Source organism: Camelina sativa, chromosome 18, assembly GCF_030686135.1.
Source record: "Camelina sativa cultivar CO46 ecotype springtype chromosome 18, ASM3068613v1".
Classification (NCBI taxonomy): Eukaryota; Viridiplantae; Streptophyta; class Magnoliopsida; order Brassicales; family Brassicaceae; genus Camelina; species Camelina sativa.
In genome coordinates this window covers 3,337,689-3,459,476 of record NC_141897.1, presented here as the reverse complement: position 1 = coordinate 3,459,476, position 121,788 = coordinate 3,337,689, and the positions used below count along the sequence as shown (strand labels likewise).

The 121,788-nt window shown below is 37.4% G+C and overlaps 9 protein-coding genes, 3 long non-coding RNA genes and 9 pseudogenes across 36 annotated transcripts; 11 read left to right on the top strand and 10 right to left on the bottom strand.

Annotated features, from left to right (window-relative positions):
* Positions 1–611: 611 nt before the first annotated feature.
* On the bottom strand, positions 612–1,099 carry LOC147921459 (uncharacterized protein At1g43920, Chloroplastic-like). The gene is made up of 2 exons (XM_087497696.1): positions 937–1,099; positions 612–847 (listed from the first exon to the last, which is right to left on the bottom strand). The coding sequence occupies exons 1-2, from the start codon at positions 1,097–1,099 to the stop codon at positions 612–614; spliced, it is 399 nt and encodes a 132-aa protein (XP_087353822.1).
* Positions 1,100–19,997: 18,898 nt separating this feature from the next.
* On the top strand, positions 19,998–22,476 carry LOC104760446 (putative polygalacturonase At3g15720). Its single transcript, XM_087500076.1, has 10 exons — positions 19,998–20,135; positions 20,216–20,335; positions 20,572–20,709; positions 20,805–20,948; positions 21,081–21,110; positions 21,221–21,428; positions 21,523–21,604; positions 21,714–21,822; positions 21,923–22,036; positions 22,128–22,476. The coding sequence occupies exons 1-10, from the start codon at positions 20,133–20,135 to the stop codon at positions 22,353–22,355; spliced, it is 1,176 nt and encodes a 391-aa protein (XP_087356202.1). The 5' UTR covers positions 19,998–20,132; the 3' UTR covers positions 22,356–22,476.
* Positions 22,477–27,784: 5,308 nt separating this feature from the next.
* LOC147921458 (uncharacterized) lies at positions 27,785–28,852 on the bottom strand. Its single transcript, XM_087497695.1, has 5 exons — positions 28,745–28,852; positions 28,455–28,654; positions 28,272–28,407; positions 28,019–28,209; positions 27,785–27,971 (listed from the first exon to the last, which is right to left on the bottom strand). The coding sequence occupies exons 1-5, from the start codon at positions 28,850–28,852 to the stop codon at positions 27,785–27,787; spliced, it is 822 nt and encodes a 273-aa protein (XP_087353821.1).
* Positions 28,853–28,895: 43 nt separating this feature from the next.
* Positions 28,896–31,085, top strand: LOC147921457 (disease resistance protein LAZ5-like; annotated as a pseudogene).
* Positions 31,086–31,996: 911 nt separating this feature from the next.
* LOC104763112 (protein PHLOEM PROTEIN 2-LIKE A8-like) lies at positions 31,997–33,031 on the top strand (annotated as a pseudogene). Its single transcript, XR_015588257.1, has 2 exons — positions 31,997–32,587; positions 32,713–33,031. The product of XR_015588257.1 is annotated as a protein PHLOEM PROTEIN 2-LIKE A8-like (transcript).
* Positions 33,032–33,892: 861 nt separating this feature from the next.
* LOC104760444 (disease resistance protein RBA1-like) lies at positions 33,893–35,651 on the top strand. 4 transcript variants are annotated; one of them, XM_087498223.1, is made up of 3 exons: positions 33,893–34,031; positions 34,364–34,855; positions 35,120–35,651. In XM_087498223.1, exons 2-3 carry the CDS (start codon positions 34,389–34,391, stop codon positions 35,121–35,123), a joined length of 471 nt encoding a protein of 156 aa, XP_087354349.1. In that variant the 5' UTR covers positions 33,893–34,031; positions 34,364–34,388; the 3' UTR covers positions 35,124–35,651. The 4 variants fall into 4 exon arrangements, with proteins under 4 accessions (XP_087354349.1, XP_010481672.1, XP_010481674.1 ...); XM_010483370.2 differs by having other exon boundaries at positions 35,050–35,651; XM_010483372.2 differs by having other exon boundaries at positions 33,962–34,069.
* A 976-nt stretch (positions 35,652–36,627) lies between these two features.
* LOC104760443 (uncharacterized) lies at positions 36,628–40,005 on the top strand. Its single transcript, XR_002036498.2, has 4 exons — positions 36,628–38,887; positions 38,975–39,215; positions 39,289–39,508; positions 39,595–40,005. It is a non-coding gene; the product is annotated as an uncharacterized LOC104760443 (long non-coding RNA).
* A 3,065-nt stretch (positions 40,006–43,070) lies between these two features.
* LOC147921456 (uncharacterized) lies at positions 43,071–57,391 on the bottom strand (annotated as a pseudogene).
* A 399-nt stretch (positions 57,392–57,790) lies between these two features.
* On the top strand, positions 57,791–57,909 carry LOC147921455 (5S ribosomal RNA; annotated as a pseudogene).
* Positions 57,910–58,591: 682 nt separating this feature from the next.
* On the top strand, positions 58,592–59,098 carry LOC104763111 (TIR domain-containing protein pseudogene; annotated as a pseudogene).
* Positions 59,099–60,862: 1,764 nt separating this feature from the next.
* LOC147921454 (uncharacterized) lies at positions 60,863–64,005 on the bottom strand (annotated as a pseudogene).
* Positions 64,006–64,949: 944 nt separating this feature from the next.
* On the top strand, positions 64,950–69,308 carry LOC147921453 (uncharacterized). Its single transcript, XM_087497694.1, has 8 exons — positions 64,950–64,981; positions 65,039–65,132; positions 65,219–65,277; positions 65,319–65,388; positions 65,524–65,621; positions 67,852–68,166; positions 68,388–68,442; positions 68,538–69,308. Exons 1-8 carry the CDS (start codon positions 64,950–64,952, stop codon positions 69,306–69,308), a joined length of 1,494 nt encoding a protein of 497 aa, XP_087353820.1.
* LOC104760442 (TIR domain-containing protein-like) lies at positions 65,894–75,558 on the top strand. Its single transcript, XM_010483368.2, has 3 exons — positions 65,894–66,052; positions 74,150–74,699; positions 74,819–75,558. Exons 2-3 carry the CDS (start codon positions 74,188–74,190, stop codon positions 75,351–75,353), a joined length of 1,047 nt encoding a protein of 348 aa, XP_010481670.1. The 5' UTR covers positions 65,894–66,052; positions 74,150–74,187; the 3' UTR covers positions 75,354–75,558.
* A 620-nt stretch (positions 75,559–76,178) lies between these two features.
* Positions 76,179–78,609, bottom strand: LOC104760441 (putative arabinosyltransferase ARAD2). Its single transcript, XM_010483367.2, has 3 exons — positions 77,533–78,609; positions 76,945–77,310; positions 76,179–76,855 (listed from the first exon to the last, which is right to left on the bottom strand). The coding sequence occupies exons 1-3, from the start codon at positions 78,466–78,468 to the stop codon at positions 76,817–76,819; spliced, it is 1,341 nt and encodes a 446-aa protein (XP_010481669.2). The 5' UTR covers positions 78,469–78,609; the 3' UTR covers positions 76,179–76,816.
* A 2,688-nt stretch (positions 78,610–81,297) lies between these two features.
* On the bottom strand, positions 81,298–83,516 carry LOC104760440 (uncharacterized). 17 transcript variants are annotated; one of them, XR_015588229.1, is made up of 6 exons: positions 83,043–83,516; positions 82,534–82,715; positions 82,248–82,385; positions 81,904–81,935; positions 81,625–81,719; positions 81,298–81,529 (listed from the first exon to the last, which is right to left on the bottom strand). It is a non-coding gene; the product is annotated as an uncharacterized LOC104760440 (long non-coding RNA). The 17 variants fall into 17 exon arrangements; XR_015588230.1 differs by having other exon boundaries at positions 82,478–82,715; positions 83,043–83,496; XR_015588224.1 differs by having other exon boundaries at positions 81,631–81,719; positions 82,478–82,715; positions 82,833–83,495.
* Positions 83,517–85,920: 2,404 nt separating this feature from the next.
* LOC104763109 (F-box/FBD/LRR-repeat protein At2g26030-like) lies at positions 85,921–87,959 on the top strand. The gene is made up of 4 exons (XM_010486525.3): positions 85,921–86,109; positions 86,246–87,193; positions 87,273–87,410; positions 87,498–87,959. Exons 2-4 carry the CDS (start codon positions 86,252–86,254, stop codon positions 87,771–87,773), a joined length of 1,356 nt encoding a protein of 451 aa, XP_010484827.3. The 5' UTR covers positions 85,921–86,109; positions 86,246–86,251; the 3' UTR covers positions 87,774–87,959.
* Positions 87,960–102,634: 14,675 nt separating this feature from the next.
* LOC104760437 (uncharacterized) lies at positions 102,635–104,795 on the bottom strand. 5 transcript variants are annotated; one of them, XR_015588234.1, is made up of 5 exons: positions 104,330–104,791; positions 103,777–103,938; positions 103,511–103,587; positions 103,207–103,418; positions 102,635–103,118 (listed from the first exon to the last, which is right to left on the bottom strand). It is a non-coding gene; the product is annotated as an uncharacterized LOC104760437 (long non-coding RNA). The 5 variants fall into 5 exon arrangements; XR_762911.3 differs by having other exon boundaries at positions 103,511–103,938; positions 104,330–104,795; XR_015588233.1 differs by having other exon boundaries at positions 103,777–104,779.
* Positions 104,796–106,892: 2,097 nt separating this feature from the next.
* LOC147921452 (F-box protein At3g47030 pseudogene) lies at positions 106,893–107,585 on the bottom strand (annotated as a pseudogene).
* A 5,165-nt stretch (positions 107,586–112,750) lies between these two features.
* On the bottom strand, positions 112,751–113,308 carry LOC147921451 (uncharacterized; annotated as a pseudogene).
* Positions 113,309–113,676: 368 nt separating this feature from the next.
* LOC147921450 (uncharacterized) lies at positions 113,677–114,761 on the bottom strand (annotated as a pseudogene).
* Positions 114,762–118,274: 3,513 nt separating this feature from the next.
* Positions 118,275–119,468, top strand: LOC147921449 (putative FBD-associated F-box protein At5g44940). The gene has a single exon (XM_087497619.1). The coding sequence runs from the start codon at positions 118,344–118,346 to the stop codon at positions 119,361–119,363; it is 1,020 nt and encodes a 339-aa protein (XP_087353745.1). The 5' UTR covers positions 118,275–118,343; the 3' UTR covers positions 119,364–119,468.
* Positions 119,469–121,788: the final 2,320 nt, after the last annotated feature.

Here is a 121,788-nt window from a genome sequence, read left to right as displayed (position 1 = left end):
TAAAATTATAAATTCTAAACATTATATTATAGTTTTAAATTATAACATCTAAACCCAAATCATACTTTTTATAAACCCAAATTAAAATATAATTTTTTTAATTGTAAAATCTAAACCCTACCAACTATTTTATAAACCCAAACCGACATCTAATTTTGCTTAATTTTAAAATCTAAATCCTAACCACTCTTTTGTAAACCCCAACCGACATATAATTTCATTTTATTATAAAATCTAAACCCTAAACTTTAACCACTCTTTTGTAAACCCAAACCGACATATAATTTCATTTAATTGTAAAATCTAAACCCTAAACGCTAACCACTCTTTTGAAAATCCAAACCGACATATAATTTTGTTTAATTGTAAAAACTAAACCCTAACCACATTTTTGTAAATTCAAACCGACATATGATTTAGTTTAATTGTAAAACTAAACTCTAATCATTATTTTATAAACCTAAACCAACATACTTTCCTTAATCAAAAAATCTACAGAATTGGTTTCCTTAACTTGTTTTGTATTTTTATTTTAATTTTGATTCATTACATTGTCAAACTACCATTACAAAGTCACATTACCACAAAGTCGAAACAGAACACAAAATACTCTAGTAACCAAGAATAAATTTCTGGTTTTTGGTTTTAAGAAGAAGGATCACAATGGCAATGACACTAAAAGTAAGACACACCAACCACAATGAGCTCATCAACTTCCATTTCTTAGTGTCTCTTTTAATCAACATTCCATCTTCCTTCAGTTCTTCGATCCTTTCCTTCAAATCTTCAATCTCTCTTCCAATGATAGAAAATTTTGGTAAAGCATCTACAACCTCCTCGTATACACCTTCTTCAACCCATTTAAACAAATGGTCATGAAAAACAAAAACTTGAATCAAAACTCGAAAACACACAAAAGCAAAACAATTATATTACATACATCTCTTCTGTTTGGACAGCGAAAGAAAGATCTTCCTGGGTTTGCTAGCGTGTTCGATGTGTAGATAACAACATCTTTGCCGCAATGACACTTCAAGGGAACACCATGGCATCCACGGTCTTTCTTTTCACCACATGATTGTCCAGAATTGCAACTCATACCTGTTCGAGAATGAGATAAGAGTTTCTGATCGAGATAAGGATCGAAAAATCAAATTGGAGAAATGATATTTAAGGATTTTGTTTTCGAATGGGATCGATTTGGGGATTTTGTTCTGTTCTCTCGGGTTCAAACGGTGTTGTTTTGACACTAACGGAGAGGGATTAACGATCCCTGAACGCCGACTGATTGCTCCGTTTAGGGATTTAACGACATGTTCAATTTGTCGTGGTCAATAGAATTTGATGTTTTAAACGGTAAGTCAACAGAAGTTCATGTTTAAAATAGCCTCCCACAAAATTGGTGATTAAAATGGCCAAAATTTGAAAATTCAGTAATGTCTTTTTTTTTTTTTTGGTCAACAAAAAAGTTCGCTAATCGAAATCATTAAATCGTTTTACAAAAATAACAACTTGGACATAAAAATACACTATACAAATCAAGTTTGCATTCACTTTTGTTAATCAGTTTGGTTTTTGTTCGAGTTAGTAAAGTTCAAAAAGTTCAGTGATTTCTTTTTTTGGTCAACAAAAGAGTTTGCTAATGGAAATCCTTATATTTAGCTCTTCGTTTTTCAAAAATAACAACATAGACGATAAAATTTGAGAATTTGTAAAATTGAGAATTTGTAAAAAATATATTTTTTGGTTTATTTTTTTTCAAAAATACATTTTTTGTGTATTTTTATTTTTACTCTCTTTTCAAAGGTTATTTTAAAAAAATAACATAGAAATTTTTTACAATAACTACAGAAATTACCATTATAAAAAATATCACCAAATTTTTTAAAATAAATTAATTTAGCAATTCTTCTCTAAACAAAATTATATTTTTTTTCTTAAAAAGCGTTATTTCACAATTTCTATTAAAATATAATTTCTGAAGTATATTTGTTATCACGCAATTTATTGTATTTCTTTTATTAATTTTAATGATAATTTATTTTTAATTGATTGAAATTCAAATTAAAAACAATTAAAACAATTAATGGATTAAATCAATTTGATGGATGATGTTTTTATTGAATTTTCATTCAAATTATTATCCCAAGTAATATTTGAGAGGATTTGAGAGGATTTTAAATTTTAGATTTTTAAAACAGAGGGTATTAGGCTTAGGTTTTAAGTTTTAACAAATGGTGTAATAAAAAAGATAGTTATGGGACGAAATGAAATAATCATGAAGAGAAAGAAATGAGATAGATTTGTACGGTTCAATCCCATTGTAACGCATATTCCCACTCGACTTACTATTCCAAGGCTTCGACCCATTTCGGAATGTTATAGTCAACAAACAATGATTCACTAATATTTCCCTAAACCTATGGTAATTTTAAGTTTTAACAAATGGTGAAATCAAAAAGATGGTCATGGGTCGAAATGAAATAATCATGCGGATAAAGAAATGAGCATTGTCAAGATCAAATGATAATTTATTATTAATGGCTCTATAGATTCAACATCGTATTAGAGAGATTTATATATTGACTCATCTTACCCTATATAGATTTGCTTTACTTTCTTCATATTCCTTCGACATATTGGAGAACTCCCATCAGCTTCTGCCATCCTACACATTCATTAGGTTTAATATTTCAGATCAGTCCCAACACAGTAAACACATTAAGCAAATACCATTTTGCAATCAATTAGTTTTGATATGTCTAGTTGTATATTATCAATTATTCGTTGGCAAAAAAAAACTTACTTTGTTCCGCATTCATAACAGGAGACGCAGTGGCCACATGGGAGGAAAAAGCAATCTCTTGGAGTATCAAAGCAATCTCTTGAAGCTTCTAGTTTGGTTACTTGCTTCACCCACATGTCCTATATTATCTTCTAAATCAGCATCATCATTTGCAAACGACTCATTACATGAACCCATGCTTGAACCATCGTCATCTTTGTTTTCAAGTAGATATGCTCTAGCTAAATCATTCTCGGTGTAACATCCGCGAACCAAAACTCTGCGTTTTGGGGATGGGTATCAATCGACACCAATAATTTCTGGTTTGACCAGTTCGATTTAATTGTCGATTTTGGTCGGTTTGGTTTAAGGAAAACCATAGAACCGAGATATTTAAGTGGCAAGTCGACCTAGGTTATGGGGTTTTGTTGTTTTGGCCGCTTAACAGAGAAAAAAGAGAGAGAACAGAAGGAGAAAAGAAACGTTTGAGTGTTCTTGAGTTTTTGAGAGGATTTGTGAGATTTATTCGCTGTTCTTGAGAGATCTGAGGCAAGGAAGGTGTTAGGAGCTTGCTAAAAGGGTTGGATTCGACTCACGGCTTCGATCGGATCGTGACTGCGGGTTCAGTATCAATCGACACCAGGAGGGTGTCAGTCGACACCCAAGGTTCAGCATCGGTCAACATTGTGGGGTAGTGTCGGTCGACACTAGTGGCCAGTGTCGGTTGAACCTTGGCTGGTGTCGGTCGACACCTCCCTTCCAGCGAGACTATACTTGTTTGCCTGGTTTGTTTGTCTTGTTTGTTGATTGTTTTATGACATTGATATCTCAGTTGCTTGTGTGTATAGCCCAGTTGATAGGAGGATTGTCTCACTGAGTGTTTATAAAATACTCATGCATCTCAATTCGTGTTTGTGGTGCAGGTAAAGGCAAAGTGTGATCGTGGAATCAAGGCAATGAAGAGGAGGATGTTCTAGTGGCTCGATTGGTTGTTGTTTGGCTTCTGTTCGGTTGTTGGAGTTGGGTAAATAGAACATTGCTAGGTTTTTGGTTCTCTGTTCCATGTTGTTTGGATTATTGCTTTAATTGTTATGGTTTAATACTTGTTATTGAATATTGGTTATTTAATGGTTTGTTGGTATTGAATATTAGCTAGTGGATATGAGACCACTAATTTAGAGTATTATTATTAGTATTATTTATAAAAAAAAACGGGCCGGGTCGTTTCAGGTTGGTATTATAGCCCTTACGGTTCTAGGTTTGGGTTCACTAGGTTTCGATTGTTGATGTTGGGATTGCATGCTTTGATAGATTATATGAATTAGTCAATTGTGTGTGGCATGAAGTCCTAGAACATCCTCTTCGAGCCTACAATGTGATTCCACAGCGAGTTTTTGTTTTGTCATTTGTTGAATTGTTTGCTTAGCCTTCTGTTCATGGTAGTGCAGATGGTTAGAGAGGGTGTTGTTGCTGGTCATGGTCGAGGACGCGGATGTGGTTGTGGACAGTAACATGGTCGTGGTAGGGCAGAGTCCTAGTGGTTAGTGATACAGTGGACCAGAGTGAGACAGTTGAGGGTGTCGGCGAGTCGCAGGGCTTCCACGAGGGGTCCATGAGTGTGGCCGGGGGTACTGATAGGATCGTAGGTGCTGATGGAGTCGGTGTGGGAGGTATCGGTGCCGGGTTGGCTGGTGATGTTAGGGTTTCGGGTGTGGGAGTCCCAGCAGGTGGAGCCTCTGGAGGAGGCGTTGATCTTGCGGGCTTGTTGACATAGTTGTTGGAGCGGATACCGGGATTGGTATCGGCTCAGGCACAGGTAGTGCCGCCAGTGGCTGCGGATGTAAGAGTTCATTCTCGATATGTTAGTATGCTGAGAGAGATGAACTACATTGGTACCGAGCAGTTTTCAGGAGGTACTGATCCTACTATTGCTGATGCGTGGAGGACGAGAGTGGAACGTAACTTCCAGTCTCTCAGATATCCTAAGAAGTTTTGGGTGGATATAGCGGTCCACAACCTTACTGGTGATGCTCAGTTGTGGTGGAGTTCTATAGGTTCTAGGAGTTCAACCGCAAGTATTTTCCTAGAGAGGCACTAGATCGGTTGGAGGTGCAGTTCCTTCAGCTATCTCAGGGGACTCGGTCAATGCGGGAGCTTGACTTGGGGGTCGGGCGATGGAGTCTTAGGAGGCTCAGATCAGAAGACTTTTGAAGGCTATACGTGATGATTTGAGGTTTCACTGTAGAGGGCGGAGCTATGCTATGCGTGCAGAGCTCGTTGAGACTGCAACAGAGATTGAAGATGATATTCTAGTGACGGTTAGTCCATCATTTCAGCCTGGAAAGGCTCAACATTATTGAGGTTCTAGCAAGGGCGGAAAGCCTGCGCAGGGGAACCAAGAGGAAGTTGGAGGCTACGCAGAGGCTGAGTGGTGCAGGGTGCTTCGGGTGTGTGAGCATGGATCACAAGTTCGCTAGCTGTCCCTAGAGGAGTGCTCCGACGGCAGCAGTTCGTGTGAGCTATCATTGTAGGGAGCCAAAGCACATCAAGCCCAAGTACCCCAAGTTGCAGAAGATGGCAGTGGCAGTGCACCATGTAGTGCAGGCTGGAGTGCAACAGGTGGCATGGATTGAGAAGGTGCCACGGGTGTACACGACTGTGGAGACTGGTGGAACCAGTGCCGAGGCGATCACATATATAATTTCTAGTATCTTTTCTTTGTGAATTTCAGTAGGTTCAGATTTTATGTTTTGCTTGTGGTAAAGTGTTAGGTTCTCAACACATGAGGTTTGTCTAGGGACCGTGTTGGTGGGCGTGTTTAGGTCCCATGTTATGTTCGATTCTTGAGCTACTCATAGCTTTATTACTCCGGAGTGTGCAGAGAGTGATGATAGTAGAGGAGATCTCGGAGAGCGAGCGCGAGTTGTCAGAGTTGCGGGAGGCAAATTTCTTAGAGTTATTGGACGAGCAGGGAGAGTTGATCTTCAGATCGCAGGGAGTTGTAGTGACCCATATCAAGGAGTACGGACTAGACACTGGAAACGTGTACGAAGGACGTGGAGATACCTCGGAAAAATGGAGAAAAAAAAATCTCTGAGAACGACCCAAGTGACTTGTGCAAGAAGTTACCAAGTCGTATAACGGTCCAAGACCAAAGTGCGGACTTGAGCCGTCAAGTCATCAAGGGTACCAGACGTTGGATGATTGGGGACAACGGTCGAATGAATACAACTGTTTTTTTTACATCGGGTTTTGTTGATTTGTAAATCAAATTATTTTCATATATATATGTTGCAGGTCTAAGGAATGTATGTTGCAGGTAGGTGGATGTCGGTGGACTGGCTAAGGAATGTATGTTTTCGGGTAGGTGGCTAGGTGGCTGTCGGTGGACTGGCTAAGTAACCTAATTCATTGGTGGGACCTCGGCCGGATCGCAGGCAGTTGTCCTCTGTGATGACCTCCGGGCCGGTATGCAGTTTGTCCAGCCGTGTGGACAGTACGGGCGTTATAGGAGTCGTGGCCAGCGGATTTGCTTATCAGCCCAGTGGAGCTGTATGATGTTATCTTGGGGATGGATTGGTTGCATCTCCATATGGTTCATCTTTGATTGTCATTAGGGTAGAGTGGAGTTTGAGCGTCCAGGAGGGAAGTTGGTTTTTGAGGGAACTAGACCGATTTCAGGGAGTCTCGTGATTTCGGCCATGCAGGCTGAGAAGATGATCGAGAAGGGCTGTGAGGCTTATTTGGTTACTATATCGATGCTAGAGTCAGTGAGGCAGTCTACGTTTAGCGGTATTCAGGTTGTGGAGGAGTTTTAGGATATGTTCCAGTCATTGGAAGGGTTACCACCATCTTGGTCTGATCCATTCACGATTGAACTGGAACCAGAGACGACACCGTTATCCAAGGCTCTTTACAGGATGGCTCCAACAGAGATGGCAGAGCTGAAGAAGCATTTGGAGGATCTATTGAACAAGGGATTCATTCGTCATAGTGTATCACTGTGGGGAGCGCAGGTGTTATTCGTTAAGAAGAAGGATGAAAGTTTTCGCTTGTGTATTGACTATAGGGGTCTGAACCGGGTCACTTTGAAGAACAAATACCCTCTTCCCATTGACCCGGTTCAGACCCCTATAGTATATACTTGGTTCTTCAAGATAGATCTGGCGTCGCGTTATCATCAGATTCCGATAAATGAGGCAGATGTGAGGAAGACTTCATTCAGGACTAGGTATGGGCATTATGAGTTTGTGGTGATGCCTTTTGGGTTGACTAACGCACTAGCAGCGTTTATGAGATTGATGAACAGCGTGTTTCAAGAGTTTTTGGATGCGTTTGTCATCATTTTCATCAACGACATCCTAGTTTCAAGAGTTTTTGGATGCAATGCATTTGAGGGCAGTTCTAGAGAAGTTGCGGTAGCAGAAGTTGTTTGCCAAGTTGAGCAAGTGTAGTTTTTGGCAGCGTGAGATAGGTTTCTAGGTCACATTGTGTATGTAAAGGGAGTTTATGTAGATCCGAAGAAGATTCAGGCCATCAAGGATTGGCCTAGTCCGCAGAATGCCACTGAAATCAGGAGTTTCCTTGGGTTGGCAAGTTACTACAAGATATTTGTGTAGGGCTTTGCAAGCAGAGCACGTCCAATAACTAGGTTGACAGGTAAGGATGTTCCTTTTGTTTGGTCACATAAGTGCGAGGAGGGCTTTGCAAGCCTGAAGGAGATGCTGACTACTACACCAATATTGGCATTGCCAGAGCAGGGAGAACCCTATGTGGTTTATACAGATGCATCTAGAGTTAGTTTGGGGTGTGTGTTGATGCGGCATGGGAAGCTGATTGCCTACGCTTCGCTGCAGTTGCGGAAGCATGAGAACAACTAAACTACTCATGAATTGGAGATGGTTGTTGTAGTTTTTGCCCTGAAGATTTGGAGATTTTATCTTTATGGCGCAAAGGTACATGTGTTTACAGATCATAAGAGCCTGAAGTACATATTCACTCAGCCCGAGCTAAACTTGAGGTAGAGGCGGTGGATGGAACTGGTGGCAGATTATGATTTGGAGATAGCCTACCACCCTGGTAAGGCTAAATTGGCTGCAGATGCCTTGAGTCGGAAGCGGGCGACTTTGACTCAGGAGCAGGATATGAAGTCTCTGGTAGGAGAGATTAGTGCGTTAAGTTTGTGTGTTGTTTCCCAGGAGCCGATGGGCTTGGTGGCAGCTTATAGAGCAGATCTTCTGAGCAGGGTGCGGTTGGCACATGAGAAGGATTTGGGGCTGGTGAATGCCTCTAAGGATGTTGATTCAGAGTATCAGGTCTCAGCTAATGGTTCTTTTTTGGTGCACGGGCAGATTTGTGTGCTCAAGGATGAGGAGTTGAGGTAGGAGATCCTGAGGGAGGCTCATGCGAGCATGTTCTCCATTCATCTAGGAGCGACTAAGATGTACCTTGATCTCAAGAGGTACTATCACTGGGTCGGGATGACGAAGGACGTGGCTAGTTGGGTCGCGAGGTGCGATGTGTGTCAGCTAGTGAGGGCTGAGCATCAGGTCCCAGGTGGGTTACTGAAGAGTCTCCCCATTCCAGAGTGGAAGTGGGATATGATTACTAAGGACTTCATGGTGGGTTTGCTAGTATCTCAGACCTTTGATGTTATTTGGGTCATTGTGGACCGGTTGACTAAGTCGGCACATTTTCTGGCCATTAAGAAGACCGATGGTGCAACGGTCTTGGCTAAGAAATATGTGAAGGAGATAGTCAGGTTGCATGGGGTGCCAGCGAGTATTGTGTCAGACAGGGATTCCAAGTTCACTTTGATGTTCTGGAAGGCGTTTCAAGCAGAGATGGGCACAAAGGTGCATATGAGTACAACTTATCATCCCTTCACAGATGGGCAGTAAGAGAGGAGAATCCAGACGCTGGAGGATTTGTTGAGGATGACTGTGTTGGATTGGGATGGCCATTGGGAAGATCACCTAAGCTTGATAGAGTTTGCTTATAACAACAGCTATCAGGCGAGTATTAGGATGGCTCTTTATGAGGCGTTGTATGGGAGGCCATGTCGTACACCGTTATGCTGGACTCAGGTGAGGGAGAGGAGCATGTACGGGGCAAGTTTTGTTCAGGAGACCTCAGAGAAGATTCGGGTTCTCAAGCTGAACATGAAGGAAGCTCATGATCGACAGAGGAGTTATGCCAATAGGAAGAGGAGAGATCTTGAGTTTCAGGTGGGAGACAGAGTGTACCTCAAGATGGCCATGTTGCAGGGTCGGAACAGGTCATTGACGGAGACTAAGTTGAGTCTGAGGTATATGGGTCCGTTAAGGGTGATTGAGCGGGTGGGACCAGTGGCATATAGGTTATAGTTTCCTAAGGTTATGTGTGCGTTCCACAAGGTTTTCCATGTGTCAATGTTGCGGAAGTGTCTCCGCGAGGATGATCGGTTGTTGGATAAGATTCCTAACATGAGTTTGGAGGCGAGACCAGTGAGGGTTTTCGAGAGGAGGATCAACGAACTTTGGAAGAAGAAAATTCTTTTGATGAGAGTCCTATGGGACTGTGATGGTGTTTAGCAGCAGACTTGGGAGCTAGAGGCAAGGATGAAGGCAACATTCAAGAAGTGGTTCGAGAAGCAGGTCGTGACTTGAACTTGTCTAGCCTGTTCCCATTTGTAGTATGTGGCTGGAGCGGGAATAGAGTATTCTAGCCCATCTCTCTTGTTTACTTGGTCGCTTAGGGGTGGTTGGTTGTGTGACTAAGTAACAAGACGAGGTGGTGTTCGAGGTACGAGTTTCCGCGAAGCTGGTATCGGACAAGGAAAGTTTCCTGAAAGGGAAATTTCCAGAAGTGTAAAGTTTCCAAAAGTGGAAAGTTCTAAAAATGGAAAGTTTTATGTGAGTTAGAATTTGTCCATTTTTAGTGGTTGTGAGCCATGGAGGGGCTTGTGTGGCCTTCATGTTGGACTGTTGAGTCATTATATGCCCGTGTGTGGCGGTCTTTTGAGACATTGTGTGGCCTTTGTGGCGGACTGTTCAGCCAATTTTGTGGTCTTTGTGGAGGGCTGTTTAACCAATTGTGTGGCCTTTTTGGCGGGAAGTTTAGCCAATGTTGCCTGTTTAGGCGGTCCTTCGGGACAAGTGGTCTTCGTGACGGTCCTTCGAGACAAGTGGTCTTCGTGACGGTCCTTCGGTATAAGTGGTCTTTATGACGGGTTTGGCCTTTGTGGCGGTCCTTTTTAGGACATTTGTTTGGCCTTTGTGGCGGTCCTTTTTAGGAAATATGTTGGCCATTGTGGCGGCCCTTGGGGCATTGTGATGATCCTTGTGTGGTCATGAGGTTATCCAGTGAGGGGATATGTGGTTTGTACGTCATTGTGTTGTTCTACGCGAGCCACCGGAAGGGAACCTGGCTAGGGATAGGACTCAGACGTGATCAGAATTGTTTGCTCTAGGGACAGTTGGTCCCGAACGACTCTTGGAGGACTTTAGTTCTCCTAGTACCGTCATGTTCTGAGACTTTGTGGCTTGTGAATATGGTTGGTATATCGACTTCGGATGACAATCTGGGGGCGCGTTGTAGGGTGGCAACCCGAGAAATGAGTAATGGACTTCCTTATACAGTATGACATGCGGGGTTAGGCCCAATGAGGAGCCAATATCATGGCATGCAGGCTTTCGCCTAATGAGGAGCCAATAAAAACTCAAGGTTAAGAGCTATGAGTAAAGGAAAGTCCAAAAGCCAAGAGCTAATAATGTCTGAAACGTGAGTCTATCTTCTAGAGGTGACCTTTTGTAGATCGATCAGAGGAGTACAAAGCAGTCTCTGGCTGATGGTTGTTTGAGATTCGAGGTCAAATCTATGTTGGTGGGGGAGAATTGTAACATCCGCGAACCAAAACTCTGCGTTTAGGGGATGGGTGTAGATCGACACCAAGGGTGGTGTCGGTCGACACCAATAATTTCTGGTTCGACCTGTTCGATTTAATTGTCGATTTTGGTCAGTTTGGTTTAAGGAAAACCATAGAACCGAGATATTTAAGTGCAAGTCGACCTAGGTCCTGGGTTTTGGCACCTTAACAGAGAAAAGAGAGAGAGATAACAAAAGGACAATAGAAACGTTTGAGTGTTCTTGAGTTTTTGAGAGGATTTATGAGATTTCTTGGCTGTTCTTGAGAGATCTGAGGCTAGGAAGGTGTTAGAAGCTTGCTAGGAGGATCAGAATCTTCCTACAAAGAGGTGAGTGCATGACCACAGCTGATCTAAACCTGATATTTCCTTTGTCTTGCATGTTTGGTGTTGTTTGTGTGTTTCTCTTGTTTGTTATGGTTGCTTTAAGGTTCCTATAGAGTCATATGGCTATGAGAATGAGTTTTGGACGGATTGGAGGCTTTGGGAAGCGAGATTCAACTCACGGCTTCGAGCAGATCGCGATTGCGGGTTCAATGTCGATCGACACACAAGGTTCAACATCGGTCGACACTGTGGGGTAATGTCGGTCGACACCAGTGCCCAGTGTTGGTCGACACTTGGCTGGTATCGGTCGACACCTCCCTTCCAGCGAGACGATACTTGTTCCCTGGTTTGTTTGTCTTGTTTGTTGATTGTTTTATGGCATTGGTATCTTAGTTGCTTGTGTGTATAGCCCAGTTGATGGGAGGAATGTCTCACTGAGTGTTTCTAAAATACTCATGCATCTCAATTTGTGTTTGTGATCCAGGTAAAGATAAAGTGTGATCGTGGCATCAAGGTAATGAAGAGGAAGATGTTATAGTGGCTCGATTGGTTGTTGTCTGCCTGGATTTGGGTCAATAGAACATTACTAGGTTGCTGGTTCTCAGTTCCTTGTTGTTTGGATTATTGGTTTAATTGTTATGGTTTAATACTCGTTATTGAATATTGGTTATTTAATAGTTTATTGGTATTGAATAATTCATGCTGTTTTCTTTGATTGTGGTTAGGTGGCTAGTGGATATAATACCACTAGTTTAGAGTATTTATTATTATTATTATTTAACAAAAAAAATGGGTCAGATCATTTCACTCGGTTAGATATCCCTCTTCACAAAAGCACTATAACTTGTTGCAGAATGGTAAAGCTACCAGCATGAAGCAAGTCACCATACCTCCATTTGCAATAATATTGTATTTAACTGCTTCCAATACTTGTCAAAGAAAAACTGACCAATGCTCAAATCTAAATATCAACTTGACTTTGATAAGATCGAAATGTTTACCAGTGAAAATTACAAATCCAAATGGTGTAATCAAATGATAGATCTAAAAAGAGACCATCTCCCTACCAGTCCAGAATTGTGAAGCATTGAATCATAAAATGAGTTTTGAAACACTCAAATAAAGTTTTATTAATTGCATAATACAGCTGATACAATATATGTTATCCAAGAGATTAAAATCTTGAAACTCATACTTTAGTAGGAAATGATTAATTGTCGATAAGCAGTTGTTAGATGGGACTAGCAAACTGAAGAACCAAAACAAAAAAAACAAAATTGAGTAGATTCACTTAGGGTGCACAAAAAAAAAGAGTAGATTTACTTAATTTTATATGCTTATGCAATTTTTATTTCTTTTTATTTCTTTTTTTTTTCTAATAGCCGAAAAAACAATAGTATGGAATGATATGAGAGTCTATTTTACTTATGTTTTGTTCATATTTTTCATATGTTTTGCTTATTCTTTTCTTAATAATCTATTCAACATTTCAAAGAACAAAAAAATGATTAATTTGCTGCCATATATAAACAATTACACCTATAGTTTATATTTACATTTAATGTAAACTATACTCAATGTATCAAACAATTAAATAATTTATATTTATAAAGAGTATATATATATATATATATTACTTTTTACATTTTTTAATAACAAAAGCCAGTTTTTTGTATTCGCCATAAGCCTATATGAACCTAAGCACGACAGTGATAAAACAATTTAAAATAAACCAAATACTAGCCAACCTTAAACTAAAGGGATTGGATTCTATTTCTATGAGAACAATGATTGAAGTAATTTATTATTAACATACAGCTGATTAATGTAAAAAAATGTGTGCATTGGAGAGGGTTGTGTGTTGGAGGGGAGATAGATTTGTACGGTTCAATCCCATTGTAACGCATATTCCCACTCGACTTACTATTCCAAGGCTTCGACCCATTTCGGAATGTTATAGTCAACAAACAATGATTCACTAATATTTCCCTAAACCTATGGTAATTTTAAGTTTTAACAAATGGTGAAATCAAAAAGATGGTCATGGGTCGAAATGAAATAATCATGCGGATAAAGAAATGAGCATTGTCAAGATCAAATGATAATTTAGTATTAATGGCTCTATAGATTCAACATCGTGTTAGAGAGATTTATTTATTGACTCATCTTACACTGTATAGATTCGCTTTACTTTCTTCATATTCCTTTGACATATTGGACAACTCCCATCAGCTTCTGCCATCCTACACATTCATTAGGTTCAATATTTCAGATCCGTCCCAATACAGTAAACACATTAAGCAAATACCAATTTGCAACCAAGTAATATTGATATGTATATATATTACTTTTGACATTTTTTTAATAACAAATGCCATTTTTTTTATTCGTCCTAAGCCTATATGAACCTAAGAACGCACTGATCAAAACAATTTTAGAATAAACCAAATACTAGCCATACTTAATGCAAAGGGATTGGATTCTATTTCTATGAGACAACATACAGCTTGATTGAGGTAATTTATTATTAACATACAGCTGATTAATGTCAGAATTTTGTGCATTGGAGAGGGTTTTGTGTTGGAGGGGAGATAGATTTGTATGGTTCAATCCCACTGTAACGCATAGTCCCACTCGACTTACCATTTCAAGGCTTCTACCTATTTCGGAATGTTATAGTCAACAAACAATGATTCACTTAATTTTATATGCATATGCAATTTTTATTTATTTTTTATTCCTTTTTTTCTAATAGCCTAAAAAAATGATATGGTATGATATGAGAGTCTAATTGTGACACCCCGATTTTTTGTATTCGCCCTAAGCCTCTATGAACCTAAGCACGACAGTGATAAAAACAATTAAAATAAACCAAATACTAGCCAACCTTAAACTAAACAATTAAAATAAACCAAATACTAGCCAACCTTAAACTAAAGGGATTGGATTCTATTTCTATGAGAACAACCTACAGCTTGATTGAAGTAATTTATGATTAATGTCAGAAATTTGTGCATTGGTGTAACTTCCGGAAACCGGAATCCCGGTTTAGGATGTGTATCGATCGATGCAATGGTGGTGTCGATCGATGCAAAGTTGGTTTTCGCGAACGAGTTTAAGTTAAACGTTGTGTTTTGGGGTTAGGAAAACCCTGAAATCGTGTATAAAAGGAGGAAATCGAGGGTTTGGCCGTTTCTGGAGAAAAAGAAAGAGAGGAAAAAGTTCTTGAATGTTCTTGAGAGTTTTGGAAGATTTGAGGTTGTTCCTGTAAAGATCTATAGCTGGGATCGTTGTAGGAGCTTCGTAGGAGTGTAGATATTCTTGTTTGAGTTTCAGAATATTCGTAGCAAAGGTGAGTGCATGACCATGAGTTATCTAACCTTGAGTTTTCTCTGATTTGCCTGACTATGTGTTTATTTGGCTTGTTAGAGCATTGTTGAGTCGCAAGAGGCTTTGGGAAGCTTCTTTTGGCATTGGTTTGTGTGTTTTGGTGGTTTAGGGACGGAGATCCGATGAGAAGCTTCGGGGAAAAATGATGCTCGGCACGTGCATCAGTAGATGGACTTTGTGTGTCGGTCGATGCAATGTGAAGACACCGCGGTTTGACCTATGAGCATCGGTTTATGCCATGTGGAGGCGTCGATCGATGCAATTAGGGATTTCGTGAAATGTCGAGCATGCGTCGGTCGATGCAGTGTTAGTGTTGGTCGATGCAGGTGATCCTTGTATCGGTCGATACAAGCTTGTGTCGGTCGATGCAACCCCAATTTGTGTCGGTCAATGCATGGGTTGGTGTCGGTCGATGCAGTTGTTCTGGTTTGTTGTTTGGTTATTGATTGTTGTTTGATGGTTAGAGATATCTCAATTGCTTGTGTGTATAGCCCAAGTAGATGGGAGGATTGCCTCATTGAGTGTTTATAAAATACTCACGCATTTCATAAGTGTTGTGGTGCAAGTAAAGGCAAAGTGTGATCGTGGAATCCAGGCGATGAAAAGGAGGATGTTCTAGTGGCTCACTGATGTGTTATCTGTTTTCAGTTAGGTTCCTAGAGTGAAGTCAGTAAAGCATTGCTAGGTTGCTGATGTTATGTTTTATGACATGGTTGAATTATTATGGTGTCTGTTGGTTATTTTCCGTTGTTTGGTTGTTTGTGGTTAGGTGGCTAGTGGGTATGGGACCGCTAGTTAATTAGTTAATTATTATTTAGAAAAACGGGTTGGATCATTTCAGTTTGGTATCAGAGCCCTTACGGCTCTAGGTTTGGGTTCACTAGGTTTTTGTTGTTGATGTTGTGGATTTGGGTGCCTTTATTGAGTATGTGAGTTATTCAATTGTGTGTGGCATGGAGTCCTAAAACATCCTCTTCGAGCCTACAATGTGATTTCAAAGTGAGTTTTTATTTTGTGTCCTGTTGAGTTTGCTTGCTTAGCCTTCTGTTCATAGTACTGCAGATGGTTAGAGAGGGTGTTGTTGCTAGTAGGGGACGCGGACGTGGTCGTGGACGCGGACGTGGTAGGGGCAGAGGCCCAGCGGTTAGTGATACCGTGGATCAGAGTGTGACAGCTAAGGGTGTTCGAGAGTCGCAGGGTCTCCAGGAGGGTTCCATGAGTGTGGCCGGTGGAGGTACTGATAGGACCGTAGGCGCTGAGAGAGTCGCTGTGGGCGGACATCTGGGCACAGTTAGTGACGGTTAGTCCAGCAGTTCAGCCTAGGAAGGCTCAGCATCATGGAGGTTCTAGCAAGGGCGGCAAGACTTCACAGGGAACCTAGAGGAAGTGAGAAGCTATGCAGAGGCTGAGTGGTGCCAGGTGTTTTGGTTGTGGTAGTATGGAACACAATGTGGCTAGCTGTCCCCAGAAAAGTGCCCCGACGACGGCAGAGTCAGCGGTTCGTGTATGCTATCATTGTAGGAAGGCTGGGCACATCAAGCTCAAGTGTCCCAAGTTGCACCAGATGGCAGTGGCAGCGCAGCAGCAGGTGGCACGTATTTAGCAGGTGCCACGGGTGTATACGATGGTTGAGACAGGTGGAACCATTGTCGGGGTGATCACATGTATAATTTCTGGTACCCCGACTTTGTGAATTTCAGTTGGTTCAGATTTTATGTTTTGCCTGTGATTAAGTGTTAGTTTCTTAGCAAATGAGGTTTGTGTAGGGACCTTTTTGGTGGGCAGGTTTAGGTCCCACATTATTATCGATTCTGGATCTACTCATAGCTTCATTACTCCGGAGTGCGGAGAGAGCGCTAATATCATAGGAGACCCCAGGGAGCGAGCGGGAGTTGTTAGAGTTGCGTGAGGCAAGCTTCTTAGAGTCATTGGACGGGCAAGATGAGTTGATATTCAGATCGCAGGGGAGTCGTGGCCAGCGGATTTACTTATCAGCCCATTGGAGCTATATGATGTTATCATGGGGATGGATTGGTTGCATCGTCATATGGTTCATCGTGATTGTCATCAGGGTAGAGTTGAGTTTGAGCGTCCAGGAGGGAAGTTGGTTTTTGAGGGAGTTAGACCAACTTCGGGGAGTCTCGTGATCTCGGCCATGCAGGCTGAGAAGATGATCGAGAAGGGACGAGAGGATTATCTGGTTATTATATCGATGCCAGAGTCATAGGGGCAGTCTATGGTTAGCGGTATTCAGGTTGTTGAGAAGTTTGAGGATGTGTTCTAGTTGTTGCAGGGGTTACCACCATCTCAGTCTGATTTTTTCATGATTGAGCTGGAACCAGGTAAAAGTGGAACACATCCTCAGTTGGAGGATCTGTTGAACAAAGGATTCTTTCGTCCTAGTGTATCACCGTGGGGAGCTCCGGTTTTATTCGTTAAGAAGAAGGACAAAAGTTTTCGCTTGTGTATTGATTATCGGGGTTTGAACCGGGTCACTGTGAAGAACAAGTACTCTCTTCCCAGGATCGATGAGTTGTTGGATCAGCCGGGAGGTGCTACTTGGTTCTTCAAGATAGATCTGTCGTCGGGTTATCATCAGATCCCGATAGATGAGGCAGATGTGAGGAGGAATGCATTCAGAACGAGGTATGGGCATTATGAGTTCGTGGTGATGCGTTTTGGGTTGACTTACGCGCCAGCAGTGTTTATGAGATTGATGAACAGCATGTTTCAGGAGTTTTTGGACGTGTCATCATTTTCATCAACGATATCCTGGTTTATTCCAAAAGTCCTGAGAAGCATGCAGTGCATTTGAGAGCAGTTCTAGAGAAGCCGCAAGAGCAGATGTTGTTTGCTAAGTTGAGCAAGTGTAGTTTCTGGCAGCGTTAGATGGGTTATCTAGGTCACATTGTGGTTTCTATAGATCCAGAGAAGATTCAGGCCATTAGCGATTGGCCTTGACCGCAGAATGCCACCGGGATCAAGAGTTTTCTTGGGTTGGCAGGTTATTAAAGGAGATTTGTGCAGAGATTTGCGAGCATGGCACTACCGATGACTAAGTTGACAGGGAAGGGTGTTCCTTTTGTTTAGGTCCCAGGAGTGCGAGGAGGGTTTCACAAGCGTGAAGGAGATGCTATCTCCCCTTAGTTTTCAATAAAATCATTAAAAATTAAAATCTAAAAATGTTTTCAATAATAGTGCAACATACTCTACCCATTTAATCATATAAAATACTACTTACAACTATGGGAGGCCCGTGCTACATCACGAGATTATGTATTTTGTTAGTTATTTTTTTGTAATTTGTATTTTTGTAATGTAGTTTTTTATTTTGACTTATTTTCTTTGTTTATATAGTGTTTATTTGTATATTTGGGGTTATACGGTAAATTGGAAATCCTTATAGAGTAAGTAGTTTGCAAAACATAGCTTTTCATGGAAACAGACATACCGCAATATTGGATAGTAGATTTGTAAGAGGATAGTAGTTTTGTAAGAGGATAGACATTCCGCAATATCAGATAGTATTTTTGTAAGAGGATAGACACACTGCAATATTGGATTGTAGTTTTGTAAGTGGATGGTTTTTTTTAATTTTGGTTTGTCGTCAAAAGAGGAAAAGTTGCTTGTTAAATTTTGGTGTGAGATATTTCAATGGTTAAGAACCACTGTATTTATAGTGAGATTAGATATATTTAGGTTATCATTTAGAAGTTAATATTTGAAATATCAAATCTCAGCAAAATATATCTTGTTTCTTTCTTTGGTATAACTAAAAGATGAATATTTCATGTGTAAGATTATCCCAAAAGACTGTTTAAAGATTTGCAGTTAAAAAAAATCTCGGCAATCAAGTAATTTTGTAAGATTTGGAAATTAAAATATATGGTTTTAATTAAAACTATTGAAAAATATGTGGCCAAGATATAATTTTATTTTGAGAATCAACGGATAATGTTTGATGGGAAAATCGAATCAAATAATCCGGTACTAAATGACCCGCGCGAGATCCAACTTAATTTGAATGGTTAGAGAATTTTAATGCTATGATATACTAATATATTAATAATTCTTGATTACTAATCATTTTATTTAAAAACTACCAAAACAAAGTCATGCTCCAAAAGTTGGTCCATGAGTACTCCTGCTTTAATAGTATAGATACACAGAATTAGTGCCTGTATTGAAACCATGATTTTGGAAGATTTTATTAGATTTAAGAAATTTGGAATTTTGATAGATTTTTGGAAGTTAATAAGATTTATGTTAAAATTCTTTCAAATCTCACCTAAAACCAAGAGATTTGGATTTCTGTATTTTTAAGTAAACAAATCCTCTCAAATCTTGTAGAATCCCTTAAGGGGGAGGTATTGGTTTAGGATTTAGAAAGAATTTTAATGAAAGTTAAAAATGAAGGATTCTAAGAGATTGTTTAGGAAGTTTTTTAAAATCTTGATGATTTGTTTTTTTCTAATCTTGTGAAATCTTTCTATTTGATGAAAGAGTTTTCATGACTTTTGTTATGAAGGAAATGATATAAAATCCTAAACCAATAACATAAAATTTGAATTCATTAACAATACAAGATTCTTTTGTTTTACTTGAATAACATAAAACTTTTAATGACTTTATAAAACTCTTAATCCAATAACACTAGATTTATCAAGATTTTAGATAACTTTTTACAAATCCACAACCAATAACACCAAATTTTTAAAGAGTTTTTAAAAGTCTTGAGTGAATAACAACATATTTTACCTAACTTTTAAAGTCATTAAAATTCTTTCTAAATCCTAAACCAATACCTCCCCCTAAACTTATTAAAATCCAAATGCACAAACTGTTTTCAATAACAGTAGATTTTAAAATAGATTTTTAAATCATCAAATTCAATAACAGTAAATTTTAAAATCTATGATGGAATAACAGAAGATTGTAAATCACTTAAAATGTCAAATTGAATATGATGCAATAAAACATCCAAATTTAATTCTCTTTTTGTACTTTCCAAAATATTTTTATGTATTTCCCTTTTTTATTATTTTCGCAAAAATACAATCAAATCGATAATTTTTTAAAAAAGTTTATCGTACATCAAACTAAGTTAATATATAATAATATAGGTAATATAATAAGATGACTACTCAAATCTCTCAATTCTTTTTTTTTTTGTCAGCAATCTCTCAATTTTATAATCATCAATACGTTAATAGTAAAGTTATAATTATAAATTTTATATCAAACACTACTAAATAATTAGACAAACATTTAGTTTTTAATGTAAACGGACATACACAGGATTTTGTTTTTTTTTTTTTTTAGCAAACGGACATACACAGGAATACAGGATTAGTGCTTGTTGTTTTTAGTATAAAATAAAATGCTACAATGGTATCACAATATGCATCCAAATTTAATTCTATTTTCGATTTTTCCAAAATAATTTTTAATTATTTCATTTCGCTTTTAACTTTTTTTTAATACTATTTATTCTGTTTTTATTGTGATTTATTTCTAGATCTAATATAAAAAGATGGATGATATCACTGATATGCAAAAATAATATCCACAAAATAAGTAATGATTCTAGGCTGCAAAATATCTAAAGTTTGAAACTACATCCATGAACCTGTCTACACCCATGATTTTTTATTTGTATATATAAGTGATGAACATAACTTAAAAATACACTACATTACATCTAATCATCTCATCATAATCACACAATGGTACATATGAAATATAATAATGTTTGAATAAAAATTATTATGCTTTCTTTCTTTCTAACATTGATATTTGGATGTTGTAGGAAATTATAATACGCGTTGTGTTCTTGTTGACTTTATTGAATTCAGTTCTTGTAAATGGCCAAATCTATGATGTGCTTACATTTGGTGCCAAGGGAGATGGTCTTACCGATGAATCAACGGTATTATATTTGAAAATCTTATCTTGGAATTTACTCTATGAAAATGACTGAATTGTGTAAGTTGTCAAATGATTTTTAACCAAAATATTATCATAGGATTTCCAAGTATATATGCATAACTATTATTAATTTATTATTCATTTTCCTATAAGATAAGAGATCATAATCGTTGTCACAAAATTTTAGTTATTGAGTAAAGAAGTCTTATACACTTGATCTTTCGATAAAACAAATAGGCTTTTGTCGAAGCATGGAAAGCTATGTGTGGTAGTGGTGGGAATCAAAAAACACTCCTTATTCCTTCAAATAAAACATTTTTACTACAACCTCTTGTGTTTCAAGGGCCTTGTAAATCTCCTTCAGTGCAAGTTAAGGTAACTATCAATATTTTGTTAAAACAAATCACTCACAACTTTATGTGAATTTAAATATTTTTTTAAAAAAAAATTATGTGTATGCATTTATGCAGTTTGATGGAAAGATTGTTGGACCGAGAGATAAGACAGCATGGTCGGACTATAAGTCGTTAAGATGGGTTAGTTTTAAGAAAATAATTGGTTTAACAGTCAATGGCTCGGGGTCAATTGATGGACGTGGTTCGTCATTTTGGAAGGTGAAAATTTTTATTTATACAAAAGAGATATAGTTTTTATTTTGTATACATGTTTATATATATAAATTACCTATATCTATTTAATATGTGAATCTAATACTTTTATTTTTTTTCCATATTCAATATACCCAGCCAAAAATGCCAGCTTCTGAACGGCCTACTGTGAGTTTATATCTTTCTCACTAAATTTATTCTCAATTCTAAAATGAAGATAGCTTTTTCTACATATATAATGATGTTCATGATGAATTTACTTTCCTGTTTTCTTACAGCAATTGCATTTCCAAAATTGCAATGATCTCAATATAATTGGAATAACTTCATTCAACAGTCCAAGAAACCATATAGAAATTAAGGAATGCAAAAGAGTTAAAATAACGAAAATAAAACTCGTAGCACCGGACGACAGTCCTAACACCGATGGTATTGATATCTCTGAATCAAGTGATGTCGATATTTACGACACAGTAGTTGGAACTGGTACATAGCTATATATCTCTCTTGCACATTCAGTAATTGAAAATTGATCTGAAATGGTTATTTGAATTTAAATCTTCTTAAAAATATATTCCAGGAGATGATTGTGTAGCTATAAACAACGGAAGTATGAATATCAACATTACAAGGATGAATTGTGGACCGGGCCATGGAATAAGGTATATATATGTTTCATTGACCAATACCATTATATACATAATACTGATTTTTTTATTCTACAATGAATTTTATTATATATATATATATATGTGTGTGATTAAATTACAGTGTGGGAAGTCTAGGGAGAGATGGAGAAGAATCTATGGTTGAGAATATTCAAGTGACTGATTGCACCTTCGTTAGGACGGAAAATGGAGCCAGAATTAAGACATGGCCGGTAATAATTTTTTTGCTACATTTTTCCATATTAAAACTAAATAAATTATGAAAATATTGACACAGTGTTTAAAATGATATATATCCTCTTTCTAAAAAAGAATGGAAAAGGATACGCAAAAAATATACTTTTTAAGGGCCTCACAATGAGAGAAACCAAAAATCCGATAATAATCGACCAAAACTATGTCGATAAGGGTCGCCTAGATGTGGAGGTAATTTATCTTAAGATTATTTTTTCTATTAAACAAATAGTATTATAATAAGACTTAAGACATGGCCGGTAATATTTTTTTTTGTGTGTAGGAATCAGCTGTGGCAATTAGTAACGTGGCATTCACAGATATTCATGGAACTTCACAACTCGATGAGATTATAAAGATTAATTGCAGTAAAGTCACATATTGCAAAGACATTGTTCTTGCTAAAATCAACATTGCTACGGTCGATGGAAATAAGCCAATTGTTGAATGCAAAAATGTGTATGGAAAGACTATCAATGGTGACGAGGTCAATGGTTGTTTCGAAAGATAGTATCCATTTTCATAGAAAATATGTCAAATAAATTTGTTATTTTATATAGCGAATGATTTTATGTAATGATATATGATCAACTATTTTAAATGTCTTATCGAATAAAACAGTTTTATATTAAGATTATTTCAATATAGTGAGTAGCTAGTAATTTACTAAGATATGAAAATCACAGTTTTCTCTCTTGTTTGAGGCTAAGATACAAGAGAAACAAATAAAAATTTTGTATTTTGTATTTTTGTTTATCACCAAACTTTTTCTCAATCTTTGGTTTTGTGAATCTTATTTTTCTCTCTCGCTTTCTCATGTTTTTTTACTATGTTTTTGATGTGGAGAAACAGAGTATTTATAATGTTTGATCGTTCTATCGTAGGCTTGCAACCGTTCAATTAAACAATGTAACCATTTACCAAAAGTTGTGATGGTTAGTGAAATAACAGTTGATTAACAACTTAAATCACTAACATTCCTCTCCCATTTAAGGTTAATCTTTGATTCATAAAATCACACACATAAACCAAACTTATGCAAAAATATAAATATCATAACAATTGAATTTACACCTTAGTAATACTACACATTCCAGATACTTGAGAATCAAGATGTCCAAGGGATTGAATCCTTTCAATTCATTTGGGTACATGAAGATAATACACACACGAATTTTGACACTACTCCAAGTGTTTATACTTGACAATATTATAACAGATGTGTCCATATCTATTCATGAGCATATAGGAAGCTAAGTCCAAGCTTCTTGATGCGGCTCCACTTCATACTCATATAGATAGATTTTAACCTTGCACCTACATATGCAATTTTTCAAAAGATCTATTCAGAAGATAACTTCAACATAATCCTTTCTTTCAGGTTCAAGCACTTATTTGGAGGTTTTCCATGTGTCTATGGTGCGGAAGTGTCTCTGCGAGGATGATCAGTTGTTGGCTAAGATTCCTGAGCATCTTCAGCCTAACATGACCTTGGAAGCGAGATCAGTGAGGTTCTCGAGAGGAGAATCAAGGAACTTCAGAAGAAGAAGATTCATTTGATGAGAGTCCTTTGGGACTATGATGGTGTTGAAGAGCAGACTTCGAAGCCAGAGGCGAGGATGAAGGCAAGATTAAAGAAGTGGTTTGAGAAGCAAGTCGCGACTTGAGCTTGTCAAGCCTGGTCCCAACTGTAGTATGTGGCTTGAGTAGGAATGGAGTATTCCAGCCCATCTTTCTTGTTACTTAGTCGCTTAGGGGTGGTTGGTTGTGTGACTAAGTAACGAGATGAGGTGGTGTTCGGGATAAGAAATTCCGTGAGGCGGTTGTTAAAGAGGGAAAGTTTCCTGAAATAGAAGTTTCTAAAAGAGCAAAGTTTCCAAAAGTGGAAAGTTCTAAAAATGGAAACTTTTATGTGAGTTAGAATTTGTCCATTTTTAGTGGTTGTGAGCCTTCGAGGGGCTTCTGTGGCCTTCTTGGTGGACTGTTGAGTCATTGTGTGCCTGTGTGTGGCGGTCTTTTGAGACATTGTGTGGCCTTTGTGGCGGGCTGTTTAGCCAATTGTGTGACCTTTGTGGCAGACTCTTTAGCCAATTGTATGTCCTTTGTGGCAGGCTATTTAGCCATTGTTGCCTATTTAGGCGGTCCTTCAAGATGTGTGGTCTTCGTGACGGTCCTTCGGGACATGTGGCATATTTAGGCAATCCGTCGGGATGTGTGGTCTTCGTGATTGTCCTTCGGGATGTATGGTCTTTGTGACGGTCCTTCCGGACGAGTGATCTTTGTGACGTTCTTTCAGGACGAGTGGTATTCGTGATGGTCCATGCGGGACAAGTGGTCTTTGTGATAGTCTTGTTTAGGACATTGTTTGGTCTTGGTGGCGATCCTGTTTAGGACATTTGTTTGGCCTTTGTGACGGTCTTATATAGGACATTTTTTGGCCTTTGTGGTGGCCCTTGGGGCATTTTGATGATCCTTGTGTGGTCATGAGGTATTTCAGTGAGGCGATATGTGGTTGGTAAGACATTGTGTTGTTTTATGCAAGCCACAGGGAGGAAACCTGGTTAGGGATAGTGTTCAGACGTGTTCAGAATTGTTTGCTATAGGGACAGTTGGTCATAAACGATTCTTAGAAGACCTTAGTTCTCCTAGTACCGCCATATTCCGAGACTTTATGGCTTGAGAGTACGGTTGTTATATCGACTTCAGGTGATTATCCGGGGATGCGCTGCAGGGTGGTAACCCAAGAGTCGAATATTGGAATTCGTTATATATTATGGCATGTGGGCTTAGGCCCGATAAGAAGCCAACATTTATGGCATGCAGGTTTCGGCATGATGAAAAGCCAATAGAAACTCAAGGGTGAGGCGTATGAGGGAAGGAAAGTCCAAAATTCGATAGCAAATAATGCCTCGAATGTGAGTTTATCGCTTAGAGGTGACCATCGTAGATCGGTCGGAGGAGTGCAGCCCGTGGGGACGGTTGCAAGGGAGTCCTTGGCTGATGGTTGTTCGAGATTCGAGGATGAATCTATATTGGTGGGGGAGAATTGTAACATCCACGAACCGGAATCCCGGTTTGGGATGTGCATCGATCGATGCAAGTGTGGTGTCAATTGATGCAAGGTCGTTCGTGAACGAGTTTAAGTTAAACGTTGTGTTTTGGGATTAGGAAAACCCTGAAATCGTGTATAAAAGGATGAACTCGAGGGTTTGGCCAAGTTTGGCCGTTTTTGGAGAAAAAGTAAGAGAGAAAGAAGTTCCTGAGTGTTCATGAGAGTTTTGAGAGATTTGAGGCTGTTCTTGGGGAGATACGTAGCTGAGATCGTTGTAGGAGCTTGCTAGGAGTGTGGATCTGCTTGTTTGAGGGTCAGAACCTAAACGACCCGACCCATTTTTTTTTAAAATAATAATTAAACTAGTGGTCTCACACCCACTAGCCACCTAAACACAACCAAACCAAACCAGTGGAAAACAATTCAACGGATACCAATATCCAATATCCAATGACCAACAATTTAATAAACCAATGACCAATGTTAAAACCAAATCAACCTCAATCAAAGAACCAACAATCCTAAACAACACTCTAAGGACCCATATCTAGCAACCTAACAGAAGCCGGACAACAACCAATCGAGCCACTAGATCATCTTCCTCTTTATCGCATTGATTCGACGATCACATCTTGCCTTTACCTTCACCCCAACACATATGAGATGCATGAGTGTTTTATAAACACTCTGTGAGGCAATCCTCCCATCTACTGTGCTATACACACAAGCAATCGAGATATCTCTAACCATCAAACAACAATCAATAACCAAACAACTACATCGACCGACACCAACTGGGTTTGCATTGACCGACACAAACTTATATTGACTGATACAAAGTTCACTTGCATCGACCGACACTAACACTGCATCGATCAACGCATGCTCGACATTGCACGAAATCCCTAATTGCATTGATCGACGCCTCCACATGGCATCGACCGACGCTCCTAGGTTAAACTGTGATGTCCTCGCATTGCATCGACCGAAAAACAAAGTGCATCGACCGATGCACATGCCAAGCATCATTTTGCCCCGAAGCTTCTCACCGGATTTCCGTCCCTAAACCACGAAAACACACAAACCAAAGCCAGAAAAAAGCTTTCAAGGCCCCTTGCGACTCACCAACATTCTAATAAGCCATGATCATGAACTCACCTTTTCCAAGAAGATTCTGAACCTCAAACAAGAAGATCTACACTCCTAGGAAGCTCCTAAAAAGATCCCAACTACAGATAACTCTCAAGGTCACTCAAAAACTTTTTTCTCTCTTTCTTTTTCTCCCGAAACGGCCAAACTTGACCAAACCCTCGAGTTCTTCCTTTTATACACGATTTTAGGGTTTTCCTAACCCCAAAATGCAACATTTAACTTAAACTCGTTCGTGAAAACCAACCTTGCATCAATCGAAACCACCCTTGCACCGATCGATGTACATCCTAAACCGAGATTTTGGTTCGTGGATGTTAGAATTCTCCTCCACCAATATAGACTCGTCCTCGAGTCTAGCACCAAGACCAACAGTCAAGGATCTCTTGTGCAACCAACAACATGGCCTGCACATCCTCCGACTAGCTACGAGGACTCAATTTGGCCAGTATCCCGTGTCTCTGACATTATACACTCTCAACTCATGCATCTCCCTCGCTCTCAGGTCTCAACCTTCGAGTCTTACCGGCTCACCATCGGGCCGCAGCCCTCCAGCTATGGTATCACGAATTCAAATCTTGCTCTTGGCTATCACCCTACAGCACGCCTTCGGATCGTCATCTGAAGTCGATATACCAATTATATTCTCAGGCCACAAATTCCTTTGAGATAACGGTACATAGGAACCTAACCGTCTCCTCATGAGTTGTTCGAGATCTCATATCTCTAGAGCAATAATTCTGAGTTCGAACGAGTATTACGCTAACCAGAACTACCTCTATGGCTCTCGCAGGAAGATCACAATGTCCTACGGCCAACACTCGCCCCTAAGGCTACTGAGACGTCACAAAGACCGTAAACACATCACAAAGACTCTAAACCCGTCACGAAGACCACATAAACATCCCATAGGAGCGCCACTAAGCCCACGAAAATGTCCAAAAAGGACCACCACAAACGCCACTAGGACCACCACCATGGTATCCGGCATCACTTAGACAACCACCAAGGTATTCGGCGTCACCAAGACCACTACCCCTGACCGGTATCACCAAGAACTCTTCACCAAAACCACCGTCAGGTACAAAACATCACTAAGACATACTACCACTAGCAAGCGTCACCAAGATCTCTGTCACCAAGACCACTGTGAGGGTACAAAACATCACTAAGATCACTCAATGCATACTAAACGTCACAAAGACCACCACCCAGGCACACTTCGTGTAGGATCATCACGAATATCACCACACTTTCCAAAAAACTTTCCATTTTTAGAAACTTTCTAATTATGGAAACTTCCTTTTTATGGAAACTTTCTATTTATGTAAACTTCCAATTATAGAAACCTCGAGCTATTTTCCTTTTTCCATGACAACACCAGTCAAATAAAGAAATACTCATCTTATTAATCTTATAATGTCATAATCGTTACAACCTCAACGAAAATACATAAGAAAAATGAGATATAACAACACCAAGCCAACGACCGGCATCCCGAGCATCACCTCATCTTGGTACTTAGTCGCACAACCAACCACCCCTAAGCGACCAAGTATCAATAGAGATGGGTTGGAATACTTCGTCTGCTCCAGCCACGGTCTTCAAACCATCACGACCCCGGGACCAAGGTTAGGCAAGCTCAAGCCTCGACCTGCTTCTCGAACCACTTCTTGAACCTTGCCTTCATCCTCACCTTCATCCTCACCTCTGGCTCCCAAGTCTCATCTAACACACCATCATAGTCCCACTGGTCTCGCCTCAAGAGTCATGTTGGGCGGAAGATCTGCAGGAATCTTAGCCAACACCTCATCATCCTTGTGAAGACACTTCCTAAGCATCGACACGTGGAAGACCGTATGGAATGCATTCATAACATTAGACAACTCCAACTTGTATGCAACTGGTCCCACCCGCTCCACAATCCTAGAAGGATCCATGTACCTCAGACCAATTTAGTCTCTAAGATAGACCTGTTCAGACCCTGCAACATGGCCATCTTGAGGTACACTCTATTATCCACTTGAAACTCAATGTCCTTTCTCCTCTGATCAGCATAACTCCTCTGCTGATCGAGAGCCTCCCTCATGTTCAGCTTGAGCACCCAGATCTTCTCCGTGGTCTCCTGAACAAAACTCGCATCCAATATGCTCCTCTCCTCCGCCTGATTCCAGCATAAAGGTGTGCGACATGACCTACCATACAACACCTCATAAGGAGCCATACCAATACTCGCTTGATAGTTGTTGTTGTAAGCAAAAATCTACCAAGTTCAGGTGATCGGCCCAGTGACCACCCCAATCCAGCACACACATCGTCAACAAGTCCTCCAGAGTCTGAATCGTTCTCTCCGACTGCCCATCTGTCTCAGGATGGTAAGTTGTACTCATATGCACCTTAGTGCCCAACTCTGCCTGAAACGCCCTCCAGAACGCTGAACTGAACTTGGAATCCTTGTCTGACACTATGCTCACAAGCACACCATGCAACCTCGCAATCTCCCTCACATATTTCTTAGACAAAACTACTGCTCCATATGTCTTCTTAATGGCCAGAAAATGTGCAGACTTGGTCAGACGATCCACAATCACCCAGATAGCATCCATAGTCTGCGACACAGGCAAACCAACTACAAATTCCATCATCATATTCCACTTCCACTCTGGAATGGGTAAACTCTACAATAGGCCTCTCGGCACCTGATGCTCAGCCTTCACTAGCTGGCATGTGTCACACCTCGATACCCAGCTAGCGAAATCTCTCTTCATCCCGACGCAGTGATAATACCGTTTGAGGTCACGGTCCATCTTGGTCGCTCTAGAATCAAGAAGAAGAAGAAGAAGACAATAGATGAAGAGGAAGAAGGGTCACGACAAAGAAACAATGTTGTGTTTTGTATTCACAAAAGCAAGTAAAAAGGCCATTGGGCCATAAACCTAATTAAGGCCTTAAGTGTATTATGGGCTTCTGTTTTAGGTTTTAGAAACAAGTAGGTTAAGATAAGTAAGTGTAGTATAAATATGCTTATGTGGTTGTAAGGATAAGATAAGGAAGTAAGAAGTAAAAAGTTAAAAAGTGGCTATTTCTAGATCTATTTCCAACAGAAGGAACTTGCTTCACAGGAATTGACTGAAAATACAGGGGTTCATCTTAGGCTTTGGAGGTATCAAGATATCATTTGTTTACTGAAGAAGAAATTGGTGAGATTGTTTGAACCTCTAACATGTGTTAGTTGTGCTAAATTTCCAGCTTTTGGAGTGATGGACAAGTACTCTAGAATTTCAACTGCTATCCATTTTTTTCCTGTGCTTTGCTAACAGTACGTTTCTCATCAATTGGTTGTAGGAAATGGAAAATGTCAGAGGTATTTTCTTAGACATGTCTGAAGTTCGGGAGGAAATGATATTTGCTAACATCTTTAGCAATATGTGCAATATTCGATATCTCAAAATATACAATTCCGCCAGCCCTAAGGAAGGCAAAGATATTTTCAAATTTGACATGGTTAAGGAGTTTCATTTACCATTAGATAAGGTATGTAATCTCCACTGGATGAAATATCCATTTGAGCAACTTCAATCAGACTTCAACCCAGAGAATCTTGTTGATCTTGAACTGCCTTGTAGCTCCATTAAGAAAGTTTGGGAGGGTGTTAAGCTGTGTCTCACTGTACTCCACAATTCATCTGTTTCATATGAAGCAAACATCAAATTTAGGGTTATATTATTCTTCTTCTTCTTCTTTACAGGATACCCAAAAAATTAAAGTAGGCCAATCTTAGCTATTCGAGTAAGTTGACTAATCTTTCAGGGTTGTCAAATGCTAAAAATCGTGAAAGATTGAATCTTGAAGGTTGCAGAAGTTTGCATGAACTCCCCCAAGAGATGGAGAACATGAAAAGTCTTGTCTTCCTAAACATGAGAGGTTGCAAGAGTCTAACAATTCTTTAGAGGATGAAATTCAGCTCTGTAAAAATTCTCATATTGAGTGACTGCTCAAAACTTCCCGAGTTTTAGGTGATTTAGGAAAATCTGGAAGCATTATATTTAGATGGAACTGCATAAAAGGGACTTCCTCCAGCCACCGCGGATCTGATGAGACTTACCATATTGAACATGAAAGGCTGTACAGAACTGGAGAGTCTTCCCGATTGTCTTGGAAAACAGAAAGCTCTTGAAGAACTCATACTCTCTGGATGTTCAAAGCTCGAAGGTGTTCCAAAGGACGTAGCAAACATGAAACATTTACGGATCTTATTTCTTGATGGTACAAAAAATCAAAGAGATCCCAAAGATATACTTGCTGCAGCGTTTATGCTTAAGTAGAAATATTGCAATGGTCCATCTGCAAGGTAATCTCAGTCAATTCTATCATCTGAAATGGCTTATCTTGAAGAACTGCGAGAATCTCAGATATCTTCCAACGCTTCCACCATATCTTGAGTATCTAAATTCATATGGCTGTGAAAAACTACAAACAGTTGTGAATCCTCTGGTCCTTCGTATGATGACTGGGCAGATCTGTTCCACTTTCTTTTTCACTAATTGCAACAATCTGTATCAAGATTCAACAGAGTCAATCTCATCCTGCGAGGAACGGAAATGTCAGCGACTTGCACTTGAATGTTACGATAAGGTCTCTCTCTCTCTATCTTTCTCTCTCTCTCTCTCTCCCTCTATCTTTCTCTCTCTCTCTCTCTCTCTCTCTCTCTCTCTCTGCGCAGTTGTCTCATTCCATGAGAACCAAGATCGATCATCGATAGTAGTTTCTCATCAAAATGCACACTGCAGTTTGAAAACGAAGATGGTTCTCGTATCCGCTTTGATTGTGATGTCGGAAGTTTGACCGAACCAGGAAAGATTGAGGCAGGCCATGTTTTTATCGGCTATGTCAGTTGCTCACACATTACAAAACGTTTGGTCATGTTTGGAAGATCACTACTCTGGTAGCTCTATACCTACAAAGGCTTCTTTGGAGTTCTACTTGACTGATGCGTGTAAAAGTGAAGTGGTGCAGTATTTGGCGAGAACGGAATGCTAGACGTCATGATGAAGCTCCTACTCCACCCTCCAGTCTCTTCCGCTTTATTTACAAGAGTGTTCGCAACAGACTCCTTACCTTGACGACCTCCCCGGGTTATGAGAATGGTCTTCAACTGTGGTTTCAAACCCACCCCATATCATCTGTTGTTTTTAGAATTTTTCACTTTGAAGCTTTAGCTACTCATTTCAGCTCCTATGTTGCATTAATTTGTACAACAGTTTTTTTTTGGTGAATATAATATAACATTCATACAAAAAAAAAAAAAAAACTGAAGTGGTGGATTGTGGGTTCCGTTTGATGTACGCCGAACCAGATAACGTCTCTGTTGAAGCGAATGGCCATGAAACCACTTCGGTAAAAGGTCCTGGTTTAGATTATCGTTCTATCATAATTGTGTCAGTCTGCACAGTGATCATTTTTTATGCTTTAAAAAGATGAATATTTCAAACTGGTTTGTTGTCTTAACTCTTACTGATTACAAAAAAAAAAAAAACATAAATAAAACTCCTCTTTGATTCATTTTTATTCACATAAGGTATTTCAGGATATTGAGTCTTCTTCAGACCATGTTAATCGCTAAGCAAGCGTGAAAGGCAATGTGGTATGATCTTTCTCCAAGAGGTTCCCGAGTCAAATAGATGCTTGGAACTTACCTAGCTAACATGAAAATATATACAACGACAAAAAATTGTCTTTGGATGTATATTTTCTTATCTTGGTCAATTGAGGTATCCATACTGTTCGCCTATTATTACGTTACTATGTGTCATTTTCTATGTTTTTTTTATTTTGTTGTTTCAACAACTACCCAGCTGTAATTAAGTTATATGGATTAATATAAGACTTACTCAAATCCGGTCAACTTGTTTAGTTGTCTTTGTAGATCAATGATCAATAAGCATGGAATATCAATTGTGATTAAGTCAAAACACATTGAAACCATTAAACTCAATTGCTCTATTTTTTTCCTTCTACAAATAATTTTCTCAAAGACCATCATCACCTTCCATGGGCTCCTCCTTATCCCTCTTTACCAACGTTGGACCGATCCCACCTCAGTACCAAGTGTTCATCAACTTCCGAGGCGAAAAGTTGCGAGACGGGTTCCTAGGTTTTCTAGTGGATGCTCTTTTAAAAGAGAATGTAAACGTCTTTATAGATGATCATGAGCTTAGAGGCAAAGATCTTGATCATCTCTTCAACAGGATCGAGGAATCGAGAGTCGCGCTGACAATCTTCTCCAAGAACTTCACCGAGTCGAGATGGTGCTTAGATGAGCTTGCTAAGATTAAAGAATGTGTGGAAGAAGGAAGCCTTACAGTGATTCCTATCTTCTTTAAGATGAAAACTGACGATGTGAAGAAACTGAAGGGAAAGTTCGGAGACAACTTCCGGGACCTGAAGTCAATGCATCGCGGCTAGCAGGAAACTTTTCGGAAATGGAAGGAAGCTTTATTTTGTGTCTCGAGGAAAGCTGGCTTGTCTTCGTCACGATACAGGTCTAGACTTGTCTCTTTTCTTCTGTTCTTGGTTAGAATACTCTGTTTCAAGACTCTGTTTCTTGGTTAGTTGAAGACAGAATTTGTTCACTTCATAGATATTTTGATCTCTGTTGTGATGACAGTGGGCAGAATGATTTGGTGAGAACAATCGTCGAGGAGGTTAAGAAAGTTTTAAAAGACATCTCCGAGAGCGAACGCAAATTTTTTGAAGCGGAACGCAACCAATTGGCGGCAAGAACAGATGAAGTGATTAGAGTTGTTATACGTTTCCTAAGTCTGTTTCTTCTTTTCACAATAGTTTTTGGTCCTTATGTTTTAGGCCTTATGTCTGTTTTCTCTATTCTTCTTGGTCGTTTCATAATCAATCGAGCTGTGGAAACTGAGTGGTTAATGGTTTCATTGTTGCATTCGACATTTTTTTATGAAATAATTCGATTTTGATTAGTTTGACCTTGCATCAATTATTTGATAGAGTTTGTTGTACTATGAAGAGTTGTCATTTCTCATAAAGATGAATACAGAATAAATATAACAAATTGATATTTTAGATCCCTCTACATGGAAAACGTTAGAATATAAAAGTAAGCAAAGATTGACTTGGTTTGTTGATAATACTCAATAGTACATATTACATGAAGGCTTCTGACTTTTGAGTAGTGTAGACACTGTAGACTCTGCATGCCTATTACCACCATACTACCTTTTTTGTTAATTAATCATCATTTTCAAACCAAACCAAACTTTTTTTTACAAAATGAGTGTAAATTTAATTATTTACAATATTAAAAACATAATCAAAAGTTTTAGTTAGAGACAACTTAACATCTCTATCAATCTACAAAAATTGTTTTTTTTTTCTCTGAAAATGGAACCTTAGATTTCATAAAACAAACACACTAAACATTTGGCAACCACTAGATTGACTTTCACAATGTGTAATGAACAACCCAATATGCCACATCCTCTTTAACTTTGACCTTATTAGTTTATCTCCTCTTATGTGTTTTCCCGCCACTGTTGTGCTACTCAAATTAAGTGATATGGGAAATGACAACTCTTCATAGTACAACAAACTCGCAATTAAGTGTTGGATCGACCTACTAGATTGGGCGTAATCTAAATACCGAAACCGTTTGTTTGGATTAACCGGACGGTGCTAAACTTAAACTATTTTCCTACAATACCCATTATTTTTTTTGTTTTGACTTAGATACATTAATCATAGATTCATATTTCATAATAACGTTTTGGGTTTGTCTTTTTTTTTTGTTTTTTGTTTTTGACAACGTTTTGGGTTTGTCTTTACACTTCATTTATTAATTAAAAACTTTAGACGACCCCATCTTCTTCCAAAACAGGTAATTTATATTAGTTCTTTAACATTATTCTCGAATCCCCAAAACAGATCAAGATTCAACCTCATAGTCTTCAAACTTTTTTGGTGAGTTATAATCTACCCGCTGTTCTTCGTTTCTGAAGGTTTGTAATCATGAATCGTTTCTTTTTGTGTTTTTCATGCCTCTAGAAACTTTTTTAGCCTGATTGTACTTTTTACTTTATTAGCATACCTTACAGACAAATTTTCAGTTCTTTGACTTCACTTTTGTTGTCTTTTTGGTTCTTGAATATATATCAGAAGAGAAGATTTGTAGCTGCAAATGAGTTTTTTTTTTCTTTTCAGTTTTCCACCAGGTTTTTGGTATATGGTATAATTTGAGATTTGTGTTATACAGTGACTTTAGTTTTGAAACTTTTGTTCTGACAATTTTCCAGGTAATTGCTGGTAAAATCAAACCTTATGGGGGCAGCCTTTTCCCAAGCTGGAGACAGACGTCCTCAGGTTTTCCTCAATTACCGGAAAGAAGAGCTCCTCCACACTTTCGTTAAACGTCTCTTGACTGAGCTCCAAAGAAATAACATCAACTACTTCATAGATGACAAAGTGCAGAAGGGTAAACCAATAACCGATCTCTTCGAGAAGATCGAAGAGTCAGCTATTGCGCTCGCAATCTTTTCTAAGCGGTACTCAGAATCAAAGTGGTGTTTGGACGAGCTTGTAAGGATGAAAGAGTGCGTGGAGGCTGGTGAACTCGTGGTGATCCCCATCTTTGTCAATGTGACCCCTAGCGAGGTGAAAAAATTCAATGGTGTGTTCGGTGTAACATTCCAGAGGTTGAGGAATAAATATGGGAAGGTGCAGATCCAGAAGTGGAAAGAGGCTGTGGAGTACATTGCTGGCATAAGCGGCATGGTCTGGAACGATAGGTAATATTTTGATTGTTTTTCATCCTTTTATTGATAGATTCTAGAGGGTGGTCTGGTCTAGTCACTAGTTAGTATATATAGTATTTAAATTCTGTTTTAAGAATTTAGCCTTGGTCTAGAAGAAACATTTCAAGCCAGTTCTAGCTAGGTTTAAGTATTGTAACTTAGCTTTTTCGGCTTTTCTCCTTTCTCAGATATCCCGACTACGGTTTCTTTTTGAAAATTATCCCGACTACGGTTTCACTCATCCATGTACCTTATCAGATGACGTTCTAGTAATGCGTACAACCAGGGAGGTTAAGAAAGAGCTGTTGAGAAGAGATCCCAATTACGGAAAAACAGAACATGTCGGAAGTGGAGTAACTCTTCTCGTTTCTGCTACGTTGGCTTTTTTCTGTGGTTTCTTCTTACCAAAACTGCTTTTCACTGATGGGAACCTTCGGTTCGCTGTATCATGGTTAGTCGGTCTTTTTGTTTTCTATAAGGTTTTTCAGATGAAAACCACCACATGTGACCACATCATCATCACCTCCTTAGATACATTAAGAAATATGTGGTATAGATATTACAGAACCCCCAAAAATGTTGACAAAAAAAACCACAAAATAAGAAGAAAGAAAGATTCGTAGAAAATGTTTTGCTATAGTTTGTCTGGCTTATGAATGTTGTGTTCATTTTGTTTTGTTTTTTATGTAGTTCTGTGTTATTTGGTCTTAGTACGACCTTCCTTCTGAATAATTGTTTTCTGTAGTTACATTGTTTTGTCTTATATCAATATCATACAGTTTTTGTTGTATGTTTTTTTGGTCATTGGCAAAAAAAAAAATTAGGTTTAAAATTCTAGGTTTAGGTATAGATGCTCTGATACCATGTAGGAATGGAGGCTGAATAATTCTATTAGATGTTAGGTTTACAATATATATAGTGTATACAAGGTTTACTATTTACTATTATCTCCTTTCCATATCTATATCCTATAGTTTTTTCCCTATTCAACTTCTGTTTTTGTTATCGATCAAAGAGGTGATCCTGTTGTGTGATTCTAGCATATATCCAAACAAGATCGCATGTTTCTTTCTTGTGTTATCGATTTTGATGATCAATCTTTTTATTTACTTCGGTCTTGGGGATGGGGCCTGTTCTCCAAAAGGTTGAGGCAATTTAGAACATGTGGAGTGAAAGTCTCTCATTGAGTATCTTACCACCAAAAAATAATTAAAAAAAATAATCTTTTGAGAAATTAAGTGAGAATAGATTCTCAATTGTGGTTTGTCAAAAAAAAAAAAACAAAACAAAAATTCTCATTTGTGAGACTTTGAGAACCCATGAGATCTTATGTGGGTTCCAAATACAACACATGTCTCTTTATAATTAGCTTTATAATAAATCAATCTCTAATAGCTTTAAACATTAATTAAATAGTTTAGATGTTATTATTTTTTTGTAAATCACAAAATAATTATCTACATAATAAGTTCCATTATACATCAGTTTAAATTGTATATTAATATTAGTTTTAGTTAATGGTAATTAAATTACTATAACTATTAAAATAATATATTACAACTATTATTACTATTATATAGTATATAAACAAATATGACTAATTAATCAAAGTTGAAAGATACTTAAAATGTAGTTTGATATGATTTAAAATATATTAGCTATAATTCTTTTCATTTAAAATAAAATTTGAAATAAGTATTCAAGTTATATCTATTACAAATATTAACTATATCTATTACAAATATTAATTAATTTATTTTTTAAAATTTATGTTGATGAGAGATTCAATCTAAATCTAAATGAGTCTCTCACCAATGAAAACATAAAAAGATGAAAAAACTAAATCTAAAATGCATTAAAAAAAGAAGAAGAGAATTTCTTAGCAATGCCACTTTTAAGATATTTTTTTCAAAAATACTTCTTTTCTTGGCCATTTCCATTTTTTCTCTCTTTTACACAATTATAAAATATTAAACTAATTTCTAGAATCTTTTTTTAGGTTTGAGTTTTCTATTTTATATGTAAGGTATAGTTTTAAGGGTGTATGGTTTCATATTTGGAGTATAGATTTTTAGAATTTAATCATTTTATATATTGAAAAGGTATTTTTGAAAATAAACAACAGAAAAGATTTATTTAAAAATTGACATAAAAATGGATATTTTTAAAAATGGATATTTTAAAAAATGTTCCTATAAATAATTATATGATATTGGTGAGAAACCTATTGCGTCTGTCACCATTGAACATACACCAGAGCAACCCTTTACAACTTCTCAAGACGACAACTACCTCCTCACACCAAACCACCACCCATACTATCTTTTTGTTCGGTCACACTAGTTTACGAAAAATTATATAACGAGGAAATGGTTTGTATGTTGTTTATATGCACATGTATGTTGTTCTTACACTACAAGAAAACATGGAAATATCGACTATAAGTTGTGACCTAAAACATATTCGCTAAATTCAACGACTGAATTGCGATTGTTTTGCTACTCAATGCTACTAAAATAAAACAGTTACCTAATATGTGCTAATTCGAGACTGATTCATAATGTCGCAGTGTAGGCGCCAATTTGCGACTAATTTGGAGACCAATTTGACAGTCGCCAAACATTGCGACCAAACAGCTACTCTTTAGTGACTGCTTTATTTGATTTGGGCTTTTAACAAAATTTGGGCTATAACAAAACGGCTCAAACCCAAACCGTTTCTCTTCTACCCCGAGAAAACCCTAACCCCTCAAATATATTTTCAATTGTTTCTCTTCTTCTTTCGTTTATTCCTCAAAACCCTAATCCCTCACATCCCCAACTCAATCGTTTCTCTTCTTCTCGATATCAATTGCTTTCAATCGAGAAACGTCATAGTCCCTCCTTGTATCTCTCGATTTTGATGGCAGGAGTAAAGAAAAGAGGAGGAGGAAGAAGAAACCCCTCAAATCGACCCTCACAAGCGGCAAATCGAAGACCCCTAATCTTCCCAGCCAATATGCCTTCACGCTGGCGAACCAGTGAGACCCAGACACTGATTCTCAGAGAATTCCTGTCCCACTCCTCCAGAGACCTACACCTACTTACAGAGACTATCCACCTCCGACAAATCTGTTCCAGAACTCGAGTCAACTTCGAGGAGCATCAGCTTCCAGCGAAGCTCCAAAGGCGTCCTTTTCCTCAACCTCTCGCCTCTACGACGAATCCACCAGAATTCTCGACTCAACTTCGAAAGTCTCCTCAACCTTCAGTCACGAATCAACCTCGACAGTCTCCTCACGTCAAAAATCATCGTCCACCCTCTTCTCAACCTCGAGCAGGCTCTGCATCGCATCACAGTTCTCAAGCGCAAAACTCACATGAGGAAGAAGAAGATGAAGCAGATTGTGAGGATGACGGTTTAAGGCAATCAAATATCCCAGCTGATGTACTCGCCCAATTACATGACATGCTTGTCCAGCCAGGCCGTGAGTTGTATACCATTGTCCTCTCTCCCAAATTAGATCGTGGAACCACTTGGTAAGAATATAATTTTTTGTTGATTAGAGTGATTAGATTTTTTATTGGATTGGTTAGAATTTTTAGGTTTGTTTGAATTTGGAACACTTGTGTTTGTGTTTGATTAGAATGTTAAGAATTTTGTACTTTTTATTTGTTTCTGTTTGAAGGTTTGTTTGTGTTTGTGTTTGGAACACTTGTGTTTGTATTTGGAAAACTTGTGTTTGTGTTTGTTTTGTTTCTGTTTGAATTTTTTACTTTCGATTTGTTTCTGTTTGAAGGTTTGTTTGTGTTTGTGTTTGTGTTTGTGTTTGGAACACTTTTGTTTGTGTTTGGAAAACTTGTGTTTGTGTTTGTTTCTTTTTGAATTTTTTACTTTCGATTTGTTTGTGTATGAGGGTTTGGTAAGGACAAGTCAAAACTTACCCGAAAGATTACAAAAGGGTTTACAAACAAGTTTGATGGGCTATATTACAGTTGGGGTTGTGTTTCTAATGAAAAAAGAGAAAGACACTTCTTGGAATTTGCGGTAAACTTCTACTCCTTTCAATTTGATTTCTGTATTTATAGTTTTTTTTTTGGTTTTTTGATCACTAACACTAGTCTTCTTTTGTAGAAAACACACACCTGGGATCCCTCACTAACCAGTTTTCCAAGGAAGCATCTCAGCGAGATAAAGTGAAACCGACTTGGATTGAGAACAATATTTGGAAAGAAATGTGTGACTATTGGAACACATAAGAAGCCATGGCAAAAAGTGCAACCACTTCAGCAGCTCGAATGTCTGACCGTAATAGTCTTGGCCCCACAAGCATGTATCAGGGCAGAAGTCTTACTTACAAATCGAACAAGAGATGGTGAGTTAACTTTTTCATTGTTTAATAAATTACATAATATGGTTCCTAACCTTTTTATTGTCTAACATTTCAGGAAGTGGAATTGGGAAGACTGCCAACTATTCTTGAAGTTTTCTGCAGGACTCATACCAAAAAAGATGGTAATTTTGTGGATAAGAACGCGCAAGCAGTTCATTAGACATATAAGAAAAAATGGAAGCTAAGTTGGCTGCTCTGGATAATGATGAGTCTTCTGATGGTACTTCACGTTGATTAGAGCTATCTCATGAGGGGGATGATGAGCTCTTTCTTCAGTTAATTTGCTTCTTTCTAATAATCTATTAAGTTTTTCATTGTTAAGTAATTATGTTAACTTTTTCTCTCTGTTTTGTTTATGCAGTCTACTTTCATAAGTGATAGAGGAACATACTTTGGAGTTGGAAGCCTAGGAAGTTACGTCAACGGGAAGCGGAACTTCCCTGGAAGCTCTTCTTCTTTCACAAGCCTGCAACAATAGCTTGAAGAAGCTAACCGCAAAATAGAGCAACAAGCAGCTCTACAAGTAGAGCGTGAAGCTGAGGCATCACGGGTTGCAGCTCAGGCTTTACGGGTTGCATCTGAGAAACAAGCAGAGATCAAACGCTTGGTGAGCTTCCTCAAGACTAACCCAAACTATGTCGCCTTCCTCGAGTCTCAAACCAATGACTCCGACCCTGCGGACGTTCAAAGTTAGTTTCCTTCACTATCCCTCATGACCTTAAAAACTTTTGTAATGGTTGTACTTGTACTCTTGAAATGGTTTTTTTGGATATTTTCTGGAACTTATGTTGGATATATGTTGAAACTTATGTCTTTGTTTGATTTCATGTTTGTTATGTTTTAGTTATAGTTTTCATAATCAGTTTTCGTATTACAAAATCAAATATATCAATTTTAACCGATTTTTTTTAGAAACATGATAATTAAACAATCGTAAAACAGTCACCGAAACGTACACAAATAAGTAACCAAAACAGTCGCAAATGAGTAACCAGATCAGTCGCTAAAGCGTTGCAATTCAGTCGCAACTTTTAGCGACTGTTTGGCGTGGGAAGAACGACCAAAATTATCAGTCGCCAATTAGTAGCTCTGTGTTGACTCTTTAGCGACTGATTATTTTAGCGACGCTCTGTTTAGCGACCAAAATTATTAGTCGCCAATCAGTCGTTACTAAGTAGTTTGCGACTGTATAGTGATTGTTTTTGTAGTCGGTAATTCCATGTTTTCTTGTAGTGTTACTACCTTTAGAATAAGTGATTCTTGCATTTATTTGATTTTGTCTGTCTGCAGCCACCTAGGTAATAGTAGGATGGGGGGGGGGGTAAAGATGAGATGGTAATTTTGAATTTCTTTATATCTTTAAAAATAATAATTTCAATAGATATTAATTATGTTCTTTATGTATATCAGACTATTGAAAATGGTGGAGTGGAGCTCAATATGCTGACTTTCATTGAAGATGTTTATAAAAGTAAAAAGACTGCATGATTGTCTACAAGAAGGGTAAGTGGATTGTGGAGACTCTGAAAGAACAGGTGCATGACCTCCAATCTAAAGAGCCACTTGAAGATGGACCGGTTCAGGCTACCATGCTCTTTTGTTTTATGATCAACGATTTGGTTCGTAACGTACGAGAATTTCATTTTTATTCTTAACATGCTTTTTACTATCTTAGATCAACACTTGGATCCTTGATACTTCTTAACTCTTTGATTATTAACATGATGTTTCCATATTTTTACATTATGCATGGTTGAATCTCAGGAAATACTAAAAAAAAAAAGACAATGATTTGGATTTGGATCTCTTCCAGACCATGAAGATTTAGATGCTACCTTCTTATCTAGCTTGGATAATGACAAGAAGTTAAAAGAAGCATGCAACCAGATTTATGGGCTAGTTAAGGAGAGAAGGGAAAATACCAAAACAATCCAATATTTGAAGGATATTATTGAGAAGCTTCTTAGCAAATTTCCGGAGTGTCATCCAAATGAAGACGAAGTTGATGATGAAACTCAAAATTAGACTTCAATGTTTTAATTTAACTAGTTTTTTTGTCAGATGTCCCAAAAAAGGACTAAACTGTTAACATAAGAATCTATTATGTGGTTTTATTGAAAATAACTTATATATATATATATATATATTTTGTCAACCACACATTAAATTAGAAAATAACTTCAAGATTGGTTGCCCAAACTGGAGGGAAAGAATTTACAAAAGATACTTCTGAAACTAGAGTACGCGAAGAACGGACAAAACAATCTGCCCTCACATTAGCCGTACGTGGAATCCTCCTAAGGGTGAAGCCGGGAATAGAGGATCTGGTAAACTGAAATCATCTAGCAAGTTGGAAAAAGCTGGCCAATCTTCCGGAGCTTGCACCATCACCATTAGCTCTGCACAATCCGTCTCGAAAATATAACAGTCCACGCCAGCCGCCAGAAGGCTCTCCATTGCCCAATTCAAGGCTTGATATATATATATATATATATATATATATATAGTATTTCCTGATTTTTAATTAATTTTGAATTTTCTGATTTTTAATTAATTTTCAATATCTGTATTTTAAATTAATTTGAAAAATTTTTGGGTGGAATATTTTCAGTAATCGGTTGAAAATAATTGGTAGGAATATCGATTGGAAACTTAAACGGTTGTATAACTGTGGGTAATATAGTGTCGATCGGTTTTTGCCGTTGAAAATTAGTAGGTATTTTTCTAACCGAAATCCAACCGATTTTGCCAATGAAATTCCAACTAACTTTCCAACAAACAATTTTTAACCGATTTACTGTTTTTCCGACTGATTTGGTCATCGGAAACTGCTATGTTTTTTGTAGTGTGGTCGGATCAAATTGTAAATAATATATCGTGAAGTAACAACACAAGGTGTATAAAAAGTAGAATTTTAAAAGTCACACGAGCACTCAAAAAAAAAATATATGATCAATTTAAAGATTATAAATGATCAATTTAAAGATTCTAAATTATATATATATATATATATATATATATATATATATAGAAATAATGCTATATTTAGAGACCTTCCATGGCAGAGCCTACACCGTAGCATCGTCCTCGTCAAATATTCATCAGTTTCCATGGATATGAATAGCGAGATAACTTCATCATATATAATGTGGTGAGGCAACGTCCTCATCAAGAGGTATACAAAGTCAGTTACGTGCTTGAACAAATTTCAAAAGTTACACGAGCATTCAAAAAAGCAAAAAAAAAAACCCTTGTGGTGATTCTTGTGAAGAACCTTGAGGCGGATTTGGTAGACAATTCGAGGAAATGAGGGTGAAATATGCAAACAACCCAAATCAAGATCTTGAATTGGGAGGATTCATTGAGTTATATAGCAGAGAGCTTGACCTCGGAAGAACACATACACTACAAGAAAATCGTGTATTCTTAGCATCGGAAAAACGCTATCGAACGATATTATAGCATTTTCGTAAACGCTCTATCATCGCCCACGATAATAGGTTCAGCACATTAGATAGCACGTTTTAGTGTGTTATTTATTGGTAATATAAAATAGCGTTTGTACACAGTGCTATATTCCATTTTATAATAGCAATCTTGTTTAGTTATTTTATTTTTTTTTACTAGCGTTACTTTATGTTATAATATTTTTTAACTGTTTTTGATTAATTTAACTGATTTTTTATTAATTTATTATTTACTGTATTTAAATAAATAAAAAAAGGTTAAACCTTTAAAATCCTGAACACATTAATTGAAATCAAAGTTTACAATGTTCTAAAGGCATAAACTAATAAATTAAAATCCAACCACACAAGCTCAAAGTACACCACAATTTCACACAAACACAAGTTTATCATTAGGCCACGCAACTGTTGTACCTAAAGCATCAGAAACTAACTCCACTTCTGAATTTGGTTTCCACACTTTTGCATCTCCAATGTTTGATACTTCTATCCATACCTTGCTAGCGTTTGCACCTAAGGGGACAAAGTGGATTTTGTCTTCTGGATTGGTTGAACAAACCCTGCCTTCTGCAACTACTTGTCCTGAATTATTACAATCCAACAGCATGCACTTTTTCTTTCCATTTGATTTGGTGGTGTTGATGCTGCAACTCACAGTCTATATTCCAAACAGACACTTATATCAGAAGTGACCATCACCAATAACAACAAATATAAACTTAAGCAATAGATAGATTTTTTACCGTAGGTGATGTTGCTATTGGTGATGATGTTCTTGTTGGATGTATAGTATTAGTCAGCAATATCTTCTTTATTGGCCATGCGATAAAGGCATCAAGTGCATCACCCATCAAGACCATATCATCAGTAGGTCTCCACAAATAAGCGTCATGTTTAATGACCTTCTCAACCTTTACGATGGCAGCATTAGGTCCGAGAGGGATATTGTTGGCCTTTTCTTTCGGATCCATTGACCACAAACGACCCTCAGCAACTACTACATTCTCCGAATTCCAATGAAAGATGATGATTTTATCAAGTGATGCCTAAGTCATTTAAAAAAATGACATATTTAAAATCTTTCTACAATCTCATAATAATTTAAGAGTCAAAGTAAAACATTACCGTTGAACCAGCATATTGATTTTCATGTGGGGATGTTGCACCATTGTCCAATATCAATTTATCAGTTGGCCATGCAATTTTCGTTCCCACAGCATCCCCAAGATAGACAACCATGGTGGTTGGCCTCCATACAAACGCATCTTTGTTTGTTACAAATTTGACAACGACAACTGCTGCATTAGGACCAATTGCAATACGACCAATCTTGTAATTTGGTTCGGCTGAGCAGAACTCTCCTTCCCCGACAACAACATCATCTTCTAAACACCAATCCAGAAGTTGACACCTAGGGTCAATTTGGCTACCATTACTAGCCTCCGATGCAGAAAAATCATCAGACTGTGGAAAGAGTAATAAAGTTAATACAAACACAAACATACAAATTGGCCTTATCATCAAGCACATGATTTAAAATTAAATATACTAACCTTCTTCCCTTTAGCCAAGTCACGAACTACATTTTGGAGATCTTCAGTTTTGGTGATCAATTCCGCTTGTGTTGCTTCGAGCTTCTGGACATAGGCGTCTCTAGCCTGAATGAATGATAGCTTTGTAGCAGTAACCCCTATGCCCATACCTCTAACCCTTCCAGACTTGTCTTTCCCTAAGACTTAACTGACAGCATCCTCTTTAATACTAGAAGTAGATGTGGAACCCATTTCACTATTGAAACGACCTGACCCGTTTTTCTTTAAATAATAAGTAATTAAATAATAAATAACAATAAACTACAACTAGTGGTCCCATACCCACTAGCCATCTAACCACAATCACAACCAACAGCAGAAATATCTAATACCAATAAATATCCAATAAATAATAACCAGTAATCAAATGTAACAATAATCCAATAGCCAATCATCAGAAAACATGGAACAAGCAACCTAGCAATGTTTCTAATGACTCAACTCTAGCAACCTAGCAATGCCAGACAACATCACATCGAGTCCCTAGAACATCCTCCTCTTCATTGCCTTGATTCCACGATCACACTTTGCCTTTACCTGAACCACAAACACAAATTGCAATGCATGAGTATTTTATAAACACTCAGTAAGGCAATCCTCCCATCTACTGGGCTATACACACAAGCAATAGAGATACTCTAACCATCAAAAAACAATCAACAACAAACCAGACTCTGCATCGACCAACACAAGACTTGCATCGACCGACACCAACAGGGAACAACATCGACCAACACTGGGTACGCATCGACCGACGCATGCTCGACATCACGCGGAAACCCTAATCGCATCGACTGACGCCTCCACATGGCATTGACCAATGCTCATAGGTCAGTTTGCGCCGTCCTCGCACTAGCATCGACCGACGCACATAGTGCATCGACCGATGCACATGCCGAGCATCGTTTTCCCCGAAGCTTCTTGCCGGATCTTCGTTCCTGCAACCACAAGACTCGATCCCAAGCCATAAGAAACTTCCTAACACCTCAAATAACATTCTAACAAGCCTAACAACACATAAACAAACAGATCAGAGGAATCTCCAGCTTAGATAAGCCATGGTCATACACTTACCTTTGACACAAAAGATTCTGAACCACAAACAAGCAAATACACGCTCCTAGGAAGCTCCTACAACGATCTCAGCTACAGATCTCTACAGAAACGCCTCCAATCTCTCAAAACTCACCAAGAACACTTAAAACTCTTTTCTCTCTTCTTTCCTCTCTGAAAACGGCTAAAACTCCTCGAATGAGACAAACATACGACTTAAGGGTTTTCCTTTTCTCTTTGTCCAAAACGCAGCATTTAACTTAAGTCAAAACGCAGAAAACTGAACTTGCATAGACCGATGCTCCTCCAGCATCAACCGATGCTCTTCCAGCATCGACCAATGCACATCCCCAAACCAGGATTTCGGTTCACGGATGTTACAATTCTCCTCCACCAATTTAGATTCGTCCTCGAATCTTGAACTACCATCAGCCAAGGACTCCCGTGCAACCGTCTCCACGGTCCACACTCCTCCGACCGGTCTACGAAAGGTCACCTCTAGGCGATAGACTCACGCTCCAGGCATTATTTTCTCTTGACTTTTAGAATTTCCTTTTTTCAAAGGCCTAAACCTTAAGTTTATTGGCTCCTCATCAGGCCGAAGCCTGCATGCCATAATATTGGCCCCTCATCAGGCCTAATCCCGCATGCCATAATATATAAAGAAGTCCAATACTCGTCTCTCGGGTTGCCACCCTACACTGCGCCCCCGGATCGTCATCCAAAGTCGATATACCAATCATACTCTCAAGCCACAAAAGCTTAGAATATGACGGTACTAGGAGAACCAAAGTCCCCTAAGAGACGCAAGCAAACAATTCTGAACACGTCTGAGTCCTATCCCTATCCAGGTTTCCTTCCTGTGGCTCGTGTAAGACAACTCAATGTACTACAAACCACATATCCCCTCACTGGAATACCTCATGACCACACAAGGATCATCTCACTGCCCCACGGATCGTCACAAAGACCATCTGTCCCGAAGGATCGTCACAAAGACCATCTGTCCCAAAGAACCACCTAAACAGGCACTCTGGCTAAACAACCCGCCACAAAGGCCACACAATTGGCTAAACAGCCCGCCACAAAGGCCACACAATGGCTAAACAGCCCGCCACAAAGGCCACACAATGGCTAAACAGCCCGCCATAAAGGCCACACAATGGCTAAACAGCCCGCCACAAAGGCAACACACGACTAAACAGTCCGCCACAAAGGCCACACAATGGCTAAACAGCCCGCCACAAAGGCCACACACGGCTAAACAGCCCGCCACGAAGGCTTCCCTCCACTAAAAATGGACAAATTCTAACTCACATAAAACTTTCTATTTTTAGACTTTCCACTTTTGGAAACTTTCCACTTATAGAAACTTCTATTTCAAGAACTTTCCTCAAACCACCGCCTCACGAGAATTCCGTACCCCAAGCACCACCTCATCTTGTTACTTAGTTGCACAATCAACCACCCTAAGCGACCAAGTAAACAAGAGACATGGAGTGGAATACTCCATTCCCGCTCCAGCCACGGACTACAACTGGGACCTGCTTCTCGAACCACTTCTTGAACCTTGCCTTCATCCTCGCCTCTGGCTCCCAAGTCTGCTCCTCAACACCATCACGGTCCCAAAGGATTCTCATCAGAGGAATCTTCTTCTTCTGAAGTTCCTTTATCCTCCTCTCGAGAACCCTCACTAGTCTCGCCTCCAAAGTCATGTTAGGCTAAAGATCCTCAGGAATCTTAGCCAACAACTGATCGTCCTCACAGAGACACTTCCGCAACATAGACACATGGAAAACCTTATGGAATGCTCGCATAACCTCAAGTAACTCCAGTCTATATGCCACTGGTCCAACTCGCTCAATCACTCTGAACAGACCCATATACCTCAGACTTAACTTAATCTCAGTCAATGACCTGTTCGGACCCTACAACATGGCCATCTTGAGGTACACTCTATCTCCAACCTGAGACTCAAGATCTTTCCTCCTCCTATCGGCATAACTTTTCTGCCAATCCTGAGCTTCCTTCATGTTCAGCTTGAGAACCCGAATCTTCTTAGAGGTCTCCTGAACAAAATCTGCCCCGTACATGCTCCTCTCCCCCACCTGAGTCCAGCATAACGGTGTACGACACGACCTCCCATACAAAGCCTCATAAGGTGCCATCCCAATACTTGCCTGGTAACTATTGTTGTAAGCAAACTCTACCAAGCTCAGGTGATCTGCCCAATGGCCACCCCAATCCAACACACACATCCTCAGCAAATTCTCCAACGTCTGGATTGTCCTCTCTGACTGTCCATCTGTCTGGCGATGATAAGTTGTACTCATATGCACCTTAGTGCCCATCTCTGCCTGAAATGCCCTCCAGAATACCGAAGTGAACTTGGAATCCCTATCAGACACAATGCTCACTGGCACCCCATGCAACCTGTATCTCCTTCACATACTTCTTAGGCAAGACCGCTGCTCCATCAGTCTTCTTAATGGCCAGAAAATGTGCTGACTTAGTCAACCGTTCCACAATGACCCAAATAGAATCAAACGTCCTGGACAATGGCAAACCTACCACGAACTCCATAGTAACCATATCCCACTTCCACTCTGGAATGGGAATACTCTTAAGTAATCCACCTGGTACCTGATGCTCAGCCTTCACTAACTGACACACATCGCACCTCGCAACCCAACTAGCCACGTCCTTCTTCATCCCGACCCAGTGATAATACCTCTTGAGATCACGGTACATCTTAGTCACTCATGGATGAATAGAGAACATGCTCGCATGAGCCTCAATCAAAATCTCCTGACTCAACTCATCATCCTTAGGCACACAAATCCGCCTATGCACCAAAATAGTACCATTAGCCGAAACCTGATACTCTTAATCACCATCCTGTGAGGCATTCACCAGCCCCAAATCCTTCTCCTGAGCCAACCGAACTCTGCTCAACAGATCCGCTCTATCAGCAGCAACCAACCCCAACGGCTCCCGAGAAACCGCACACAAGCTCAACGCACTGATCTCCCCTACCGGAGACTCCATATCCTGCTTCTGAGCCGAAGTCGTCCGCTTCCGACTCAAAGCATCTGCAACCAAGTTAGCCCTACCAGGATGATAGGCTATCTCCAGATCATAATCCGCCACCAGCTCCATCCACCGCCTCTGCCTCAAGTTCAGCTCGGGCTGAGTGAATATATACTTCATGCTCTTATGATCTGGAAACACCTGTACCTTAACACCATAAAGATAAGATCTCCAAATCTTCAGGACAAAAACTACATCACCAATCTCCAAGTCATGAGTAGGATAGTTTTCCTCATGCTTCCACAACTGCCGTGAAGCATAGGAAATCACCTTCCCATGCTACATCAACACACACCTCAGACCAACTCTCGATGCATCTGTATAAACCACATAGGGTTCTCCCTGCTCAGGCAAAGCCAACACTGGAGCGGTAGTAAACATCTCCTTCAGGCTTGCAAAACCTTCCTCACACTCATGTGACCAGACAAAAGGGACATCCTTCTCTGTCAACTTAGTCATAGGACGTGCTCTGCTCGCAAACCCCTGCACAAACCTCCTGTAGTAACCTGCCAACCCCAGAAAACTCGTGATCTCCGTGGCATTATGCGGTCTAGGCCAATCCCTGGTAGCCTGAATCTTCTCCGGATCTACAAAAACCCCATCTGCAGACACAATATGACCCAGGAAACCCATCTCCCGCTACCAGAAACTACACTTGCTCAGCTTAGCAAACAACTTCTGCTCCCGCAGCTTCTCCATAACTGCTCTCAAATGTACTGCATGCTCTTCAGGACTCTTAGAATAAACCAGGATGTCGTCGATGAAAATGATGACAGACACGTCCAGAAACTCCTGAAACACGCTGTTCATCAATCTCATAAACGCTGCTGGCGCGTTAGTCAACCCAAACGGCATCACCACAAACTTATAATACTCATACCTCATCCTGAAAGCAGTCTTCCTCACATCTGCCTCATCTATCGGAATCTGATGATAACCCGACGCCAGATCTATCTTGGAGAACCAAGTAGCACCTCTTAGCTGATCCAACAACTCATCGATCCTCGGAAGAGGGGACTTGTTCTTCAATGTTACCCGGTTGAGACCCCTGTAATCAATACACAAGCGGAAATAACACCGGCGCTCCCCACGGTGATACACTAGGACGGATGAATCCCTTGCTCAACAAATCATCTAGCTGCTTCTTCAGCTCTGCCATCTCTGCTGGAGCCATCCTGTAAGGAGCCTTGAATAACGGTGTCGTCACTGGTTCCAGTTCAATCGTAAAAGGATCAGACCGAGAAGGTGGTAATCCCTGCAATGACTGGAACACATCCTCAAACTCCTCCACAACCTGAATACCGCTAACCGTAGACTTCCCTACTAACTTTGGCATAGATATGGTAACCATATAAGCCTCACGGTCCTACTCGATCATCTACCCAGCCTGAATGGCCGAGATCACGAGACTTTCCGAAGTCGGTCTAATCACCTGAAAAACCAACTTCCCTCCTGAGCGGTCAAACTCCACTCTACCCCGATGACAATCCAAATGAACCATATGCTGATGCAACCAGTCCATCCCTAGGATAACGTCATACAGCTCCACTAGGCTGATAAGCAAATCCACATGCCAAGACTCTCCCGCGATCTGAATATCAATACCCCTCGCCCGACCAATAACTCTCAGAAACATTCCTCCAACAACAAAAACAACTCCCGCACGCTCTTTGGGATCTCCCATAATACCCGCACTCTCTGAACACTCCGGGGTAATGAAGCTATGAGTAGCTCCAGAGTCAAACATAACGTGGGACTTAAACTCGCCCACCAACAAGGTCCCTACACAAACCTCATGTGTTGAGAACCTAACACTTTATCACAGGAAAAAATGAAATGTGGACTTACTAAGAATTCACAAAGACAAAGTACTAGAAATTATACATGTGATCGCCCCGACACTAATTCCACCAGTCTCTGCAGTCGTGTAAACCCGTGGCGCCTGCTCAATCCGTGCCACCTGCTGTCCTCCCGGTTGCACCTGCTGCAACGCTGCCACTGCTACCGGCTGCAACTTGGGACAATAGGGCCTCATGTGCCCTGGCTCCCAACAATGATATCATACACGAGTTGCTCCCGTCGGAGCACTCCTCTTAGGACAGCTAGCAATCTTGTGATCCTTGCCCCCACACCCGAAGCAACTCGGACCACCCGGCCTCTGCGTAGCCTCCCATCTCCTCTTGGTTCCCTGCGCAGGCTTGCCGTCCTTGCTAGAACATCCCTGATGATGAGCCTTGCTAGGCTGGATTGCTGGGCTAGCCGCCACTGACTGTGCCCGTATATCCTCCTTGATCCCTGCTGCAGTCTCAACCAGCTCTGCACGCGAAGCATAAATCCGCCCTCTACAGTGAACCCTCAAGTCATCACGTAGGGCCCTCAAAAACCTCCTAATCTGAGCCTCCTCAGACTCCATATCTCAACCCCCATACCTCAGAAGTCGACCGAACACCAAATCAAGCTCCCGCACTGACCGAGTCCCCTAAGCTAGCTGAAGGAACTGCACCTCCAACCTATCCAGTGCCTCTCTAGGGAAATACTTGCGGTTGAACTCCAACACAAAGTCAGCCAGAGACATCTCCCTCTGCACTCTCCTGGCTGCCACATAACTCCACCACAACTGAGCATCATCAGTCAAATGGTGGACCCAAATGTCCACCCAAAACTCCTCAGGACATCTCAGGGTATGGAAGTTACGTTCCACACTCGTCCTCCACGCATCCGCAGCGGTAGGATCAGTACCTCCCAAAAACTGCTCGGTACTAATACGGCCCATCTCTGTCAGCATGCTGATATAACGAGAATGGACCCTCACATCCGCAGCCACTGGCTGCCGCTCCGCTGCCACCACTGGTGGCACTACCTGAGCCTGAGTCGGTGCCACTGGCGGCAACCGCTCTAACAACTGTGCCAGCAAACCCGCAAGGTCAACATCCGAGAATCCACCCACTGGAACTCCCACAGCTGGAGTCCTAACATCATCGGCTACTGGAGCATCAACACCGCCCCCTCCCGCCACACTCATGGAATCCCCCTGGACACCCTGTGACTCGCCAACACCCTCTGCTGTCACACTCTGGTCCGCAGCCTCACTAACCTCAAGGACTTTGCCCCTACCACGACCACGACCACGTCCGCATCCACGACCACGACCACGACCAGCAACATCATCCTCTCTAACCATCTGCACTACCATGAACAGAAGACTAAGCACACAAGTATCATAACACAAAGACATAAACTCGAAGAGGATGTTCTAGGACTCCATACCACACATAATTGACTAACTAACATAATCAATCAAGATATGTAATCCCAAACATCACAACAGAAACCTAGTGAACCCAAACCTAGAACCGTAAGGGCTCTGATACCAAACTGAAACGACCTGACCCGTTTTTTTAAATAATAAATAATTAAATAATAAATAAAAATAAACTACAATTAGTGGTCCCATATCCACTAGCCACCTAACCATCCAATAAATAATAGCCAATAATAAAATGTAACAATAATCCAATAGCCAATCATCAAAAAACATGGAACCAGCAACCTAGCAATGTTTCTAATGACTCAACTCTAGCAACCTAGCAATGCCAGACAACATCCAATCGAGTCCCTAGAACATCATCCTCTTCATTGCCTTGATTCCACCATCACACTTTGCCTTTACCTGCACCACAAACACAAATTGCAATGCATGAGTATTTTATAAACACTCAGTCAGGCAATCCTCCCATCTACTGGGCTATACACACAAGCAATAGAGATACTCGAACCATCAAACAACAATCAACAACAAACCGGACTCTGCATCGACCGACACAAGGCTTGCATCGACCGACACCAACAGGGAACAGCATCGACTGACACTGGGTACGCATTGACCAACGCATGCTCGACATCACGCGAAAACCCTAATCGCATCGACCAACGCCTCCACATGGCATCGACCGATGCTCATAGGTCAATCCACGCCGTCCTTGCACTAGCATCGACCGACACACATAGTGCATCGACCGATGCACATGCCGAGCATCGTTTTCCTCGACGCTTCTCGCCGGATCTTCGTTCCTGAAACCACAAGACTCGATCCCAAGCCACAAGAAAGCTTCCTAACGCCTCAAATATTATTCTAACAAGCCTAACAACACATAAACAAACAGATCAGAGGAATCTCCAGCTTAGATAAGCCATGGTCATACACTTACTTTTGACACAGAAGATTCTGAACCACAAACAAGCAAAAACACGCTCCTAGGAAGCTCCTACAATATCTCAGCAACAGATCTCTACAGAAACGCCTCCAATCTCTCAAAACTCACCAAGAACACTTAAAACTCTTTTTTCTCTTCTTTCCTCTCTGAAAACGGCTAAAACTCCTCGAATGAGACAAACATATGACTTAAGGGTTTTCCTTTTCTCTTTGTCCAAAACGCAGCATTTAACTTAAGTCAAAACGTAGAAAACTGAACTTGCATAGACCGATGCTCCTCCAGCATCAACCGATGCTCTTCCAGCATCGATCAATGCACATCCCCAAACCAGGATTTCGGTTCACGGATGTTACAACTATCAATGGATTTGATTTGTTCTTGACACAAAGAATTAAAGAGGATTATTGTGTGCTATACGAAGAAGCATTATTAATTGAGTGAATTGATTTCTGCTACCATTTCACTTACAATTGTTTCCGCAAATTCTTGTTTCACTAGTTTTCTGTCCGAATGAGTATGTCCTGCTATCCAAACTTTGCTCCTACTCACCTTGGACGGGTCAGAACTCTTCTTCGTCTACAGATAACAAAGGTAATTTGACCATACCATCTCATGAGCCATACCATCTCAGAATATTAGAAATAACTCAGTAAGATAATTTGACCATACCATCTCATGGGCCAGTCGAGTCATTCATTTGCGGCTGGTGGTGTGTCGAATCTGCGCCTTCCTGAGTTGCCAAAATCTTTCACTTCGAACCTACCAAAAATCAACATCAACCTTTTCCTCATGGTGTTTAGCAACTCCACGCATCTTAGTTGGCCCTCTTGTTTTCCTTTTTTCAGTATTTACCTCACTACTTTGAGGTTCTCCACTTAATGGTTGCACTTCCGGCTGGGAAATGTCTTCATGATGAATTTCGTCCTTAATCTGGTGTGACATTGCATCCTGATTGTGCTGGGAAGTGTCAGTGTCAGTAGTTGGGGCAAGGCCTAAATTACGGTTGCTCCGTCTCGTCATTACAATACACCTGAAACACAACTGACTTTTGAATGGTTAGAAAGAGATGAAAACATATGACTAACTTGTAATTCTATCCTTATGATTTCATTACTAAGGGTGCAACAAGAGACTCCTCCTCTGTCTCTAACTCATGATACCCTCTTGGTGGCTCCCTCATAACTACAGACCAAGGTGATGAATCATTTTCTCTAGAATAAAGAACTTGTTTGGCTTGCAATGCCAGGATGTAAGGATCTTGAAGATACGTTGATTGGTTGACATTGAAGTTCACTAGTGTAAATCCTTCTTCTTTTTTCACACTGTTTCCTTTGTTGGCCCACTTACACCTAAATAGAGGAACCTGAAACTTGTGGTAGTCCAGTATTATGATCTCTTGTATAACTCCATAGAACGCAACTATGTCCGCGATATGTTTAGTGTCTCTCGCACTAGATCTACACATGCTAAAGGCTTCATATGTTACTCCACTGTTCTGAGTCTTACGCATTACATCCTCAGTGTGAAATCGATGCCCATTGATGATAAACCCTTTATATGTTTCAGCTGTATGTCTTGGTCCATAACTAACCATCTCAGTTTGGCTGAATGATCTTCTGAGTTAGCAGGGATCTAATGACAAAGATAAAGAAGACGTAATTAGTAGTATATATGCTCATGGTGTTCAACGGATATAAAGGAAAAATAATGATATAATACCTTGTTTTTTACCCATTGTGCGAACCTCTCTGCATGAAACTTTTATAACAAAGTTTCACTCCTGGCACATCTACAATCAGTAGCTTGTAATTCTTCCAAATGCATACTTAAAGAAAAACACAATAAGTTAGTTTATACACAGTAATGATGGTGTAATAAAAAATGGGGTAAGTCACTTTAGGGATGAACTTACTCAACATATGGATTCATCATTTCCATGTTCATTAAAACATATCGATGGGTTATGTCTCGCTCTTTATCAGTAAGAACAATTTGGGCAGCCTTATTTAATGGACGACCTTCAGAGGACTCGAAATCCTCATTACGGTTTGTTGTTTCTTGAAATATTACAGAATTCTGAAGGAACTCCATGCAGAATGCAATACATTCTCCAGCCAAATATTCTTCAGCCATACATGCTTCTGGCCTTGCATAGTTCTTTACATACGACTTTAATGTTTTCATGTACCTACATGTTAAGTATAAACATGTTAGTTACTAATTGTATAGAACACAACAAATACACACAAATGCAAATGAAAACTTTTGAGTACCTTTCAAATGGATACATCCAACGAAAGTGGACAAGTCCACCCAAACGTGCTTCTCTTGCTAGATGTATGGGAAGATGGAACATAATATCAAATAGAGAGGGAGGAAAATATCTCTCTAGTTGGCACAATGTCTCTACACACTCAGCCTCCAATGTGATAAGCTTCTCGGGATCAATAACTCGTTGACGAAGTCTGTTAAAGAAGCTGCACAATCTAGTAACTGCAATCCTTGGTCCATCTGGTAACAAGCCTTGCAAAGCTACTGGTAGCAGGTTTTGCAGAAGCACATGATGATCGTGAGACTTCAATCCACTAATTAGTGGAGGATCCACAGAAACACAATTGGCGATATTCGCACAATATCCGTCAGGTCCTCTGAATGAACTTAACCTCTTACAAAATATTTTTTTTTCTTCTTTGGACAGCCAAAACGAAGCTAGAGGTAAGTACTTTCTCTTCCCTTTGTTCTGAATGTGTAAGTTTCCACGGATCCCCATATCTTCCAAGTCTTTCCTTGCTTTCAAACCATCTTTTGACTTAGCAGATTGCATAAGAATAGACAATATAGCATCAGACACATTCTTCTCAACATGCATCACATCAATACTGTGACGAACCGGCATATCCTAACATATAAAATAAAGACCAATTGAAAAAGTCAATTTCAAAAAGAATATGCAAGTAGAAAGTTATTGAAATCTACTAGATTAAAAGGCTTAGTAAATATTTACCTTCCAATAAGGTAACTCGAATAGGATGGACCGTTTCTTCCACCTCCAATTATCATTGTCTTCATCATCTTCTTCGTCCAAAGGCACCTCATCTTCAGATACTCCTTTTCGTTTCTTTCTACTTTTTTCCCCAAATGGTTTGCCAAATTCATTTTTCAAATCCTTGAGTATGTTAAAAATTTCTGCTCCACTTTGAATTCTACTTGCACTCCCTTCCTCCACAGTGTTGTCAAACCATTTTTTTTCTTCTTCTATAAGGATGTCCAGGTCTAAGTATTTTTCTGTTTCCCAAATAAACATGCTTCCGACTGAATTTCAACCACCTGAAAGGTGTATCCTTTCCACACACAACACATGCCTGTTTGCCTTTCACCTTACACCCAGCTAATGTTCCTAAAGCAGAATAATCAGTGATACTCCACAACAACATTCCTTTAAGTGTAAAATTCTCCTTCATAAACTAATCGTAAACCACAAGCCCTTCATTCCACAATTACTTAAGGTCATCTATCAATGGAGCTAGATAGACGTCAATTTTTTTGCCTGGTGATGTAGGTCCTGGGATCAACAGGCTCAGCATTATATTCTCTGCTTTCATACACAATGTTGGATGCATGTTATAGTTAACTAAGAACACTGGCCATGTGCTGTATGTGCTGGACTGAATGCAGAAAGGATTCATCCCATCTGTAGAGATACCAAGGCGGAGGTTTCTTGGTTCAGCTGAAAACTCTGGCCATTTATTAGTCACATTGGCCCACGTTAAAGAGTCCACTGGATGCCTCATTGTACCATCTGAACTATTATTGTTGAAATGCCAACGAACCTCTTCAGCCGTCCTTCTGGATCTAAATAGCCATCTCAATCTGTCTTTGATTGGAAAATATCTAAATACCTTGGCTGGTATCCCCTTTTTCTCCTCACCAGTTTGCTTATCCCTCTCCCATCTTGAAACATTACACCTTGGACAGCTTTCCATAGCCTCGTATTCCTTCCGCTATAGAATACAATCGTTCTTACATACATGAATCATATCATATCCGAAGCCAAACATCTTCAGGAACTTCTTTATCCCATATGTTGATTGCGGGAGAACATTATCCGTGTGAAGCATATCGTGAATCATCGTCAGCATCTGATCAAAATAGTTCACTGACATTCCACTCTTTACTTTGAGGCGGTAAAGCCCCATAATTGCAGACACCTTCGTGTAGTTGGGACAGTTGGAGTATAGTGGAGTTTCTGCATCATCGAGCTTCTTCCTAAACTCAGACTCTTCTTCACTACCACCATCAACAACATCTGCCTGATCTACAAAGTAGCTCGTCGATTGAGAACCACCATCAAAGAAAGCTGTCCTAATCAAGTCATAAGCATCTAACTCAACTTTGGGATCTTCAGCTGACTTATCATTCTTAATATCCCCATGCTTACTCCAACATGAATTTCTCTTGTATTTCTGATCCATACCCCTAATCACTAAATGATCCAACACTGTAGCTATCGGCTGATGGCACATATTGCGGAAATCTATACAGGGACAGAACATGTCACTAGGATTACCCAATCTCAGTGCAGATGCATGCACAAAATTAGTTGTCCCTTTCTGAAAATCAAGGCTGGCCCTTCAAGTGGAAAAATTTTCAATGGTTAATTCTTAGAAAACGAAAAACACATATCAGAAAGAAAAAAAAAAGACAAGATCATACCTTGGAAGCTAGACCCAAGACTTTTCCATCTTACAAAACCACCAAAACTCGACCACGAAAACATTGTTGAATCGACCACGAACACAGGGTTGTCAAACCATATCAATCAAAAACACATATCGAAGAGAACATTTTTAAGTTTGACTTATGCATTTATAGCGTCTACTTATAAATAAGCGCTATCTATAATTTCACGTTTATTTAACATAGCAAAAAGCGTTAAAACGCTATCTTCTTACGCTATAAATACACGATTTTCTTGTAGTGAGACAACTATTTTTTTGAAAATTCTCATAAGTAATGAAACACAAAATGTTTTTAATTTCTGTGATTTTTTTGATGATAAATCAGTTTAATTCGTCAATTACATGCCTAAATAGACCAAGTGTGGAAGAATATTTAAGCTTGTTATTGTTAATTTGTTCCTAGGATGCAATCATACCGGCACTAATGCACTAGATACAATTAGAACTCTGCAGTTAAGCGTGCTTGGACGAGAGTAGTACTAGGATGGGTGACTTCCCGGGAAGTCTTCGTGTTGCATCTCTCCCTCTTTTTTTTTTCCTTTTTTTGACCAAAAAGAAAAGAAGAAAAGAAAAGAGTAAATGTTTGAGCTCATCCAACGGGTTTTTTCTCACTCATGTTTGAAGAACGGGTTTAAGTCCTGTCAAGTGTTTACTAGGTTTTCCGGTTTTGGTTGGTTTCTTGTACCAGCTTTATCGTTTATGGACAGCACCGAACAGACGTTACATCTCAGTTTAATTGTTATTCACTACCATAATGAACCAAAAAAAAAAAAGGTGTCCTATGTTAATTGTGTGAAATCAGATCCTTCCCTGATTTTCTTACCATTTAAGGGGGAAAAAAAGAAAAAAAAAACATCTCGTATATAATGTACTCTCTCTAATCAAAGTGCAAAGTTTCCTTTCTCATAGAACTTGTCAACATCAAGACGACTAGGAAGGGAACCATGGGCCCAAAGGCCGTCAGTCCAGTTGGTTGGTCAAACAGCTATCAATAAGGGAACGTTCGTTCGTTAGCGCACGTTGGAATCAATGACGCGTTGTCTAGTACTATGATAAATTCGTGTCAGAGAGTGTCTCTCTTTTTTTGTCGGTGTTTTGTGACTTTGTCTTTTATATTGGTAAAGGATACTTTTTTTTGTTTTGCGTTTTTGTTTTGGTCCTCAGGGTCAGTGGTCAACAGTAAACATCACAACCCTAACAACAATGGCCGCTCTCACTAATCGCGCTCAACCCAATGCCCAAATCCGCCGCCGTCCTCAGGTTTTCATCAGTTTCCGTGGAGATGACGTGCGCAGGGACTTGGTCAAAGATCTCGTGAATAACTTGAAATTTAAACGGATTAATGCCTTCATAGATACCTTCTTGCAGGGAGGGCGGGGATTACAAGAGCTCTTCTTCGAGATCGACAAGTCGAAAATCGCAGTAGTGATCTTTTCCAAGAAGTACCCAGACTCTTATTGGTGCATGGAAGAGGTTGTGAATATTGACAAGCGAATGAAAGAAGGCAAACTCATCGTGATCCCAGTCTTCTACAAGGTGACCACGAGCGACGTAAAAAACCTTAAGGGAGATTTCGGAAAAAGTTTCCATAAACTGAAGAAATGTCACGCAATGAGAGAACCGAGGAAGGTCAAGCAATGGGAAGCTTCCGTGAAGTCAATTGCAAACATAAAGGGCTTACCACAATTAACATATATATATATATATTAAGATTCTGATTCACCGGAAAAGTACATCGGAGAAGAAGAAGAGGAGAGCAATCAAGGCTCTAACTAACATTCTTAACAGAAAATAAATATGAATTATAAAGCTTAGTTTAGGAGAATTAATCTCATCTCCTTATATACAAACATCTCATTAAACCAAACTAAGTAAACAGAGATAACCGATATCCGGTTGAACCAATCCTCATGTATCTAATACGCCCCTCTCAAGTCGTTATCTTCAAAGATGTCTAGTTTGGAAGATAAAGACTTGATAATGACATCTTAGAAAGCAATCCATAGAAAGGACCTGGATGAAGCGGTTTGGTGAGAATGTCTACGTGTTGGTTCTCTGATGGTACATGAAAAACCTTGAGCTTGCCAGCTTTAATCTGATCACGAACCATGTGACAGTCGATCTTAATGTGCTTTGTCCTCTCATGAAAAACTGGATTCATCGCAATATGCATAGCCGATTTATTGTCACAGTAAAGCTTAGCAGGACTAGTCACCTGGAGATGTAGGTCCGTTAAGAGCTGTTGCAGCCAAATAATCTCACAAGTCGCATGCACCATGCTACGATATTCTGACTCTGTACTGCTACGGCTCGCTACACTCAGTTTCTTTGACTTCCACGAGATCAGAGAATCACCAAGATAAATGCAGTAACCAGTTATTGATCGCCTTGTATCCTTGCAATTTCCCCAATCAGCATCCGAGAAACCATTCAAGCATATCTCTGAATCAACAAAGTACATTAGACCTTGTCCAGGATTATTCTTGATATACCTGAGGACCTTATGAGCCGCCTGAAGGTGAATATCGGAAGGTGCAGAGATAAACTGACTAAGTTGATGGACAGCAAACGTGATATCCGGTCTGGTGATGGTGAGGTAAAGTAATCGTCCAACAAGTTCTCTGTACGACCGAGGATTAGGAGGAGGTGTTCTCATTGTTGCAGTAAGATGGAGACTAGGATCCATTGGGAGTGGACTCGGTTTACAACCAAGTAAACCAGCATCCTCCAACAAGTTCTGTGCATATTTTCTCTGACAGACCGAGATACCTTTGGAAGAGCGTGAGATTTCAAGTCCAAGGAAAAATATAGCAGGTCCAAGATCCTTAATTTTGAATTCAGACCGTAATATTGCCTTCAAACTCTCCACTGTATTATCATCATTACTAGCTATCATGATATCATCAACATAAACCAAAGCTGCAATGAATGATCCGGGACTCTCCTTGACAAAAAGTGTATTATCCGTAGGTGACTGAATGAAATTTGCACCCAACAAAACAGAGGATAAACGCTTATACCATTGGCGAGAAGCTTGCTTCAAGCCATAAAGAGATAGAAGTCTACATACCAGATTAGGAGGCAAGGTGACATTTGGTGGAGGAGTATACCCTTGAGGTAAACTCATATAAATTTCTTCATCCAAATCTCTATGTAAAAATGCATTAGAGACGTCCATCTGTGTTAAACTCCACCCTTTCTTAGCAGTCGCACCAAGTAGTAGTTTCACACTAGTCAACTTTGCCACAGGAGAAAATGTTTCGATGTAATCCAAACCTTCTTGTTGTGTAAACCCTTGAGCAACCAACCTAGCTTTATATCTCTCCACTGAACCATCAGGATTATACTTTATAGTAAACACCCATTTGCAACCAACAACATTCTTACCAGGGGGTAAGGATTCAACATCCCAAGTATGTGCAGATTCAAGAGCATTAAGTTCATCACCTGCTGCATTTGTCCATTTTTCAGATTTCATGGTTGGGCAAAGGTTTTAGGTTCAGTTTCAAGACTATAAGAGCAAATATAGGATTGAGACAAAGGATTGAAACGTTCATAAGAAACAACAGAAGAAATGGGATAAGGAGTAGTAATTGGTTTAGCAAGAGGTTGATTTACTGGTGGTATAAATGGAAGTGATAACGGTGGGTCTGTAGAGATAAAAGGGACTAACGCACAATGATATTCAGAAACATAGGAGGGAGTCTTAGTAGTTCGTTTAGGTCTAGCCATGGGTAAAGAAGCAGTACTTGTTTCATGTGTACGAGCAGTGTTCTCTTCCGGAACGATACTAAGATCCCGTGGTGTATGTGATGAAGATGCATGAGATGCATCAGGAAGATCAGGAATATCAATTTCAATAGCATCATCATCAAGAAAAGACATGGAATCAACAAAATGTGATGGTGCAGGCAAAGGAAGTACACTATTTGGAAACATATCAACTGCAGTAGATAACAAATTTGATGTTTTAAAAGGAAAAACATTTTCATGAAAGACAACATTACGAGATATAGGAGACTCTAAATCTAGCAGTTTATAGCCCTTATAACCAGTTGGATAACCAAGAAAAACACAAGGCTTTGCTCGAGGTGAAAATTTATTCCTATCATTGACATTAGTAGAAACAAAACATAAGCAACCAAAACTTTTGAGTTTAAGATAATCAGGTTGTTTATCATAAAGCAATTGAAAAGGAGATTTATCATTTAACAAAGGCGAAGGTAAACGATTAATCAAAAACACTGCAGTTAAAACACAATCACTCCAATGCTTCAAAGGTATATTCGATTGATATAACAAAGCTCTAGCCACATTTAAAAGATGTTGATGTTTTCTTTCAACGACAGAGTTTTGTTGAGGTGTATATGCACATGAAAATTGATGTATCATCCCTTGTTCTTTAACTATTTCATGAAAAACTAGCTCAGGTGCATTATCTGATCTTATTGTTTTGATTTTAGAATCATATTGAGTAGAAATCATTTTGATAAAAACTGGAAAAATAGTAGAAACATCACTTTTATTGCGCATCATATAGATCCAGGTTACACGCGTACAATCATCTACCAAGGTTAAGAAATACCTAAAACCCTCAACAGACTCTATACTAAAAGGACCCCAAGTATCCATATGAATGGGATCAAAAGGTTTCTTAGCAAGATTATTATTTGAAACATAAGCTAGCCTTTTCTGTTTTGCTAAAGGACAAATTTAACACTGAGTATTATTAGAAACTAAAGACTGTAAAGAAGGAATGACACTAACAAGTTTACTCAAAACAGCTGGTGACGCATGTCCAAGACGCTGATGCCATAGAAGACCAGAAGCAACCGTAGAAGCAGAAAAGGAACAAACCGCAGGAAAAGATGATGAGAGGGTTGTGGATTCTGTCTCAAGAATATAGAGGTTATGATGAAGTCTAGCCCTCCCAATCATCAATCCCCGTGAAAGTTCCTGTATAAGACAACAATTGGGAAAGAAATGAGTAGAGCAAAACAAACTTTGAACTAAACAACTAACACTAATCAAGTTAAAACAAAAATCAGGGACATGAAGAACATTATGCAAAACTAAATGTTGTGTTATGTAAATCGTGCCGGTGTGTGTAATAGGGACCCGAGTACCATTCGGAAGAGTAACTGTAACACTAGAAACGGGAACCATGTCTTTAAACATCGCCAAATCTGAACAAACATGACTAGACGCACCACTATCAATAATCCAATCATTAGGTGCAATGAAAGTAGGAAGAGTAGATAAAATGTGTTTTTGAAAAGTAAGAGTATGATTCTCATAACGAAGGTTAGTCGAAGGAAAAGGAATTGTACCAGAAGTAGAGGTTTTAGCCATAAAACCATGATCAGTAATAGTAGCAGCAATAGGCTCTTGAGTTTGCACTTGAGTATTATATTGGGAAATAAGTTGCTGTAATTGTTGTGGTGTTAAAACAGGATTACTGAAAGCATTACCATCCAATCCAGTAGAAGAAGACATTGAAGCAGACTGATTGACCAAAGAATTCGGAGGTGCAAATGAGGCTGGATACGAAGACTGTTCTGTATACACATTAGCAATAGTATTTGCCTTCTGAATAGGACCATAAGGTGCCATCTGCATTTGCATCCTAGGCTGATTCTGAGGCATACGAGGCTGAAAAGTAGACTGTCCTTGCGAATTGCCTTTAAAACCAGTGTTCGTCTTATAACCTGGAGGAAACCCATGAAGCTTATAGCATTTCTGAATAGTGTGTCCTAGACGTCCACAATGGGTACAAACTGGTTTCTGAGTTGGCCTCATCGTATTATACGCGGCAACATAAGTCTGATCACCATCATATGAAACAGGAGCAGAAGATTGAAAAGCCACATTATCAATCCTTGTCAATGGCTTTATAGTTATATGTCGCTCATCCTGTGTAACCATATTGAAAGCTTCTTCGATTGTAGGAATAGGTTTAAGCATCAGTATATGGCGTCGAGCTTGCTCATAACTTTCATTCAATCCCATGAGAAATTTACTCACACGACTACGCTGTTGCAAATTCTCCCATTTGACAGCTGCATCACACTCACAACGTCCACAAGTACACACTGGAAGATCAATATAATTTTTATGTTCTTCCCAAAGAGAAACCAAAGCTGTGTAGTAGGTGGTAACATCTAAAGATCCTTGCTCAAGCTTACTAAGCCGTTCTCAATATCAAAGATCCTAGGAGCATCATCTTGCTTAAAGCGATTGAAAATACTTTTCCACATGCCCTCTGCAGTAGGAATATAGAGCAAACTCTGTCCTATCTTTTTATCTACTGAGTTCATCAACCAAGTACTCACAATATCATTGCATCTAGACCAAGTTCCATAATCACGATGATTCTCTGGAGGTTTAGTAATCGTACCGTTGATAAAACCCAGCTTATTGCGAACATTCAACGCCATCCACATAGATCTCTTCCAAGAAGGAAACTCCGAAGCCGTTGTAAGGCGATCTGAGACCAAAACAAGTCCAGCATGATCATTACTATTGAGATAAAAAGGATTCTCATACTGATCCATCTGAAATCGCAGAGGCTCAAGGGAACTAGTCATTGGATTCAAAGGAGGAACATTAGATCCCATAGTTTTAGGGATTTGAAAAGAGAATTCGTGACGAATTTGTAAAAGAAAAGAAAAGAATCGACACGAGAAAGGTCAATCAAAGAAATAAAGCAAACAGAAGAAGAGAGAAACAAAGAATAACTCCGACGATAAGCTCAAAGATCGTAACAATAAGGATTCTCACAATCCGAAGAAAAGAAATCGAGCAGCTCATCTCTTTCACTCAACTTCTCACAAAGATTCCGATGATAACAGATGAAGCGGAAGACTCAAGAGCAATGCTCTGATACCATATTAAGATTCTGATTCACCGGAGAAGTACATCGGAGAAGAAGAAGAGGAGAGCAATCAAGGCTCTAACTAACTTTCTTAACAGAAAATAAATGTGAATTACAAGGCTTAGTTTAGGAGAATTAATCTCATCTCCTTATATACAAACATCTCATTAAACCAAACTAAGTAAACCAGAGATAACCGATATACCTTCGCTTTTAACTTTTTGGGAGTTACTTGTGAACTTTGCGTTTTTATTAGCTGTCGATAATATAGACACATAAATAAGATAACTAGTGCATCATATAATCATCATATAAGATAACTAGTGTATTGATTTCTTGATCAAAAAAAATTATTTGTAGGTGTTTAGGGTCTAATTAATAAGTATTGCTAAAACTGATTTCTGTGACGAATAGTTTTTATTTTAGCAAGTGTTAAGTTAGGTGAAAAGCTAGTAAAAGAGCAAAATCTGTTTGTTTGTTTCCATATATATGCAGCAAAAGTACTGGTTTTTGTTTCGTTTCCCGGGATTGAATTGCTTATTTTTTTTAATATATAGCTATTACTGTTTGATTAAGTGTATCTTCTTTGTTCGTTACAGTTAATAATTCAAAATAGTAGAAGAGCATTAATTGATTAATTCATCACATCTGATATTGTTCATTACATGAACTTAGTAGTAGTAAACAATGGTGATTTTACAAAAGGAGATATTTTCCTAGTACATGTGCTAAAACATTTTCTTATCTTCTCTTTTGTCCTCTTTTTGTTGTTGCAGCAGAACTGTCCCTCCTCTTGTCGGCCAGATTGTTCATGCCGTTGAAGTATGTCTAAACGAAGTGCCAGCAAAAGACGTCAAGGCTATGTTTACAGTAATTTGGTTGGGTGCCTTTCTTGTAGTGTCTTTCCTTAGCTTTCTTTCATACATGATTTTCAATGATTTAAAACCTTTCAAAAGTGGCAAATGGATGCTTGGCTTTCCAACAATGGCTGCTATCCTACTCAGTATTGCGTTTTGTATTGATTAGTACACTTGAACCTCTCTCTGTCCTACTCAGTATTGTGTTGTGCAATGTTAACTACTTGAACCTCGCTCTGTCCAAACTTCAAAGACATCTTGGTAGTCCTGTAAGTCTTTGCTTCTTCATTTGGAATGTCCATTTTTCTTTCAGTTTCCCTTTGTAGTCAGCTTTAAAAAGTTTTCCTACTGTATCAGAATGTATGATACCATTGGTGTGAATGTGAGCGCATATTTGAGCACAGTTTTCTGCGTCTCTTGCTTATTTGCTTGATTCTTTCTTGTTAATGCATCTTTTGCTATATATGATCATTCTTATTGTGTTGTGGTACCTTACGACAAGGTATTTTCAGTACTACTACGTCCATATTTTCTACAAATTTAAAGCCACTTCAAAAAACCAGACTACTTAAGAGCCCGCGGATAAGATCCACATAAGAGCATAAGTAAACTTCAAATGAGGAAGGGACAATGATGAAATCAAAGGGAAATTTGGCCATAATTAAAGGCCAACTCGTTTCCGCATACATCAGTCACCAACCAAAGCCAATAAACTTGAGTATAATGATAATGATGTTTTGGGTTATTAAACTTAATCTAATCATTAATCACGTTGTCGTTTCCTTTATAAAATAATCACATCCTTAAGCCGCCATCCTCTCCAGAACAGAGAAAAAAATCATATATGGTCAAAGCACCCATAACCCATTCTTGAAAACCCAAAATTTGTATCCTCAGAGATCATCATCAATTCTCACCGTCTTCAAACTTTAGGTGAGTATATATCTTTACCCACTGATCTTCGTTTCTGAATATTTCTAACCTGATTATCATGTTTTAATTTCTATCTTGGTACGTAGGCTTTTATTTTCTCTTAAATCAGAGCCCCTCTAGAACTCGTTTATAGCCAGATTATACCTATATCATCGTATCGTATGGTTTTCAGATATTGACTATTTTGAGTTTCAATTGTTTTAACAATACTTATAGATACCTTGTTTAGAAATTCAAAAGACCGACGACTTTCATATACATGTAATTAGCTTCATTTTTCTTGTCTTTTGACCTTTTATATATATATAAGATATCAAATTTTGTAAATATATATTATGATTTGAGAGCCAAAACATCATCGATGTTTTCCTTGGGGTTTACGATGTTACAGCGTTGTTTGTATTCAGAGCTGAACAGATTCAAGTGTATAGAGAAAATTTGCTCCATCACCATATATAGATATAAGTATATAACCAAAAAGAGAACTGTATGATGGAGTCTCTCCTATTACACACATATATTTATCTTTTTGATGAATATATATTCCAAGACTAGACTATAACCCACAGTATACCGCGGAGTAAGTTTTTTTTTTAATGTACTATTTTAATACTAATTTTGCTAATATACTCTTTTCTTAATTTTAGTGATTTAATATAAAAATCATGGTATACCGCACAATAATTTTTCTTTACTACAATCTTAATTAAATCAGTTTGATTCGACATATTTTATATTGGTGTTGTTAAAACATTAAAATGAGCATTTAACCCGTATGTGGGGGTTATTGGTTTGAGATTTGAATAGAGTTTTAAAATTTTTAAATGTTATGTAAAATCTGTTGTTATTAGATCGAGATTTTGTTAAACTCTGTTAAAGTTTAATGTTATTAGTTTGTGATTTGTAAAAAGTCATTTAAAATCTTAATAAATTTGGGTTATTGGATTCAGACTTTTATAAAGTCATTAAAAGTTTTGTGTTATTCAATTTAAACAAAAGAATCTAGGATTGTTAATGAGTTCAATTATTATGTTATTGGTTCATGATTTTAGACACTTTCTTTACAAAATAAAGTCATGGAAAAATATCATAAAAATACATGGATTGTTTGGAGGACTTTACAAGATTTTAGAAAACTAATCAACAAAACTCTCTAACAATCTTTCACTTATTCACTTTTAATGATTTTGTTGAACTCTTCAAAAATCTTCATAAATCTCAAACCAATACCACCCTCTTAGTATTATTAATTCAATCTTGTAATGTCATATAACCCGTCATGTAATATAACTCGTTTGTGTAATTTAGAAAATTTAATATGTTTAAATATTTATAATTTTAAACTTTTTATTAAGTTTAGATTTATTAGTTATAAATTATAAACTTCTTAAAATTTTGTAATTTACTATATATGTATGTTGAACACACACATTTTATATTAATTGAGTATTATATGTTTGTTTTAAAAAATTCAAATCACAATATATGCAGGAAAATATACATTTTTTATTAATTTTATGTATTATATGATGATTCACTACATTTAAATTTTAAATCAAAAAGAGATGATAGGAGAATATTTTTTTTAATTTGGAATAAATCTTCTAAATCTCTTTATTAATTATAAAACATTGTATATATGAATAATTGAAATATTTTAATTGTGTTTGGTTATAAAGATAGTAGAGAAAGTTAACTAAACTTGTTTGGATATGAATATAATTATTACATAGCATTCAATGTAAAAACTTTCCAAAAAACATTTTTAAGCAAAAACTGCTGCAAAAATACTAATATAGACATAAGGCTGTTCAGGATGCTTTAGACATAACGCAGTCGGATGCTCTGCTACATGAAGAAGAGAAATTACTTCAGGAGTTTGAAGTGGTCTTAGAGCAAGAGAAGATACTATGGTTTCAAAAATCAAGGGAGAAATGGATCGCCTTTGGTGACCGGAACACGAAATATTTTCATATGTCCACAGTTATCCGTCGGCGTCAAAATCGGATTGAGATGCTCCGAGATGATGAGAATATATGGATTTCTGATGCTAAAGAGCTCGAGGACCTTGCTGTGGCTTATTACAAGAGGCTTTATTCCTTAGATGATGTGCCGTAGGTGGTAGATGCATTGCCAGGGGTGGATATGTTGCTCTTACACGGGAGGAGAGAGAGAGTTTGAATACGCCTTTTGTTTCTGCGGGGGTAGAGGAGGCTGTACGTAAAATGGGGGGTTATAAGGCCCCAGGACCTGACGGGTACCAACCAATTTTCTACTAGAAGTGTTGGGAGACGGTAGGAGATTCAGTTGTCAGGTTTGTGTTGGAGTTCTTTAGCACAGGTAAGCTGCCTTTGGGGATGAATGATGCTCTTGTCGTTCTAATAGCAAAAGTGGCTAAACCCGAGAAGATAAATCAGTTTATACCTATAGCCTGTGCAATGTCCTTTTTAAGATAATCACTAAGATCTTGGTACTACGGTTGAAGAATGTGATTGGTAAGCTTATAGGACCAGCTCAGTCCAGTTTTATACCGGGGAGGTTGAGCACAAATAACATTGTGATAGTTCAGGAGGCAGTTCACTCGATGAAGAGAAAGAAAGGTCGTAAAGGATGGATGCTGCTTAAGCTGGATTTGGAGAAGGTCTATGATCGGATCCGATGGGATTTCTTGGAGGATACGTTGTATGATGCTGGGTTCGAGTACCGGTGGGTTACCTGGATTCTTCAGTGTGTTAAGGATCCATCGATGACACTTTTGTGGAATGGGGAGCTGACACCAGCGTTTACACCAGCGCGAGGCCTAAGGCAAGGAGACCCATTGTCTCTATACCTCTTTGTATTGTGTCTTGAATGGCTGTGTCATATGATAGATAGTTCTATAGGAAGTGGGGACTGGAAACATATAACGTTGGCACGGGGTGGTCCTAAACTATCACATATCTGCTTTGCTGATGATCTAATTCTCTTTGCAGAAGCATCAATATCCCAAATACGAGTCATTCGTTGTGTTTTAGAAAGGTTCTGCAGGGCTTCAGGACAGAAGGTGAGTCTGGATAAATCCAAGATTTTCTTCTCAGGTAATGTATCGCATGATCTTGGGAAACAAATCAGTGATGAAAGTGGTATTAAGTCAACAATGGACTTGGAGAAGTATATAGGGATGCCGGTTCTTCAAAAAATAATTAATAAGGAAACATTTGGGGAGGTGTTGCAAAAAGTTTCATCGAGACTTGCTGGTTATAAAGGGAGAGTTTGAAGTCTTGTTGGGAGACTGACTTTGGCGAAATCAGTGCTCTCGTCAATTCCAGTCCATACAATAAGCACTATTTTGCTGCAGAAATCATTGCTGGAGGATCTTGATCGAGTGTCGCGGAACTTTCTATGGGGTGGTTCAGCTTAGCAGAGGAAGCAGCATTTGATTGCGTGGGATAGGGTTTGCTTGGCAAAGAGTGATGGTGGTCTTGGGATTAAGAAAGCACATGACATGAACAAAGCTTTGTTGGCCAAAATCGATTGGCGCCTGCTTGATGATCGGACTAGTTTGTGGGTGATGGTGTTGCGCAGTAAATACAAGGTCACGGGTATTTATGATCAGAGTTTGATGAGTGCAAAGAAACCAGGATCCTCTACCTGGAGAAGTGTGAAAGTAGGGCTGCGGGAAGTGGTGTCCCAGGGTTTGAGATGGGTAGTTGGAAATGGGACAAGCATTCATTTCTGGGCGAACAAATGGGTCTCAAATATACCTTTGGTAGAGCGTGCATTTTAAGTCTACCAGCAGGATATAATGAGTTGCGAGTGAAGGACTTGTGGCGTCTTGGCTCCGCGTGGAATCAGGATATGATTCAGCCGTATGTTTTACATCACACAAGACTGGAGTTAGCGGCAGTGGTGGTCGACACTGTAATAGGGGCATGAGACAGGTTGTCTTGGGGTGAAACAGCGGATGGGGAATTTACAGTTAAGTCCGCATATTCTATGTTGGTTGCAGATCCTTTGCCTAAACAGAATATGACAGGGTTTTATAACCGTGTATGGCATGTTATTGTGCCAGAGAGAGTCAAGGTTTTTATTTGGTTGGTTCCTCACCAAGTGATACTAGGATTTTTGTGTGTCTATCCTAGCAGGTTCAGTTAACCTTATGCAGTTGTAATACTTAAGGTGTCAATCCAGTTGGGAAACTTCACTAACAATTAAGATGCAATCAAGATATCACAAGTCAAGTCAATTCAAAGAGAGTGTTTTTGTCTAACAATCCTAGAATGATCAGAATGCAAAACGGTAATGTGTTCTAGGACTAAAAACGAGAATGTATGACAGGAAGCAAAAATGAATGAAAACAGAAAACGAGTCTAAGCATGAACTAAAAGGCAAGACACGAAACAGTCTCAGGAATGTAATAAATATCAGGAAGAAAGAGGTCCTAAGGATGGGAGTAATTTATGTCGGTGAAGTCTCCTAGTCTACAAAGTGTTTAACATGCCACAAGCAATCTATCCCTAGACAATGAACATCACAACTTAGCTAATCCAATCTCTTGGTAAAAGCTACTCAGACTCAACCACTTCCATACCCAGCTCTCGCTAGAGAAACATGGTTGAGCAGGCATGACAAACAAGTTCATTCATGTCAACAAACATCCTAGACAACTAATCTCTTAGGCTAGGAACGTAAGTCTCTGGCACTAGTTGGTCAGACATTTCATCAAACACCTTTTGGGTGTAGAAATGTCTCGAACCTAGTTCTAATTGATCAGAGAGAAACTAGCATTTCTAACACTAGTCCAGAAGAGAATCATACAAATCAAAGCTTAAACACTCTACATCCTAAGATCCTCCACCTAATCTATCACATCCTCAAGAACTACCACACTACTCAGATCCGAAAATCATCATCAAGGATACAAATCCAGAAAACATTGAACCAAGCATAATAAGATAGATAGAAATGAGAAGAACAACTTTGCAGAAGAAATCAAGTGCAAAAACTGAATAAACTCAAAGGTGTCGGAATACAAAGTCTAAGAACGTTTTTGGTGGCTTGGGTAAACCTTCAAGAAAAGAACGAGATAAAAGATAAGATGTCCAGCCAAGGCTTCACAAAAAGTATTTATAGTAGTACAACATGGAAAACCCTAGAACTTAAAACGACAAGGTAGGGAATCGGTTTTGGGAATCTCCTGAAGCGTGTAAGACGGAACGTCTTCCTGACATGTGCAAACGAGTCGATGTGCGTCCAGTCCTCGATTGATATATGAAAGTGGCTCGAATGGTGTGAGTGAAAGTGGCTCGAGCGTGGTCGGTGAAAGCGGCTAGAGCGTGGTCGGTGAAAGTGGCTCGAGCTGGGTGTATACACATCTACTAAAACGATGATAACTCTTGAACCACACCTCCGATTGGCTTGAAATAAACAGCATTGGAAATATGATTCAATTCTCTACAACTTTGGTGAAGACGTAGAAAGCTAAATCCCACTCGAGTGGAACGGCTCGAACGGAGTGGCTCGATCGAGCAGATGAGACTGGCTCGAGAGACGGTTCCGGGAGTGTTGTGAGATTGGCTCGAGAGAGGGTGCCGAGAGTGTTGTGAGATAGGCTTGAGAGGGTTCTGGGAGTGTTGTGAGATTGGCTCGATTGGTGCAGCTCAACTGGTGACCTGAGAGTGGCTCGGTCGGACCTCTGGAGAGCATGGCTAGTGAGAGTGGCTCGATCGGACGCTGGTGAGCATGGCTCGGACGGACGCAGGGGAGCATGGCTCGGACGAACGCGCTTCCAATGTCTCCTCAATACCTGAAATACTCCGAAATGCACAATGTATGCAAGGATGATGCAAGAACTACCTAGACATGCAAAGTGTATAGAAAAGACTTAGAAAATGATGTAAAACAATCAGTTATCCTAGCTAAATGCATGATAAATATATGCTGAGGAGAAAAAAAATATAGACATATCACCAAGCTATCATGACTAATGCATAGAGGTACCGCCGTCACCTGAGTTCCACGAATGTTTGTCAGATATGTAATGGGGGAGAAGAAACCATAATGCATGTGTTGAGAGATTGCCCTTCGGTTGTTGGTCTCTGGGGGCGTGTTCTACCAAGTCGCATACGGCTGGAATTCTTTTCTGGATCGATTCTTGAATGGTTATATGCAAATCTGGGATCTGATGTTGGTTCAGTAGAGAGTTCTTGGTCCACGCTGTTTGCAATGGTTTTGTGGTGGATTTGGAAATGGAGGTGCGGGTCTGTGTTTTGAGAGGTCAGTCGCTGTCGGGATAAACTTCAATTTGTAAGAGGATTAGCGCAGGAAGTTCAGAAAGCGCATATGTTGGCCAGAAATGGAGTTGGAAAGCCAACGTGGGTCGAACGAATGATAGCTTGGAAACCCTCTGCACAGGACTGGATGAAGCTTAACACGGATGGGGCGTCCCGTGGTAACCCGGGATTGGCTACAGCGGGTGGTGTGTTACGCGACTCTACTGGGTGTTGGTGTGGCGGATTTGTTTTGAATATCGGGATATGTTCAGCCCCTTTAGCAGAATTGTGGGGAGTCTATTACGGTTTATACATAGCTTGGGGGAAGAATGTTCGGAGACTAGAGTTAGAGGTGGACTCGGAGCTAGTTGTCGGGTTTCTATTGACAGGGGTTAGTGATTCTCATCCTTTGTCTTTCCTGGTACGCTTGTGCCATGGCTATTTATCAAGGGACTGGTCAGTCCGGATTTCACATGTGTATAGGGAGGCTAATCGTCTAGCAGATGGGTTAGCTAACTATGCGTTTACTTTACCATTAGGATTTGAATTACTTGATTCTGTTCCAAATGTTGTATCAGAGATATTTGGGGAGGATGTCCGCGGAACTGCGCTTCCAAGGCATACTTTGTTGTAATTTTTTCTTTAGTTCAATAATATAGGGAGATATTGTCTCCTTGTGCACTACCAAAAAAAAATACTAATATAGATTACGGTACCAAATAGTGTAACAAAAGACTCAATTTGCAATTAATTATAAAACAAAATTACAACTATAACCTTGAATAATATATTCACATATAATTGACTAAAGTCACCACATAGCACATAACTTCTCTCAGAAGCAATTGATGAAATATAAACTTTATGGTAACTTTAAATATTTTACTCCATAGCACTAATTTGTTGGGATACAATCCAAGTCCCATATCAAAAGTTTGAAAACACTATCATTAATATATAAGGGTTAGGGTCAATTCACTAACTGCGAGTTAGTTATTAGTTGGAAGCCCAATATAAACCCAAATTAACATGGTATCAGAGCCCAAAATTCAAGTTCTAATGGAGATAGAAAAATGGATACGGACATGTCTCTTGTTAACCCAAGTAAATGAGCCCAAAAAGGGATTTATTATTGGTTCTAGATGGAATTCGATCTTGAGATGGGGACAATCATTAATATATAATGGATTAGGATCAATCCACTAATTGTCAATTGGTTTTAGTTGGAAACCGAAGATAAACCCAAAATTTAACATAACTAATCTTCTTTTTCCATTTTAACTCTCTGCTTATTCATTTGTTGTTTTTTGTTTTTTTTTTTAACTTGAGAGTTTCACATGTGACATGAGGCATGAACCTAGAGACCCTAAAACGACTTACAAGGGGTGTTATTGTCGACACAAAGTGTGTCTTTGTGGTCTTGCATTTGTTATATAATTCAGAGACTCAGTGCTGATTTAAACTTCTTTCTATTTTGCTATTTCCATATATTCCAAGTAAGTAATCTACGAAATAGTAAATAATTTTAGACAAATCCTTCCAAACCTTCTGGGAGACAGCATCAGTAATGAGTTTGAAAAAGTCTGTGTCACCACCATACGATCCAGAAATGCATATTTGAATGTGGCTGACTTGTAGTTTTCAACTGTCCTTGTTTTAGATTGTTTGGGAAAAACTATTTTTGCGTTGCTACTTCTTTGTTTACTGATAATGTTGATATCATCCTCATGCAATTGAGGAATTGTTTACCACGTTTCCCATTATGTTTTTGTTGTGATATTGCTTTTATAATCATTGTTACTAACGTTGAAGATAAAATAAAATTATATTTTTATGTGTATGTTAGACAAGTGGAGTATTGTCAATGCTAATTAACCAACAACAATGGCCGATGCCTCCCCTCAAGGTGGATCCAATCCCAAACCCCGCCCACGCCGCCGCCTTATTCCTCGTCCTCAGGTTTTCATCAGTTTCCGTGGAGAGGACGCTCGCAACTTCTTTCTAAGAATGCTCGTGATGATCTTAGGATCTCGAAAGATTAACTGGTTCACAGATACCCGCTTACCAGTAGGGGAGAATTTAGAAGAACTCTTCACGGAGATCAAAAAGTCAAAAATCGCTATTGTGATCTTCTCTAAGAGGTACTCAGACTCTAAATGGTGCATGGAAGAGCTTTCCATTATAGACGAGCTAGCGAGAGACGGTAAACTTAAGGTTGTCCCAGTCTACTATAAGGTGAGCCACAGCGACGTGAAACACTTCCAGGGAGAGTTCGGCAAAAGTTTCGAACGATTGAAAGATAAATATGAAATCAATGAACCAGAGAATATCTTGAAATGGAAAGCCTCTGTGGAGTCAATCGCAAAGAGAAAAGGCTTGCTCTCTTACATTGGCGGGTAATGATTTCTTAATGATCCTTAGTAACGATTAATTACGGTGTAATTATAGATTAGTTTGAATACAACTATGGCGATCTTCTTTATTTTTTGTTTTTGTTTTCGACTCTGTGTTGCAGCAAAGTTCCAGCGCCTCTTCATTCCCAGATCGTTAATGCTGTTATTGCTTACTTAAACAAAATGCCAGGAGGAAAGGTCAAGCCCCTGGAAAATAAACTAACGATGACAGACGTGTTCATTTTGGCCTTTGTTGTAGCTTTTCTTTGTCGCTACATCATATCCCCTCTGTTTTTCGACAATGCGGATTTTTTCAATAATAAGAAGTGGCTGTTTGGTTTCCCGACAGCTGTTGCTTTCTGGTTCCAAAACAACAACAAGAATGATCAGAACAACCCATCTCATGGCACAACTACACCAACCCCTTCCAACACCGAACCACCACCACCTCCTGGCACCAGACCAAGCCCTTCTAACTTTAAACCACCACCACCTCCTTTCACTAGACCAACCCCACCACCTCCTTTCACTAGACCAAGCCCACCACCTCCTTTCACTAGACCAACCCCACCACCACCTCCTTCTTTTACCAGACCAACCCCTTCCAGTTTCAAACGAAGACCACCACCTCCTCGCACCGAAACACCATCTCCTTAATCGGTTGAAATACTTATTGGAGACATTATCTAAGTAGGAATTTGTATGTTTGTTGTTGGTTTGTATGTTGTTTGATATACACATGTGTGTGTGTTTATTACCTTCAGAATAAGTGTGTTGCTTTTACTTGATTCTCTTTGTCCAAAGACACCTTGGTAGCCTTGTATGTCTTTTATGAAGTATGAACACATTTCTTTTTCCTGGATCCTTTCTTGTTAGGTGTTAAGGCTTGCTACTAATTTTGCTTGCTTTCTTAATTATCTTCTGTCATAGATGGTCACTTTTATTAAGTTGTGGTAGTCAAATGTACAAAGTGTATTCACAACCTTAAAGCAGTTCACACTATTTGGTTGGTGTACATTACAACTATGTATAATTGTTATTTACTTCCATATAGAACAAAAAAAAAAGAAGAGCTGTCCTGTTTTACTCTGCCAGTCCTGTGGTCTGATTCTCCTCTGCTTTTCCGTGATACGAAAAATTTCCAGAGTGGATCTTATTAGGGCTGGGTATTCGGATAACCCGTTCGGGTTCGGGTATTACCCATTCGGGTTCGGGTAAACGGGTTTAGAAAAATAGAACCCATTGGGTATTTTTAGATATATGGGTTCGGTTCGGTTTGGGTACTATCGGGTTCGGGTCGGTTTGGGTTACAAATTTTAGAACCCGATTAGTACCCGAACTACCGGGTACCCAAAAAAATATAATTAAATTTAAATAAATTTAGTTAAATTTTGACTTACATAACAAAATATTTCAGATATTTTGATTATTTTTGATATTTAGGTATAAAACTAAATGAAATATTCAAAATTATAATCATAATTTGGGGTAATTGCATTATATTAATGATAAATATTATAAATATGTTTATATGTTCGGGTTTAATGGGTACCCAAACGGGTACCGGATATTACCCGACCCTAACCCGAATCCACGGGTATTAGAAAATAGAACTTAATAGGGTTTTATAGACAAACCCGTACCCAACCCGAACCCAGTTTTTCGGGTCGGGTTCCGGGTTAGGTATTCAGGTACGGTTTTTATGCCCAGGCCTAGATCTTACGCTTCCGTTATACTGATCTTGTCTGGCAAATTTAGGATAAGGTCGATCAGAACAAACCACCAACACCAAGTTTCACCAGGCAACAGCGTCATTCATAGCTTGGTTTAGGAAACGTTTTCTTTGTCCTTCCAGTCTTTGATTCATCATTAATAGTGAGCTCGCTTGTTAATCCATTGTGGGATCCAGTAAGTCCTGAACAAATAATGTACTTACTGTACTTGGTTCAGTTTTGCGAAAGGCTTAAAAATCTGCTAGACACCATGGATGATCCCGGTCAGGTTTGAGCATAAACAAGAACATTGTGGGACACTTCCTTCTCTCTTTATCATGCGCTTCTCTCGATTGATCATCAGTTTGATTAGCGGTATCTTCTGAGTAACTTGTCTCCAGATTTCGTTCAGACTTCCATTTGGATGTGTATAGTCGAAATATCAACCTACACGAACCAAGTCCAAAAATTTCACATACTTGTTTTCATTATATCCAAAGGAACTCCAAGAAGACAAAGCAAGAAACTCTTTTTACCTCTTTCATTGTCTTTTGGTACTTTATAATCTTTTCTGGTTTCACTTTCCTCAGCTTCTTAACCACAAACCCCGGTTTCAACGCAGCATCACTCTTCAAGAATATACAGAACTTTCTGTAGTCTATAACATCTTCAAAAGGTAGCTCAATGCCATCACTTACAATCACCGGAACACATAAACTGGCTATTGAATCAAATAATCTGCAAGCAGTAGGAGTATCACCAGCTGGATGTAGACAAAACTTAGAAGTATGCATTCCTTGTTTAGCTTCACTCCTATTCTCTCTTGTTTGTGTTCCATGTTTGATCACAACATCGTCTTCGTTCTCAAGAAGCTTGAAAAGCAAATCTCGCGCTCTTCCTCCCTGTCAAACACACACAACAGATCACATTAGAAACAAACATTGTCAAAATCAGCATCCGCGTTACACCTTTCCGCAGTTTCTTCCAATCACACAAATGAGCAAACAAGAACACTAACTAGTAACCATGGCGGGATTCTCTATATCTAACTCAGAAGTACTCAACTTCTAAAAACTCTATTCCAAATGCAAGATTCAAGAACAGCATAGATCACAAAATCTTACATCTTTACGATATCGATTTCCCATGAAGAACAACAAGTTGTTCCTCTGCTTAACTCCAAACTCGCCTTCATAAGCATCAATCCTATGAGAATAAGGTATGATTACGTCTTTCACAAGCGACCCTTGGTCAGCTCTTAACCGGCCAAAATCCGCTACAAGCAAAACCGCATTCTTGACCCGATCCATGACCCGTTTCAACGCATTCGGGTCACCTGCAACGATCACGTGATCCCTCCCGTTGTTCCTCCTCCACCACTCTTGACCTTCCAACCAACCCACCAAACTCTCCTGCATCTCCTCATCACTGTACCCAAACCCGGATCCAGAGTGACCGGGTCGACCCGAATTCACAATCAAGCTTAACGAAGAGAAAGCAGAGACATAGAACAAATCCGCCTCAGCCGGATCGAAAACCCTGACAATTGGAGACCCGACCCGTTGATTTTCGGGTCGGGTAAGATCCGAGAAGAGATACCACTCGTGCATATGCTGATGACCCGGATATTTCAACCCGGAGACGTCATCAATTTTGTTATCTCCGCCGCGAGCTAAGCCGTGCTGCTCGATAACTCCGTAAGTAAAATTCGTCGGCAAGTCGTACATGTAAACCTTGGTTTTACTCGAATTCCCAGAAAAATCGAAACTTTCTCGGGAATCTGAGCCAGAATCAGAGTAAAAGCTTGTGTAGAAGAAGGTGTTAACAAAGAGGAAGACTAAGAAAACAGAGAGAAACGAAACAGTGAACTTCTTGGAAGATGAATTATTATTAGTGTTGGGTTTTCTGATTTTGGGGTTTAATCTCTCTTTCATTTTGTACAGTTCCTTCTTCTTCTTCTTCTTCTTCTTCTTCAGTCGAAGAAAGAGCTTTAGAGGTAACAAGTACCAGAGAAAGAAGAAGAAATTGAGGTTCGTTTGGGAAAGATAAATAAATATCATGAAGATAGAAAAGCTGATTCATATTCACGAGACACGAGTTTTCGAAGTCTTGAGGAAATCGACGTTTGAAGTTCAAATTAAATTTTAATTAATTTAATACTATTTTAAGTCGGTACCTACAGCTGTTAGGACTTTAATCTCTCGGGCCCTTCATCTCCATTTCCGTTCTATTTAACCCCTAATAAAACACATATATTTGAATATTTATTTTTATTTAGATATCTAGTTAAAGACTAATAAATTTAAAATTTTTGATATATTTACAACCCAACCTTATTTTGGATCTAGACCCATATTAGTTTTGGATTATCCATATCCACTTTGAATCTTAATCACCTAATTTCTTTATTCTCTTTTTATTTTCTAATCTTCTTCTTCGACTTTGGTGAATCTGAATCAAATGAATCTTCTCATCTTCTTCTGTTTTTTCTTCTCATCTTCTTTTTCTTCGACTCCGATGTCATGGAAAAGTAGGCGAATCTGCTCTATTGATGGTAAAGGAAAACATGAAGCTCTAAGAGAGAAGAGGATGCTCTCTCCATCAAAGTTCATCACTGCTCTTTTTATGATTGGGAAAAAAGAACTGATCTTTGTTTGTGTATTTGAAAACTTGGATGTTCATTTGGATATTTGTCTTTTGTGTTTATGCAACTGGTATTTTCAGGTACAACTGAAATTTTTAGAGACAACTATGTTCTGGAGATAACAAATAAAGTATTTTGGTACCACCGAGTAAATCTAAGTACAACTATGTCTTTGAAGAAATAGTTAAAATATGTCTCATTTGACAATTATTTTGGTACAACTGAGTAAATCTAAGTACAACTATGTATTTTGTGTTTAACTTTCCTCGCCGTCAAAAGTTCACATTGGGACAGGACATCTAGCGCCGTCAAAGAACTAACATGTGTAAAATAATATTTTGCCCCAGCAAAAAGTCATATAGTTTTTCAGTTGTACAAAAATGAACATAGTTGTTTTTTGTTCTATAAACCACAAAAATTAGTTCTTCTGTACTCTAAATCAAAATTTTATTTGTATTTATGATATTACGTAATCAAAATACATTTACTATGTTATCTTGTATTTAAATGTTTGAAACCACCATTATTTCTTGATTTTCATAACTTGTGGTTGTTATATACAAAGTAACTTTAAAAGACTAAGGTTGTCTATTTAAGAATTTGGATTTCTATGATTTAAATTTGTTTTTTACATGTGAAGTAGATCTATATGTTAAAATTTTGTGGTTGTTATATACAATGTAATCTTAAAAGACTAAGTTTTTATATATTGGTTCTAAGTTTTCTAATTTAATAAAATTCTGCAAATTAAGCAAGACAATACAATTATTTATCTTCTCTTGAAATCCATCGTATATTTTTTCTAATACTTGAATAGTATCCATCATAAAGAAAGCGTATGACTGAAGTATTTTCATTGTCAACTGCAAAGAAAAGAGAAAAAAACGGTCTATAATTTTATATTTTTCCGTAGCAGTCCATCAACATAATTGTACTCATTTGTCAGTTGCATCAAATTTTTGTATCTGTAATTTTTTACATAGTTGTATTCAATGGTCCTAGTTGTCCCATATCTGCAATCCCTAATTTTTTTACAAATCTCGCATTTTTTTCGTGGTTAATGAGAGAGAAGAGATAAGGTTTTATTATCTTGGTTATTTTTATTTTTTATTTTAGATTTAAATTTATAATATAATATAAGAAGGGTAGAGTTGGATTTTAATAATATTGGAAAGGGAAAGGGTAGTGAGAATAAGTGGGGTTTTTCAAATTAGATATGAAGGAAAAGGGGCTAGAGAGATTAAAATCCCAGCTGTCATGAAATGTGTATAAAACAATTTTTTTTTCTAGGTGAATTTTATAATGTTAAATGTCGTATCTAATTCATTATTTGACGGCAAAAATATAAACTGTTTTTTCATATTTAATTAAAATTTTAAACAGCTATAATAAGGTGCGACTACTCGCAAAAAATATGGGACTTGCACGCCAGCTTACTCCTCTCCATGCCGAGTCAGATGGACTGCTATGGGCGATGGAAACGATGCTATTAAACAGCTATAATATATAAGGTGCGATTTGAAACAGATTGTTCAAGCATTCCTAAGATACTTGATGAAATGGACGATTGGCCAACTTTAACTACGGAGGTGGAAATTTTTTCTAGGCTGAGAGAGAGTTTTTCTGTGTTTTCGATATCATTTATTGCTAGAACAAACAATGTTGGTGTCGATTGTCTCGCTAAGAGCGATTGAGTACGTGGAACAATTTTCTCCTAGCAGATTCCAGAGTGTTTAAAGTATCATGATTTTTGCGGTCAAAAAAAGAAAAAAAATCTTCTTAATTTTTAGATGAAATTCTGAACCAAAAGGTGCATGCAAAAAAATTGGTGATATGGCCTTGGTCGAACGGACATCACAACAAGTATGTGATAGTCTGTTTTTGCGGAAAAAATCTTCTATAACATATCCCTCACAAAATATGTCTAGTACACTACAACACATATCTACATTGATAGCAGTAGAGAAAAGTTATAATATGTCATTCATAGCTTTTTCACAAACGCTATGTTAGGCCACTGTTATCGTAGGTACCACATATACAATAACGCCAGATATGTATGCTATGTTAAAGTCTTCAACCATAGCAGTAGCGAAATGCTTTGTTAACACACTTTTTTAAGTTTTTAAAATAATGTAATAAGTCATTTTTCATGCTATCTTAGGAGCTTCTACCATAGCTCTATTAAAACGATTTAGTTTATATTACAAAATTTATTTAAATTTATTTCTATATAGGTTTCATATTTCATACATCATCTATATATAATATAAATATTTTAACCAAAACAATGTCATACATAAGACCATACCAAGTTTTATACTAATATCTTAAGTGCAGCCAAGTATTGAAACAAAATAAAACAAACATTCTAAGTGCCACCAACTAGATCTTTGAACTCGTAACACCAACAACCAGATTTTCGCGGCTCTAGCCACACCATCCTCGTCCTTCATTGCCTTAACTAACGATTGTACCTGTGTTCAAGGAAAAGCAAAGCTCTTTCATATTAACTTAAGTCCTTAACTCAAGGCTAAAAAACTAAGAGAATTTCCAGAATATTAGACATTACCACAACCTTGTATCTCGGGAATAGCTAGTCATGAGGGACACTAACCACTAGTAAACTAAGTACTTAGTAGAGCAATAAACTCAGATGGGCTCGTCCTGTATCAAACAAAACACCAGTGCATGAACATTTAGTAGAGCAATTCACTGCCAAGCATTAGACAAATAGAGACAAGCCTTGAACATGAAACTGAACATCATGAACCAGCAGGAAATCAAACAACTAACAATTCACCAATTGATGTATCATAAACCAAACCAATTAAACAAGTTTGATGCTTACCTTCACTATCATCCATCTCTCAATGCAAAAACCTGTAACGTAGTTAAACGTTTAGACAAAACAAGAACAATCACACTAATGTACTAACTAACCATTCAAAATACTAACATGTCTTGTGATTAAAAGAAAAGAGAAGCTTCTCTATCTATAAAACTTGGAGAACATAAGAAGAAACGAAACAAAATTCCGTAGTTTTAGAAAAGAGAAGCTGAGGCACACAACTAAGTTTCTGCAGAATCATAAGAATGAATTAAACATAGATAAGTACCAAGTCCTTGAAACTAGAAGCCCATAATGATAAAGAACAGAAAAGCAAAAATGTGTGTTGAACAAGACCAAGTTACCTCAGATTTCCTGTAGAAAGTATGCATATCATTGACATATTCAACCACGGCTAAAGGATTCTTCCCATCACAGAGGTCAATATCGCTCACACACTCTTCTTCTTTATATGCATCTTCAATTTCAATCTCCTTCTCCTCCTTTTGAAAAACACAAGCAATATGAGTATAACTCTAAGAAAAAAGGTTGAGAAAATATGTATAGCATATTTAGGAAAGATGACAGTACACACCAAAGCTCCTAAATTTGGGAAAAAAACAACAAAGCTAAGAGTCAATAAAATCCTACAATCTTTATTCCATCCTTCCACAAACCAATTGTTAGGGTTTAGTTGTCAATCAAATCCCGATAAAGTTTCGATTTTGAGAAAAAGTTTAAACCCAGCAGCAACAATGCCAGAGAGAGAGACAGAGAGAGTAATGTAGATTCGCCGACTGATTCCTCCCAGACAAAACCCAGGAAACAAAAATCTGAGAGAAGAAGGACAATTGTGGATCAGAACAAAGAAGAGAAATAAAACTCTAGCCTGCCAATTGTTTGTAAATAAATTTGATAGTGTAACTAAATAGAGATCACAGAGCACGTACCAATAAGAGGAATTTGATAACTTGGTAGAGTGATTAGCTTACCCAAAAACGTAAGGTTCAATATTTTCTTAATAAAACAAGAAAACTTCAGATTTTTTGTACCAATAAGAGGAATCGAACACATTTCTCTAGTCAAGCGAAGAAATAAGGAAAGAAAATGAAACGAAGAAACAATGGAAGTGAGGGAGTAAGGATGATGATATACTTTACCTTTATAGTGACTCTCTCTCTCTCTCTTATCAAAACTCAGAAGAAAAGAAAAGGGGGAAAAAAGTGTTTTGAGATGAGAGGAGACAAGGAGAAGCAGCGACGACACCGGCGGCTAGGGTTTTGAGATGAGAGGAGACGCTTCTTATCCACATGGTGATGTAGATGGATCGAGAGGAAAGATTGATTTGTGCTCTCATGAGACCGAGGACCTAGGTTTGATTTAGGAGGATTTTTTTTTTGTTCTTTCTCTCTATGGAAAAGTGAAAGTTTTTTTGTGTTGTTGTCAATGGGATGTGGGACTTAAAAAATTTTAGATCTAGGATACATGGCGGTTTAAGTGAAATTTTTCGCTAAGTATTGGCGGAATAAACGATTTTAGCTTTCCTTTTCGTGATTTTTTATCTTAGCATTCATTTAGTACTATGATATAGAAATTAAAATAAACATAGATCTTTCATAGCAGTTCAGGAAAATGAGCTATCTTTTTATGCTATCAATGTTGATATTTCTTGTAGTGGTAAATTCCTAGCAAAAATTGCTATGGATATGCGCCATTTTTTAAAATAATTATATTTTTGCTTTTCGCAGAAAATAAATTATATTCTTGCTATAGATTTGAGAGGTACCATAAATAACTTTTTAAAAAATTATAGTTAAAAATGTTTAAGAAACAACATTAATGTATTTAAAATTAATTTTTTTTACAAAATGAAGTAACTACAAAAGTAAAGGAAATAATGATTTTCTTTACTGAATAAATAATTATTTGTTTTCTTAAAAAATAATTAAATAAAAGAAAAATACATATGTATATCTGATGCGTGGTTTATTTCGCTCCAAAATCTTTTACCTTAAAAAGACCACACAACTGCTACAAGTGCACAGCTAATCGGTAGTAGTATTTAAGGATTGATCTCACAGAGAGAGAGTTGTTGTTCAACAGAATCCAACGGAAGTAAGTAAGGCTAGGACTAAATAAAATGGGGGTTTAGGTTGCCACTGTCGTAGTAAGCAAATAAACGTAAATAAAATGCAAGTAAAAATAATAAAACAAGCGTTGGGCATCAAGGGGAATCACAGGGGTTCAATGATTTATCTATCTAGGAAAGTTTAGGGTTAGTTTGTTTATCAAAAACTCGGACTACGAAACACTAATGAACCATTAACTTAAAGTTCTCAAGATAACCGTCTAAGATCTCTACAATCCGTTACTCAACTGCCGCAGGCAACGACGCATAGATCAAAGCATTTAAAACAGGTTCGATTCTAATCCATGGAATTCCATAGTTAAGGGGTATGTGCTTCCTATGTCTCCCCACACATCTAAGCTAGGTCAAGCACACATGCAAGCTTTTGGCAAAGCACACACACTTTAGATCATAGTTAGTTCATGAGGCTAACTTAAAGCATTAAGCAAAGACTTAGAATTAAAGCATAGAATAAACAGAATTTAAATATAACAAACCCTAAAAATTGCCAACTAAACTAAGATCATCTCCCCCCTTTTATTTATCCTTTTAAACCCAACTAGAAAACTACTCTAGCATGTTTAAGAGAATCATCAAAGCAAGATTTAAATAATTCATAAACATAAAAGAATAAAAAGAGAAAAGGGTTTTAGATATTACTTCAATGGTTCTCGAACAAAGTTGTAAGGATCTTCTCCCTTAGAAACAAAGTACAAAGCAAATAGAATAGAAAGAGTTTAGTGAACTTCAAAGCTTCAAGAGATGGACGAGAGAGGGCTGCTGTTCGTGGCTGTTCTTCTGGTCGTGATCTCTTTGGAGGCAGGTGAAGGCACACTCTAAACCCTAGGGTTTTGTCTAGGTTTAGGGTTTTGTAAGGTTAGAAACGTCTTCTCTTGATAAGTGCATGGAAAAAGGCGGCGTAGGAAGCTTCTAGAACGTGGTGAATGCTAGACTGGGCCGCCGTGGTGGTCGCTGGTCAGGCCTTCAATAAAAGCCCATTCGCTTGTTGCTTCTCCTTACGTCGGTTTAAGATACGTTTCGGTAAATAGGGCATAACTTCCTGGTGAGTAACCTGATTGACTTGATTCTACTTCGAGAAGAAAGATGACTATCTCAGCTTTCTATAGACACCACGTACGTCAAAATGTAAGTCCTGGAAGTTCTTCAAATGTGCCCGTACTGTAAAGCTCTGAATCTTTCCTAAAACGTATTTTCCTTGTCTTTTGGTCTTTTTTGCAATAAAACCTGTAAAACCTTCTTGAAACCTAAAATACTTAATAATAGACATTAAAGTATTGAAATCATATCAAACTTTTCCTAAATGCATACTAAAACTATAGCTAAAATGGATAAAATAATGATGTTATCAATATCATATATGTATTGTATCGATGATGTGGTTTGCAGCGGAGGAGAGGGTGAATAGCGGTGTGGCAACAAGCCAATGGACTAGAGGGCGAGGGAGATTGGGAATATGTGGAAGAGCGGTAATGAAGTATTACTAATGATAGCAAATTTTTTTTATTTATATATAACTGAATTACAAAAAGTTCAGTAATATTTTATTCTTTTTAAAAGTGAACTGTTTTGTAATTCAATAAAAATGGTGAATGGAAACATATGCAGCTACCTCAAAATGACATGTGGATTAGATTTTAATATTTATAGGCAGCTAGTGGTGCTCGCAGAAAACGGTATAAATACAAAAAAAAATATTAAAACGTAATCCACGTCATTTTGAAGTATGGGCTGCCATATCTAAGATTATGGTCATACCTAATCCACGTGTCATTTGAGGTATGGCCACATCGACGTGTCTCCATTCAGAACCATAATCTTAGATATGGTCATATCTCAAAATGACAGATTAGGTTTCAATATTTGCTTCGTATTTATACCGTTTCCTCGAAACACCACGAGTCGCCTATATATTTTTATGACGTGATTGATATGATCACCTTTCTCATCTGAACTCCATCTCAAGCGCCACCCAAAAATAGTTGACTCCATATGTGAATTGTGAGTTTGTGACCCAAAATGAAGTAATCGATTGTATAAACAACTAAACAGTGAAATCTGTCGAGCAAATTGTATCAACGGTGAGTTATTCTCACACCCAGTTCACTCTGTAAATAAATGACGTTAAATAGACTTGTACCCTAGATTTTAGGGATAATTCTGAAGGGTTTTTTTTTTGGGTTTTTTAATGTTATTATTTTTTTCCCGAAATGTTAGGGTTTCATGATGGATTGCAATAACATCAACGAATTGCCGGATTATTTGCTAACTCAGATACTCTCTTACCTTCCCACCAAAGATTCAGTCAGGACAAGCGTTTTGTCTAAGAGATGGGAACGTCTCTGGCTTATGGTTCCTGTAATTGACTTAAATGTCAATAATTTCCCACTTAATGGACAAGCCTTTGCTAGCTTCATTGATAAGCTTCTGGAGTTTAATGCTTCAGAGAACCTATCAATTAACCACAAGTCAAGACTACAAAAGTTCAAGATAAAATATAACGAATTCATTAACTATGGTGATCGATTGGGGGAGTTGCTAGGGACCATGGTTGATCGCAAAGTTAAACATTTAGATGTTGAGGCTGATATGATGCCAAGTATAAGAGATTTCATGCCTCACGACATTTATAAAAGCAAGACATTGGTGTTTTTAAAGCTTGTAAGGGTAGGGCTTGTAAATCCAAGGTTGGTTGTTTCTCTACCTTGTCTGAAGACCATGCATTTGGAAAACAATTTTTATTGTGTGGATGGTCCTTTGGTTGTGGAGAACCTCATCTCAGACTGTCCTGTTCTTGAAGATCTTACATTTGTTAGAACTATTGATCGTATCAATGTAGAGTTTCTGGTGTTTCTTCGTGTGAGATCTAGGAGTCTGAAAAGGTTTCGTTACACCTTTGCGAACGATAGGGGTGGTACTGATTTCTCTGTTGAGATCGATGCTCCACGGCTCGAGTTTATGAGTTTTAAAGATAATCAATCTGATAGGATTGTGGTAAACAATCTGAGTTCTTTGCTCACGATCGATATGGATACTAAATTCGATGTAGAGATTGGTAGCAGTCATTTGAAACTAGGGAGCTTCAACAAGAGAAATACTATCCGTCATTTTCTCACCGGTATTTCTAGTGTAAGGCATATGATCATCTCTAAGCGTACTATGGAGGTATACATAACAACTATCATATATACTTTAATCCTCTATAATATAATTGTTACTTATATCATTTTCTTTCTTCTGGCAGGTTCTTGATCGTTACTTGAAACTTGCACCGCTTCCCCAGTTCGGTAACTTATATCGTTTGCAGGCTGCGTTCCCCAACTCATTGTTACATCTATTGGTCTTTCTTGAGAACTTCCAAAATCTTAAGAGCCTCATCTTGGTAAGAATCTGTTTGAGTCTATGATTTAGCGGTAACAACTAAGAACATTATTTGAAAGATATAGTTTCCTGTTTTTATTATTATCAGGAGCTTTCCGTTTCGACGCATCCAGTTCAGATTAAACTGAGATATGTGCCTCATTGTTTGTCGTCGACTCTTGAACGTGTTGAGATTAAAGGAATGATTATAGAGGAAGAGACTGGGAAGACACTAGCGGGGTACTTTCTTGAGAATTCAAGAGTTCTAAAGAAACTCGTTCTGTGTTTTAGTGATTCCCCTACAACCAAGCAGGCTACAGATATCTCCAAGGAGCTTCATACATTCGTCAAGTGTTCTCGCAAATGTCAGATTATTAGTCATTGATTATGTCACTGAAGAACAGTGTTTTTATTTTAAAGTTAAGCCTAGAATTTATTGACATTAAACTTGATTACTCTATGAATCCCTGAGTGCGTTTGTATATTGATTAATTACTCTAGGCTTTATGGTATGCTTTATATCAGACCTCTGGGAATTTAATACAGCAAGACATGTTGTTCTTTAACGTTGTATAAGTACCAATTGTTTGTTGTTTCTGGAGAAGCTCTGTCGTTAGGAATGCGTAGGTTCTGTATGTGAGTTCTTAGACAAAGAATCAAGCCTATACTAGTTTGATTATTACCATCTCAAATGATATGGAAAATATGGTGTTGGTAAGTAGATAACGTAAGTGGCTAGACTCTAGATATACAAAGACGTATATTTGATTGATAAAGGGGTTTGTAAAAATGGTGTTTAATTTATGTTTCTTTCTTTTGCCCAAGGTGAGCTATCCTTAGATTATATCATCAAGGTGAAGACTCCTCTCGTTCTTTTTATTACAGGAGTGCGAGATTCTCTCCACAACCAACGTTACTCACTCGCCCTCCCAAATAACAAGAGTCCGTTGACTGATTTTATTCTACGAGTAAGTGTGTTTTGAGGTCTCAATCTCCATTTTAGCGTTAGGCCCTTAGCCATACTATGAGACACATTCACAGTTTTCCGGATTGAGTTGCATCTTGGTCTTGAGAGCAAGCTTTGATGCTAAAACCAGCTCCAACAAGAGCTTTTTGTGTAAGTTTAAAATTTTAAGAGAAGAATGGATTGTGTAGAATATGTATGCCGTTGATGAGATTGATGCTCCAGGACTCAAATACATTGACATCTACTCATCCAGTGTAAGACATTTGATCTGAATCTCACTTTCTTGGAGGACATTAAGGATATTCAAGCAACAGAACAACAACAAAGACTTCAACGTCTTGATTCTAACACAAACCACTTTCAGAAAAATCAATAACATACTTAGACTTCAAATCCAGCTTCCTCTGAATATACATGTATTTTGACTTCCATGTTATCTTAAACAGGTTACCACTGCTCCCTCTGTCTTATAAAAATTGATGTTTTAGGATTTTTTTTTGTCTCACAAAGATTGATGTTTTGTAAACTTCAAGAAGTAATCATTGAAATTATTTAAAATTTTGAATTGTTATTGGTTTAAAATTAAATAATATCTCTTTAGTCAAAGAAAAAAATATATTTAAACTCAGTAATCATTGTTTTCTTAAAATGTGTAAAAGCTTCTAAACATCAATCTGAAACCGGAAGTATACGATAAAGCTATATATATAATAAGACATAAAAGAAATTGAATTACAAAAAATACGTTACCAAAGAAAACATTAAAAACAAAACAAAAAAGTGATATCTTTTTCGACTAAGATAATTTTTTTTTCTTTTTTCATTTCACAAACTTGCAATTCTTCCTCCTAATTCCCAGTTCTCACTTCGGCAGCGACAACCCAACCGACGAATCAAATCGACTCTTAAGACTCAGATTGATTGTAATGGCCTGTATAATTTGTATTGTATCTCAGGTTTATGATAAAGACCTTTGATGTTATTTATTTTTTGGAAATTAGGGTTTTGTTTGTCGTGATGGATTGCGATATAATCAGCGGATTGCCGGATTATTTGCTAACTCGGATACTCTTAGACCTTCCGACCAAAGATTCTGTTAATTAAGTCAAGCGTGTTATCCAACAGATGGAGAAATATTTGGTTAAACGTTCCTCGGCTTGACTTGAACGTAAAATATGATTTTCCTCCTGGCAAATGCTTCGTGAGCTTCATTGACAGTGGAGTGTATTCACATTCACCCATGTTAACCACCTAACCGATGATATCTGTAATAACACGTATTGATTTAAAAAATAATGATTTGTCACCATAAAATATATAAATAAAATAAATAACTTAATCAGTAATAATCTTACAGACGCATCAGCCAAAACAATTTCAATGGTCTCTCTAGAGTAAGTGGTGTATTGCCTTCACGAATGAATGATCTTAACTTAATCCTCCAGCTTGTTTTAGATATTTAAATCGGTTATTGCAGGAGGAACAACCATGATTGTAAGCACCGTAAAAAGAATGAAGAGGAAGATATTTAATGCAAATGGTTGCACAACTGAAAAGATTGAAGGAGTTGAAAAAAATTATTCAACCAATTTTCATCATTTAAATGGAAGTTAATGAACAAGTTGAAAAAAACTATTCCATCCTGTAGCCATAATACCTTTCAAATCCTCCTAGCCATAATCTTACTGCAATAATTCTTGCTAAGAAGAATGGCCATGTTGTGGCAATTCCACCTTGTAGGTAATTGGTTACTCCTACAACACATCCTTGTACAATGCTCAAGGCTGTAGGCTGAGTAGCAGGATAAACTTTTTCATTTTTTATGAGCCCAGACAATGGATTCAATAAGTTATTGCCAATAACCACGCCCGCTTAATGGAAACATGAAACTGAAAGCCCGTACAAAATGTGAACCTAGGAAAAAAGACCATATACAGATAACGAAGAACCCACAGGTTTTTAAGATTTTCAATACCATGGTTCCCGAAGCGATACTTTGTTCTACTCCTTTCATTTATATTTTAAGCGCAATTGTTATAATATATACTTTCTTGACCACTTCAAGACATATCGATCTAAAGAAGATCATTGCTTACTCCTCAGTAGCCCATATGAATCTAGTGACTATTGGCAATAAAAGAGTAAAATAAACAAATAAACTAGATGCGCTTAAGACCATACAAAATGAGAATCTTGGAAAAAGACCATATACAGATAACGAAGAACCAACAGGTTTTTAAGATTTTCGATACCCATGTTTCCCAAAGCGACACTTTGTTCTACTCCCTTCATTTATACTTTATTGCTATAATATATACACCCTTGACCACTTCAAGACAAATCGATCTAAAGAAGATCATTGCTTATTCCTCAGTAGCCCATATGAATCTAGTGGCTATTAGATCAAGACATCATTGCTTATTCCTCACTAGTAAAAACTTGTCATATAGTTACTAATAATTCCGTAGTTATCTCATGATTGTTGTAGCAAGAAAAGATTAGTTACAAATTTGCGACCAAAAAATTTAATAACTATTTGGCCTAGCAAATTTTTCCATCGTCACTAAGTGTCGCAATGTGCTACAAATTATAGACTACACAATTTGTGGGAAAATGCTACCATTTGCTATGAATTACTGTGTTTGTTTGAGACACATAACGACTGAAGGATGCGAAACAATTAATGTCAAATAACCACGCAATTGCTGTCATTTATTTGCGACCAGAGGCTACAATGTTTGTGGTCATAAACTTGTAATAAAGTGCGACGAAAATCTTGTCTCTAATTAGTGACAGTTTGTTATATTATATTGTTTTGTAGCAATTTTTATGTGCTACATTATAAAATGATGTATTGCTAAATTATTCCAAATATATAAATTGAAAATCCAATTAATTATATGCTACAAAACCAATTTGTTACGAACTTACAAAGCATGTTTCTTTCCATTAATCATCAAATGATATATAACTGTAATTTTACAAAGTAGTTCATCATTAAACGCCTTTTATCAAAAAAAAGCTCTCAAAAAACATCATAAGTACTTCTATTCATATTGGACTAAAGAACTCCATTGGTATGCTCTCGAAGGTCATGAACAATAGTTGCGGTTCTATTAACACTACTAGTAAGAAGATAATCACCCTTCTTGTTCCACTTCAGGAGAAAAATGGCCCCTTGTGTTCGTAGAGAGTACTTAACTACTTATCACGTCTCCTGGGACTGTGAAAAAAACAAAACTAAATTTTGTAAGCTAGAAACAGACTCTCTAAAATGTTTTATAGATAGAAACACTAACCACACAAGCTGAGAACGTGTGTCAATCTCTCTCTTTATGCCAACAACCTCCATTGTTGATTGTTCATCTCCATGGTCTACTTGCTGCAATGCAAACACCAAATAAGTATGAAATGTGATCCAACAGAAGCACAACAATGGCAAAGGAAAAGAACACAATATATAGAAGTAATCTTAGTTGATCTTATTATACAGTGGCACACACACTCCCAGTGGTTGTTACCATCCCCTTTGAATCCCACACCATCAAACAATAGGACACACATATTTTTCCATGAAGCGTCAAACTTGGTACTATGGGCTGGTGCTATATGTCTCTCTACTCACTTATCAGACTCTAGTGAATAGTGATCAAAAAGCTCAAGTCATGTTGAATAGTCCATAACAGAAAAAACACAAGAGTAATTGAAAAATTAAGATTCAACCCTTTACAATACCAAAACATTAAAAGCCAAGTGAATATACCTTGTAAGCACCAACATAAAACTCATGTTCGAGCATGTCCTGCAAGTGTTCATCGAGAACATAGACAAACTTCTTGAACCGAGATAGCCACTTGCACTTCTTACAACAATTTACCTTCGTTCCTGTAAACATCGGAGGTTAAAAACTGAATCGAAGGTTCTTTACTTTTTCAATCTCCAGAACATTTGTTCATTTATGTGTAAAGACGAATAACTAACCAGTCCTTGACAATTTTTCTTCTTCCTCATGATCCAGCTCAGTAAAGAACGTCTGCAAGATATCAATGGTATTGGATAGATGGACTAACCTGCAGTCGACTACACCTGCAAACCAAGAAGTAAAATTCTTCTATTATAATTCTCCAATTTCAACCAGATTTTACTAATTCTGAAATAGAAATTAGGGAACGACCCAACAATGATGATTCTCTTGCTTCCCTTCTTTGCAGACCAACGGTGAAGTCTTGATTCAAAACTTGAGATTCTGGCCAAACAAAACAAATATAGCAGCGTAGAGAGAAGCACAAAAAACAATAGGTGAAGAAAGAAAAGCAGAATCATCTAGCCAACTATAAATCAAATCTTTGGAAAACTTCATTAGCTTTAAAAAAGACATCTAGCAAGAAACACTTTGAGCTCAGCCGAGAACCAAACCTAAACTTAGAGACATCTTGAGATAGTTGAACATGAAATATGTAAAGTGAAGCTAGAAGAAAGTCTGAAACTTTAACCTGAACTCTTTGCAATTTTAGAAAGAATCACAAGCCCATCATTTATCTCTATCAGTAGACCATTACAGAAAATAAAACGAGACAACGATTGCAATAACCCTAAATCCAAGCAAAGCTTTCGAAATCAAACTCCCCCATTACGATTGACACGAAGTAGAAGAAAAGAAACTCGGTTTCAATTGTCTCCTAATCTCACCAAGCTTCTGCTCCTCCTCAATGAAATCTCTGTTAGTAACCCGAAATTGGAATCGTGTGAGATAAAAGGAGACATCAACGACAATAGAAACGACGGTGTTATAGCTTGAAGGCGTATTCAGAGACGAGCCCTGCCGTTTCATCGCCGCGTCGAGGATGATGGATCTGGAAATCTGAGGCTAATTGATGGATCTGTGACAAAGAGATGATGGATCGATCTGAAATGTGAGGCGGAACTGATATAATCCACCAAAACTATGTATCAGAACAAGAGGAAAAGAGTGAGAAGAAGCTTGCTATCTGATGTGTCTGTATTTTATAGGTTTTAACCATAGTTTTTAGGTTTGTTTTGAGTCTTTTATTGAGTCAAAGTGTGTTTCTAGAGTCTTTTTAGTCTTTTATGAGTTTGTACAGGTTCTAGGTTGCTTTTGAAGGAAACTGAGTGTTTTGGGGATGAAAGCATGCATTTGGAGCCATTTTGGTGAAGACTGGTCGGACTAGCAAGCAGATGAAGCAAACACAGAAAAAAGCATCCTGGATAGGCCAATCCACATTCGGATCGACCGATCCTGAACCCGAAGCAACTTTTCCTTTTTCGTTTTAAACCGACTTTTAGGGTTTTATTTTACTATTTAAGCACGAGGCTCGACCTCTAGAAAGGAAACCTTTTATTCTATGCCGCTTTTGAGACTTGTAAGCTTGGGACAAGACCTCTAATCCTTTGTATCTCTTTGGAGAAGATTTCTGAACCCTTTTTACTTCTCTTTGCAATTCAATTATGATTTATTCATCCTTGTTTTGCTGTTCTTTTATTTCTATGTCTGAGTAGTTTTACTATTGGGTTTCGGGTTTCAAAAGGGGGTTTATGATTCTCTAAACTTCGGTTTGCTAGATTTGGGATTGATCTTATTGTTCTTCATCTACAGTTGTACTCATTGCTTAAGCTAGACTGATCACCTAGATTAAGATCTTACGTTAAACTCATCGTGGCACCGAAAGTGTTGTTGAGTTGCTTGAAAGAAACATAGGTGAGCAAGGTGGACCTTAGCCAACGGAAGTTGAAGTTGAGGCACCTTGTGAACAAATCAGACTTTAACATTAACGCTTGCTCGTTCAGCTAGATCCAAACGGAAGTTTAGGATCTAGTTGTTTCCTTGCAAAGTTAGCTAATGGTGCGGAAGTAGGTTAGCTCTATTATTGTGATCTGAGTTCAAGAACGGTTCTTAATGCATTCCAATCTATCATCTAAATCTGTGATTGTAATCCCCTAACTGATTCCCTGCGTCCAATACTCTTCCTTGATTGCAAAACTTTCAATTATTTTTCTTTTAATCGATTACTTGAAACACAAACTTTCTTTTGCTTTAGCTATACTCAGATCTATATAACTTCATAGTATATTGTTTGGTCTCTGTGGATTCGACCCTGAAGTGTTACAAAGACACCACTAGATCGTGGTTGAGTGCACATTAGGTTTTATTTGACACTATATCACTTTTTTCGGATGAAGAATCTGAAGGAGGAGAGACGAAGGAGAAGAGAAGAAAAATGAAAATAAAATTTAAGTCTTGCTAAGAGTGAAGACAACCAAGTGAATTTTTTTTAAGTGTTGAGCGGTTTTTGTTAAAGTGTTGAACGGTAAGTTAAAATTTTTGCTAAATTTTGGTTCATTATTGGCGGTTCATAATTTTTAATATTTTTAAAATATTATACTACAATTCGCTACAATCGCCCATGTGCTACAAAAAATTATGTCCCAAATCTTGTGACAAATTCGCTTCGACTTTGCTTTGTAGCTTTTTGTCATTATTTTCCGACAAAAAGTAACAAATTACTCACAAAAAAATCTTTCCAATAATTTTTTGTTACAAATTTTTACATATCAATATTACGTAACTGTAACTATATACCAGGATTTTACTAGTGTGGGGACTACTTTCTTGTGCCTTTTTCCCATGGCTGCCTTAAACCCTAGAATCCCAAACATGACTTTTATATGATTTAGGAGATGTGGAAAGAGTGACTTATGACATTTTATATTTATAATGAGGACCACAGGTCTTATAGATGGAGATATTGTTTACATCATTTTCAAGTTCATCGAAATGTATCTCTTAATACATGAATCTGGCCAATAAAAAAATGCAGTTTCTTTCAAATGCATATAATATATGGTACCAACCACACAAAACCGTTATTTTTTTGCGTGTTATTTTTTAAACATTCGTTTCAATATATAATTCCTGCTAAAATATTAAATTCGATTTTAAAAAATGACAAATCATTTCTGTTTTTTCGGTTTTAACATTAATTTTATTTTTTTGAAATTACCTAAACCTACAAAGAACACGATAGCAAATACATACCAATTTACTAGGTATCTAAAAATTGTTTATGTCCCCTTGCAAGGACATGCAACGAATATAGATTTGGAAATACTGATTTACGAGGAATTGTTTATTTTCTCAAGTGATTTGGAATTCTATTTTCTTATTAAAATACTGGTATATTTGAATTGCCAGGGATTTGCTAGTATCCTGCCTTGCAAATCACTTGTTTTCTTATAATGAAAATAAATTTAAATGATTAATTTTAGTAATTCAAACAAATTATAATTTATACTAGAGTTAAATATTTGTTACTTGAGCCGCAATTAAAAAATCAACAGATTTGAAATCATTAGCTTATGGCAAATGCTGTGTGAGTTTCTTTGACAACTATATGAAGTTTAATCAAAAATTACGAATGCAAAACTTCTTGATAAAGTATAAACGGACACAACAACTATATTCGTGGAGTGGATCTGTACGGCAGTTGGTAGCGGAATTTAACATCTAAGTGTAAAGATATCTTCAAGATAGAAGCTTCTTACATTTACAAAGCGGTCTGTTGAATGTGATTATTATCATCCATTGACATGCATTGAAGGTTTTGGGTTTGAGTCCAGGAACAGTGTATCACCCGTACCGTCACAGAAGACGAGACAACGTGTAATCCATCCGGTCTCGCCAAAAACGTTTCTTTCTTTACAATTCACCAACCAACAAACTTCAAACTGCAACTCTTGAACTTAATTACTAACTTGGAAAAAGGGAAATAAGGGGGTAAGTAAACAAGTTTACTCAGTGAGGAGATCAAACTCTGAGGAGATCAAACTCTGCCCACTGGATATACAATAATCACGTTCTAAATATAATCAACAACCACTACTTAGCATAGATTCATAATGTCTAACAATCAAACAAATATCTTATTTTTCATCAATAAGATCAATATTATTTTATGCACTTTCATTGCAACTACCACATTAAAATATTTCTTTTTCTTTATATTACTTGAGAAGATTTACTTTACTTATAGGTTTGGCCATTATCACTTTTTCTGGCTCACAAACCCCATTCCTGGAAGACCACGGCCCATAGCTTGATTCTTCCCGTACAGCTCGTCAGCGGTTTATGACCTGCAATGAACCCGTCGGTCCATTATAGTCCAACATCCTCAAGTATCCTTTCCTTTCTCATTTTCATTTCCATATACGTTCATAATTATATTTATAATATAATATGTTAATTCATAACAACAAATTATATTACTAACATATATACATGTTACTAGCAACCTATTTTACCATGCACACAAATCTACACAAACACTTTCAATCAATAAACAATTCTTAAGTCAATACTCAGCAACTATCAAAGAGTACATAAAGAAAGAGCTCACTGTATATCCGCAAATACCACCCTTACCTTAGCCTTAACATGTTGGAGACTTCCACCTTGGTTCTCCATCAACCAAAATATATAAACATGCCTCAAGAATACTCCAATAGAGCTTCAGCTCAATCCAACCTCGTTTTCCAAACCAAACAATGCAACTTGTTACAATTAACTCTATGCAAACCCGTCTCTAAAACAAGCAATTAAATCAAGAACTAACTAACCGTTGGAAACGCAATCCCACCGCTCATTAACTAGCTAGTAGTATCATGCAACTCTGTACCAAATTTCATGACGATCCGACATGTTTCTGAACCTCAGTCGATGCCTCGAAGAAGCCAACACGAAACTGTTTCTAGGGTTCTAGATATGACAAGATCAACAGTTACTTGATCAGGAAGAAACGTCCATAACTTCAACGTCCACTAGGTTTTGGTGTGTGCTCCCGATTCCTTTAAACAGCTTCCCATTTTTTTATTTTAATTTTTTGTTAGTGTAATATTTTAATATAAATTTTATTAATATAATGTCTCCTTATATATAATTCGCCTGTGTTATTTAAAATTTTTAAAATTTTTAAATATTCACAATTTAAATTTTTTATTAAGTTTAGATATATCAGTTATATATTTTAAACTTCTTAAAATTTTAAAATTTACTATATACGGCAAATTTATTATATATGTATGTTGAACAAACTCTTTATATTAATTAAGTAATATATGTCTGTTTAAAAAAAAACTCAAATCACAATATATGCAGAAAAATACATTTTTATTAACTTTATGTATTATATGATGATTCACGATAATTAAAAATTAAATTCAAACAAAAATGATAGTAGAATATCTATAGATATTAATTGTATATATATTAATTGTAGAATATTATATATATATATATTTAAAATATTTTAATAGTGTTAGGTTATAAGAATAGTAGAGAATGTTAACTAAAATTGTTTGGATATGCATTTAAACAATTAATGATATTCAGTGCTAATAGTTTTCTAAACAGATTTCATTCTTAAAAAACTCTATAAAAATAAGAGTTGATGTCTGATTTTAAACAAGATAAAAAACGAGCTTTGTTTCTTTTCTTATAGCTTGTTACGTTAAATCTTCATCGATGTAGAATTTTTAATTATCATGAGGATTTGTGTCACGGGCTTGCGTATCAAACAACAAGGTGGCGGTTCACCTATGTTTCATGAGAAATTGAGAAACAGTGGGGAGTCAGAGTAGTCACAGCGAACAAGGTAAAAAATGAGTTTTCTAGAGTAGTAGGTCTAACGAATGCTAAACCAATATAGCGTAGGCGTAGTCCCTCTCCACACCGTGTTGCCCAAGAAGGGAGCTAAAGGTTCCTTACATTCTTGTCAATAAACCTTGCCAATCTCACTTCTTGCATTACGCTCTCTCCTCAAACTATGAACCGTTGCTTCGAATACGTGCCTAAACGTGAATGCATGTAGTGTTGTGATAGAATCGGTGAATTGCCGGAGTTTTTGTTAACTAAGCTTCCGACGAGGGATTCCGTTAAGACAAACGTTTTATCAAACTAAGCTATCATCCTTGGTGATTGTCATCAAATCTGGAATGTGTTGAGACTTGAGATAAAAGCACAGACTGTGGAGGAACAAATTTGGGAAAATTTTGTGAGGTATTTTCTTGAGAATTCAGCTTTTCTCAAGAAACTCATTCTGCATTTTAAAGATTCTGTTATAAGCAATCATGATGTGGATATCTTCAAGGAGATTCGTACATTCACAAAGTGGTCTCCCAATTGTCAGATCATCATTCATTACAATCTCATTGCAGTTCAGTGTATGACTCTTTTGTTATGAAAATTTGCAATTATGCCTAGCATTTTATAGACTTGGGCGTGGATACTAGTAACGGTAAATGTTGGGTTTGTTTTGATTTTGGGTTTTGAATCACTCTTTCATCTTCTAAAAATTCCAACAGTACGTTTTGTCTCTTCTTCCGAATAGTTAAATCTCTCCATGAAAATTGTTTTGACAATTCAAAGGGCAAAAAACTCCAATTGGCTTTAGCTCATGTTTTTCCCCCTCCTAAAGAATCATCTTTTCCCAATTGTAATTTGAACGAACCCTATTGGGCCAAGGGTTATGATTCCTCAAGAAGATTCATAAGCTTTCTTTCCTCAAAGCCAATTGGTTACAAGTACATAAACTCATGCTACTTATATACAGACTAGAAGAATAGTTGTGTATAGTTACGATTTTATTTGTAGGTATAACCCATTTTTCGTAGCAAAAAAAATATTTATTACTAATTTACCACAAAATAATTTAGTAATTATTTGGTTGTAGCAAATTTTCCATCCGTCACTAATTGTGGTAATTTGCTACCAATTTGATACAAGATAATTAGTAGCAAATAGCGACTGGTTGTGACAAAAATCTGTCGCAATTTGCCAATTTGCCACACATCGAGTTGGAAAAGTTCGTAACAATTAGCTACAAAAATTAACGAACAAAGATGTAACAAATAGATACAAAATGCTACTAGCTCTCTCTAATAAATTTATGACTATTGTTGAATTGTATTTATATAAATATTTATATTTTTATTAATTATTTATAAATTATGAATAATGTTTTACTTTTGGAATGAAATGATATTAAAATAAAATACTATATTTATTACTATGAAACCATCATTTTTTAAAAACTGTATTACAAATAAAATTAAAAACATAAGAATACTTCTAATAACTGTAGTGATACTCCTAAAAAAGAAAAAAAAAAAAAAAAAAGTAGATGAACACACTATCCTTCGAACGAGTCTTGAATCTTGCTTTTAAAACATAGCTGTGGAAAGCAGACAGGTAAGCCTCCCCTGATGGCCTTGGCTGGTTTTAGTTGCGCCTATATGAAACATAGTAAACACAAAACATCGTTAATGGAAGTTGAAACTTGTTCAATTGGGCAGCAGCAGTTCCGTACTCAACAATTCATTTTTCTACTCTAAAAGCACCATTTACAAAGATATGATACATGTTGGAAAAAAAGAAGCAGGCTAAAAAGAAAAATGGAGTCATCATCATCAATCTTCAATCATATATGTACAGCCCCTAAGTACTATTTTGACAAAATAGTTAAGTTCTACAAGATACTTACAAGGAAACAATAGCAAAACAGAAAGAACATGAGACGTAGGATTTACTTGTTTGGACAGAAACTGAAAAGCCAATCTAAATGAAGACCTTCAAATTCAATTCATATGAGCATTTCCAACTTACGTAACCATCAGCTATAAATGATGGCAAGTGGCCTTTGTATAATATCTTTGCTACCATGTAAATGTTTAGAGTAGCCCAAAATAAACAGAAAATACCAAAGGGGAACCAAGTTGAAGAAGAGATCCGAGACTCGTTCAACACAACACAACACAACACAACAACACACAACCACTAAGGCACTAACATTAACAAGGGAATTAAGTTAATACTCGTTCACCACACCACAACACAACACTAAAACTGTGTAACATATATAGAAGAGTGTGAAGAAAACAACCTGCTCTACGTGAAGCAGCAAAAAAAAACATCAATCGAAATTGATAACCTATTACTGTCGCAAACCCTAATTGGAGATAGAAGAGCCATAAATCAAGCGACCCAGCCACCATCGCCAATCACCGGAGACCATAACCTCTAAATCAATCTTTTGTCCGTTCGATTCCGCCATAGACGACGGCGCTTGGCTCATCACCAGCGAAGGGGTGAAGATGAATTACACCTTCAAACCAATAAACGAAACTATTAAGACTTAAAAGGAAGATGTTGAATAAAACCTAGGTCGAAATAGAGGATAAATGTTTTTACAAATTTTGTTATGATATATTATTTGTGAGTATATTTGTTACATTTTAGTAATAATTTACCACAAAATATATTTGTAACTAAATTGTCACTATAATCCTACAAAAGTCTACAAATTTGCTACAATATAGTTTTTTTTTATTTTTGTCACTAATTAGTTAGTAATCGTCACAAATATTTGCTACAGATTATTTGTGTAACAAATTTCGAAGCTATATCATCCCAATCTTGTGGTGACATGATTAAATCCTTTAAAGTTCTCGATGTGGGATCTCTATTAATTTGTTTAGCCGACATTGTTGTTACACAAAGCTCTCACATAACTTAACAAAAAGTAACTTGTCTTTGCCCTAAATAATCATTTAATCAAAAGAGAAGCTCGTTTGAGACACTCCCATAAAAAAAAACCCAATCTTTGATTTGTTTCGTAGCTTTCTTTCTACGTTTAACCGACTTCTATCTCTCGAAGGTCAGTTCTTCAAACCTTAGATTCTTTTTATCTACTTTGAATCCTAGACTTTGGAATAAGGTAGAGAAACTCATCGCTCAGGATTCGGTTTTGATCTATGAATGGAGTTTGATAGAATCAGCGAATTGCCAGATCCTTTGCTAGCTCACATACTCTCGTACCTTTCCATCAGCAATTCGTTTAAGACAAGCGAAGATATGGGAATTTCTCTGGTCCCCTTCGAGAATAAGTCATGACTCGAGGGTGATGCGTAGATTTCTGGAGCTTAACCGTACGTGGAATCATGCCTGAAAAAGTTCAACATAACCATGGAATATAATTATTTCGAACGAGTGAAAGAGATAACTTTTTTCGACTTTTCTCAAGAAAAAAAGAAGGTAAGGTATCATGATTCCAGGGACTTTAACAATGGAGTCATGGAGTTGATAGCCGAAGTGATCCACAGCGTAGTTCAACATCTAGAGGTATCTGTGTCTTTAAAGCTTGCAAACGTAGGGCTTGAGGATCACAAGTTTGTATCTTTTTCAGAATTTTTCTGATTCACCGACGCTAGAGGAAACTGATGGTCTTACCATTGTGCCTCAGTGTTTGATATCGACGCTGGAGTATGTTAGGATCAACCAACTGATAATGGAGAAACAAACTGGGATTAATCTAGTGAATTACTTTCGTGTGAATTCAGCAATCCTCAAGAAACTTTAAGTTTCTCAGATTCTTCCTTAACGAACCAAGAAGATGAGAGCTACAAGAAGCTTCTTACATCCAAAAAGCTTTCTCCCACATGTCAAGTTGTCATGAAGATCACAGTGTGGTAAGGAATCATGAGGATAATGTGGAACTTGAAACAAGCTTGTAGATTTTGTAATGAAGCTGGCCATAAAGCTTGAAGATGGAGCTTAAGAGAAAAATGGATTATGTAGAATCTACTCCTGTAAACTGTATATTAAACTGTGATTAAAACTTCTTAAAATATTTTGAGTAAATGTGTTTCTTCAGTTTCTAGCAAGGATATGATTCAGCAAATGAAACATTTCTTAAAGGAAAACTGCATGATGGACTTAAAGCATGAAAAGTGTTTGAAAGCGTCCACAAGACACAGAATACAGCATTTCACGCTAAGAAGGGTTAAAGTCGGAGGCTCGTGTTGAAGTAGAGTCTCTCAGACTCTTTAATATGGATAGGTAACACGGGTGGTGTTAAAACCCTGAACCGCATAACACAGTATCACGTATGTGTGATGCTGTTAAAACCCTAAGAGCAAACCCATTGCACATCCTCAAATTAGTGTCTCTAACTTTTAATAATATTAAAAATAATATTAATCTAAATTTAAATCTTCATCCTATTGTTTTTAGTTTTGATCCTCCCATTAGTCATCCCTAAATATGAGTGTCTTGATTCCAAAATCAACACAAAACTGATCATTGATTTCTTGTTCTATGTTGAGTTTGCAACATATTCATCTCTATCCGGACATAATATAGTCACACTTCTAGCTAGCTGGTATTAGATATTACTCGATCCGTTGCCTCTGAGAACTATTGTCCAGGTATATATGAAATACAACAGAACAAATCTGTTGGCCTTTCTTGAATTCAAAGAGTAATATATAAGTGATTGACATAAAGCTAAACATCATATAATAAAACAAGATCAATACTCAAGTGCTTTTCACGGAACAAGTAAAGATGAGGATGATGATGCAAGACGAGCAGTTGGAGGCAAAGGAAGAAAATTCTGCAGGTTGTAGAGATGATGAAATCAAGACACTTAAAAGAAGAAGCAAGAGACAGGACACAAAACTGGGGATTGCGTTGGCAAAAGGTGAAAAAATCGTTCCAGATAAAACGCGAAGACGATGAAGCAAGAGACAGGACACGACGACCAAGTTCCACAACACCAAGAACCAGCTTGAGGAGAAGAATGTCAATGTCATAAATCAATCATAGTCTCGGCCAAATCTCTCAACCTAATGCCCAATTATGTATTCACAGTGTTTTGAAGACTGTGACACTACATACTGAAGAATCTTATAAACCTGCCCAAAACCAAAATCTTGTTTAGTTATAAAGATACAAAAATCATCACACAATGATAACAGAGTTAATAATAACAAATTTTTCTACCTGCTGCAGTCTTACTATAGACAAAGTTGAATCATGAGGAAACAGCAAATGAGTATTGACAATCAAAACTTGTTGATGAGCATCGTACTGAGAGTAAGGAGGAACTAATTCTACATGTAGCAACTGTTCAACTCTGTCATCACAATCGTTAAAAAGAAAATCCGTCGAGTTCACAACTCTTTAATAATCCTTATGAACAGCCGTAAGCAAACCTATCATCATCACCAAATCACAAATGAAAACGCCACATACACATGAAAACAACAAACATCAAAGCCAAGAAGATTGTCACAAAGTTAAATACCATCGCCACGGTTATTAGTACGGCAGCAGTTTGGGACTCAAGAGCATAAGTTTCTTCACCAGCAGCTGACTCAGAACCTAACAAAAGAACATCAAACAAGAATTAACAAAAACTAGCCTTTTATAAATGCATTTTATGAACATCAATACTAGCCTTTTATGAATCTTTCTCCACTAAACTCAGTTAAACATAAGAGTAAAGCAAATTGCCCAGTGAGATAATTAAGAAAGGCCCATTCCACAGACCACAGAAAGCATGAAATTAACCTCATAGCCCAAAAGGTGTATGTAAGCAACAAAAGCAATAAACTTTCGAGTAGAGGAAAGAAGAAAATCATTGGGTTTGCTAGATAAGCTAGAAAACTCCGCAGAAGGAACCAAGACACTCGTCGAGTTCCACAAGCAATGGCGAGCAAAGCAAGCACCAATCTATAACAACAGAAACACCAAGCAATGGTCAAAATAGTTGGTAATGTATAATAATACTTTTGGTGCTATAGTCGTCGCCACCACCATTGGAGCTCATTTTTTCTTCTTTACATTGCCAAGTTTCAGACCTATATATACCTTATACAGAAAAGACCTCAATATACCTTATACTAGCTTCAAACATTTCAAACACATACAATTTCTACAAAACTGCAAAACAAAACACAATTCTTGTTCGACTGTTGATAGAAAAAAAAAAAAAAAACAGAAACAAATAATATTATCTCCAATGTACACAACAATAGAGAATTAGAAGAAGCTTCGTTAACAATTTAATCCTAGAACCTCTGAAAATTACAAAATTGGATACATAATTTTGAGTGAGACTCACTATGGGATCTTATCCGACCTCTGGTTGGAGACGAAGCTGCGGCGCGACGATTGTGTCACCAAAAATTTCTGACCTAACAAAGAAGAAGTAAGCGGAATCGGAGAAGAAAAAGACGACTTGGAGAGATCCATTTTGTCTCGAAACCGATCAAAACTTCGATTGGATTTTGATAAATCGATTATTGCTTTCGTCGTTTCGTTTTGGATTAAAACTTTAAATTTTTTTAACTTTTATTATTAAAAAACTTAGACACATCCCAAAGGTATGACCAATGGGAGTGCTCTAAACGCCTCTGGTTTCTACTCTCCCTAAAAAACAGATCGAGCCTCCGGCCATAACCCCATTGGTTATTTTTCGATGTTATTTTTCTTGTAGTTTTGGTTATGAGGGAGAGAACAATGAGTAACACAATAAATTGTATATTTATCGGTTATTCATAGTAGATGAAAGATTCCATTTTTTATCAAAGAGATGGGAATTTCAATGGCTTAGGGTTCTTGAACTTGGATTAAACGTCAACTCTCTTAATGGAGAAGTCTTTGCGAGCTTCATTGAAAATTCTCATGGATTTTTAATCACAAAATGTACGTAGCCACAAAAGTTCATTACACCTAAGTCTTGACACCAATATAAGCCTCTTCGTCGGTATTGGTGCATCATAAGCAATATTTTATTCTTAATAGATATTTATTTTCCCTTTCATAAATGATAAATCAATATAACTAAACTACTGTGTTTTCTCCTAGTGGGAAACCTCAACTTTTTTTTTTTTTTTTTTTTTTTGTCTCGAACTGTCATATCATTTAAATAGGTAACCCAATCTAAATTTTAGTTAATACACGTTAGTATTCCAGTTTACCATATCAGTTTTTTTTTTCTTTTTTAAACATCATTTTAAAAAGATAATCAATCAAATTAAAACAAATAAACATTATATATTTTTTTTTGTAATGACACAATTTTTTTTATTTATTCATAAAAACAAAATCAGATTATATATATAGTAAACATATATTTTCTAGATTTTTTTTTTACACAGTCACATTTTGATTTATCTAGAGCTGAGACCATTAATAATTTGAATTTTCTTCTTATTTTATTTTTATCCTATTGTTGATTTTCGAATATTAAGACAAAGCCAAAGTGAAATAGATTTAAAACATAATTTTAAAAAGAAAATTAATCAATTTAAAAATAATAATACAGTCCATCATTTTAAAAAAATTGGATGAAAATTGGATTTCTAATAAATTATATATAAAATGGACATATATTTTCTAGATATTTTCTTTCTATAGCTGATACCATTATTAATTTGGAAAATTTTAAATTTCACTTTTAACTCATTGTTCATTCCAAATATTAAGAAGAAATAAAAGCGAAAGTGAAATCGATGATAGTAAAGATTATGGTTTAGTGTCCACCATATGATCCTCAATGTATTCTTGTCGTTTTCAATTTGTAGTTTTTTGAAATTTACGTTAAAATTACTTTTTTCCAAAAAAAAACTACTTGAAATCATGATATATAAATTTTTTTTTGTGCTTGTATTTTGTAGGTGATATTATCTGAGAAGATGATATATAAATATTGGTAGCACAGTTAAGTATTTACCTAAGCCCGAACATGACTGTAAAATTCTACTTCTCAAAAAATTTTACTTTTATTTTCAATATCATGTTAGCCGTTATCTTTTTTGTTTTTTGTTTTTCTAAGGTCTTTATATTTTCTAATGCATTGAAAAAAGAGTCATATATGAACAAAAGACCAAAGTCCCTAAATGAACAAAAAGTAATATTCAGATGAACTACTTAGATTTTGACAAAGCTTATGTCTAAACCGACATCATTTCGAGTCCTAAGTGTACGCAGATCGAATTCAACAAATTTAAGTTTAAGTAGATTGAAAGATACTTAGTATTCTTAAAACCACATCTGCAACTGATCTCGGAGTCCCACTCTACTAAGTTGCGTCATATGATTGCTTAATATATGCAAAAGCTTAGTTCAAATATTGAGTTAGTGTGTAAGACATCATCAGTTCCAAAATAATTTTGAATTTAAAATTATATTAATGTATAAAAATATTAAAACTTTAGAAAAAATAATAAAAAAAATCCCCCCGCGTTGCAGGTGTTAATCTAGTACTATATAGTGAGGGCACTCTAATCCTGTATGATGTATCCGTTTCTTTCTTCATGCAGGTTCTATGTTGAATATTGATATTGAGCTGAGACCATTAACAATTCTTGGCTGTCATAATATGTTATAAATGTCATTAAACAACCATTCATTCATTCCAGATTAACATGTGTGCCCTCTCTTCCAAAAAAGCTGATTTGTACGATTCATCAGCCTATGGATCAAAATTCTATGTTTAGTTATATACAAGTAACAGTAAAATTCACGAAGATTTAGTGGCTCACTCGTGAAGAGAAAAAGTTTAAATAGCTAAAACGTAGCTTCCAAGTTACAAACACACATCGAAACAAGATGTATGCAACGACAAGGGTGTATCTAAGAGCCCAAACTTATATAGAAGGCAAGCTATATGTTATAGATTCCTAATCCATAAGCTCTACATTCTCTACATGGTTTATAAATATAACAACATTTGAGCAGTTAAACCTCGGAGTTACAATTCCGACCAACTCTGACCACAGTATTATATAGTAGAACAGGTAGAAAGGTTTCAGTAGTTGGTATGTCGACAACACAATTACACCTGCAATCGTCATCCCGACAAATCTATGGTTGTAATACGCAACCAGATCGTTCCAATAGGATGGCAATATGTAAACAGTCTTCGACCATTTGACTTCATCAGAATTCTCTAGAACCCGCAGCTCAAAACTTTCTGTCCTTTTATTGATACTACCCCGATTTGGCAACAATATGCCCAGTTTACCTTGGTAGTTTATGAGAGCTGAACACAAAATCAGTAAATCAACAACTAGAAACTTGATAGAGTAAAAGATCCGCTTACCGTTGTATAGGAAGGTGAACAAGATACGCGGCCGAACCGATGACATTTTCAGGAACAGTTGGGTGAATTCTGGACAACGCAGTATGGAAGACCAAAGCTTCGACACGCAACGACACCTCGCAACGTCTTCCAGTGGCAATCTTGAGAATACGTCGATCAAGAGATCAACTGGGATCTCTTTCGAGTTTTCTCCTTGGAACTTGCTTGGGCTGGGGACTACTTTCTCGTGCCTTTATCCCATGGCGGCCTTAAACCCTAGAATCCCAAACATGATTTTTATTTGATTTAGGAGATGTGGAGAGAGTGACTTATGACATTTTATATTTATAATAAGGAGGAGGACCATATATAGGAGATGTGGAGAGAGTGTCTTATCATTTATAGTAGCACTGTAGCAGTAATTAAATGTTAATTAAATTTCTTAATTCAAACATATATTTTATTATTTATAGTAGCAGTAATTAAATGTTACTCGAGCACAAATAAAAAATTACTAATAGGTTTGAAATCATTCTTGACAACTATTGCCAGTTTACGTGAGCTAAACATTACGTCGAATGTGATTTGCCCATCCCGGCTCATGCATAAATGGTGATTACTTTGCCGATTCAGTTTTAACATCCACCTCTTTTAACTCCATATTATTTTGGTTGAAATTGTGTTCAACTATTGCCAGCCTTTCTTGAGAGCTGCCCAAATTTCAAAAACTTCTTCTTGGTGATAATCTTATTGAACCTGTGGTTTGGCTAAACAACATTGTTCGACTTTCACTACAAGAAAACAAGCCTTTTGCGATGGAAGAATTCATAACAAATCCCTCGCAAATAGGCAAAAACGATGGAATTGCGAGGAACACACTTCCCTCGCAAATCGCTTCTCGCAAATTGGTTAACATCGCAAATCCCTCGCAAATTTTGCGAGGAAAAAAATGCCGTCGCAAAATCAACGCAAATTGCGAGGGACAATATCAATAGCAGATTCCTCGCAATTTGGTTCAAGCTAATCCCTCGCAAATTTGCGATGGATTTGCAACATTTATGTCTGTCGCAACAACTGAGATTTGAATTAGGAATTATTCATTTTGTAATTATGTTTATTTTTAATTATGCAAATTAATTATGATTAATTTCTAATTAAGCAAACTAAAATTCATAATTAGCCCAAAAAAACTTTGAATGAAAACTGAAATTAAACTTGTAATACAAAATGTTGTTAAACTTACATAAACATAATAATATAAGTTCAAAACAAAAATCAAACACATCTTCTGAATATACAAACACAAGTTCTCGGATACAAACACATAAACACATAAACACAAGAGATCCTAAGTTGGTCTGGTGATACCTCCTGCTCCGGCCTCAGGTCCGGTACCTCCTGCTCCGGTCTCATTGGTGGCAGCAGTCTCAGGTCGGGGAAATTTTGCAGCAAATTCAGGGTCCTTCTCAGATAGATAATCGAAGTAGGCATCGTAGCAATGCATCTTCTGAGTATTTTGTTGCAACTTCAATGCATAATCTTCTAGCTGAGTAGACTGACTCGCAAGAACAGCTTCGGCCTGAGAAAGCTTCTCAGCTAGAATGACTGGATCTTCAGTCGGAGTAGGCGTCAGAACAACTTGAGCTGAAGATGCTTCAGTTTGCATAGTACCGACTCCATATATCCTATTTTTCTTCTTCGGAGCAACCTGCAAACAACAAAAAACAGAGACACAATGTAAAGTTCAAAGAGATAAAACAAAACAGTATGTAAAGTTCAAGAATTTACCTCAGCAAAAATTTGGTTCTTCATACTAACTGACAATCCGCCAGAAGCACTACTCTCTATGTTATCCCCTGAGCATAGCCCAGTTTCAGCCTCAGTTATCCTCGATGACACTTCATGGTATACTTTCTCAGATAATCCATCCACAAACGACCCATCAGGTTTCCTATGAGTATCTTCTAGGACTTTCAAGAAATCAGGAAGTGCCTCACCAGTAATCTCCGACTTAACAAAGATATGAAACAACAAAGTATTAGACTAAAGCAAGAATTTATAGGTAATTGTACTAAATAACTAACTAAACATACTTACATGTTTTCGTGCACGAGCTTTAAAGGAGGTCTGATCAGACCGGTATTTATGCATTCCAGTGCCATCAGGATCACTGTATCGAGCATTTCGACTATTGATGCTCTTTTCCTCAGATTTTGGTTCACACCAAAACTTGACCAAGCCGTCCCATACTGTCGGATCAAGCCACCGCGGCTTTGCATCATCACCTTTTACTCTCCACTTAGACTTCCACCGAGACACTTGATCAGTCATCCGGGTCTTCAACTTGCTTTCAAACTCGGCTCGAACTCTCCCATTGATGGACTGGTCCCAGTTATATGTTTGCTTGTAAAAACATAACATGAATCAAAATCAGAATCAAGTAAGTAAAAACAAAATCTGTAATTTAAACACATCAACAAACATTTAACTTACTGCAAACGTTTCAAGCCACCGGTTTACAACCGCAGCTGGTGTTTGGGTCCATTTGGCATGAGCTCCTTTGAAATCTCTTTCAAAGATGGCCCGAACAGTAGCAGCAACCGAAGGATCCTCGTCAAACCTACAAAACACAAGAAAAAAAGGAATGAGGATCAATGAAAATATATCTAAAAAATTAGACAACCCTAACTACATTCTTACCATAGAGTACCCGGAGGGCGTTTAGGGTCCAATTTATTTAAGCTAGCACGACCGGGACTTGCAAGTAGCTCTTCCAAAGTAAAAAAAGAGATCTGAGTAGACTCATCGTTGACACGCGAAATCGATTGCTGTGGTGGAAGATGATCTTCCACCGCCGGTGAGGTTCCTTGACGATTCTCTTGGATCACCGGTGAGGTACCTTGCGAGGAGGCGGGAGAAGCTACCCTTGGAGCAGAGGCAGAAGAAGGTAACCTTCGAGAAGGGATGGGAGGAGATAACCCTTGAGAAGATATAAATCTTCTGTAAACGTTTTGGCTCCCAGAATGATTTTGGTTCTCTTGTGAAGACAACTAAAAAACAAGTCCAAAAAAAAGATATAATTAGAACCCTAAATCGAAAAACCCTAAATCGATATAACCCTAAATCGGAAAACCCTCAAATTCGATATAATTAGAACCCTAAATCGGAAAACCCTAAATCGAAACCCTAAATTGATATAACCCTTAATCGAAAAACCCTAAATCGATATAATTAGAACCCTAAATCGATATAACCCTAAATCGAAAAACCCTAAATCGATATAACCCTAAATCGAAACCCTAAATCGATATAACCCTAAATCGAAAAACCCTAAATCGATATAATTAGAACCCTAAATCGATATAACCCTAAATCGAAACCCAAAAATTGAAATAAAAACCCAAAAATTGAAATAAAAACCCTAAATCGAAAAACCCTAAATCGAAACCCATCTAAAAAACAACAGAAGAAGAGAGAGGAGGAGGAGATTAGTCGGAGAAGGGATGAGAGGAGGAGAAGACTAACCTGAGAAGGGATGGGAGGAGGAGTAGACACCGGAGAAGAGATGAGAGGAGGAGTAGACAACCGGAGAAAGGATGAGAGGAGGAGTAGACAACCGGAGAAGACAACCGGAGAAGAATGAAATCGAAAGAAGAAGAGAAGTTTTTAGGGTTTGTCGGCTGCGGGTGTTGGTTTGAGCTTCGCTCAAACTAGGTTTTTTTACTTATATAGGAAATTAATGGCGTCGCAATTCCAACGCAAAATTTGCGAGGGATTTACTAGAGTCCCTCGCAAAAGCATCGCAAACAATAATTAATATAAATTTTCTTATTTAGAGTTTTTTGCGACCAATTTGCGAGGGAACGTAGCAAATCCCTCGCAAAATCTTTAGGGTTTAGGATTTGCAATTGTCATTAGTGCCCTATCTTATATTATAAATATTGAATTATATCAATTTAATAATTATTAGTAATGTAATTAGTCTTAAAGTTTAAGGTTCAAGGGATTAGGGTTGTTATTTGCGAGGGAATTGCTATGTATTGAGTCCTTTGCAATGGATTTGCGACGAACTTGCTATGGCTCTAGCAAATCAGTCGCAAATTTGTCGCAAACCTTCAATATCTAATTTGCAAAAACCATCAAAATAATTGTAACAAATTAGTCAAATTAACTTTCAAGTATATTATAAGGTCAAATGGTGTCATCATACTCTTTTCTATCATCAAAATTTGCAAAATTGTCCAATTTTGCATCTTACTCTAAACATGATGATGTTCTACACTATATCACATATATGTTCAATACATTGAGACAAATTTTTGCCAAATTGTCCAATTCTCTAACAATTTTGTGTTGCACTGCTATCTTTGATTAATAGTTTTGGATTCATCTTTTTTAATCATTAATAGTAATGTAATAAGTCTTTAGGGTTTAGGGTTTAGGGTTAAGGGTTTAAAGTTTTTTTTGCGAGGGAATTGCTATGTTTTGAGTCCTTTGCAATGGATTTGTGACGAATTTGCTATGGCTCTAGCAAATCAGTCGCAAATTTGTCGCAAACCTTGAATATCTAATTTGTAAAAACCATCAAAATAATGTTAAAAGTTAGTAAATTCACCTTATGAACACATTCAAATGTATTTCAGAATAATTCTATTAAATTTTGTAATATTTATAAAAACTTATTATCCTAACTTTGCAATGGATTTGCTATGGCTTTCGCAAATCACTCGCAATTCCATAGCAAATTTGCTATGGAGTTTGTTCTCGCAAAATCGTTGCAATATTGCGATGGATTTGCGAGGAAAGGGACCTTCCCAGCGAATTTGTCGTAAATGCGTCGCAAATGAGCAGCGGATTTGCGACGACTGAATTCCTCGCAAATTTGCGAGGGATGTGCTATGGTTTTTTATTTCCTAGTAAATTCCTCGCAAATCTATCGCAAATTTGCGAGAGCTGTACTCTGTCGCAATGTGTCCTCGCAAAAGGCTTGTTTTCTTGTAGTGTTTGTAAAACTCTGCTTGAAACAAATTGAAAAGTCAGGTTGTTTATTTGGCAGGACTATTCTGTTACAGATGAGCCAGAGCAATTGGACATTACTAACGTGTCTTGACGTTTAATCAATGTTCTGAAATCCGCTAGGCGCTAGCCGGACGGTGCACCATCGTTTAGTGTATAGCTGTATACGCGGCTATATATGCAGGATATATATGGTAAATATATTTTACCAAAAATATATATAGATATGATAAATTATAAATCTATTATATATAAATAATTAAATATATATATAATAAAAAAAACAAAATAAATATCAAAATCTTTGCATAAATACTCATAAAATTGTCAAACCAATAGTATCAACCTTAAATTGTCAAAAATACTGATGAATTGTCAAACCAAGTAGTCTAAAACTCAATAATTGAAATAGCAAAACGAAAACAGAAAAATAAACCAATTTTAATCTTCAAGTTTTTCTTCTTCGTCGACTTGTAGAATCTGGTCATCGTCAGACTCGCAATCAATATCATCAAGTTCTTCTTCATTGTCGGATATGAAATCATCTTCGTCAGCTAACTCTCTAATTTGATCTGCATCATCAATTGTTGATCGAAATGGTTCTTCTTCACCTATATCACCTTGTAAATCGAATTGTGAGTCCTCTCCATCATCGGAAATCCCATCAACTAACCATGATTGAGAATTAGAAGCATGATTCGCAACCAATATATCAACATTATTCTCCTTTTGTATCTTCCTTTGGTTCATCAATCTTAAATTGAATTGGACATACACAAGATTTTTCATTCGACTTACAACAAGTCTGTTTCGTTTCTTTGTATGTACCTACATATAATAGTAGGCATCAATATAAATAAAGTGAACCATTGAACTATATGCATAAAAATCAAGGTAATTGAAAATTAGAGCAAAATAAAGTCTAACCCCTTCCAATGTACTCCAAATTCATTTACATCCGGATGAACTTGTAGTCAAAGCCAAAATACTCTTAGCCATTTTTTGCTAAATTAGGAACAGTATTTCCATATGTTTCCCGCCAATAAACTAAAATTGTAAAAATATAAACCAATGTAAATGAGCTAGAGTGAATGAAGTCATCAGTGGAGAAACAAAATCACATTAATAGATAATTAGCAATGAAGTCATCGTGAACAATCTTGTGTATAAGTGTAGTTAATGTGATGAGGAGATCGATAATAATAGATTAGCAAGATTATTAACACTAATAATCGATTAGCAGGATTATTAACACTCATAATCGATTAGCAATGTTGTTAACGTGATGATGACTTCATGACTCATATATCGTTTATGCTCTTGCTCTGTTTGAACTACATGCTCTGTTTCTTCTCAAAGTAGGCACATTATTTGATAGGAAAAATAAGTGCAAGAAGAGTATCTGGATCATAATCTTCTTTCTGGCACCCTAGGATGACCCATGGTTTTCCAAAGTTCCCTTCTTTGTTTTTGTAAATCGCCAGTTCAGAGTTGATGACTTGACATTGTGTGTTGACATCAATGGGAAAAAATGCAGAGACACACTTAAAGAGTGCATTTGATACCTCATCACTGGAGGCTTGGCTTGAATCTTTATAGAAGTAGTATGGGTTCCACAAATAACCTGCCAGATGCAAAGGATTGTCAAGTCGACCCTTAATCTTTTCTTCAATGATACTCAATATCGGCTTAACATTTTTTTCCACATGTTTTAATCCATCACTGATCTGTTTCTTTGCTTCTATCAGTTCTCCATGCAGAAATCCCATTGTAGGCTTCTTATCTCCATCAACAAGTCGAAGCAGCTTGACCAATGGTCCAAAAACTTTCAAGCACATTATCACCCCATTCCAAAATTTAACACTCATAATTGTGTTAAATGCCTTGATTCCTTTGGAATGTTTCAACCATTTGCAGTTTCTCCACTCACCACTAGAAAACATGCCTGCTAGTTGATCCCTCTTGTCCAAGAGACTTTGCAAAGTAAGAAATGATGATGCAAATCTAGTAACACCAGGTCTCACAATGTTTGTCCTATTTGTGAATGTTCTCATCAACGCCAATGTCTTATGATGAGCATATATGAAGATTGTGAAGTCTTTCGCCATCTGAATTTTGCCTTTGAACCTTGTGAGTTTCGATATGCTTTCAAGCATCAAACTGATGGAGCGAGTCCCACATGATGTCCAAAATATACTCGGCTTGATCTCTTTCATCATTCTTGCGACATCCATATTGTTAGCAGCATTATCAATAACCACTTGAACTACATTCTCTTCACCAATCTCTTCAATGCAGCCTTTGACATACTCAAAAATATATCCACCTGTATGAGCCTCATCTGAACTATCTTTACAAGAGCGAAACATTGTACCTCCTTTGCAATTAACACATAGATTCATGATACTTCTCCTCTGTTAGACCAAGCATCTGTCATCACCGTGCACCCATTCTTCTTCCACTCTTCTTCTTGTGGTTTCAGCAAACATTAACAGAGTTTTAACATTAATCATTGGTTTTATTTTTTAAAAGGATTCACATGATTATGGTGATCTGCCATCATCAATAGATGTAGAGTCTCAAAGAATCATAGATGCTGAAAATGCTGCAAACGAACGTCGTATGTTTGAGAGAGCAGCAACAGAGTCATCTAAATCTCATGAAAGAGCAGCAATTAATATTGATGATGATGATGTCGAAGAAGACAAAGGAAAGAGAACATCAAGAGAACCAAAGAAGAGAAAGCATGGAGAACAATCATCAAAATCTGGTAAAAGAGCAGCAATTGATATTGATGTTGATGATGATGATGATGATGATGATGATGATGATGATGATGATGATGATGATGATGATGATGATGAGGATGTCGAAGGAGAGAAAGTAAGAGGAAAGAAAACATCAACATAACCGAAGAAGAAAAAGCAGTATGCAGATTGCTGGAAGAATTTTACATTGATTAAGAAGACTATTAATGGAAAACTTGAAGATAGAGCGCAATGCAATCACTGCAAGAGGGACTATGCATATGATTCACATAAGAATGGTACAAATTCTTACAACCATCATATGAAAGCATGTAAGGTTCTGCTTGGTAATGCTGATATTAGTAAGGTGATGCTCAACTCTGAGGCAAGATTACAAGCTAGGAAGATTGATCATATGGTTTTTCGTGAAATGGTAGCTAAGTGTATCATTCAGCATGATCTCCCATTTTCCTATGTTGAATATGAGAGAGTTAGATCAGTTTGGAAGTATTTGAACGCAAATGTGAAGTTTATTAGCCGGAACACAGCTGTAGCAGATGTTTACAAGTTCTATGAGAATGAGACAGAGAATTTGAAGAGAGAATTATCTCACCTTCCATGGAGGATTAGCTTCACTTCTAATTTGTGGACTGCAATCACTCATGAGGGCTACATGTGTCTAACAACACATTATGTTGACAGAAACTGGAAATTAAACAGCAAGATTATTGCGTTCTATGCTTTTCCGCCACCACATTCAGGTGTGCACATAGCAATGGAGATTCTAGAGAAGTGGAAAGATTGGGGAATTGAGAAAAAAGTGTTTTCCATCACGTTAGACAATGCTACTAACAATGACACAACACAAGAGATTCTGAAATCTCAGCTTATATTGCGGAATGATTTGTTGTGTGGAGGAGACTATTTTCATGTGCGATGCGCAACACATATTCTCAACATCATTGTTCAGATTGGCCTGAAAGATATAGATGATACATTGGAAAAGATCAGAGAGAGTATCAAATATGTTCAAGCTTCTGAAAAACGTGAGATATTGTCTGCAAAATGTGTTGAAGCTGTTGGTTTACATTTGAAAGCGGGGTTGATTATGGATGTGAAAACTAGATGGAACTCAACATACAAGATGCTTGATAGGGCTCTCAAGTATCGAGCTGCCTTTGGTAATCTCAAAGTCATTGATGGGAGAAACTACAAGTTTCACCCTACAGAAGCTGAATGGCACCGATTGAAGCAGATTTGTGAGTTTTTGGAGCCTTTTGATGAAATCACTAATCTGATCTCAGGTTCAACATATCCAACTTCAAACTTGTATTTCATGCAAGTTTGGAAGATCAACAATTGGTTGATATCGAATTCACATAATCAAGATGAAGTCATCAGAAGTATGATTGTCCCAATGAGAGAAAGGTTTGATAAGTATTGGGAAGAGGTTAGTGATGTCTTTGCAATGACTACAGTGTTTGATCCAAGGTTGAAGCTAACACTGGTAAAGTATTGTTTTGAAAAGAACGAGAAGGGTTCAGCTGAGATAAAGATTAAACATTTGAGTGGTAAGCTTACTACTCTTTTTGAATCTTATGAGAATAAGTCCATTTTCACATCATCTTCTACAAAGTCTCGTGAAACTAATCAGAAAACTGATGAGAATGAAGGAAAAAAAGGGAGTTTTGGCAACTATGATGTAAGTTCTCAGTCTCTTATGCTATTGGTTTTTAAGTTTTGGTTTGAGAAATGTGTATAGATGTCTAAATTTTTTTTCTGATTTAGTTACAGTTTCTTTTTGTTTTATACATTTGCAGATTTTCTTACAAAATGTTTTTGGTCTTGTTTTAATCATTTGCATGATTTTATTAACTTCCGCAAACAAACTGTTGTTACTAGTGGAAAGTCTTCTTTGGAAATGTATCTAGATGATTCGCCAATAGACATGATAGAGTATGAGAGTTTAGATATTTTAAAATATTGGAAAGAGAACTCTCAACGGTATGGAGAACTGGCATCAATGGCTTGCGATCTCCTTAGTATACCAATCACAATAGTAGCATCTGAATCTTCTTTTAGTATTGGAACTCGAGTTTTGAACAAGTACATAAGCCGTCTTCTCCCAAAAAATGTTCAAGCACTAATATGCTGCCGCAATTGGTTAAAAGGTTTTGAAGCATATGAAAATGGTAAGCATACAATTTTCACAATTTGGTATTGCTTGTGTAACTTTTAAGAGATATATATTTTCCTTGACTTTTTTCTATTACTTTGCCATATGTAGAGGAGGATGAAGAATTTGATGAAGATGAGACATTACCTTCTTTCCAATCAATTGTTGATGATGAAGCTTGATGATGAAGAGACATCTTAACCTTGAGATTTCTGTTTTAAGCTTTCTATTTCAGTTTAATACATTGGTTTAATGTTTCTGTTTAGTACGTCTTTGATTTAAATTCAAGTTTAAACATCTTCAGTTATCCAATGCTTCATGATCGACTATTGGTTTTTGTTGTTGTTTATGGTTTTCATGATGAACATCAATGATGAGTGACATAAGTCAAATTAAAGTAAATGCAGGCTGCAGCAAAAGCCACCGATGAAGAGAGAAAATACAGTTCGTTTATTAAATGTGTGTGTTTATTCTTTTCTCTTGGTACAGCAAAAATGTGGTGATCGTGTTTCAAAAAAAATAAAGAATGAGGGATTACACTTCTTCTTGGGTCAAAACTCTCAAGTCACATGAGAAAATTCCTTAAGGATTAAGAGTACAACTTAATAAACGAATGTGAAACAGAGATGATAAGAACAGACACAAGAACGACACATATTGATAGTATGGTTCTCAATGCCCGCGGGCATGCCCGATAGTCCGCAAATTAATGCGGGGTGGGTATGGGCAGTGATATGTCGTCCGCTGCCCATGGCGGACCGATCCGCAGCGGATCAGAAGAAAAGCAGGACCGTCGCAGTCGGTCCGTTCTGCCCGTCTGACATCCCTAGTGAGGGCAAAGACAAGCCCGATTCGAAAGAGAAGCTTTTTCTCTAGTGGGCTTTTGGGCCGAAACAACAAGCCTGTTTGTGAAACTTCCACCTAAAAAACCCTAATCTTTGTTACCTAGCTTTCTTTGTACGTTTAACCGACTTCTACCTTTTGGTATACATTTGGGAAACTCAACGCCCTAAAGAATATCTCTTGGAAGGTTAGTTTTCATTTTCCAAACCTAGACTTTGTCGACAAAGTAGAGAAACTCATCGCCTCAGGATTAGGTTTTAATCTAGGAATGGAGTTTGATAGAATCAGCGCATTGCCAGATTCTTTGCTAGCTCACATACTCTCGTACCTCTCCATCAGCGTTTCGGTTAAGACAAGCGTCTTATCGAAGAGATGGGAATTTCTCTGGCTAAAGGTTTCCGTATTGGACTTAACCACCGTTAAGGTCTCTCTTCGACAAGAAGCCATGTGGAGGGTGATGCGTAGATTTCTGAAGCTTAACCGTGGATCATGCCTGCAAAATTTCAACATAACCATGGATTATAATTATTTCAAAGGAATGAAAGAGATAACTTTTCTCGATTTTTCTCAAGAAAAGAAGAAGGTAAGGTATCATGATTCCAAGGACAGTAACAATGGAGTCATGGATTTGATGGCCGAAGTGATCCATCGCAGAGTTCAACACCTAGAGGCCAATATGTGCGAAATAATGCCTCAGGGTGCCATCAATTTCATGCCTAAGTATGTTTATGTCAGCAAGACATTGGTGTCATTAAATCTTGCAAACGTAGGGCTTGAGAATACCAAGTTTGTTGCTTCTCTACCTAAATTCAAGATGATGCATCTAGAAAACATTTATTACGAGAGTCAAGGTGGTCTTGTGATCATAAAGAAGCTCGTCTCAGCCTCGCCTCTTCTTGAAGTTCTTACCTTTGACTTTTCTGATTTAATGAAGCCAGAGAAACAAAATGAAACTAGGCTGGAGTTTTTCTGGAAGTCAGAGCGAAAATATTTTGTTGTTCCATGGAAGCAAAAGCAAATCGATTTCAGGAAAAACCTTTCTGATGATCTCACCAATGTGCCTCAGTGTTTGATATCGACGCTGGAGTATGTTAAGATTAACAGACTGATAATGAAGGAAAAAAGTGGGATCAAACTAGTGAATTACATTCTTGAGAATTCAGCAGTCCTCAAGAAACTGACTCTAAGTTTCACACATCCTTCTGTAACCAACCAAGAGCTAGAGAACTACAAGAAGCTTCTTACATCCACAAAGCTTTCTCCTACATGTCAACTTGTCTTTGATTGACTTAGTTCTTTTTTTCTTTGCATAATCTAAGTTTAATAATTTAGTTTTATGTACTCAGGATTGTTTCTGATAGTATTCTTCTTCACCCTTAATGAAACAACTTTACCATTACATTGAAAAGAGAGTCTCGGAGTGGAGTTCAACATCTAGATGTTTGGACGAAAAGCCTTGTGGTGCTATATATTTCATGCCTAAGTATGTTTACGTGAGCTAAACATTGGTGTGTTTGAAGCTCGTAAACAGATGTTAAACTCCAACTTTTTAAAACCAGTTTTTATTATTTTTGTTGGTATAATTTCCGCAGAACTATCCTGTTTTACCAAAGCCAAAGCAGATTAAGCTTATCAAAGGTTCACGGGGTTTGGAATCAACATTCACCAGTCCTCAAAAAACTTATCTAAGTTTCACATGTTCTTCTATTTCTATAGAGCTAGAGAGCTACAACAAGCTTCTTACATCCACAAAGCTTTCTCGCAAGTACTCATCTTACTTCTGTTTGGATTGTTTTAACCATTAATTGATCTTATATGCTTTTACGGCTTATCTTTCATTGATTTCAATCTCAGTTTCATGGAGCATAGTGATGATATTTGCATTGCGTTGTAGTCTTTGTAGTTAGATTTTTCACACTGAAAAACGGGTTGTTGGAGAAGAAAATTAGAATGCATATAACATACACTAATAAGATAGAAGAAACTCAGGAAATTATCGGTTAACTTCTTAACAGAATCTTAACTCTTTAGCAAACTCTCTCATAATTTTTTCATATATACGGGTCTTAATATCAATTAGAGCCAGAGAACTACAAGAAGCTTCTCAAGAAACTGACTATAAGTTTCACACGTTCCTCTACGAAGAATCAATTAGAGCCAGAGAGCTACAAGAAGCTTATTACATCCACAAAGCATTCTCCCAAGTTATCATCGAGTGACATGCAGCCCATGATGGTGCAGTTTAGGACATTGAACATTAGAGTATAAATTATCTGTTCTCATGAGAAAATCACATATAGAATAACCCACAAATGCTTTTTGAATTGAACATTAAAAATCACATTTATATCTTCTCTTGAATCAAGAGCTTTCATACATTTGATTGTGTGTTCTGTATGCAATTAAATGCTACTTATCTTGGAACTGATTTAGGATTTATCAATAGTTTTGCAAAGGAAGGTTCCAGATATGTTGAATCAACTAAGCGAAACCTACATAACAGAAGCTTCGGGATTATGGATGAGATTCATTTGTTTTTATTTAGGTTTCTTCTTTTCGTGAGAAACCAATGTTGAAACGCTCAAGTTGGAAAAAGACTTTTGATTGAAGGAAGCCAAAAATGAACCTAACCAATATGCATCATTAATTATAAGTTTCATGAGTTTAATACTTTAATGACGTAATCACTGAGCTGCTTATTTATATGGCTTCTTTAAGTCGAATTGTCTCAATTCATGATTTTGACAACGCCAAATTGATAAGATTGGCAGGATTTTATCCAGAGAAATTTAGTTTCAGGGATGGTTTATCTCTTGAGCAACAACTCTAATCTACATTGACAATATACACGAAAATAAACGATTCAAGAATTTGAAGAATCTTTCTCGTTTTAACACAAAGAAGGTCTAGCATATGATCATCTCTCAGCCTACTCTAGAGATATGTATATGTATATATACCCTCATGCACCTTTCTAATTTTAAACCAATCAAATAATACCACATCATATTAAATAAAATAGATATTAATAAATATTTTTAAAAATTATTAACTAAAAACTGAAATATATTAATTTAAATAAATCCAAACTGACACATAATCTCGTTTAATTATAAAATCTAAACTTTAATTTTCTTTTATAAACTCAAACCAATATATAACTTCGTTTAGTTATAAAATTTAAACTCTAATTTTTATTTGTTAACCTAAACCGATATGTATAATCTAAACTCTAATTCTCATTTGTGAACTCAAACCGACATATAATTTTGTTTAATTATAAAATCTAAATCCTAACCCCCTTTAATTTATTAAATCCAAAAATAAACCATATTTTTTCTTATAAACCAAAACTCACATATCATATCATCTCTATATAAGTAAAAGAGAAGTACAAAATTGTTTTCGGGTCGGGTCAATTTTGCCAAAATAACCCGAAATTAAGGGATTTGGTTTCGGGTGAAAAATACTCGCGGCGTTATAAATGGGTTATCTAGTTATTTATTTTATAACCAAGATGACTAACATATATTTATAGGTAGACATATACATGTTACTCGATTAGGGTAGATTTTAAGATATATTCTCCTAATTTTTGAAATATTAACCATAATTAATTTGGTAATGAAATCTTGAAAAGAAATATTTTTGGATTTTTGTTAATTTAGTATAGTAATTAGTGAGATTTTCGATTTTTCAATCAATTAGGTGAC

Coding starts and splice junctions, on each gene's coding strand:
- LOC147921459 (XM_087497696.1), bottom strand. CDS start 1,099: ATGAGTTGCAATTCTGGACAATCATGTGGTGAAAAGAAAGACCGTGGA. Junction 848..936: donor TCCAAACAGAAGAGATGTAT/GTAATATAATTG, acceptor GGGTTGAAGAAG/GTGTATACGAGGAGGTTGTA.
- LOC104760446 (XM_087500076.1), top strand. Junction 20,336..20,571: donor GTCTTACCGATGAATCAACG/GTATTATATTTG, acceptor TAAAACAAATAG/GCTTTTGTCGAAGCATGGAA. Junction 20,710..20,804: donor CTCCTTCAGTGCAAGTTAAG/GTAACTATCAAT, acceptor GCATTTATGCAG/TTTGATGGAAAGATTGTTGG.
- LOC147921458 (XM_087497695.1), bottom strand. CDS start 28,852: ATGGACCGTGACCTCAAACGGTATTATCACTGCGTCGGGATGAAGAGA. Junction 28,655..28,744: donor TAGTGAAGGCTGAGCATCAG/GTGCCGAGAGGC, acceptor CCTGTGTCGCAG/ACTATGGATGCTATCTGGGT. Junction 28,408..28,454: donor TGGAGGGCGTTTCAGGCAGA/GTTGGGCACTAA, acceptor ATCCTGAGACAG/ATGGGCAGTCGGAGAGAACG.
- LOC104760444 (XM_010483370.2), top strand. CDS start 34,389: ATGGGGGCAGCCTTTTCCCAAGCTGGAGACAGACGTCCTCAGGTTTTC. Junction 34,856..35,049: donor GGCATGGTCTGGAACGATAG/GTAATATTTTGA, acceptor CTCCTTTCTCAG/ATATCCCGACTACGGTTTCT.
- LOC147921453 (XM_087497694.1), top strand. CDS start 64,950: ATGGTGATTTTACAAAAGGAGATATTTTCCTA. Junction 65,622..67,851: donor TTGTGGTACCTTACGACAAG/GTATTTTCAGTA, acceptor ATACTAATATAG/ACATAAGGCTGTTCAGGATG. Junction 68,443..68,537: donor TTGTCGTTCTAATAGCAAAA/GTGGCTAAACCC, acceptor CTACGGTTGAAG/AATGTGATTGGTAAGCTTAT.
- LOC104760442 (XM_010483368.2), top strand. CDS start 74,188: ATGGCCGATGCCTCCCCTCAAGGTGGATCCAATCCCAAACCCCGCCCA. Junction 74,700..74,818: donor TTGCTCTCTTACATTGGCGG/GTAATGATTTCT, acceptor TCTGTGTTGCAG/CAAAGTTCCAGCGCCTCTTC.
- LOC104760441 (XM_010483367.2), bottom strand. CDS start 78,468: ATGATATTTATTTATCTTTCCCAAACGAACCTCAATTTCTTCTTCTTT. Junction 77,311..77,532: donor GAAATCGATATCGTAAAGAT/GTAAGATTTTGT, acceptor TGTGTTTGACAG/GGAGGAAGAGCGCGAGATTT. Junction 76,856..76,944: donor ACCAAAAGACAATGAAAGAG/GTAAAAAGAGTT, acceptor TGGTTCGTGTAG/GTTGATATTTCGACTATACA.
- LOC104763109 (XM_010486525.3), top strand. CDS start 86,252: ATGATGGATTGCAATAACATCAACGAATTGCCGGATTATTTGCTAACT. Junction 87,194..87,272: donor TCTCTAAGCGTACTATGGAG/GTATACATAACA, acceptor TTCTTCTGGCAG/GTTCTTGATCGTTACTTGAA. Junction 87,411..87,497: donor ATCTTAAGAGCCTCATCTTG/GTAAGAATCTGT, acceptor TATTATTATCAG/GAGCTTTCCGTTTCGACGCA.
- LOC147921449 (XM_087497619.1), top strand. CDS start 118,344: ATGGAGTTTGATAGAATCAGCGCATTGCCAGATTCTTTGCTAGCTCAC.